The following is a 144,179-nucleotide window of genomic DNA, read 5'->3' as shown; positions in this document are numbered from 1 at the left end:
TAAAGTTATTTGTACACTGAGTGCTGTACTTCCGGCGCTGTATGAGACATGCAGCTTGTGTGATAAAGTTATTTGTACACTGAGTGCTGTTGGCTTTATTGAAGAGTAAATGTACAAGAACAGGGTTATTACATGTGTTAATATATCTATATATCTCCAGAAAAAGTACGCGCTAAGAGATATTTTCACTGCCCACTCATTTAAACATTTGTAGACTCTACGGGGCATTGGAAACAAAATAGAAAATGCGCTCAGGACTGTGACATAGTTAAAAACAAGTGATATAGATAAACAACTTAGGTGAATCTATAATGTGATATATATAAAACAATACATCAAGTGCTGTGTTCAACCATAAATTTAAACCTGTTGCTAGGTATGTGATGGAGGTATGCTGCTGTATTCCGTGGACTGACTCCACAAACCACACGTACTAGATAAAAACAAAAGAAAAGACAGTGCAAAACCTCATAGTGTAGTATTAAAAATATATATTGTGACAGCAGGTGAGTATCTCACGTACATCAATTTAGATATTTAAAAGCATGGCATGTTATGGACATGTTACCACTCCGCTACCGCAACTGCACACGACAGTCAGAGTGATCGATGAGGTAGGTTCCTCTCTCTCACAGGATATCGTCTCTGCAACTTCTGCCGGTGTGTAGGTCGCAGGTAAGGGGGGAGATGTTGGCTTCAATCTGGAAGCATTCTATTTCTCGTGGATGCGTGTGCGTCCGGTATACAGCAGACTTCTGATGACGTCACCAGAGTTCCGTCGCGTGTTTGTACCGGAAGGGGCTGGATAGAAATGTCCGTGAGGATACTAGCCTCACAATGAGCTTCAATGTCCAAAGATGCAATCAAAGAGGCACTGGAACGCGCCTTCCAACGCGTTTCATTATAGAGTAACTTCGTCAGGGAATATCTGAGGTTCTCATTGGTAATTACTTATAGCTTCAAAACTCTCCTGATTGGCTGTTGATGAATTGGAACAGCCCATACTTCTAATTGATATTAAAGGATATACCTATACTCTGCCTACAAAAGGGGGGGTGTTATATAAAAGAGGAGGTTAAAAAACAATGATTTAATTCCACTAAACATAACAATTTTATACATATGGATGAAAAATATATGAATATAAAAACATCTAAAAAACAGAAGAAAACATAGGTTAATGACATTATAAATAAGGATAAACACAAATTATTCTGGAAGCCAGAGGATCACGTGGTTATGACTTAGCTCAGATAGTGCCAACTCACCCTCTTTCCTAAGCACGACAAGATCTGTTTCTTTTCTTAGTTTTATTGAGGGAAAACAGGATAAGGTACAGTCTCTTGTGTAGAGGTGTACTGTAGGTGTCTCTGTGTGTGCTCAGTATTCAAGGGAGGTGAAAAGATACTTCTTCATCACCATTACAGGGATTACAGCAGGGTACTCACAAGTCCAGGGAAAATGGTGGAAAGAAGGTGGTGATGCATACTGGGTGATAAAATGGTCTGGGGACAAACCATCTGTGGGCAGAACAGAGGGGGAGAAAGCAGACCAGCCCATTTGAGAGGAAAGCTGGGGCTGCCATGACAACTCACAGGAGTGTCTGGGGAAGCTGCAACATGTAACAGAAATGTTGCATCTTAATGCAGCATACTGCTGGAAGAGGGGAACTGGCACTGTGTTTGTGAGCAGAACCTAACACATGCAGCTGGCTCTAATAAGCTGACAAGCAGGGCTGCAATGAAAGGGGGGTTAAAACAAAAGTGGAGACAGGGGTATTCCTGTTCCATGACACTCCCCGTCTGGTATCTGTAGATACCACTATATGGCAGGCTATGTGGAACATATGTGCAATACATACAACATAACGATATACTGCAAAAGTCCATATTTCCATAGCAATGTGATACCGGCCGGTACCACTGGCGTCAAAGTCCTTTGGCCAGGCCTTCCAGTAAGGGAAGCCAGGTGGATGCACAGCTCTTGGTTAGCTTGGCGCAACACAATGTCTTTTGTAAGAGTCTCTGGCACTGCTTCCATTTAGCCTTGTGAGAAAACAGTTCTTTTGTCCCTGTAGTTTTACCCACAGAGTACATCCCCTTGTAGGTGTGCCAGTCGTGGTAGCTTGTCGCTCTATCGCCTGGCGTTCGGCAGAAGGAGATGGCTTTTGGCTCCTTGCGGAAGTGGAACAACACTTCTGGACGACTGGTTGTCGAATCTAGTCCAGTAACGAGGGCGTCTTTCAGAGAGATTCCCTGAAGCTGAATACTGGGGTTGAACATTACCCGGATTTGATCGGGTTCCTGGGGGTGGTAGGCCCCAGATGATTGGAGGTACCGGCATTCTTCACCTTTCTCCATTAGAGGTGCTGGCTTTGCGTGGCCGGTAAAGACTATTTTCTGGATGAATGCCACGAGGTTGTTTTCGGTCTCTGGTTCCCTTTTTAGATCGCGGAGGCGCGAAGTGAACCTAGAGATGGCATGTTCTCCATTGTTTGGGAAGCGTCCTTTTGGTGGATGGGATGGTAGCGGAGCCACCCAACTGCTTAGTCCGTCTTTAGAGAGCTCCTTAACAGTTAACCTCAGGAATCCTTTATCTTCCCCTGATGGTGTTCGTTTGCCGTCCCTTGTTGTTTGGAACGCTGTGCACCGTAGGTCGTCGGCGCATTTTTCTTGCACGAGAACATCTCCACGTCGTTTGGTGGAACACTTCTGCGTCTCTCTGTTGACTGCCATCGGGAGGTTATTGTCTCCCTGGACGTAACGAAGAACAGTCTCTTTTGTCCTAGTAAATCCCTTCGTGGAGTGTCTCTGTGACTGTCTCTTTTTAGACGTGTGAGAGGACAGTCTTTTTGACACTGTGGCTTCGCCTGTGGGGCGCAATTCTTTGCGGCTATGCCAGCCGTGGCAGCTGGTTGCTTTGTCGCTTGGTACTCTATGGAGAAGGACAACTGTACATCTTAGTCGCGCCATGGCTCGAGAGAGGACTGCTTGATCGTTTATTGCCTTTTGGACGATCCCTTGGTCGGTCACCTTTGGGAGGTTACCTTCTTCTTTTGGGGGTATCGACTCATCATCCTTAGCTGTCTGGACTGCGGAGCATCCCAGGCCATTGTCACATCCCCCCGATGTGAGGATGTTTTTGTTGATCTCAGGGGTATGACCTTGTCTTTTCTCTTCACTTGGCCCTTCGGTCACTTGGAGATGGCCAAGACATGGTTTGGAGAGAGATGTGTGTCCACATTCTGTCACCTCCGTTCTGCGGGCGTCGACATAGTCTTGCCCGTGCTCTTTGCTAGTGCACGCGTTGCCTACTATCACCCATCCTAGGTCAAGTCTTTGGGCGTATGGCGCGTTGTGGGGTCCGTTAAGCTGTTTACGGACTTTATGTACTCTCATGATGTCCCTGCCGAGCAGCAGCAAGATCTTGGCGCCTTGTTCTACCGGCCGGATGTGGTTGGCTATTCCTTTGAGGTGAGGGTAATGGCGTGCCATGTCCGGTGTGGGAATCTTGTCCCTGTTTGTGGCCATGTGGCTGCACTCGATGAGTGTGGGGAGAGCTATCTTCACTCTGCTATCTACCGAACGTATGACGTAACCGCTCGCTCTTCTCCCTGTTGACTCAGTTGACCCTGCACAGGTCCTGAGGGTGTAGGGTGAGGCATTGTCCTGTAAGTTGAATAGGTTGAAGAACTCCGTCTTCGCCAATGATCTGTTGCTTTGGTCGTCGAGGATTGCGTACATCCGAATAGCCTTCTCAGGTTGTCCCTGGGGGTGCACCGCGACAAGGCATATTTTTGAGCAGGACAATTTGTCGCCTTCCTTTCCGCAAATCTCAGTGCGCTGAGATGTGACGGATGTTGGCTCTCCTTCTTCTTTCTCCCCGCCATGCTCCGCTACGGAGGATGGGTTGTGGAGTTGGTGGAGTGTCAGCGCCTCTAGGTGTAACGATGTCACATGCATGTCGCTTTCGCACACTGTGCATTTGATCTCTTCTTTACAGTCCCTGGCTAGGTGAGTCGTGGAACCGCAGCACCTGAAGCAGACTCTGAATTCTCCAAGTAGCCTCTTGCGTTCCTCTAGGGAATTCATCCTGAACCCAAAGCACTCGTTAAGTGGGTGTAGCTTCTTGTGTATGGGACATTCCTTGTTTGGGTCCCTTGGTTCCTTGTCTTCGGCGACCGACTGACCAGGAGTAGTTTGGGTCGTGGGAGGCACGTCCGTCCTGTGGACCGAGATGGGTGTTTGAGTGGTACCGTATCTCGCCACTGGTCTCTCACTCCTTAGGCTGCTTGCACTGTGTGTGATTTGCGCACCTAAGAAGAAGCTGGGATCGTTCCTTGTCCTTGCCGCTTCGCGGATGACGTTCACGAAGAATGAGAATGGGGGGAAGGCGACTTGCTTCTCCCTTTTGTATTTGGAGCCTTGTGAGATCCATTTTTCTTGGAGGTTGTAGGGCAGCTTCTCCAGGATGGATCTCACTCCACGAGCTGAGTCTAGGGTGTTGAGACCTATTAAGGAATGGTCTTTCCTCACAGACTCCATTTCTTGCAGCAGGTCCCCGAGCTCTTGTAACTTCGAGTAGTCTCTAGTTGTGATCCTGGGGAAGCTGTCGATTCTTTTGAAGAGCGAATCCTCGACCGCTTCAGGGCTGCCGTAGGACTCCTCCAGCCTTTCCCACACTACAGTAGAGGCAACTCTTATTCGAACAAAAACCAGTGGCAATTCCCCAAAAAAACCAGGAAACACCCAGGTACATTCTGAATACATGCCTGAAACTTTCCTTAAACTAGCCCCAGCATTTCTGCATTGATTAATGGCCTATCAGATTAACAGCGGGGGTCCCTGGCAGTCCCATTCAAACTGAATTGGACAGCCAGGGATCCCTGCTGTGTTAATCCTATGGGTCGTTAGTCAATGCAGAAATGCCTTAAACGTGCCTCAAACTAGCCCAGAACATACCCAGCACATACCCAGAATGTAACCCGGCTAGTTTACGGCAAATGTTAGAATAAACGTTGCCTCTACTGTAGGTCAAGACCTACTTGGGGTTGGTGCGCGTTTGCCGCCCGAAGTCTCTTCGCTCGCTCCCTGGATTCGTTCCCCAGGAACTTGACTAACAGGTTGAGCTCTTCCCTTGCTGAGAAGTCCAAGCTGTTGATCGTGTCTTTGAACGTGAACTTCCACGTCCGGTAGTTCTCAGGGCGGTCGTCGAAGCTGATGAGTCCTGCGTGCACCAAGTCGCGCCGGATCATGTATTGGCTATGTCTGTCAGACCTGAGGCATCGGCGTGTTTGTCCCGTTCTGAGGTAGTTGCTGGGACGGCCTGTGCGGTCGCCTCTTCCTTGGCGTGGACGCGTGATGGCTGCTGGTCGGCGTGAGGGGCTGTGTTTTCACGTGTGGGTGTACCTGGGTGGCGAGCCCGTTGTGGTGCTTCCGTGTGCGCGCTGGCGTGTGGATCACTGTTGCGGCTGTGGCTATCCCAGGCAGCATGTACCATTGAAGGAACAGCGTCTTCTCGCGGGCCTAGCAAGTCTTCGGTGTCTGTGGAGTCGCTGCCTCCGTGTAGAGATGGTGCGCTGGTGTTTACGCTGAAGAGGCTCCTTACGTAGTCTTCAGTGCGTTGGACTGGATCCTCTGAGGCAATCCGTCTGTACGGTTGCTCCCCGCCATCCTGTTGCGCGGCTGCTTCTAGGACTTCGGCTTGGGCTATGGCGGCAGCGGCTTCCTTCTCTTGATTAAGTGCCTCTAGTTACGCATCAAATTCGGCCTTCCTACGCGCAGTGGTTGCGGCAGTAGCGGCGGCGTTAGCGGCAGCGTTAACGGCAGTAGCGGCGGCGTTAGCGGCAGCAGTGGCGGCAGCAGCGGCGGCATTAGCAGCGGCTGTCTGTTCTTCCTCTTCTATGCGCGCTCTTCCTGCTCTTATGGCTGCTTCTCTGCGACTATATTCGGCCCTGGCACGTGCGGCCTCTGCGGTGGCTCGCGACTTGGTAGCATTTGTGCTTGCGCTGGACGCGTTAGATTGCGCTGATCTTGCTGATCTAGATGAGTGTCTGGATGTGCTTGAGCGTTGTGACGCGGTCTCCAGGAGGAGCCCTTTTTTCTCGCTTTGGGCGTCCGTGATGGCGGCCTGCATGATGCCATCACGTTCTAGGTCAATCGCCTTTTGTAGGTCGCGCTCTCGTATGCTATCTTCCGTGTTAGTTCTTGTTAGATAGGTGAAGTATGCCTGTGACAGCGCTTGGTAGCCGGAGCGGTCTACCTTCAATTGAGTTATCCCCTGCTCGAGCTGTTGCACATTATTGCCAGCGCCAGCGACATTGCGTGCCCCAAGTGCGGTAGTTTCCCAGGCCAACTCTAATTTAGCGAGGTGCGCTTCAATGTCAGTCTCATATTTTTCGCGGGCCTTTTGTGTCTGTGTCCGTTTGGGCCTTGCGCCTGCCTGCGCCTGTTGCAGATGCGCAGCGGTCTCTGTGTCTGAGAGATCGCTTTCCTGCGTGATGTCTGGTGAGGCTCTGAGTTCTGCCATGCTGTAGGTGTGTGTAGGCCTTTTGCCAGTGCGTGTGGCGTGCGGTCTTTTACCTTGTCAGCGATGGACGTCTGTCTCAGATTATGCCGAGCGGTGTCCTGCAGCGTGCAGCGTAGGGGTAGCTGTACTCACAGGTGTCCGTTGGCTCTGTGTGGGGCTGAGCAGCGGGTGGACTCAGACAGAGAAAAAGGCAGTTAGGTTTTGTGAGAGCAGCACTGTGTGTTGCAAGGCTGCTGTGCAGTTTGAGCTACTGGTTGTCTGTGAAAGCTGCAGGCTGTGTGCAGTTGCAGAGGCTGCTCTGTATTTGCTGTGTAAGCTGCTAGCTTGTACTGCTGTTGGGGCTGCTCCGTGTTAGCTGTGTAAGCTGCTTGCTTGTACTGCTGTAGGGGCTGCTCTGTGTTAGCTGTGTAAGCTGCTTGCTTGTACTGCTGTAGGGGCTGCTCTGTGTTAGCTGTGTAAGCTGGTTGCTTGTACTGCTGTAGAGGCTGCTCTATATAGTCATGGAGTCTGGAGTAGCCGCTCCTGTAAGTGTCTGTAAGGCACAGATATCTTTTCACTATTCTGGAAGCCAGAGGATCACGTGGTTATGACTTAGCTCAGATAGTGCCAACTCACCCTCTTTCCTAAACACGACAAGATCTGTTTCTTTTCTTAGTTTTATTGAGGGAAAACAGGATAAGGTACAGTCTCTTGTGTAGAGGTGTACTGTAGGTGTCTCTGTGTGTGCTCAGTATTCAAGGGAGGTGAAAAGATACTTCTTCATCACCATTACAGGGATTACAGCAGGGTACTCACAAGTCCAGGGAAAATGGTGGAAAGAAGGTGGTGATGCATACTGGGTGATAAAATGGTCTGGGGACAAACCATCTGTGGGCAGAACAGAGGGGGAGAAAGCAGACCAGCCCATTTGAGAGGAAAGCTGCGGCTGCCATGACAACTCACAGGAGTGTCTGGGGAAGCTGCAACATGTAACAGAAATGTTGCATCTTAATGCAGCATACTGCTGGAAGAGGGGAACTGGCACTGTGTTTGTGAGCAGAACCTAACACATGCAGCTGGCTCTAATAAGCTGACAAGCAGGGCTGCAATGAAAGGGGGGTTAAAACAAAAGTGGAGACAGGGGTATTCCTGTTCCATGACACAAATGGTGTATAAGTATATAGAGAAAGAGCAGACATAAGATATACAAATAGCAATATCATTATATGGAACAAAAATTATCCAACTGTGTGAGTGATACCGATACCATAATAGGGGTTTTTGGTTTAAAAATATATATTAAAAAGTAAAGAGAACTGGAATAAAGTATGTACTTTATAATTACATCGTGTTCATTTCAACGTGTACGTTAGTGAAACATATTGAGGATTGTCGATTTATAGAGACCAAATATCTATCTCTTTGTTTAGTCCTAGAGGTGCCATGGTTTGCATTTTGTAAATCCATAGACTCTCTTGTTTGGATAGTGTTTTTTCTCTATCTCCTCGTCTTCCAACTGGTATAGTTTGAATGCCAATATATTGGAGCAATGTAGGGTCACAATTGTGTCTCCTCTTAAAATGTCTAGGTACACTATGTTTTTCTAACCCATGTCTGATTATCCTAGCATGTTCCAGAATTCCGGTCTTAAGGCATCTTTTTGTACGTCCAATGTATTGGTATCCGCAAGGACATTGGAGGAGATAAATCACATGAGTGGTTTTACAAGATATATAATCCTTCACCATAAATTTCTCTTTTATGGTGAAGGAGGTAAAAATCCTATGTTCTGGATTTAGCATGCTACACTCCTTACACTTCCCACAGCAGAAGTTCCCAGATGTTTTTTTGGATAACTATGAAACCTCTGTTGTTTTAGGTACCGGTGGTCCAATGTCGCTGGGAGCCAAATATTGTTTTAATTTTTTTTTAACATATGTGGCATTGGCAAGGGGGAACCTGCAGATGTATGAAAACCTCAAAACCTTGGTTAGGAGATTTACACCAAATTATCCATCATATATCTCTGACAGGGACCATCAAAATACAAAATAAATCTGGATTGCTCACAGATGCATTATTTAAGATGAGAGGTTATAGACGCCGGATTCAAGGTGGGACACCTTTGGAGAGGAAAATGGACAGCAGTTATAAAATATAATAATGTCACATATAATATAATGTCTCATATTTAGTTACATTTACAGTAGGAATATGGTGTGTGAGTAGAGGGGTACAGGGAAGATGAGGGAGTGTGTTGCAGACAGTGGACCACTGGGTTAACCGCTTCCTGGTAATTCCCTGGTTGCTGCAATGTAGCTGGTGGTTTTTTTTCTTTTATTAAAAGAATGCAGCCTTAGTTTGAGGTTTGATGCAAAGCGACAACTAATGATTAGTCTGTCCCACGTGAGATCATTATCACTCATTGTGTGTTCACATAGTCTGCATATGGTCTGCCTCCTCTTTTTTGCTTTTGTTTGTTTTTTTGGGAAAACCTATGGATTATCCAAAAACCTACGAAGGACCAAATGGAGGATCCCAGGATGAGACATGATGTGCACAGTTAGATTGTAAGGATCCTAAGAACCGGTCGTATTGACATGTACTGTATGCATTCATGGTGAATCAGCATAACTGGACTGTAAACTAGTTTTGTCATCACACTACTGTGATGCGATATCATGCTATATAATCATTGTATTTTTTAAATCTTTATTATCACATCTCAAGTCATTATTTATGTTAAAATTGTCTCTGTGATTGCCAACTCGGTCGGATCAGGGTTATTATCATTGTCAATATTTGTTATATACCGCAGCGAATCAGCCATTGGTGAACATAGCTCCAGCTTTCTTTTAGAACCAATAGGAAGCAAGTGGATGCTATATCAGTTGTAGGTAGAGTAGTTATGGATTGATTATTGATTGGATTGATTGCATTCAGATTGATTGACCGGAGCTTTTTGGTCACGCTGATCTCCCGTGATCCCCCGCGCACCGGGCCTTAGTTTGGAGGCTGCACGGTGGGTGAATGTGGGAGATATTTTTACCTGAGAGGTTGATGACTCCTAGAGAGACTGGCCCCTTTGCAGAGCCGCTGCTGCTACGTGGGTGAGAAGGCCGCCGCCGTCGCGTGGGTCACTGTCCATCGCCACCGCGTGTGTGCAGAGCCTGCCGCCCACCGACGCCACGTGAGTACTGAGCCCTGATTGGGATTGCTTTATAGCTTTACTATACTGTATGCTGAGTTCTGTGTGCTGTACTGAGCCCGGAGCTGCGACTTGCTGTGACCCCCGGCCTTGTGCTGTACCCCCCCTGCCCCCCCCCGCGCTCTGTGCTGTGCCCCCCCCTGCCTAGTGCTATGCCCCCCCCTGCCTAGTGCTGTGCCCCCCCCTGCCTAGTGCTGTGCCCCCCTGTGCTCTGTGCCCCCCCTGTGCTCTGTGCCCCCCCCTGCGCTCTGTGCTGTGCCCCCCTGCGCTCTGTGCTGTGCCCCCCCCTGCGCTCTGTGCTGTGCCCCCCTGTGCTCTGTGCTGTGCCCCCCCTGCGCTCTGTGCTGTGCCCCCCCTGCGCTCTGTGCTGTGCCCCCCCTGCGCTCTGTGCTGTGCCCCCCCTGCGCTCTGTGCTGTGCCCCTCCTGCGCTCTGTGCTGTGCCCCCCCTGCGCTCTGTGCTGTGCCCCCTCTGCGCTCTGTGCTGTGCCCGACCCTGTGCTCTGTGCTGTGCCCCCCCTGCGCTTGGTGCTGTGCCCCCCATCCCTACGCTGTGTGCTTTTGCTCCCTGCGTTGCGTGCTTTGGGTCGTGTACTCGCCGCCGTGCGTGTGCGGGGCTCTGATTTGTGCCGTGTGCTCGCCGCCGGGCGGGTGCGTGGCTCTGGTTTGTGCCGTGTGCTCACCGCCGTGCGTGTGTGTGGCTCTGACTTGTGCCGTGTGCTCGCCGCCGTGTGCGTGGCTCTGATTGTGCCGTGTGCTCGCCGCCGTCCGTGTGTGTGGTTCTGATTTGTGCCGTGTGCTCGCCGCCGTGCGGGTGCGTGGCTCTGATTTGTGCCGTGTGCTCGCCGCCGTGCGGGTGCGTGTCTCTGGTTTGTGCCGTGTGCTCACCGCCGTGCATGTGTGTGGCTCTGACTTGTGCCGTGTGCTCGCCGCCGTGTGCGTGGCTCTGATTTGTGCCGTGTGCTCGCCGCCGTGCGGGTGCGTGGCTCTGATTTGTGCCGTGTGCTCACCGCCGTGCGGGTACGTGGCTCTGATTTGTGCCGTGTGCTCGCCGCCATGTGGGTGCGTGGCTCTGGTTTGTGCCGTGTGCTCGCCGCCGTGCGTGGCTCTGATTTGTGATGTGAGCTCGCCGCCGTGCGGGTACAGGTATCTGATCTGTGCTGTGCTTTGTGATTCTGGAAGCAACATCCTCAATCACAAATAGAAGCCTTATTATGGCAGAGGCAAATGTGCCGCCTATGGAGACTGCAATACATGATGCTGCAGAAGACATGGACTACACTACAATGAGGAAGAGAGGGCAAGCAAACTCTGGTAGCTCCAATGGTTCTTCCCCTCCATCGGTAGCAAAGACAAAGGTGCAGAAGCACATGGAAGACCAAGGCATCAACACATCAAACCGCTTCGAGCCACTTGCTGATGCCGATGACTACTCAGGGCCCAGCTGCAACGATGAAGAGACTGCACTCCCACCCAAAAAGATTCGCGTACCACCGGTAATAGTTAGGAATATGAAGACCCACAAGGACCTTGTCGACATCCTCACCGAGCACTGCACTTCCCCGTTTGTTGTTAAACCGCGGGCGAACCACGCAAAGATCACTACCACAACTGTGGATGACTACTGGAGCTTGACGGACTGCTTTACAAAGCAGGGCATAGAATACTACACCTTCCCACTGACGCGCCTAAAGCCCCAGAAATTTGTAATTCGCGGCTTCCCAGCAAACGCCTCCGTGGGGGAGATTTCCCACGACCTCGCGGAATATGGACTTCCAGTCAAGAGCGTTGCCCAGTTGACATCCCCGGTGGACAAGACCAAGAAGTTCCCTTTGTTTATTGTCACACTGGCAGAAACCCCGGAGAGCCAGCCTGCAGATCTTGCCAAGATTACCAAGCTTTGTAGCTGTGTGGTAATCACAGAAGCGCCTAAGGGCAGAAAAGGCCCAACCATGTGTTTCAACTGCCAACGGCTCGGGCATACCTCTGCATTTTGCCACCAGAAGCCACGCTGTGTGTGTTGTGGAGAGAACCACAACTCCAAGGAATGCCCACGAGACAGGAAGAAGGAGCCGGCGACATGTGCAAACTGCAAAGGCCCACACCCGGCAAGCTACCGCGGTTGCCCGTACCTCACAAAAGCTAAGCAAGAGGAACGGGAAAAGCGGACACCCCACCTGATGGAGCATGCACCAAGGAAGACACCCACTACTCAATACCAGCTTCCCCGCCTGATGCCGGAGAGACAGAGGACCACAGAACACCTGATCCCAGACCAAGGCACGGCATCCACCCAGAGGACGCAAAACCCAGACGGACGGACCTACGCGGATACTCTCAGGACACCATCCACCAACCCCGTTGAGGCGGCCAACCCGTACCCCGCAGGCGGAACCGCAAGCCCAACAAGCTGGCTAGAGATCATCCTTAAAATAGCGAGCGCTATTGCGAGAATGGATATTCACCCCATTGTGACAATGATAGCGAATCTCATCCCGGCCCTTCTCAGGAGCACAGAAACTAACCACCATGGCAGCAACATCTAAACACAGTTCTGTCATCGTGATGTGGAATGCAAATGGTATCAGCAAGAAGACAGATGAACTCCTTCACCTGATGGAATCGAGGAATGTATGCGCAGCTCTGCTCTCGGAGACCCACCTTCAAGGAAACCAAAAACTGAGCCTGGCGAACCACAGGGTATACCGTACCGACCGGGCAACAGGAGCCAGAGGTGGTGGGACGGCTGTGATTGTTAACGCACGGGTCAGCCATAATGAGATTGCACTACCACCCCTCCGGAGTATTGAAGCCACTGGAGTACAGGTAAAGACTGCAACAGGACCACTGCGACTAATTGCCACCTACTGCCCCCCTAAGGTGAAGCTACATTTGGGAGACTTGGAAGCTCTGCTGGACTCCACTGTCCCAACCATCATCGGGGGAGATCTAAATGCCAAACACCGGTGCTGGAATTCAAGGACAGCAAACTCCAGGGGACAAGCTCTTCTTGCTTACTCAAAGGAGAGTGACTTTGTAGTGGCTGGTCCTACAGAACCCACCCACTACCCAGGCACTGCAAGCCACACACCGGATGTCCTGGACATTGTCTTACTGAAGAACGTGAAACATTCTGTCCAGTTGGAAACCCTGGCGGAACTGACCTCAGACCACAACCCAATTACCATTACTGTTGGCGACGAGATGGAAACCCACCAGCAAACACCCAGGTACAACTTCACCAGGGCGAACTGGAGCCTGTACAAAGAAGAGTTGAGCAACATCACAAACCCCAGCCCCTTGGACACCAACGGAGACATTGATGATGCTGTTAACACCTTTACTACCGCAGTCCAACATGCAATAGAGCACAGCGTCCCGAAACAGATGCCCAAACGCTGCTCCATCTACGACCTACCGAGTGGGATCAAGCAAGCAATTGCTGAGAAAAACAGGGCCCGATGCCAGTGGCAGAAGTTCCGCACACCTGACCTTCTGGTAAAGTACAACTCACTTGCCAGACTACTGCGACAGCAAATCAGCCAACACCGGGGGGAGAGGTAGGAGGCCGCAGCAGCCAAGCTGAAGGAATCCGACAACTCTGTTTGGAGAATGACCCAACGCCTTACCGGGAAGAAGGAGCCAAATCCACCTATCCAGGGCCAGACCCACCTGGCATGTAGCAACAAGGACAAGGCAGAGGTTCTTGCTGACACACTGGAGACAACTTTTAGGCCTAACCAAGCCAGCAAAATAGCACGGGAAGTTGAGCAAGGAGTTAACAGGCATCTTACCGAGCACCTACCAGAGACCGAAGCGGAAACCCTTGAAGGATGCACCTGTAAGGAATCCGCTCCGCGGTTTACTGGTTGCCTTACCTTGCAGACCTGTGCAGTCCTGGAGCACCTCTCCTGATGTTTGCTGCAGCCTGGATTCACTCACCAAAGCAATACACACTCCCTCTGGTATCTATTGCAGCTGTGCAGCCTATCACTGCAACCTAGACTTGCATTCACTCATTGGAGCAGTACCTTCACACCCCCCTCCGGGGATTGGCCCGCTGGCCTTTAAGTACTGTCTTCCCACAATGCTCCCTGCCGAGCATAGTCCTTCCTGGATGTCACAAGTGTTATGCCATAAGCCCTTGTCTGTGTATGTAGTAACCTCTCTAGTTGTTATTCCCTAGTTCCTGAGGCCTGCTGCTAGTCTTCATGCCTGTATTTCCTGATTACCCTGTGTATCCTGAGGCCGGCTGCTAGGCTCATGCAGCGGCCTGTTCCTGTGCTGAAGTGGAGTACACTCCAGTGTTGACTTCAGCTCCCTGTTTCCTGAGGCCGGCTGCTAGTCGAACGCAGCGGCCTTTTCCTGTCTCCTGTGCTGAAGCGGAGGTCTCTCCAGTGTTGACTTCAGCTCCCTGTTTCCTGAGGCCGGCTGCTAGTCGCACGCAGCGGCCTGTTCCTGTCTCCTGTGCTGAAGCGGAGGTCTCTCCAGTGTTGACTTCAGCTCCCTGTTTCCTGAGGCCTGCTATCCTTCTACTGCAGAGCCTATCTACTGGTTCCTGGGGCCTGCTGCTCATTCTCCATTGCAGAGGCCGTGTCCGGGTTTCCTGTGCTGAAGCGGAGGATTCTCCAGTGCGTACTTCAGCTTCCAGTTTCCTGAGGTCGGCTCTCCTTCCCTGTAGAGGCCGGTCTACGAGTCCTGAGGTCTGTAGCTCTCTCTCTCCTTGCACAGGCCCGCTCTGGACTCTTGCGCTGAAGCACTGGTTTACCAGTGCTGCCTGGCGGTGTGCCCATTCCGGTCTGCCTATCCCTTCCTGAAAGCAGTACCATGGGCCATGGTCGCCGCACGTGCAGAACCCACGCCCGCGCTCACGCTCCTAAGCTGAAGCGGGGAACTTCTGATCACCGGTTGCCGAACTCCTGCTTGAATAATGGTTACCCTGATCTCTCCTGTCCTGACCATGGCTTGTCCACTGATGATGCTACCTTCTCCAGTCCCGACCCTGCTACGTACGACTACGAACTGCGCAATCCGGATCTGCCTGCGCGGTCTAAGGTTGGTGCTTATACAACCCCACCTCAGCCACGCGGTCCGGTCCCGGTTTGTGGCGAGCACAATCGTGACAGCACCAGGACTAAGATAACGCAACTTGCAGAAAAACTGGCAAATGGCAAAGCACCAGGAAGTGACGGAATTACCAACCTGGCCATCAAGAAGCTTCCGCCGGCAGCCGTGGAATGCCTTACAGAAATCTTCAATGCATGCATGCGGCTCCAGCACTTTCCTCAATCCTGGAAGGAAGCCAAGGTCATTGTATTTCCAAAGCCTGGAAAACCACTGAGGGATCCTGCAAACTACCGTCCGATAAGCCTGCTCTCTGGACTGTCGAAACTCCTGGAGAAAGTTATTCTTACGCGCCTCCGCCACTCTGCCACTGGTAGAAACATACTACTAAAGGAGCAATTTGGATTCCGGAAGGACCACTCAACCAACCATCAGCTGCTACGAGTCGTTGACATAATAAGCCATGGATTCAACATCCACAAATCAACTGGAGTTGTCTTCTTGGACGTGGCCAAAGCGTTTGACAGAGTTTGGCATGAAGGACTACTGCACAAAATGATCAACCTGAAATTCCCAAACTACCTGATTAAGCTGACTGCAAGCTACTTGCGGGAGCGCACATTCCACGTGGCTGTGCGGGAAGAGCTCTCAACAACACGCCCCATCCGCGCAGGCGTGCCACAGGGATCAGTCCTGGGACCATTCCTGTTCAACCTCTTCATGAATGACATCCCCACAGACCTCCACAAGACTCAACTGGCACTCTACGCAGATGATGTAGCAGTCATCTCCCAGTCCTTCAGAGAGAAAGAAGTAGCTAAGAACATCCAGAAAGCACTAGACATGCTATCAACATGGTACAGCGACTGGCAAGTAGGACTGAACTCCAGCATGACTACAGCTACACTGTTTACCAAAAAGAGGATCAAGGCACACCCGCCAATCACCCTCAACGGAGAGGCTATCAAATGGGAGCCAAACAGTTCTTACCTAGGGGTAATCCTAGATAGCAAGCTAAGCTGGAGAAACCACATTGAGAAGATTCAACAGAAGGCAACAACCAAGCTGGCAGCACTGTACCCCCTGCTGAAGACAAGGACCATGCCCATCAAGAGCAAAGTCAATGTGATCAAGGCGATCCTTAGACCCACAATGACATACGCCTCCCCGGTGTGGAGTGGTTGCCACCAACGGCAAAGATCATCTCTCCAAAAATTACAGAACAAGGCGCTGCGGATTGCTTCCAACGCTCCACTTCCTACAAGAATAGCAGACCTCCATAGGGAACTGGGCATCGAGATGTTAGATCTAAAGAAGCTCAACAAGAAATTCTACAAGGAACTGGACCAGAACTCAAACCCGCTGATCAAGAAGCTTGCTGCGATCTCTGCAAACCCATTTGACCGCTACCCACGACCCATCACAGCGCTGACCCTGTGAAACTAACTCAACTGTGGCAAGTAACACAGATCAAGAAGCTTCCTAAAGTGTGCGACAATACACTCAACAAGAGAACTTGGAGTAATGAGGCTCAAGCCTCGGTATCCAATATCAATATAGTCAGAACAGAACGGTCAGTTATGAACACACTCCTGACAAAGCTACTGTAGATGCAACCTTGCGAAACGTGTTGAGTGGAGAAAGGAGGAGAAAACTGTGAAAACCGGGAAGAAGTGACGTCAGAGCCCGGCAGTAAACCCAGTGTCACTCCCAGCGGCCGCTTTCGGGGGAAACAGCACAGCCGCACACCGGGACACAGCAGCAGATGAACCAAACTGCAAAGACTCAGCAAAGATACCATTACGTGCCCTGAGTGGCAGAACCAAAATGTGAGTGTGCCCTCAGGAGGGATTTTTTATGTGTATGTTATGTATTAAAGTTTCTTTTTAAACATACTACACTATCAGTCCCATATCTCTTTCTACACTACCTACTACCACCAGCTACATTGCAGCAACCAGGCAACTACCAGGAAACTGTTAACCCAAAGTGGTCCACTGTCGGCAACACACTCCCTCATCTTCCGTGTACCCGTCTTCTTGGAGGAGCATGGCTTTTCCTTTGTTAGAGATCGAGTGATTATGCCAGCTCTTTAATTTTTCGTTTATTGCTTTTATACCATTGCATGTGATTTCTTTCTAAGCATTTTGAATCTAGTCTCACTGCATAGTGTTATTAGGTTATTTTGTGTGTGACCTACTCCACTTTAATTCACCACTAGGTGGTACTGGTAACTGTTGTACTGTTTTGGGGAAGTGCCGATTAGTCTATCCTCTGTACTCAAGTGTGAGTAAAGGGTACAGGGTGGGTATAGTGGTCCTCATGGGTGGTTAGGGTGTGGGTGGGTTAATTAAGTGGTTAGGGCCATTACATTTTATTTTTTCATGTATTCTTGCTGGTATTGGAGGACATAGACCTGCAGTATGCTGATGAGGACACCCTTCATGATGGCACGGGTAAGCAGAAAGGTTATTTATGCTGGCTGGCTAATGTTTTATTTTATAATAAGCAAATTAGCTATTATCCATATCTAGATAATAGTTATTTTGCCCATTATAGTACTGTATGTGTTGGGGAAAAAAGTTTCCCCACAGGATTGGTACCACAGGTTAGCAGGGACCACCTGAGGACCCACTGGTACCAACCTCGGGGACCACCTGCTGGTCAACAGACATCCACATGGGACACCCGCTGGGACCACCTGAGGACCCCCAGACACCCGCGGGGACCATCTGAGGACCCGCGGACACCTGCGTGGACCACCTGAGGGCCCCCAGACACCCGTGGGGACTACTCTGAGACCCCCGCTGGCCTCTTGTATTAATGCTGTGCAGGGAAAGAAAAAAAAATGCTTTTATCTCTATCTCTTTTGCGCCAGCCTTTAGCTGGTGAAAAGAAATGGTGAGCTTTTACAGTACAATTCAGTTATCGCGGCTTTGTGAATAGCACTTACTAGCAAAAACGGCAGGCTTGACATTTTTTTACCTATCATACGACTTTTTTTTCACTGACTGTTTTTTGGTGATAAAAAGCCATTATAGAACGATACTGCACTGTTATCACTGCTTTTTTAATTGTACAGTGGGCAATATCGTGCTATAACGGCATTTATCGCACTTAAAACCACTTATCACTGCTTTGTGAATAGGCCCCTAAATCCCTGTACTGTATTCTTTATGGTGCTGAGCACACTCCTGGCACTATATAAATAAAGACATACATACTCAGTATTACTCATTTTGAAATAATAATATAGTATCAGAACATTTGACACCGTTCTGGGCATCTAGCCATCTGTCTGGGTGTTCCGCCAACTGTCCTTGGGCAAAACTGAACTGTTCTTACTAAAATACTGTATTCCACATATTAATTGCTGGATTATAACAGCAAAGTAAAATACTTGATTTAATATGTATCTTCAACATTCACTATAAAAATTTTATACTATAGAGTGACATACCATACATTTCACTCCACAACATACAATGCCTCTATGTTCAACATTTAAATTGGATCCATTGTTCAGAAAAGAAAAATATTCGAAAGCATTTTAAAATAATTACCAAACATATGTAGCGGTGTTTCCCCCACCCTCTGGGAGATTTGCCCACTACTTGGTGTATAGTGCTGGTTACCTGCTGGCTTACTGAAGCTCTGAGTCTCCGCCGATGTTGTTAGGGAGAACAGGACTTTTGTGGTGATGGACAGTTCTTTCTCACTCTTGGTGCAGCGCCTCCATCCCCTGCAGGCTTCAGGATTACCGGAGGCAATCCCTGCAGGTGAACACTCAAATATTCCCCCTGATAGATTGCACTCAGAGGCAGGAGTATATTTTATAAACAGGAACTCTCTTTATTCTTCACCTCACAATAAACAGCATACATTGCAAACACTTGGTCTCCAGCATCCAGATGGTACCTGGACTGAACCCTGGGGCTTGAGGCCTCCAGAGCTGGTCCTAAGCTCTTCCCTCACCCCCTAATGGGATGAGGGGTATGGCCCTCACTCCCACCCCTAAGGGAGGGGATAGAAGGTGACAGAGCCATGCACACATCTTCTGTGGGACCAGTCTCTCTCAGGGGAAAGACAGCACTGAATAAATTTGGTGGTGCAGCCCCTTAAGTATGGTGGGGGGAGTGTCCCAGGTCTGAGCCCATGATTGGGCAGCACATAGACCCTAGGCCACCTCTCCCTGTCACTCATGGAGCTGCTTACTTAGGGGAAAACCTGGATTGGGCCTAACACTGCCTGCACTGATACCAGGACTTACATGCTAGGCAGGGCAGGGTAATAGCCAAAAACAGACATCCCTACATTCTCCCTCTGGTGGAAAATCCAACGTCCCCTCTTGGAACTGAATTTGGCATGCTGGTGCTGGACACCTGGAACAAATACAACACAATTGTCAGTACATTGAACACCATAAGACAATATATAATTGATTGCATGCCCTCTTATTAACCTTGATGAGGCCCAGATCCCTCCCAACATGGACAACCTGTTTTCCCCGTATGAGAACGATCAGGCTCTTAAACCAGCCTGCTCCCATGGCCAGGGACGGTGACCGAGAGCACCTTCTTGGGAGCTCGTTCTGACAACTATTCTACCCTATCCATGTAGATACTTCTTCCGATCCTCCATACCCCCATTAGGTAGCTAATCCTATTTTCCGTGTGGTATATAGAATTACGATCTGCTCTCTTCTGTCACCATTGTTCTGATAACTGTCATTCTGGTGTCCCTGGTTATGTCTCTTAGGAGCTCTGCAATTTCTGGCAAAATGTCCTGGCTTTCTACAATTATAATACTTTGTGTCCCTTACTTGATCCCTACCCTGTAACCCCTCGTGGGTCCTATAATATAACACTTTCGTTAACCGGTCTATTTTGAGAAAAGAACACAGTTTGTGCCTAAACAAGTTTCACTTCCTGAGCCTTTTTCTTAGTTTTCCTGCTCCTTTGCATATGTTCTACCACAGTAGCAATTTCTTACAATCTTTTATGCTCCTAACAATACACACAGTCTTTACTTGCGTCACAATTTCTGCATGTAAACCTTTCACAAATGCCGACACTATGGAGGCTATGCACTAAGCTCCGATAAGTCGTTTTAAGAATGCAAAGTGCTCTTAGAACGTGATGTTCCGCCGAACACGATTTACTAAGCCACGCAAACAGGCACTTTGCGTTCTTAAACTGACTTTTTCCTCAAAATTTTTCAAAGTCCAACTTTGCTCGTACTATAACCTGTTTGCGTTCAATTCGGCCCTTCTCCGGGATTCACTAAGCTACGCAAAGTTATCGTACGCGAAAGTTGAGTTCAAAAAAGATCGCCAGCTAAAGGCAGGTGATAAAAAAGCTGGACATTGAAAAATGTCTTTGTTTATATTTTTGTGTGCGCAACACCCATACAACAGGCCGGCGGGTGTCCTTGGCTGACCCCGCGGGGGTCCCCGAGAGGGGCTGGGGGTCCCGCGGGTGTCCCCGACCGACCCCGTGGGGGTCCGGGGGTCCCTGCGTGAGTACAAGAGTCCCCGCGGGTGTCCGGGGGTCCCAGCGGCCGTCCCGGGTGTAGAGGGAGAGGGGGATTGGCCCGGTATTAAAGAGGTTGCACCCCATATGGCCACCCCCTGACCTCACCAGGGAGGCAAGGGGTTAACTGGACTGCGGTCCAGGAATGTGGTTTGCACCTTGCTATGACATGAAAATGTATGTACCCCTGTTCCCATGTTTTATTATCATGTAAGTGTCTGCACCACACACACACTGGGATCAATCCGGGAGGGCAAGGGTTAATAGTTGAATAGTGATTATAGCCCTTTGTTTAATTTTCCCGCCTTTTCAGGCACCATTTTGCAGAGTACCATAGGCCGCCATTGGAGCTCCATTCATTTCAATGGCGGACCTAGCTGTTTTGGACCTGTTTCCCTTGAAGACCAGCAGGTGGCGTCCGAGATGAGGAGCGGCGGTTTCCCATTGTAAGTCAATGGGCCCATTGACTTCAATGGAGATTCCTCGACGGCGCTCTCCAGGAACAAGTTGGCAGCCGTCCAAACCGCAAAGCGGATACAATATCTGAAAAAGAGCTTTCATCACTGTCAGTTCAAGTTCAAAGACAAGTGGCGTGGGAATCTTAGGTTCTAGGGCACCCAGAAATAAAATTATTTTTGCCCCCAGCTCCTAGGCCTCCCCTCACTTGACCACCACCGGGTCCAAGAATCCAGGACCCCCAGAAAGGGTCGTGCTGGCTGAGCGGGTCGCGCCATAGGTTTCAATGGCGGCGGCAGAAGCAGCAGGAGTAAATGGCTAAGTCCGAAATGAGGTAAACCATAAGCCCATATCTCCGGTTCTGGAGGGTTCAGAGGGCCGGGATTTGGGGTGCCTGCAGTCACGGTTCCGGCATGACCGCAGATCCATTCCCGACCCTCTCCGACCAACCTGACGGAGTATGGACCACCATAAAGGTTCGTGAGTTTTTCCCCATAGACTTCAATGGCGGCCGTCTCCCCAATGACTGGCTATGGCGGAGAAGTCCCATAGACTGCAACGGCTGCAGATCCCCGTTGTAAGTCTATGGCGGGCGACTCCCATAGACACCAATGGCGGAGATTCCCCGCTGAAAGCCTATGGCGGCAGAGCCCGTTGTTTTCAATGGGGATTTAGTGAAAAATAAGAAATTGTGGTGCCTCGCTCAAAACCTTAAATAAAGTAAAGAATGAGGTCGCGTGCTGCCAGGGATAAGTACGTAGACAAAAGGGATATAGATGTGAAGAGCACATCAAAAAGATCCCCACTAGAGCGCACCGCAGACCTGAGTGATATTAGATCTTGGTCCTTTAGTACGCAAAACATACAACCTTAAAACTTTATTGTGACATAATTGTCTAAAATACTACCTAACTAATTTAAAAATGAAGCTCCCAGTGCCTCTGTGATGCTAGTAATTAGCTCAAGATATGTTTATCCAATGAGGGAATATACGTGAAATTTAGATGACTTTAGTCTTTTTTACTCTTTCTTATGACAACTCCTCTTGCAGAAACCAATGGGTGTGGTATTAATATACCTTTTGTTTAACCCTGAATTGATAAGAGGAGGTATGTCTGAAATTGAGTGTCCAAAAATGACTGGTCTTGATAGGAGTAGTACTAAGTATCAGAGGTATATACAGTAGCACGACTGACACCTTATTGGTGGTGTATATCCTCTATACATGTATACATGTATAGACCTAATGGTCTATATATATATATATTGTAAGCCAATAAACAACTGGTGACCACCATCAGTGACTAAGAAGGTCACTTTATATACTCACCTGCATATAAATTTACCAAGGAACTATTTTGGTAACACTAATAAAGTCAATCATTAGGGCAACTATATATCTATGCTCTGTGAGACACATCAGTAGCCAACTGAGTCTCACAATACAGTACATCTTAGGGATTCTGTATGCTGAGCAAAATAAGCTCAATATATAATGTAATTACAACTGACATTATATATATAGACCATCAGGTCTTTGGCAGTATCATCTATATTGACAAGTGGTATGTGCACAATTGGTGTACACAATAACAAAATAGAGAGATATATATTGTGAACCATGAAATAATCATTGACCATTGGCAGTGACTTAAGGAAGTTATTTCACACGTTCAGCTGTACATTATCGAGGTAATTTGGCATTACGCCATTACGCAATCAACCCTTTGAATATTACTACTGGTTACATCTATAAAGTTTATTATAAGGGGCACTATACATTGTTGATCTATGAGATACAGAACACAACAGTACTTAGGATAAACATACCATCTCGGAAATACGGAGTCAACAACTGATATCCACAATGACAATATACATTACCATGGATGGGAATAGACTTTGGAGATCTAATACTGAGAGTATAACTCTTTCCATATAGGTAGTGTGCGGAAAAGGCGCTACTGCGCATGACAGAACTCCAGTAGGTCCCGGATGATGCAAAAAACTTTATTAGCACATAATGACACTAGGGCTACACCACGATCTCCCCCTCTACGCGTTTCACCCTCTAGAATAGGGCTTCGTCTTGGAGTGGGGAGAAGTGGTGCTGCCTGAACATTTATAATAAAAAGCCCGCGAAAAAACGGGTTACAATCATTAACCCCTTCATTCTTTTGTATAACTCTTTCCATCTAAGGTTATTACCCATGTATACATGTATAGGGGATATACACCACCAATAAGGTGTCAGTCATGCTATATACCTCTGATACTTAGTACTACTCCTATCAAGACCAGTCATTTTTGGACACTCAATTTCAGACATACCTCCTCTTATCAATTCAGGGTTAAACAAAAGGTATATTAATACCACACCCATTGGTTTCTGCAAGAGGAGTTGTCATAAGAAAGAGTAAAAAAGACTAAAGTCATCTAAATTTCACGTATATTCCCTCATTGGATAAACATATCTTGAGCTAATTACTAGCATCACAGAGGCACTGGGAGCTTCATTTTTAAATTAGTTAGGTAGTATTTTAGACAATTATGTCACAATAAAGTTTTAATGTTGTATGTTTTGCGTACTAAAGGACCAAGATCTAATATCACTCAGGTCTGCGGTGCGCTCTAGTGGGGATCTTTTTGATGTGCTCTTCACATCTATATCCCTTTTGATTTAATGAAAAACTGAGATTTCTTTTCAGCGGAGAATTTTATAATAAACTATGAAATGGTTTAAGTGGTATTTGTATATCTCCGGTTCTGAAGGTCGCAGCGGGCTGAAACTTGGACACTATAGTGTCCCACTTCCGGCATTAAGGTCTGGGAAGTTTGGACCCGCTGGACCTAACAGAACCGGTTATTTTAATGTGTGTGTATATTCAGAACCATAGTCTATTTCAAAGCGGGGACAAAAACCCGCGAAGATTCCTGCACACCAAGGAATGCAAATGGTCAGGGGGGTGACACAGTCTAGGAACCAGGCCCAGATCAAAAGACTCAGCCACTCTAACTGTTTACATGAGGGCGGAGAAGCGTGAAGCTGGAGTGGTTTCTGAGTGTTATAACTCACACTTACAAACAGAGTATCCTGCCAGATATCCCATCTGGTAGACTGGCCGGCGCCCCTGATTTAGATGTGGGGCTACAGAAATGAGACCCTCAGAGTCCCAGTACGCATGGGCCAACTAGCTGGGGGGCATGGGTTAAACTGTGTTCCCACATTAGGGATTGGGTACAGGTAATTGTTCTCCAATAGCCTGTACTCAATGTTAAGAATAGAGTTACAAAGATATATAAACTGTTGTCAACTCTACAGTGTTTGTCTTCTGATTACATCTTGATTGATACCTGATTGCTGGAGAATTGATTTCTGATACTTCTTCCTTCCAAACCCTAAGTAAGTGTTACCTTCTTGTCTGTTAATTGTACTATATTGCTCTGTTCACCTATCTAAGGAATAAATATACTTTATTATATCAAAGCCTCGTTCAGTTCAACCCAGTTATTTGGTGTATATTATATCTTGTCATAAATTACCGTGACAAGCTCTATAATAACTGATGGCAGCGACGGGATTGAACTGAACCTATATTACAGTGTATTGCGGGACTCTGTTATATAGTGGGGACTCGAGGTGAATTGCGAGTTCCTGGGACTAAAGATATTGAACACACAGTAGTGCAACAGTTAACACAAGTTGTAACACAACCTCAATGCTACGACTGAACCTCTACCAACCGTGAACCATGAGCGAGGCTGAAGGCTCATCCAATATCCGGACCCGAACTCAGCTGAAAGACAAGTGCCGTGAATATGGACTACTCTGGGAGAACCAAGAGGTCGCGCAGATGATAGAGGCGATCAGCGATCATGAAGACCGGCTTGCAGAGCCTCAGGATACGGCTCAGCTTGCCCTTGTGCAGCCGTCTGGAGAGAAGGGAAGGAACCCAGTGCCGGGGCGGCAGAATCCCGGGGAGGGAACGAGCGCACCTCCCGGGAGTAGTGCATCAGGAGGGGTACTGGTTGCTGCGGCTACCAGTCCGTTCACCCCTGAAATGATGGCACTAATTTCCGCGTTGAGAGACAGAGGGACACCGGAGGAGCGGTTGCAGTTTATCACTATGGCAGTGAACATACCCGCTTATTGCCCCCCTTCCCAGCACGACAAAGCTGCTCTCAAACTGGACCATCAGTCTCACCAAGTTCGTGGAAGGTACTGATCAAATCGACAGTTTCTTAAAGAACTTTGAAACACAGTGCCGGCGGTACAAAGTGCTTCCCCAGCATCGGGTCGGCCGTTTGGACCTCTTACTGTCTGGCTTGGCTAAGCAGACGATGATGGCATTTCCAGATGAGTATGCTAATGACTATGACCACCTGAAAGAGCTGTTACTATTTCAATACAGTTTTACCCCTGAAGTCTACTGGGGTAAATTCCGGCTGGAAGAGAGACAGCCCCTAGAGTACTATGTTACCCAAGTGACCCGCATGGCCTTGTACGGGATCCGCTGGGTGGAGGGCTATGAGGCACAGACTTACCATCGCCTGCTGGACCTCATCTTTCAGGAGCAGCTCATGCAGCAGTGCCCGCCGGCGGTGCTCGCCGGGGTGTATGACAAAAAGCCCAAGACTTACCAGGAGGCGGCGAGGCTTGCAGACGACTATGTGGCCAGCCGAGCCCTGATGCCGGCTAAGCAGCAGCCAAGGCGGCGGCGGCGGCCCCGGCCAAAAAGTCTGCCAGTACCCCCCAATGGACTCAGAAGCTGCCTGCAGGCAGCAGTCCACCGATGGCGGGGGATCTCCGGCATGAGCGCGGTGCTACAACTGCAACCGCACTGATCACATTAGACCAGATTGCCTTGAACCCCTGCGTGCCAGCGGACCCCATCAGGGGCAACGCACCCCAGCTGCGATGCCGGTAGCCCGCGTGTGGGTGGCTTCCACCAAAGACTCCGGACCAGTCATGGAAACAACGCCCAGCGAGACGTCCCATGCAACGCCTGTCCCGGTTTCATCGGTGCCTACAGCTATGAGCGGAGGACAGATCAGCGCAGCCCTGCAGCAGACGGACGGCCGGAGCAGACATCTCACCCCGGTCACAGTCGGTGACCGGCAAGCGGTCGGCTTGATGGATTCAGGAGCTGCAGTGACCCTGGTCCGACCTGATATGGTCCGGCCAGAGGAATTGCTCCCAGGACCTGGGATGCAGATCACTGTGGCCGACGGAGAAACCACGTTTCCTGCAAGTGGCCAAGATCTTTTTGGATTGGGGGGAGGGACAGGGTGTGCGGGAGGTGGGGGTTTTACCCGGTTTGGATGCTGAAGTTCTTCTTGGCAACGATCTGGGCCCGATGACCTGCACCTATGACGGGTGCCCAGACCCACTGCGGTGGCGGCGGTTACCAGGAGCCAGACAGCGGCAATGGCGGTGGCGCCAGTCCCCCTGCCTTTGGGACCAACGATAGCGGAGGGCGCTGAGGAGCCCGGGAAGGTAAGCCAGGATCAGTTGCAACCACAGACTGACTTACTGTTCCCCCTCACCCTTCCCCATTCTCCAGACAATGACATGACTGGGGGGTGGCCAGAATTAGGAGCCCAGTTTAGGGAGGCAGTGTAAACAGACCCTACCCTGGCCGGCGTGAGACTTCGGGCGTCCAAATCTCAGGCAGGGGAGGGCACCGAGCAATGCCTATGGCATAAGGGTCTCCTGTATAGAAAAGAAGGGAACCCAGGGATAGAGGAGGGATTGACCGGTAAGCGACAGCTAGTAGTGCCCCAGGGGTACCGACAGCAACTGTTATGGGTAGCTCACTCTATTCCGTTAGCGGGGCATCAGGGGGTCAACAGAACGCGAGCCCGGTTATTACAGCGTTACTACTGGCCGAGGGCATCTCGAGATGTGGGCACTTTCTGCCGCTCTTGTGATGCCTGCCAGCGAGTGGCTACCGTGTGATGGTACCCCTGAAACCCCTACCGGTAGGGGAACCCTTCCAGAAAATAGCGATGGATCTTGTAGGACCCCTTATGATTCCTAGCAGGTCAGGGAAGCACTACATCCTCACGGTGGTGGATTTTGCCATCCGGTACCCTGAGGCAGTAGCGCTTGGCACCATAGATGCCAAGACAGTAGCAGCAGCATTGCTGAACATTTTTTCTAGGGTAGGTTTCCCTAGTTAGATCCTAACCGATCAAGGGTCGCAGTTCATGAGTGAACTGTTACATTGTCTCTGGGATGCATGCGGTGTACAGCACTGGCGCACTACCCCTTACCATCCCCAGACAAACGGACTATGTGAGAGGTTTAACGGTACCCTGAAGCAGATGCTTCGGACCTTTATAGAGGCGGAGGGGAAAGACTGGGAGATTCATTTACAGCACTTGCTGTTTGCCTACCGAGAGGTATCTGTAAGGTGCGGGGGAACACCTCTCTCTAAGGGGATTCCTCCCACGACTTTGCTTACCCGACACGCTCCGGCTCTGTCTCGCCGCCACGAGCAGGATCCTCCTTCCTCGCGTCAAGCGCAGCTGTGGCAATCTTTTCCTCACCAATCCCTATCTTCCTTGGGGCCGCTCCCCCGTCACTCTCCCTCTTCCTATTGGTCCTTCCTCCTATTTATACCCTGCTCAGCCATTCCATCTTTGGCTGAGCATAGCTTTGTGTGACCTGTGTTATCCACGGTCGTGCCTGTCTTAGTTCTTGACTCTTTGTCTTCCCTAGTGATTTCCTGTGTACCGAACCGGCTTGGCTGTGGACCCGCTCTGGACTTCGACCCTTGGCTTACCCTCTGACCTCCCGAACTCTCCGACCTTTCACCTCGGCTTACGGATTCCGACCTAAATCCCGGCTCTGGATCCCATTCTCTCGGTAACGACTATTCTTCTGGAACTTCCCTATACATCCGGCGAGTATCTGACTTTTCACCTTATACTCCCGCGCAGTTCCGGACGCCTATCATCCACTTTCCAGGAGTGTCCCCGTAGCTGTGGGTGCAGGTGTTACCCCTCTCACCTCAGTTTCGGGGTCCCTCCTTGTCCGTGGTGAGCACAGCGTGATATTATGCTCAGCCCACTGGACGTGGACCCCGAAGAGGTTGAGCAACCAAGCCCAATGGAGCGACATCTCCAGGTAGAGGCGCAGCTTACCTCCATGACGCAGGAGCTCACAAGAATTTCCTTGTTGCAGCATTCCCCAGGCTCCTCTGCCATGGCAGCTGCAGAGTTTTCCTCTCCAAGTCTCCCCGTGGCTTTTGATCCTCGTCTCCCGGCTCCCAACCGCTATGCGGGGGATCCCCACGAGTGCAGAGGGTTTCTCAATCAGTGCGAGATTCAATTTGAGTTATCCCCATCGCGCTTTCCTACTGCATGCTCCAGGGTGGCTTACATCATATCCCTCCTGAACGGGAAGGCCCTGGGCTGGGCATCCCCCATCTGGGAACGGGAGGCTGCCATGACACATGACTACCCTCGCTTTCTTCGCGAATATAAGCAGGTATTTGACACACCTGGTCGCAAGATGACGGCAGATTCCTCTCTGTTTCACATCTCCCAAGGTACTCGTCCTGTCGCCGAGTATGCTCTGGACTTCCGGACCATTGCGGCTGAGACCTCCTGGAACGATGACTCACTCTCCGCAGCCTTTTGGCAGGGTCTGTCTGACGCCATCAAGGACCAGCTGGCCACTCTGGAGAGACCCACCAGGTTGGAGGATCTCATTGCGGTCTGCATCCGCGTGGACCAGCGGCTACGAGAGAGAAGACTTGAACGCACCCTTCCTCGTACCACCTTCCCTCGGTCTACCAGCCGCAGTCTCGTTCCCTACGTTCCCCAACCGATGGATGAGCCCGAACCTAAGCAGCTCGGAAGTAATCGGCTATCCGCGTCTGGGAGACAGCGCCGACGAGATGGTGGACTGTGTCATTACTGCGGTCATCCCGGTCATCTGCTGGCAAGCTGTCCTCTGCGGCCGGGAAACGCCAAAACCCAATAAGGTATGAGAGGGTCTCGTTGGTTATAATCTCTTCCTCTTTTCCTTCTCCTAAGAAACTTCCCACTCGTATAATGCTGCCCATCTCTCTGTCCTGGAATAACTTCCAGATTCCCGCCTCCGCATTCATAGATTCCGGGTCTCAGGGAAATTTTATTGATCAGAGCTTTGCCTATAGGAACAAGATCCCCTTCCAATCTAAAGCTGTTCCAGTTGGTCTGGAGGCCATAGACGGGCGTCCACTCCAACCAGCTTTTATTTCCCTGGAGACTTGTTCTCTATCCCTCTTCACGGAGGACGGTCACCAAGAGAAGATTACCTTGGACGTGATCCACACTCCATCGGTAGAGGTAATTCTGGGACTCCCCTGGTTGCAATTGCACAACCCACAACTGGATTGGGTTAATAAAGAACCCATACGTTGGAGCCCCCAGTGCCTCAAGACCTGTCTTCCTCCCAAACAGACGATAGCCGGAATGGATTTACCCGCGGAGTACAAAACGTCTCTCCCAACGGTCTACTGGGACCTGGCGGACGTTTTCGATAAGGTGCGTTCTGAAGTATTACCCCCCCATAGAGACTTTGACTGTCCTATTGACCTTCTTCCCGGTGCCACCCTACCCAAGAGCCGTTCTTACCCTCTGTCCATACCCGAGACCAATGCCATGGCCGAGTACATCCAGGATAACTTGAAGAAGGGGTTCATCTGGAATTCATCATCTCCAGCTGCAGCTGGATTCTTCTTTGTCAAGAAAAAGGATGGCTCCTTGCGCCCTTGTATTGACTACAGAGGCCTCAACAAAATTACAATCAAGAACCGTTATCCCCTACCACTCATATCCGAACTCTTCGATCGTCTACAGGGGCCCAACAATTTTTTCCAAACTTGATCTTCGCAGAGCCTATAATCTTGTCCATATTCGTCAGGGTGATGAGTGGAAGACCGCCTTCAACACCCGGGATGGGCATTATGAATACCTAGTCATGCCTTTCGGCCTGTGTAATGCCCCGGCGGTCTTCCAGGAGTTTGTAAATGAGATCTTCCGCGATCTCCTCGACACCTTCGTCATCGTATACCTTGATGATATCCTCATTTTTTATAAGTCCCTCTCTGACCACATTCAGCACACCAAATTAGTCCTGTCCCGCCTTCGAGAGAACCATCTCTACGCTAAGCTGGAGAAATGTTCTTTTCATCTTTCTTCCATTCCCTTCCTTGGATACATTATTTCTAGCACTGGCTTCTCTATGGATCCAACCAAACTCAAAGCTGTCTTAGAATGGCCACACCCCACTTCCCTGAAAGACATACAACGGTTCTTGGGATTTGCGAACTACTATCGTAAATTCATCAAGAATTTTTCATCTACCGTGGCTCCCATTACTGCCCTTACCAAAAAGGGAGCTAACACAGCAGTTTGGTCTCCTGCAGCTCTCCAAGCTTTCGACTCCCTCAAGAAGTCTTTCGCTTCCGCTCCTATTTTGCGTCATCCTGACCCCGGGCTTCCATTTACCTTGGAGGTAGACGCATCCGACGTCGGTGCTGGTGCCATTCTCTCTCAGAGACAGTCCCCACAGGCCAAACTTCACCCCTGCGGGTTCTTTTTAAAAAAAAATCTTCGGCAGAACGGAACTATGACGTCGGAAACAGAGAACTCCTGGCTATTAAACTCACCTTTCAGGAATGGAGACATCTTCTAGAGGGAACGGAGACCCCCATTTCTATCCTTACTTATCATAAAAATTTACTTTATATTGAGAGTGCACGTCGCCTTGGAGCATGTCAGGCTCGATGGTCCCTTTTCTTTTCGAGATTCAATTATCTCATATCTTACATTCCCGGCTCAAGAAATCAAAAGGCAGACGCACTCTCATGTCAATTCCTGTTCGAGGATAATTCCGAGGTTATCTCCGAAACAATCTTAACCTCCAAATATATAATTTCGGCCAACTCTTTCGATATCCTGGATCAGGTCATGGCAGCACAGTTTAACCTCCCGTTTGGTCTTAAAGTGCCGGTCGGCCGTCTGTATGCAGCTCCACGCTTCCTAAAGAAGATTCTTGAGTGGGGTCATTCTTCTAGGTCAGCCGGTCACCCAGGCATTAGCAGAACGTCTGACCTTATTGGTCGTACCTTCTGGTGGCCAACCATGTTGCAGGACATTTCGGAGTACGTAAAAACCTGTCCAATCTGCGCCAAAGTCAAGACCATTCGTAAAAAGCCGTACGGTCTTCTACAACCCCTGCCTATACCAGAACGCCCCTGGAGTCATCTGTCCATGGACTTTGTGGTGGAACTTCCAACCTCTAAAGGGATGAACACCATTTTAGTTATCGTGGATCATTTTTCCAAGCAGGCCCATTTCATCCCTTCTCAAAGGGCTGCCCAATTCCACCACCCTGGCAGACGTTTTTGTTAAAGAAATATTCCGCATTCACGGAGTTCCTCTTTCCATCATATCCGATCGAGGTACGCAATTTGTCTCAAAATTTTGGCGGGCCTTCGCTCGCAGGATGGATATCACCCTCCATTTTTCTTCCGGGTATTACCCCCAAACTAATCGGCAAACCGAGAGAACGAACCAGACATTGGAGAAATACCTCCGATGCTTCATCGCGGACAGCCAGGACAATTGGGTAGATTTGCTTCCATGGGCAGAGTTCTCCCATAATTCTTTAAAAAACAGCTCCACGCTGAAATCCCCTTTTTTCATTAATTATGGTTTCCATCCGGGTCAGCTTCCCATCACCTCAGTTCCTTCCGGAGTTCCAGCGGCAGATGACCGAATCAAGGATCTACAGGAATCCTGGAACAAGATCCAGGAGGCTTTGAGAAAGACAACCTGCAGACAAAAGACACAGGCAGATCTTCACCGCCGGCAGGCACCAGTCTTCAAGTCAGGAGATAAGGTCTTGCTCTCCTCCAAGAACATTAGACTGAAGACTCCTAGCAACAAACTGGCGCCTAGGTACTTGGGCCCATTCTCAGTGGTGGAACAGATCAATCCTGTGGCATATCGTCTGGAACTTCCTCCATCCATGAGGATACCCTCCGTGTTCCACGTGTCACTGCTAAAACCTGTGTCCTAGAGTCCGCGGTTCCACAGGACACCGATTGACCCTAAACCGGTCATAGTTCAGGGGCAGGAGTAGTTTGAGGTTCAGTCTATTCTGGATTCCAGGAGGACGAGGGGTTCGGTACAGTACCTGGTTCACTGGAAGGGCTTTGGTCCGGAGGAAAGATCTTGGGTACCCCACCACCAAATACATGCTCCCAGACTACTGAGACTCTTTCACTATAAATTTCCCCAAAATCCATATTGGAGTTGTCCTGAGGCCGCTCCTCAAGGGGGGGGTACTGTAAGGTCCGTGGAACAACTCTCTCTAAGGGGGTTCCTCCCGCGACTTTGCTTACCTGACACGCTCCGGCTCTGTCTCGCCGCCGCGAGCAGGATCCTCCTTCCTCTTCCCTGCTCCCCGCGGTGGTTGCAGAACGCGCGCATGTTATCCGAGGTAGACGCAAAGGCTCACAGTCTACTGAGGCCGCAACATCAGATGTGTAATCACAAACAGAGTCGGATACAGGTATGAGTGTAGCACCATCATACGAACACCAAGATGGGCACCACTGTTCACAGGTTACCATGAGAGTATGGACCGTACTAGGTTCGTGCTTATCAAGAACAGCATAGTAGACCATTGGTGGGCTGTAGGCACCTTTTCTCCCCAGGAGGTTGCCGATGAATTAAACAACCGGTACAGGGAGATTGAGCAGAAAATAATTATTCCCCAAGGCTCATCTATATTGTATGACGATGTTGCCCCTGAGGAGCCACGGTTCTGGGTACTGCCAGGCAAGGCTGGGGACAGGAAGCTGACGAAGTTAAGTAGGGCAGATAGAGCCATAGTGGCAAGGTACCGGCAATCCCATGGCTATGAATTCCCATATGTGCCCGAGCCAATTATGCAGGAAATAGAGGAGCAGAGAGATACCTGGCTCCGAGAAGTTGTCCTTGAGTACCTACGAACTAAGTTTGGTAGGGCCGCTTATTTGAGAGAGGAGAAAATTTGCGATGTAATAAGAGCTTTGAGTACCGGGCGGAATATCTACATGTACAGTGTTATGTACAGACCGGAGTATGAGTCTGTACAACCCTATTATGTAAAGGTTGTGGATCACAATGGGCGGGAAGTAAGGAAAACTGACCCTCGCCATTATTATTAGTTCGGGTTCTCCATGTTGGGAGGTACCCAATGTTATTGATTCGCCATCTTGGTGGGACAGTCTGATGTGTACGCACTAATCAATTGTGTTTGTAATCCACAGATTGTTCGCCTGCAGGATGGTACAGTAAATTAGGTCCAAGTGGGGACCATTGAATTCCACCTGAGGGAGAGTGTAGCTCTGGTAAGAAATAGGGCTATAGTTCTTTCCTCCTTCTGGTATAAGCCCTGGTAAGGGCAGGCTGCTAGAAGTTATCATGGGTTTCCCCCACTTCAAGCCATGCCCTGAGTGGTGGAGGTAGGCCACCTGACCCTGTGTCAAGGCAAGAGACACAGGGGAGGGGCCTGCTGAAATCATAAAGAGCAGGGCACAGCCTATTTAGTGTGAGTCAAGAGTCAGTCAAGTGTGAGTTTAGAGGTGTACAGTTGGAGAGTGACAACTGCATATCACAGGGAAGAAGGAGAAGCCAGCAGCCTATGAGTAGAGCTGATGGAAGTATAGTTAGGGAGGTGGACCAATTCCTCTCACCCTGCCTATGGGGTGAGGGAAGAGCTAGCCCCACCCTGGGTGCCCTTGGCCTAGGGTGGTGGCAGGGAAAGAGACCATCCTGAGGGAGAGCGGTCTGGAGGAGCTGACAACCTGTACCTGACTGAACGTACTGCTACTGTTGTTGCTGGGCGAATAAAGACCTGCTGCTTTTAAGAAAGATCAACTGTGTGAGACTGGAATCTCTCTTCCCTGTGTGGGAATTCTCTGGAAGGATTCCACCCCGCATTCCTGTGGCTTACCAGAGATGGAGGCGCTGCACCACTAGATGAAACGAAGGCATTCACCCAGAAACCTGATCTTGTCATCCCCCATACCATCGCGGGAGACTCAGGCTCTCCTGTAGCCAGCAGGTATGCACCACACTCAGACATGTAGCCAGGCCCTAGTACAGAGGAGGGTGGCCGATCTGCGATTGCCCTAGGGAAGGGGGGCTACATATGTATATCCATAGGGACATAGATCAATTCAGGGGCATTAAATGGAACTAAAAAAAATACACATGAATAAAAAAATCAAAAAAACCTGTAAAAGTGAAAATAATAAACTTTTCTTTTGTTTACTTACCATTTGATACCCACTCACCAAAATCCAGGGGAACCGGAAGCTCTCGGACCAAATCCAAAGGTAAAAATCCATAAAATAAAAAACCATTACAATCCACGTCTGTTTCTTCTTTCTTCTATTTGTAATCCTTTTCGTCAGTCTTGGGGTCTTATTTGGGGTCTTCTTTGGGGGTCTTCTCGTCTTCTTCCGTCTTCTTACGCCACGCCCTTCTTCTCTTCTTAGGAGGGGAGGTCTTCCCCGGTTTGGGGCATCAGTGCCACTGTCGCCGCCATCTTTATAGAGCCCACGTCGTGTCTTGGATGCTATAAAGATGGCGGCGAATTTGACTCCGATGCCCTATACCGGGGCCTGTAACTTGGGAAGCAGGGGGTCTCTGAGGCAGAAATCAATGCGGTTCAGCTCAGGGGACCCCCTGTTCCCGCACACTATTATTAAAATGTACATTAATGCAGCTTCATTACCATAGCGGACAGCCGCTAAGGCAAGGAATTATTGTTTATTGATATGTGTGTTTTGACAGTAGTGCAGATGTGTAGGGGTCTCCGGAGCTGAACCGCATTGGTTTCAGCCTTGGGTAACCTCTACTTCAGGAGATACAGGCCCCTTTATGGGGTGCCGGTATCCCCTGCAGAATTTAAATGTCCCGGTCACGTGACGCGGAAGCTTTCAAAGTGCAGGGGATACCGGCACCCCATAACGGGGCCTGTTCTCCTGAAGTAGTGGGTCCCCAGACCTGAAACCAATGCAGTTCAGCTCCGGAGACCCCCTGCCCATGTACACTATTATTAAAATGTATTTGTTTTGTGTACGATCGCCTGTAACAGCCTTGCATGGAGATGGCAAATCTCCATGCAAATGTTCCAAGCGGCTTTTTTTTCTATCAGCTAGCGTACGTAAAGTTTAAGAACGCTAGCAGGGGGGGAAAAAGCTTGCACGTACGATAAGCCAGTTTTTGGCCCGTCCGAGAGAAAATGGGCTCAAGGCCTTAGTGAATCGCGTCTCCGGCTTCACTTTATATCGGACGTGATTTTTTGTTACAACCAGACGCAAAAGCACGGAGCTTAGTGCATAGCCCCCTATGAGTGGTCTTGCGTTTTGTCTCTACTTCCTCAATACCTCCGTACGCCTTGATCATTTTCAATTATCTATCGGCAAATTCACTTGCTTTTTCTTCCTTATTTTGTTTTGTTGTGTTAAGTTTTGTGTAAGGGATATTACTTGCGTCCCTGCATTTCACCCACCCGGCCCTGCTCTTCATACCCCCCAGCCCTACCCTACACCCCACCCCTTGCCCTTGTCTTTCACCCGCGGCCCCTAGCTTTCACCCCCCCACCCTCGCCTATCACCCCCCTCCACTGGCCCTGCCTTTCACCCCCCCGGCCCTGTCTTTCACACACACCCCAGCTCTGCCATTCAACCCCTCTGGCCCAGCTTTTCACCCCCCTTCCTTTCACCACTCCCTCCATTTCACCCCCTGTCTCTGCCTTTCAACCCCCCACATCCCTGCCTTTCACCCCCCCTGCCTTTCACTCCACCCCAACCCTGCCTTTTACACCCCCGTCCCTGCCTTTCACTCCCCCCGGCCTTGCCTTTCACCCCCCACCCTGCTTTTTACTCCCCCCCGCCCTGCCTTTCACCCCCCTTGGTCCAGCTTTTTACACCCCGCCCCACGGCCCTGCCATTCATCCTTCCCCCCCGTCCCTGCTTTTCACCCCCCTGGACCAGCCTTTCACCCCACCGTCCCTGCCTTCATCCCCCCGTCTCTGCCTTCACCCACCCATCCCTGCCTTTCACCCTTCCCTCCGGCCCTGCCTTTCACCCTTCCCCCCGGCCCTGCCTTTCACCCTTCCCTCAGGCCCTGCCTTTCACCCTTCCCCCCGGCCCTGCCTTTCACCACCCCCAATGGCCCTGCCTATCCCCCCTGCCTTTTACCCTGCCCTGCATTTCACCTCTCCTTGTCCCTGACTTCACCCCCCCATCCCTGCTTTTCACCCCCCTGTCCCTGCCTTTTACCCCACCGTCCATGCCTTTTACCCCCCATCCCTGCCTTTTACCCCCCTCCTGTCCCTGCCTTTTACCCCCCTCTAGTCCCTGCCTTTTACCCCCCCGTCCCTGCCTTTCACCCCCCTGTCCCTGCCTTTTACACCCCCGTCCCTGCCTTCCCCCCCCCCCGGGCCCTGCATTTCATCCCCCCCGGGCCTTGCCTCTCACCCCCCCTGGCCCTGCCTCTCACCCCCCCCCCCCGGCCCTACCTCTCAACCCCCGTCCCTGCCTTTCACCACCCCTGTCTCTGCCTTTCAACCCCCCACATCCCTGCCTTTCACCCCCCCTGCCTTTCACTCCCCCCCGGCGCTGCCTTTACACCCCCGTCCCTGCCTTTCACTCCCCCCGGCGTTGCCTTTCACCCCCTCGGCCCTGCCTTTCACCCCCCCCTTCCTTTCACCACTCCCTCCATTTCACCCCCTGTCTCTGCCTTTCAACCCCCCACATCCCTGCCTTTCACCCCCCTGCCTTTCACTCCCCCCCCCGGCCCTGCCTCTCCCCCCCCGGCCCTGCTTTTCATCCCCCCGAGGCCCTGCCTCTCGCCCACCCCAGCCCTGCCTCTCACCCCCCCCCCCCCGGCCCTACCTCTCAACCCCCATTCCTGCCATTCACCCCCCCTGGCCCTGCCTTTCACCCCCTCGGCCCTACCTTTCACCCCCCCCTCCCTTTCACCCCCCCTTCCTTTCACCACTCCCTCCATTTCACCCCCTGTCTCTGCCTTTCAACCCCCCACATCCCTGCCTTTCACCCCCCCTGCCTTTCACTTCCCCCCAACCCTGCCTTTCACCCCCCCTGCCTTTCACTCCCCCCCAACCCTGCCTTTTACACCCCCGTCCCTGCCTTTCACTCCCCCCGGCCTTGCCTTTCACCCCCCACCCTGCTTTTTACTCCCCCCCGCCCTGCCTTTCACCCCCCTTGGCCCAGCTTTTTATACCCCGCCCCACGGCCCTGCCATTCACCCCCCCCCCACCGGCCCTGCCTTTCAACCTTACCCCCCGTCCCTGCTTTTCACCCCCCTGGACCAGCCTTTCACCCCACATTCCCTGCCTTCATCCCCCATCCCTGCCTTCATCCCCCATCTCTGCCTTTACCCACCCATCCCTGCCTTTCACCCTTCCCCACGGCCCTGCCTTTCACCCTTCCCTCCTGGCCCTGCCTTTCACCCTTCCCCCCGGCCCTGCCTTTCACCACCCCCCCATGGCCCTGCCTATCCCCCCTGCCTTTTACCCTGCCCTGCATTTCACCCCCCCTTGTCCCTGCCTTCACCCCCCCATCCCTGCTTTTCACCCCCCATCCCTGCCTTTTACCCCACCGTCCATGCCTTTTACCGCCCATCCCTGCCTTTTACCCCCCTCCTGTCCCTGCCTTTTACCCCCCTCTAGTCCCTGCCTTTTACACCCCCATCCCTGCCTTTCACCCCCCTGTCCCTGCCTTTTACACCCCCGTCCCTGCCTTCCCCCCCCCCGGTCCTGCCTTTCATCCCCCCCAGGCCCTGCCTCTCACCCCCCTGGCCCTACCTCTCAACCCCCGTCCCTGCCTTTCACCCCCCCTGGCCCTGCCTTTCACCCCCTCGGCCCTGCCTTTCACCCACCCCTTCCTTTCACCACTCCCTCCATTTCACCCCCTGTCTCTGCCTTTCAAACCCCCACATCCCTGCCTTTCACCCCCCCTGCCTTTCACTCCCCCCCCAGCCCTGCCTTTTACACCCCCGTCCCTGCCTTTCACTCCCCCCGGCGTTGCCTTTCACCCCCTCGGCCCTGCCTTTCACCCCCCCCTTCCTTTCACCACTCCCTCCATTTCACCCCCTGTCTCTGCCTTTCAACCCCCCACATCCCTGCCTTTCACCCCCCCTGCCTTTCACTCCCCCCCCCGGCCCTGCCTCTCCCCCCCCCGGCCCTGCCTTTCATCCCCCCCAGGCCCTGCCTCTCACCCCCCCCAGCCCTGCCTCTCACCCCCCCCCCCCGGCCCTACCTCTCAACCCCCATTCCTGCCTTTCACCCCCCCTGGCCCTGCCTTTCACCCCCTCGGCCCTACCTTTCACCCCCCCTCCCTTTCACCCCCCCTTCCTTTCACCACTCCCTCCATTTCACCCCCTGTCTCTGCCTTTCAACCCCCCACATCCCTGCCTTTCACCCCCCCTGCCTTTCACTCCCCCCCAACCCTGCCTTTTACACCCCCGTCCCTGCCTTTCACTCCCCCCGGCCTTGCCTTTCACCCCCCACCCTGCTTTTTACTCCCCCCCACCCTGCCTTTCACCCCCCTTGGCCCAGCTTTTTACACCAAGACCCACGGCCCTGCCATTCACCCCCCCCCACCGGCCCTGCCTTTCAACCTTCCCCCCCATCCCTGCTTTTCACCCCCCTGGACCAGCCTTTCACCCCACATTCCCTGCCTTCATCCCCCATCCCTGCCTTCATCCCCCATCTCTGCCTTCACCCACCCATCCCTGCCTTTCACCCTTCCCCACGGCCCTGCCTTTCACCCTTCCCTCCTGGCCCTGCCTTTCACCCTTCCCCCCGGCCCTGCCTTTCACCACCCCCCCATGGCCATGCCTATCCCCCCTGCCTTTTACCCTGCCCTGCATTTCACCCCCCCCTTGTCCCTGCCTTCACCCCCCCATCCCTGCTTTTCACCCCCCATCCCTGCCTTTTACCCCACCGTCCATGCCTTTTACCGCCCATCCCTGCCTTTTACCCCCCTCCTGTCCCTGCCTTTTACCCCCCTCTAGTCCCTGCCTTTTACACCCCCGTCCCTGCCTTCCCCCCCCCCCCGGCCCTGCCTTTCATCCCCCCCAGGCCCTGCCTCTCACCCCCCTGGCCCTACCTCTCAACCCCCGTCCCTGCCTTTCACCCCCCCTGGCCCTGCCTTTCACCCCCTCGGCCCTGCCTTTCACCCACCCCTTCCTTTCACCACTCCCTCCATTTCACCCCCTGTCTCTGCCTTTCAACCCCCCACATCCCTGCCTTTCACCCCCCCTGCCTTTCACTCCCCCCCCGGCCCTGCCTTTTACACCCCCGTCCCTGCCTTTCACTCCCCCCGGCCTTGCCTTTCACCCCCGCCCTACTTTTTACCCCCCTGTCCCTGCCTTTCACCCCCCCTGTCCCTGCCTTTTACACCCCGTCCCTGCCATCCCCCCCCCCCGGCCCTGCCTTTCATCCCCCCCAGGCCCTGCCTCTCACCCCCCCCGGCCCTGCCTCTCACCCCCCCCCACGGCCCTACCTCTCAACCCCCATTCCTGCCTTTCACCCCCCCTGGCCCTGCCTTTCACCCCCTCGGCCCTACCTTTCATCCCCCCTCCCTTTCACCCCCCCTCCCTTTCACCCCCCCCCCTTCCTTTCACCACTCCCTCCATTTCACCCCCTGTCTCTGCCTTTCAACCCCCCACGTCCCTGCCTTTCACCCCCCCTGCCTTTCACTCCCCCCCGGCCCTGCCTTTTACACCCCCGTCCCTGCCATTCACTCCCCCCGGCCTTGCCTTTCACCCCCCCACCCTGCTTTTTACCCCCCCGCCCTGCCTTTCACCCCCCTTGGCCCTGCTTTTTACACCCCGCCCCACGGCCCTGCCATTCACCCCCCCCAACCGGCCCTGCCTTTCAACCCCCGTTCCTGCCTTTCACCCCCCTGGCCCTGCCTTTCACCCCCTCGGCCCTGCCTTTCACCCCCCCCTCCCTTTCACCCCCACTTCCTTTCACCACTCGCTCCATTTCACCCCCTGTCTCTGCCTTTCAACCCCCCACATCCCTGCCTTTCACCCCCCCTGCCTTTCACCCCCCCTGCCTTTCACTCCCCCTCCAGCCCTGCCTTTTACACCCCAGTCCCTGCCTTTCACCCCCCTGCCTTTCACTCCCCCCCCGGCCCTGCCTTTTACACCCCCGTCCCTGCCTTTCACTCCCCCCGGCCTTGCCTTTCACCCCCCGCCCTGCTTTTTACCCCCCGCCCTGCCTTTCACCCCCCTTGGCCCTGCTTTTTACACCCCGCCCCACGGCCCTGCCTTTCACCCTTCCCCCCATCCCTAATTTTCACCCCCTGGAGCAGCCTTTCACCCCACCATCCCTGCCTTCATCCACCCATCCCTGCTTTTCACCCTTCCCCCCGGCCCTGCCTCTCACCCTCCCCCCCCGGACCTGCCTCTCATCCCCCGTCCCTGTCTTTAACCCCCCCTGGCCCTGCCTTTCACCCCCTCGGCCCTGCCTTTCACCCCCCCCTCCCTTTCACCCCCCCTTCCTTTCACCCCCCTTCCTTTCACCCCCCCCCTTCCTTTCACCACCCTTCCTTTCACCCCCCCCCTTCCTTTCACCACTCCCTCCATTTCACCCCCTGTCTCTGCCTTTCAAGCCCCCACATCCCTGCCTTTCACCCCCCCCCTGCCTTTCACTCCCCCCGGCCTTGCCTTTCACCCCCCACCCTGCTTTTTACTCCCCCCCGCCCTGCCTTTCACCCCCCTTGGCCCAGCTTTTTACACCCCGCCCCACGGCCCTGCCATTCACCCCCCCCAAACGGACCTGCCTTTCACCCTTCCCCCCATCCCTGCTTTTCACCCCCTGGACCAGCCTTTCACCCCACGGCCCTGCCTTCATCCCCATCCCTGCCTTCATCCCCCATCCCTGCCTTCATCCCCCCGTCCCTGCCTTCTTCCCACCGGCCCTGCCTTTCACCCTTCCCTCCGGCCCTGCCTTTCACCCTTCCCCCCGGCCCTGCCTTTCACCCTTCCTTCCAGGCCCTGCCTTTCACCCTTCCCCCCCGGCCCTGCCTTTCACCCCCCCCATGGCCCTGCCTATCCCCCCTGCCTTTTACCCTGCCCTGCATTTCACACCCCCCTTGTCCCTGCCTTCCCCCCCATCCCTGCTTTTCACCCCCCATCCCTGCCTTTTACCCCCCTCCTGTCCCTGCCTTTTACCCCCCTCTAGTCCCTGCCTTTTACCCCCCCGTCCCTGCTTTTCACCCCCCCCGTCCCTGCCTTTCACTCCCCTGTCCCTGCCTTTTACACCCCCGTCCCTGCCTTTCCCCCCCCCCCGGCCCTGCCTTTCATCCCCCCAAGGCCCTGCCTCTCACCCCCCCCGGCCTTGCCTCTCACCCCCCCCGACCCTACCTCTCAACCCCCGTCCCTGCCTTTCACACCCCCTGGCCCTGCCTTTCACCCCCTCAGCCCTGCCTTTCACCCCCCCTTCCTTTCAACACTCCCTCCATTTCACCCCCTGTCTCTGCCTTTCAACCCCCGACATCCCTGCCTTTCACCCCCCCTGCCTTTCACTCCCCCCGGCCTTGCCTTTCACCCCCCCCCCCACCCTGCTTTTTACCCTCCTGTCCCTGCCTTTCACCCCCCCTGTCCCTGCCTTTTACACCCCCGTCTCTGCCTTAGCCTTTCACCCTCCCGCCCTGCCTTTCACCCCCCCTGGAACTGCTTTTTACACCCCGCTTCACGGCCCTGCCATTCACCCCCCCCAACCGGCCCTGCTTTCCCCCCCCCCCAACCGGCCCTGCCATTCAACCTTCCCCCCGTCCCTGCTTTTCACACCCTGGACCAGCCATTCACCCCACCGTCTCTGCCTTCATCCCCCATCCCTGCCTTCATCCCCCGATCCCTGCCTTCACCCATCCATCCCTGCCTTTCACCCTCCCCCCCGGCCCTGCCTCTCACCCCCTCCCGGCCCTACCTCTCATCCCCCGTCCCTGCCTTTCACCCCCCCTGGCCCTACCTTTCACCCCCTCGGCCCTGCCTTTCACCCCCTCGGCCCTGCCTTTCACCCCCCCCTTTCTTTCACCCCCCCTTTCTTTCACCCCCCCTTCCTTTCACCCCCCCTTCCTTTCACCCCCCCTTCCTTACACCACTCCCTCCATTTCACCCCCTGTCTCTGCCTTTCAACCTCCCACATCCCTGCCTTTCACCCCCCAGCCTTTCACTCCGCCCCGACCCTGCCTTTCACCCCCCTTGGCCCAGCTTTTTAGACCCCACCCACGGCATTGCCATTCACCCCCCCCCCCCCCACCGGCCCTGCCTTTCACCCTTCCCCCCCGTCCCTGCTTTTCACCTCCCTGGACCAGCCTTTCACCCCATCGTCCCTGCCTTCATCCCCCTTCCCTGCCTTTCACCCTTCCCCCCGGCCCTGCCTTTCACCCTTCCCCCCGGCCCTGCCTTTCACCCTTCCCCCCGGCCCTGCCTTTCACCCTTCCCCACGGCCCTGCCTTTCACCCTTCCCCACTGCCCTGCCTTTTACCCTTCCCTCCATGGCCCTGCCTATCCCCCCTGCCTTTTACCCTGCCCTGCATTTCACCCCCCCCTTGTCCCTGCCTTCATCCTCCCATCCCTGCTTTTCACCCCCCGTCCCTGCCTTTTACCCCCCCGTCCCTACCTTTTACCCCCCTCCTGTCCCTGCCTTTTACCCCCCTCTAGTCCCTGCCTTTTACCCCCCCGTCCCTGCCTTTCACCCCACCTGCCTTTCACTCCCCCCCGGCCCTGCATTTAACAGCCCCCCTGCCTTTCACTCCCCCCGGCCCTGCTTTTCACCCCCCCCACCCCGGCCCTGCCTTTCACCCTTCCCCCCGGCCCTGCCTTTCAACCTTCCCCCCGGCCCTGCCTTTCACTCTTCCCCCCGTCCCTGCCTTTCACTCCCCCTGGCCCTGCCTTTCACCCCCCCCGGCCCTGCCTTTCACCCTTCCCCCCGGCCCTGCCTTTCACCCTTCCCCCGGCCCTGCCTTTCACCCTTCCCCCCGGCCTTACCTTTCACCTCCTCCCCCGCCCTGCCTTTCACCGCCCCCGGCCCTGCCTTTTACCCCACCGTCCATGCCTTTCACACATTCGTCCCTGCCTTTCACCCCCCCGCCTTTCACCCTCCCCGCCTTTCACCCCCCCATCCCTGCCTTAATCCCCCATCCCTGCCTTCACCCACTTTACTACTGTGAAGCGCTATGTACATTAATGGCGCTATTTAAATAAAGACATACAATACAATACAATACCCATCCTTGCCTTTCACCCTTCCCCCCCGGCCCTGCCTTTCACGCTTCCCCCCGGCCCTGCCTTTCACGCTTCCCCCCGGCCCTGCCTTTCACCCTTCCCCCCGACCCAGCCTTTCACCCTTCCCCCCGGCCCTGCCTTTCACCCTTCCCCCTGGCCCTGCCTTTCACCCCCCCCCCCCCGGCCCTGCCTTTCACCCTTCCCCCGGCCCTGCCATTCACCCCTCCCCCCCGGCCCTGCCTTTCACCCTTCCCCACGGCCCTGCCTTTCAACCTTCCCCCGGCCCTGCCTTTCACTCTTCCCCCCGTCCCTGCCTTTCACTCCCCCTGGCCTTGCCTTTCACCCCCCCGCCCTGCCTTTCACCCCCCCGGCCCTGCCTTTCACCCTTCCCCCCGGCTCTGCCTTTCACCCTTCCCTACAGCCCTGCCTTTCACGCTTCCCCCCGGCCCTGCCTTTCACCCTTCCCCCCGGCCCTGCCTTTCACCCTTCCCTACAGCCCTGCCTTTCACCCTTCCCCCCGGCCCTGCCTTTCACCCCCCCCATGGCCCTGCCTAACCCCCCCTGCCTTTCACCCCATCCCTGCCCTTTGCCCCCCCTCATCCCTGCCTTCACTCCCCCCCTCGTCCGTGCCTTTTACCCCACCGTCCATGCCTTTCACACATCCGTCCCTGCCTTTCACACACCCGTCCCTGCCTTTTACCCCTCCCCCCGGCCCTGCCTTTCACCCCCTCTGCCCTGCCTTTCACCCCCACTCCCTGCCTTTCACCCCCCCAGTCCCTGCCTTTCACCCCCCCGTTCCTGCCTTTCACCCCCACTGCCTTTCATCCCCCCCGGCCCTGGCTTTTATCCCCCCCAACCCTGACTTTCACCCCCCGGCCCTGCCTTTTACACCCCCCATCCCTGCCTTTTACACCCCCCATCCCAGCATTTCACCCCCCAGGCTCTGCCTCTCACACCCCCCCAGCCCTACCTCTCAGCCCCCATCTTTGCCTTTCACCCGCCCTCAATGCATTACACCCCCCGTCCCTGCCTTTCACCCCCCCGTCCCTGCCTTTTACCCCCCCCGGCCCTGCCTTTTACCCCCCCCTGGCCCTGCCTTTCACCCCCTCGGCCCTGCCTTTCATCCCCCCCTCCCTTTCACCACTCCCTCCATTTCACCCCCTGTCTCTGCCTTTCAACCCCCCCATCCCTGCCTTTCACCCCCCCTGCCTTTCACTCCCCCCCGGCCCTGCCTTTTACACCCCCGTCCCCACCTTTCACTCCCCCCGGCCTTGCCTTTCACCCCCCCGCCCTGCTTTTTACCCTCCTGTCCCTGCCTTTCACCCCCCCTGTCCCTGCCTTTCACTCTTCCCCCCGTCCCTGCCTTTCACTCCCCCTGGCCTTGCCTTTCACCCCCCCGCCCTGCCTTTCACCCTTCCCTCCGGCCCTGCCTTTCACCCTTCCCCCCGGCCTTACCTTTCACCTCCCCCCCGGCCCTGCCTTTCACCCCCCCCCCGTCCCTGCCTTTTACCCCACCGTCCATGCCTTTCACACATCCGTCCCTGCCTTTCACCCCCCCCGCCTTTCACCCTCCCCGCCTTTCACCCCCCGTCCCTGCCTTAATCCCCCGTCCCTGCCTTCATCCCCCCATCCCTGCCTTCACCCACCCATCCCTGCCTTTCACCCTTCCCCCGGCCCAGCCTTTCACCCTTCCCCAAGGCCCTGCCTTTCACCCTTCCCCCCAGCCCTGCCTTTCACCCTTCCCCCCGGCCCTGCCTTTCACCCTTCCCCCCAGCCCGGCCTTTCACCCTTCCCCCCGTCCCTGCCTTTCACCCCGTCCCTGCCCTTTACCCCCCCCTCATCCCTGCCTTTCACCCCACCTCGTCCCAGCCTTTTACCCCACCGTCCATGCCTTTCTCAGATCTGTCCCTGCCTTTCACACACCCGTCCCTGCCTTTTACCCCCCCCCGGCCCCGCCTTTCACCCCCTCGGCCCTGCCTTTCACCCCCCCGGCCCTGCCTTTCACCCCCCCATGGCCCTGCCTTTCACCCCCCCGTCCCTGCCTTCCATCCCCCCCGTCCCTGCCTTTCACCCCCCCAGTCCCTGCCTTTCATCCCCCCCGTCCCTTCCTTTCATCCTCCTGTCCCTGCCTTTCACTCCCCCCTGCCTTTCATCCCCCCCGGCCCTGGCTTTTATCCCCCCCAACCCTGCCTTTCACCCACCCGTCCCTGCCTTTTACCCCCCGTCCCCGTCCCTGCCTTTTACCCCACCGTCCATGCCTTTCACACATCCGTCCCTGCCTTTCACCCCCCCGCCTTTCACCCTCCCCGCCTTTCACCCCCCGTCCCTGCCTTAATCCCCCGTCCCTGCCTTCATCCCCCCATCCCTGCCTTCACCCACCCGTCCCTGCCTTTCACCCTTCCCCCGGCCCAGCCTTTCACCCTTCCCCAAGGCCCTGCCTTTCACCCTTCCCCCCAGCCCTGCCTTTCACCCTTCCCCCCGGCCCTGCCTTTCACCCTTCCCCCCAGCCCGGCCTTTCACCCTTCCCCCCCCCTGCCTTTCACCCCGTTCCTGCCCTTTACCCCCCCCTCATCCCTGCCTTTCACCCCCCCTCGTCCCTGCCTTTTACCCCACCGTCCATGCCTTTCACAGATCCGTCCCTGCCTTTCACACACCCGTCCCTGCCTTTTACCCCCCCCCGGCCCCGCCTTTCACCCCCACTCCCTGCCTTTCACCCCCCTCCATCCCTGCCTTTCACCCCCCCGTCCCTGCCTTCCACCCCCCCGTCCCTGCCTTTCACCCCCCCAGTCCCTGCCTTTCATCCCCCCGTCCCTTCCTTTCATCCTCCTGTCCCTGCCTTTCACTCCCCCCTGCCTTTCATCCCCCCCGGCCCTGGCTTTTATCCCCCCCAACCCTGCCTTTCACCCCCCCGGCCCTGCCTTTTACACCCCCCATCCCTGCCTTTTACACCCCCCATCCCAGCCTTTCACCCCCCCGGCCCTGCCTCTCACCCCCCCCCCCCGGCCCTGCCTCTCACCTCCCCCATCTCTGCCTTTCACCCGCCCTCAATGCATTACACCCCCCGTCCTTGCCTTTCACCCCCCCTGGCCCTGCCTTTTACCCCCCCTGGCCCTGCCTTTTACCCCCCCTGGCCCTGCCTTTTACCCCCCCTGGCCCTGCCTTTTACCCCCTCGGCCCTGCCTTTCACCCCCCTCCCTTTCACCCCCCCTCCCTTTCACCCCCCCTCCCTTTCACCACTCCCTCCATTTCACCCCCTGTCTCTGCCTTTCAACCCCCCCATCCCTGCCTTTCACCCCCCTGCCTTTCACTCCCCCCATGGCCCTTCCTTTAACACCCCACCCCCTCCCTGCCTTTCACCCCCCCGCCCTGCCTTTCACCCCCCTTGGCCCTGCTTTTTACCCCCCGCCCCACGGCCCTGCCATTCACCCTTCCCCCGTCCCAGCCTTTCACTCCCCCTGGCCCTGCCTTTCACCCCCCCCCGCCATGCCATTCACCCCCCCCCGCCATGCCATTCACCCCCCCGCCCTGCCATTCACCCCCCCGCCCTGCCATTCACCCCCCCCCCCGCCCTGCCATTCACCCTCCCACCGGTCCTGCCTTTCACACTTCCCCCCGGCCCTGCCTTTCACCCCCCCCCCGGCCCTGCCTTTCACCCCCCCCCCGGCCCTGCCTTTCACCCTTCCCCCCGGCCCTGCCTTTCACCCTTCCCCCGGCTCTGCCTTTCACCCTTCCCCCCCCGGCCCTGCCTTTCACCCTTCCCCCCCGGCCCTGCCTTTCACCCTTCCCCCCGGCCCTGCCTTTCAGCCCCCCTGCCTTTCACCCCCCCTGCCTTTCACTGTCCCTGCCTTTCACCCCTCCTCGTCCCTGCCTTCACCCCCCATCCCTGCCTTTTAACACCCCATCCTGGCCTTTCACACACCCCTGTCCCTGCCTTTTACCACCCTGTCCCTGCCTTTTACCCCCTCATCCCTGCCTTTTACCCCCCCGTCCCTGCCTTTTACCCCCCCTCCCTGCCTTTTATCCCCCCCGTCCCTGCCTTTCACCCCCCCCCTGTCCCTGCCTTTTACCCCCCCTCCCTGCCTTTTATCCCCCCTGTCCCTGCCTTTTACCCCCCCTCCCTGCCTTTTATCCCCCCTGTCCCTGCCTTTCACCCCCCTGACTATGACTCCCAACACCGGCCCTGCTTTTCACCCCCCCCCCCCGGCCCTGCCTTTCACCCCCCCCCAGCCCTGCCTTTCCCCCCCCCCCGCTCTGCCTTTCTCCCCCCCGGCCCTGCCTCTCTCACCCCCCCCCCCGGCCCTGCATTTCATACCCCCACCCCCGGCCCTGCCTTTCACCCCCGTTTCTGCCTTTCACCCCCCCACCGACCCTGCCTTTCACCCCCCCCCCGGCCCTGTCTCTCACCCCCCATCTGCCTTTCACCCCCCATCTCTGCCTTTCACCCCACCACCGTCCCTGCCTTTCACCAACCAAGTCTCTGCCTTTCACCCCCCCGTCCCTACTTTCACCCCCCCTTCCCTGCCTTTCACTCCCCCTGTCCCTTACTTTCACCCCAACGTTCCTGCCTTTCACCCTCCCCCATTCCTGCCTTTCACCCCCCCGCTCCTGCCTTTCACCCCCCCACCCCATCCTTACCTTTCACCCCCCCCACCATTCACCCCTCCTCCTGTCCCTGCCTTTCACCCCCTGCCCCTGCCTTTCACCCCCCCACTGACCCTTCCTTTCACCAAACCCGTCCCTTCCTTTCACCAACCCCATCCCTCCCTTTCACCCCCCCCTCCCTTTCACCCCCCCTCCCTTTCACCCCCCCTCCCTTTCACCCCCCCTCCCTTTCACCCCCCCTCCCTCCATTTCACCCCCTGTCTCTGCCTTTCAACCCCCCACATCCCTGCCTTTCACCCCCCCTGCCTTTCACTCCCCCCCAACCCTGCCTTTTACACCCCCTTCCCTGCTTTTCACTCCCCCCGGCCTTGCCTTTCACCCCCTCGGCCCTGCCTTTCACCCCCCCCTTCCTTTCACCACTCCCTCCATTTCACCCCCTGTCTCTACCTTTCAACCCCCCACATCCCTGCCTTTCACCCCCCCTGCCTTTCACTCCCCCCCCCCCCGGCCCTGCCTTTTACACCCCCTTCCCTGCTTTTCACTCCCCCCGGCCTTGCCTTTCACCCCCCGCCCTGCTTTTTACCCCCCCCGCCCTGCCTTTCACCCCCCTTGGCCCTGCTTTTTACACCCCACCCCACGGCCCTGCCATTTACCCCCATCCTACCGGCCCTGCCTTTCACCCTTCCCCCTGGCCCTGCCTTTCACCCTTCCCCCGGCTCTGCCTTTCACCCTTCCCCCCCCCCGGCCCTGTCTTTCAGCCCCCCTGCCTTTCACCCCCCCTGCCTTTCACTGTCCCTGCCTTTCACCCCCCCTTGTTCCTTGCCTTCACCCCCCATCCCTGCCTTTCACACACCCCTGTCCCTGTCTTTTACCCCCCCTGTCCCTGCCTTTTACCCCCCCCGTCCCTGCCTTTTACCCCCCCGTCCCTGCCTTTTACCCCCCTCCCTGCCTTTTATCCCCCCCGTCCCTGCCTTTCACCCCCCCTGTCCCTGCCTTTCACCCCCCCCCTGTCCCTGCCTTTCACCCCCCTGTCTATGACTCCCCGCCCCCACTGGCCCTGCTTTTCACCCCCCCGGCCCTGCCTTTCACCCCCCTGGCTCTGCCTTTCACCCCCCCCCCGGCCCTGCCTCTCACACACCCCGGCCCTGCCTCTCACACCCCCCCCCCCGGCCCTGCCTTTCATTCCCCCACCCCCGGCCCTGCCTTTCACCCCCCGTCTGCCTTTCAACCCAGTCTCTGCCTTTCACCCCCCCACCGACCCTGCCTTTCACCCCCCCCCACCAACCCTGCCTTTCACTTCCCCCGGCCCTATCTCTCACCCCCCATCTGCCTTCCACCCCCCATCTCTGCCTTTCACCCCACCACCGTCCCTGCCTTTCACCAACCCAGTCTCTGCCTTTCACCCACCCCATTCCTGCCTTTCACCCCCCCGTCCCTACTTTCACCCCCCTTCCCTGCCTTTCACCCCCCCCTGTCCCTTACTTTCACCCCAACGTTCCTGCCTTTCACCCTCCCCCCATTCCTGCCTTTCACCCCCCTCGCTCCTGCCTTTCACCCCCCCGCCCCATCCTTACCTTTCACCCCCCCGCCATTCACCCTTCCTCCCGTCCCTGCCTTTCACCCACTCCCGCCCCTGCCTTTCACCACCCCCCGCCCCTGCCTTTCACCCCCTCACCACGTCCCTGCCTTTCACCCCCCCCGGCCCTGCCTTTCACCCCCTGCCCCTGCAATCCCGGCAACCCACGGTATATCAGCTAGTAAATAATAAATTACACACACACACATATACATACACATACAGTAAACACACAGTACCTTCTCACATCTCACAGCTCAGCATTCACACACAAAGCGTGCGGCACGTGAATGCGCGTTTCACACAGGCACGCATGCGCACACGGCCGCATACTCTATAGAACAGGCCTAACATTGTTTACTAGGCATATTATAATGACGTGACGCATACAATCACTGATCACACAGGCTTCTCCCTATACTACGTCTATCACTTTCAAGGTCCCTAAAAGTTACTAAAACTGTAACAAAACAGCTCAGTACAACAACAAGATACGTCAGGGTACTTCTTATCCCTATATATCTGTACAACATCAGAATATGTCTTATCACTATAATTCTGGGCGTTGAGCCACAGGCATGACAGTGAAATCTACTGACAGCAAAACTCATTAAATTAACCTATTAATTCACACAACATGGATACTGAGACAAGACATGACAGACAAAATGGATTCAGAATACTGCTAATAATTCTTCTCCAGAGACACCCCAGTCCATTTCAACAGTATGTTCAGCATTACCTGGCAGTGATGTCGCCCTGTCACTAAGGGCTTAAGGCTACTTTCTTGAAACAGTTCGATAAGAAATGTGATGGGTGCTCCAACAGTTCTGGAATCTTTATATATATTTTCAACAATCATGTAAAAACAGTGAAGGCTCAAATGATGGGTGAGTGACTATAGCCACTGAAATCCTGAATCTCCTGAAGGCAACAGAAAAAATATGTATAACACACTTTGCTGTACCTCATTGGAAATAGGTATAATAAAGTTCAGCACTCACCCTGATTAGTAGTAATAAGGATCCATATAGCAGTATATCTTAGAAGATCTTACCCACTCCTAGAGCTCACTGAATTCCTCCGGGCGTGTCCGGCCACTGAATAAATTCCAAACTATCCAAAATATGCAAAAACATGCACAAAGCAGCGCACTGCCCAAGGACACAGGTGTAACAAAAGTAAAACATAGATTTATTGTCAGTCAGACATAGCAAACAAGGGGTTATAAACCCTCCAACGCGTTTCACACAACAAGGTGCTTTATCAAGGAGCACTTTGTTGTGTGAAACGCGTTGGAGGGTTTAAACCCCCTTGTTTGCTATGCCTGACTGTCAATAAATATATTTTTTACTTTTGTTACATCTGTGTCCCTGGGCAGTGCGCTGCTTTATGCATGTTTTTGCATATTTTGGATACTTTCTTGAAACTGCTTTGGACAATACAGTGTGTTGGTTCTATAATTGTTTGTGTTCATGCATGAGGGGAAAACCTGTATCTTAGCTGTCTCATGCTTTATAGGGTTTTTTCTATAACTGAGGTCATATATATCTATATAATATTAGGATTAAGGGCCACATTTACAATGCAGTCCTAAAATATGTCATCCTTTAACGTAACACATCAGTTAGTTTGTAAGCTCTTTGGGCAAGTACTCCTTTCCCTACTGTTTATGTCACTAGCACTTATTCCTATTCCACCAATTAGGGTGCTTTAATTGCCGCAATTAATTGATCAATCTGCCATTTGTTACACAAACACACTACGGTTTGACCCAATTGCTGCTGATCATCAGCATCTATATTGTGTTCACTGCAATTGTGTAATAAACGAATTAAATCATTTTGTTTAACTTTATAAATATCCACCCTCCACATCAGTCTGGGGCATTTGCTTCTAGATAATTAATTACACGCATACTTCCTATCTAAGCTATAGCCAGCAGCAATCAATACTGGCATATACTGTTCCATTATGGACCTTTCTACCACTACTTAGTAGACTGTCACTATATACAGTAGGTGAGCTGAGTGCATTTAATTTGGGGACTCTACTGTGCCTCACCCTCCCTCTGCAGGCTAAGACATGTGCTCTTTCTGTTCAATTTTCCCCTAGTGCACCCACCCTATAATTTACTATTTAGGAATGTGGATATCCCATTTGTTGCTGATGTATATATGTGTATATATATATGTGTGTGTGTGTGTGTGTGTGTGTGTGTGTGTGTGTGTGTGTGTGTGTGTGTGTGTGTGTGTGTGTGTATACAGAAAGAAAGAGTATCCCAACTACAGCACTCTAGCATACAAAAATATAAAAATTTATTTTATATATATATAGATATAGATATAGATGGATGGATGAATTTCATTCCCACGCTCTGATTGGCTACCGTACCATGTGTCGCCGGCCATCTTTGTTTTGATGACATCATCTTAAAGGCAATTGAAGCTCAGTCATTCTGATTGGCTGGCTTCATTCCCTTTAAATGACGTCATCATTTTTTTTTTACAAATTCACATGGTGTTCACGGACCAATTAGGGCCGTGGGAACCATTTGATGAAAATGTGACGTCATAGGCCTATAAAAGCCTATGTCATCTCATTTTGAAGCCAGACGCCGAGGAGGACGGACCTCCTACAGATAGAATAGGACCACGGCATGGCGCTAGAAGAGAAGACCCGGAAAAAGACAGAACAAAGAAGAATACAGAATACAGGTGAAGACCCCCTTTGACTAAATGGATTACAAATAGAGGAAAGAAGACACCTTTGTGGATTGTAAGGGTTTATTATTTTATGGTTTCCTTTGGATTGGTTCGAGTGCTTCCTGTTCCCCTGGATTTCACTGTGTCAGCCATCTAATGGTAAGGAAACAAAAGAAAAGTATATTATTTTACTTTTACAGGTTTTTTTTATTTTTTATTCATGTTTTTTTTTTAATGTCCATTTAATGCCCCTGAATTTATGTATGTCCCTATCGATATACATACAGTACATACATACAGGGACACTGAATGGCTGTATTGTATTTTTGGATGTAATGTCATTGTTTTTTATGCTCATTTATTGCCCCTGTATGTAATGTTTAGCTATTTTTGGTAAACATACAGGGAAAATAAATGATTGTATTGCAAATGTTTAATTATGTTTTTAACATGTATTTGGAATTTTTGGTTAGGAATTGTTGTGTGATATTTATTTACTTGTAGTATATCATGATTTTGCTATAGTTTATTTCAGGGGCTTGCGTTTTAATAATGGCTTATTGTTGATAGTTATTTTTATATGATGTGGTTACTTTGAAGTTGAATCTTTTTCTCAATGGTTTTGATTTAGGAATTGTATTGTAGAATTGAATTTGTAATGTAACAAGAATTGACTTGTATTGTATTGTAATTGGTTTTAGAAATTGATTCATTGATTGATGGTAAATGTATTTATGTTTACTTGCTTAGTTTGTATTTGATTTTGTGGGTGGCATTGTATGTTGTTCATAGTTTATGTTATTTTGAACATTGATTTTGCATAGTGTTTCATGATGCACAGATTAATTGCATCATGTACACACTAAAATGCAATTGTTTGACACTTGATATATATTTGTTTAGGTGCTGCTTTGTTGGGAGAGGAAATATCATGTATTTCTTCAAGTGCTGCTGGTTTAATTTCAAGATGCAATGTGGTGATTTTAAGATTAAGATTTCATGTTTTTATTTATGCATGTTTATATAATCCTTTAACATTTATTTGTGTGTGTGTATATATATATATATATATATATATATATATATATATATATATATATATATGAAGAAATACAATAAGCGCAATCACATAAAGATTAAAAAATGCTATAATAACCACATATACTGGAGGGTATATACCCTCACAATCTAACTTTCCCTGACTCAGTCTGCAGCCAAAAGGTCTACCGCTCCACGGGCTGGTAATGAAAGATTTCCCAAAAAGAATGACCTAGGCGCAAGTGGAGACAAGAGAAACAAACATAGGGTAATACGTTCTAACAATTTAACCACCAGAAGGTACGATATGCACTCACAGCGTGTAAGATATATTCAGGCCTTGTATCCACACTGGGATCTGGAACAATTATGAAGAATCTGGAACATCTAGCAGCTTGTAATCCGCAGCAAGCGTAATCTCGTGCGTTATATCACATGTAGAAAGAGAAGTAAAACACACAAATAGTGTAACACAGTTTAATAAAAATTAATGATTAAATAACAATAAGTAAAAAACTCACACTTTGTGAGTTCTCATAAAACGTTTGAGAATTCAGAGCATCTCACACTCATCAGGGGTTAGTGACACTCTGCTGGTCTTCTAACAGTCTTTGATGTTATCCTTATGTGTACTAGTGACCATTCAGGAAATTTGGCCGGATGCCATAAGTGGAGAAACACTTTATAGCTGCACTATAAATAGTGCCCAGAGCCTCCTCAGTTAGGATGTTAACTCCGTACGTAAGGAACCCCGTGGGTCTCTCTATCTGCACCTAATGTGCTTATAGTACTCACGGTACTTTGGGGCTTAAAGTGTTCAGATTCTCCCTTCTGTTTGCTGTAATTCACGGCCGCATGCAAACTCCTCTGCTCCTCCGGTTGCTCCCGTCCTCTGTGGTCGTCCTGTGACACGTAACGAAGCGATGACATCACTCCGTCTCGCGAGAGTTCTGTTTAGATCCGCCAGCTTACTGTTAGACCAGTGTCCCAATCCTCCTCATAAAAACATGTACAGCAATGGTATAACAGCACAATAGCCACCAACAGCTACCAACTGCTCCCAGATATCCTGTGTTAGCTCTACAGTTGTTTTAAACCACGCCCTACGCGTTTCTCCTTTCGGCTTCGTCAGGGGCTGATCTGACGAAGATGAGAATGAAGATGGCCTTCATCGTGGGTGCCTGGAAAAGGTAAGTGTAATATGTATTTACTGTATTTATTGTGATTCATGTATTTAAAATGGGCAAATGCATTATTATCCATATGTGGAGAATAGTCATTTTGCCCATTACTGTATTGTATGTGTTAGGGGCGGGGGGAAGGGGGTGTATTTAGTTAGAAATATTGTTTATTTTTTTGGATGCACAACATTGGTACCGCAGGTCCGCGGGGACCCCCGGACTCCCACGGAGACCCCCCGCTTGGTCAGTCGTGGACACCCGCGGGACCCCCGGACTCCCGCGGGGTCAGCCATGGACCCCCACGAGGTCAGCCGGGGACACCCGCCGGCCTGTTGTATGGGTGTTGCGCCTGCAAAAATGTAAACAAAGAAATTTTTCAAAGTCCAGCTTTTTTTATCACCTGCCTTTAGCTGGTGAGCTTATTTCAGCGCAACTTTCAAGTACGATAGGTTTGCGTAGCTTAGTGAATCCCGCAGAAGGGCAGAAATAAGCGCAAACAGCTGATCGTACGAGCAAAGTTGGACTTTGAAAAATATCCTGAAAAAAAATAATCAGTTTTAGAGCGCAAAGTGTCTGTTAGCGCGGCTCTGTGAATCGCGCTCGGCGGAACTTCACGTTCTAAGAGGACTTTGCACTATTAAAATGACTTATCGAGAGAGAGAGAGAGAGATGTTTTCTTCACACTTTAGCGCTACTCTTTGTTTGTGTTTGTTTATATAGACCTGGATCGATCGATCGAGATCTATATAAACAAACGATCGATCGAGATCTATATATACAAATGATCGATCGATTGAGAGATAGAGATAGATAGATAATACTGCCCGGATTGCTGCTTCAGTACCCACTAAAACATTCCTCCTTGTACTTTATCACCAAGGAAGTAAGAAAAACCTAAGGGAGTTTCTCGCTTGAAGCAGCTTTGGGCAATTATGTGTTATCTTTCCATGTAGGGTTTCGGCCAAGACAATGTTGCAGCTTTTATGAGCTCTCTCATTGTTATTGTGGAAAAACCTTATGGGAAAATGAGGTATGTGCCTCACTCATACGGGCTCTAAATATAGAGCTGAGCACTGATTGGTCACCTGACAGTATAAGAAGCCTCCCAGATACTATGGTATAAGTGAGACACAGAGGTGAGGAAGGAACATGACTCTCTTTTGGCTCCTGACTTGCGTTGCCATCACTAGGGCTGCCTATGGTAAGTGCAAAGAAACCATTAGTATTTCATAAGTTTACACTAGGTGTGTTGATACCTTCTAGGGCAGGGGCAACCTAATTCAGTCCTAGCATATAGCCATAGCAGTCTGAATTCTCCTAGCATGTTACCTTATGTCTCCTAGTAACACTACCACTCACTTACCTGAATAAACAGTGGTCTAATTCTGAATGCGGTTTCACTTTCAGCCAGCCAAAAATAAATAAACAACTTAAACAGTAATAAATATCAACACAACATCTCGTTTTATTAAATTGATATACTTACCTAAATGCGATCGCTACCATGGCAACGCTTGGCTATTTAAACTGTTGGCAACCGTAGAGGCGGGGCCACCTTGAGAAAGCGTCAGCGTGACGCGAAACGATTGTCGGTGGGCGCTCCTCTGTGACGTCAGCACGCGTGTTGGTGCGGCGATGTCTGTTGTATTGTAATAGAGCGGAGAATAGCCTCTGTTCTATTTAGAGTTCCACCCGGCAGTTTAATATTTGGCGGTGTTCATGAATACACCATGCCGGGTGGAGCTTCCACAGACGCTGTTACTTGGGAGCTGTACAGCACCGACAAAGTTTATTAAAGCAAAAACCGCACGGCAGGATGCGTGGCGGCAGCGTGGAGAAGCGTTGACAAGCGGCTCGTTCGCGTGACGTCGGTGACGTCACAGTCACGTGAGCGCCCGGCTTCCCCGGCTTCCCCGGCTTCCCCGGCTTCCCCGACTCCCCTGAAGGTTTGAAGTGAGGTAAGCGGGGGAGCGGGGAAGCAGAGGGGCACAGCAGGCGCAGCTAGGGGGTCGGGAAGGTATATAAATTGCGCGCGGATTGGAGGGGGGGGGGGAACGGAGGGGACGCGGCTGGATGCGGCTGATGCGCTGACTATTCTCAGCACCAGCCGGAGTAAGTCCCGGTGAACCGGCGGCATTTGCTCTAATAAACTTTGTCGCCACTGTAACTGAATGCTCCGAGATAGCAGCCACTCAGGGACCCCTTCTTTAATGTGGGTATACTACCGAGCGGCTGCAGGACACCATATATTACTATCGCCAATACTCAGCGAACAGGGCTTAACAGCCCTAGATAATCTGTGGTAATAGAGATTGATTTCTTTATGCTAATACAGTCAGCTCATCAACAATTATTGTATGGAGTGAAACAATTGGGCGGCTATCTATTACCATCAATATACCCACATTATCTATCCAGGTTCGCAGATATAGAACGATTCTTTCAAAGGCAGCTGTACACTAATGACAAGCATACATCTCTAATGGCTTTATTTGCATAGACATACCAGCTAGCCTGTTTATAATCACACATGCTATCATCATAGGGGATATGAGCAGCAATTTATTATTCATCTACTGTTTACTGATATGCTATGCTCATTCTTGGCTAAAGGCATTCTGAAGTGTGCATTCACCACTGTCAGTTCACCTAGTGGGAAATAACAAAACAATGTACCCAGAGTTCCCACTGAATAGCCTCATCTCCCCAGCTACACAGTAGCCTCCCTTCCAGATATTTTATTGTATCCAGCGTTGTATTGAAGGACAATTTTAACCCCGTGTTTTTCCTGACAATAGAGTCCAATTAGGCTGCACTCAGTACGTGGGTCTGGCCTAACATGTACCAGCAATAAAACTTGAGTTACTCCATATATACTGTCAGTGAATTACATATCTATCAGATGTGGCATGAAAGTGGTGTGAGTGTCATAACACATCAGTGACAAACACCAGACTCTTTCAACTAATATATATACCACACTGAGGCACCATGTATGCTTTACATCTTATTTTTATTTTTTGACCTTTTTCCCTTGGTGCCAGTCAAACTTAGTTCCTTCAAGCACTACCTCTATTAGTCTATAAGCCAGACTTAGAGGCATTCAGTTTAATACGTGTTTTAAGTGTGTTGAGTGTTACGTATTTCACTAACTATACCCAGATATACTAATAAAGGTTACTACTTTTTAACTATTTGTATTCATCACCATATGAGTGCTTGTTCAAAGGGGTTCTTCAACTTGTCTAGGCAAGTGTACTTCTGTGTTCTATGATTCCTTCACCCCTGGCACCATCTCGTAAACAGTAGCTAGAGCTCACCATCCCCTCCCCTCTCACTCCCCATTATTTTGTATCTATATTCTGTATCTAACCTATCCATATTTGGGCATCTACAACATCATGCAGGCGGGCTGGAGTCAGAGAGACTGCTGGGAGACACGGAGGGAGACAGAAACTGCTGGGAGACATGGAGGGAGGCAGAGACGCGGAGGGAGGCAGAGACGCGGAGGGAGGCAGAGACGCGGAGGGAGGCAGAGACGCGGAGGGAGGGAGACACGGAGGGAGGCAGAGACACGGAGGGAGGCAGAGACACGGAGGGAGGGAGACACGGACTGTGGAAGTAAAGGCTCCGCAGAGTTAATCCTCTTATTTTTTCGGGGGAGGTGTCTCTGTGTCTCCCTCTGTGTCTCCCCAGCAGTCTCTCTGCGGGTCCCAACAGCGTTAATCTTCTGACTGAAACTTGTCTCCCTCCATGACCCCGTGTCTCTGTGTCTCTCTCCCTCCGTGTCTAACTCCCTCCATGTCTCTGTGTCTCTCTCCCTCCGTGTCTAACTCCCTCCATGTCTCTGTGTCTCCCTCCCTGTCTCCCCAGCAGTCTGGCTCCAGTCAGCCTAGATGATGGCGTAGATGGCCAAATATGGGTGTATCCATATTCTGACCTATCCATATTTGGTCAACTACGCCATCCCCAAGCTGACTGGAGCCAGAGTGCTGGGGAGACAGGGAGGGAGACACAGAGACAGGGAGGGAGACACAGAGACAGGGAGGGAGACACAGAGACAGGGAGGGAGACACAGAGACATGGAGACATGGAGGGAGACAAGTTTCAGTCAGAAGATTAACGCTGTAGGGACCCCGCAGAGTTAATAATCTAGAAAAGAAAATTTATATCTAGAATATAGATACACCCATATTTGGGAGACACGGAGGGAAGGAGACCCGGAGGGAGGGAAGGAGACCCAGAGGGAGGGAAGGAGACCCGGAGGGAGGGAAGGAGACCCGGAGGGAGGGAAGGAGACCCGGAGGGAGGGAAGGAGACCCGGAGGGAGGGAAGGAGACCCAGAGGGAGGGAAGGAGACCGGAGGGAGGGAAGGAGACACGGAGGGAGGGAAGGAGACCCAGAGGGAGGGAAGGAGACCCGGAGGGAGGGAAGGAGACCGGAGGGAGGGAAGGAGACACGGAGGGAGGGAAGGAGACCCAGAGGGAGGGAAGGAGACCTGGAGGGAGGGAAGGAGACCCAGAGGGAGGAAAGGAGACCGGAGGGAGGGAAGGAGACACGGAGGGAGGGAAGGAGACCCAGAGGGAGGGAAGGAGACCCGGAGGGAGGGAAGGAGACCCGGAGGGAGGGAAGGAGACTTGGAGGGAGGGAAGGAGACCCGGAGGGAGAGAGATACAGTGGCGGCCGCCTTTATCCTAATGCGACCGCCACCGCAGGAATTTTAAAACCGATGAGGGCGCGCGGCTTCTTTTCGGCCGGTTTCCCACGCCTCGGGCGCTTTCAATGATAAGCGCCATTAGCGCTTATCTGCTGATGCGGCCGCCGCGGGAAACTCCGATACAAAACGGAGAAAAGCCCCGCATTTATCCGGGTAAGTGTTAGAATAAAGGCAGCCGTGACAGTATTGAGGGAGGAAGACACGGGAATGAGAAACGGAGGGAGAGAGACACGGGAGAGAGACATGGGAGAGAGACACGGGAGAGAGACACGGGAGAGAGACACGGGAGAGAGACACGGGAGAGAGACACGGGAGAGAGACAGACACAGAGGGAGAGAGACACGCTGCTGCTGTAGTGCATTAGTTTCTGTAATTTTAATCAGAAGAATAACACTCCGGGGGTCCTTTGGCGACCCCCAGACATTTGTCCACAGCCCAAAGCGGTCACGCACCCCTGTGCCCCGGGACTGGTATAATAATTGCTCATAGATACAATTCTAACGTACAGAGCTTTCCATTGTTCACACATTTCTCCTTCCCGTGTGCAACATATTCACACTTCTCCCGGATCCAAAGAACCAGCAGAACTTGGACCCATAACACCCGTTTGCAGCGGGGGAGACTTGTCTATATAGTGGGTGCCACGCATCAAGGTGTCCGGGTGCTGCATAAAAACAACGTCACACAAAAGAAAATGCATCTGAGAAGACGACGATATATTTTGTAATAATGCGATTTGTTTTCTCCTTTCTCAGGCTGCGGTGTCCCAGCCATTAAACCGGTTACTTCTGGGTTCGGTAAGATTGTGAATGGTCAGAACGCCGTGTCAGGGTCATGGTGGGAGGGAGACACGGAGGGAGGGATACACGGAGGGAGGTTGACAAGGAGGGAAAGAAACCCAGTGGGAAAGAGGCACGGAGGGAGACACGGAGGAAGGGAGACACGGAGGAAGCGAGACACGGAGGGAGAGAGGGAAGGGAAGGAGAAATGGAGGGAAGGGAAGGAGAAATGGAGGGAGAGAGGCACGGAGAGAGACACAGGGACAGAATTGTTGCTGCAGCTGTAGTGCTTTTTAGTTTCTGTAATTTCAATCAGAATATTAACACTCCGGGAGTCCTTTGACCCCCAGAAATTTGCCCACAGCCCAAAGCGGTCAAACACCCTTAGGCCACGGGACTGGTATAATAGTTGCTCATACAGTACATACAATTCTAACGTACAGAGCTTTCCATTCTTCACACGTCTCTCCTTCCCGTGTGCAACATATTCACACTTCTCCCAGATCTAAAGAAACACCAGAACTTGGACCCATAACACCTGTTTGCAGCGGGGGAGACTTGTCTGTATAGTGGGTGCCATGCATCAAGGTGTCCGGGTGCTGCATAAAAACAACGTCACACAAAAGAAAATGCATCTGAGAAGACGACGATATATTTTACAATAATGCGATTTGTTTTCTCCTTTCTCAGGCTGCGGTGTCCCAGCCATTAAACCATTTATTTCTGGGCACGCCAGGATTGTGAATGGTCAGAACGCCGTGTCGGGGTCGTGGCCGTGGCAGGTGTCCCTACAGGTAGGAACCCTATATATTCTTCTAAACGTGGCATGTAACAGCCACGGAAACCGATACACTAGATACCTTTTAAGGAAGGGCGTGACATCGTTTTACAAGGGAAAAATATACAGGGATATGCCAAATATTATTATTATTTATAAAGTGACATGGTACAATGTGGGAACAGCAGTTATATAAGAATAGCCTGGGCCCCCCCCTGGTCCCCCGTCTGCCCACTAGCTCTGGCTATAGCTGTGCCTATCAGGGAGGTTCGGGGAGAGTGTGGGGAAGTTGCGGCAGGCGACCCGGTCACTATTTGCAGGGCGCCGCCATTTTGGTTGCGATCGCGCATGCGCAAGATGCCGCACCTGCGCAGTGTAGGCGCGCAAAGCGGCCATTAGGAGAATAGATCCACGTGGGACTACAGCCCCAGGATGCACTGGGGCGACTGATCACCTGGGCTGCAACAGCCAATGGCAAGGCCGGATTTTCCTACTCTAGAGATTTGATACATTGCACATGCTTGGAGCATGCCAGTCGGAGCTGGGACAAACAAGGGGTAGGGTGTGTATGTGCAGAGGTAGGGTGTGTGTGACCCCTGAACTAGGCCAAAGACCTCCTAAGGCCCCAGCTAGATCCAGTTTCCCCTCAGCTTGTGGTTGCGAGAGGAACCGGCCTATCAGTTAGGGACACGGCCCCTATAGTACCAGGTTGAGTTATACAGCCAGGACACCGCGGCGAACTGGCGATCCGGTTGTCTGGGACTAGACCACCATACTGAGAGAGAGACTATAAAAGGTGGGACTCTCCTGCTGGAAACAACCCTATGCAGAGGTGGACTCCTCACGGACGATGACGGCGTGGGACAAGACGGCCCTTATCTACAGTTGGCTCTACCGGGTGCTGGAGTACTTGGTAGGTACCAACAAGTGCACCAACTATACACATGTTAATTGTGGGCAGTACTGTCTCACACACTTGGGTAGGTTGCTACTTGTGGACACCAGGGTGGTTGGGTGCCCCAGGGCCCCTCAGTACTTTGGGGGACTATCTTGCCAGATGTGTACATGGTGTTGGAGGGTATGGCAATGCGTGGCCTAGTTGGTGGGACTGTATATTGTTATTATTCTTTTTCATGCAGTAAAACTGTTATTCTTATCAGCGTGTGTTTTACTGCATTGTGTCCTGTAATAGGGTTATCCCACATAGTAGGATCCCGTACAGGTGGAGATGCTGTCACCCGACGGATCAGGCCCACCCCAGGCTCCCAGCAGCGAAGAAGCAGGCATCCTGTGAGATGTAGGTAACGCACCATAACCACAGTAGCCATAATATGTCCCAGGGGATGGGGGAAAGTGCGCAACAATTGGTGGCGCTGCTGAGATCTCAGACCTGGAGTGCCCTACTCAACAGTCAAATTAGTAAGCATATCATAACCCCACCATTTGTGTACTCCCGCAGCAAGCGGTCCACGGCTGTGCCCTCGAATTCCATGTACCCCGTGTCATGACTATTGTTGATGTGCGCAACCACACGAGAAAATCTCCGGGTCTGGCCAACACCATGCTCCTAGGTCGCAAATATGACAATGCCTATCGCTGGAGTGCCGTCCTACTGGCAACAAGCAAGAAATATGCTTGGAAGATGCTCCTCAGGCCCTAAGTCCATCGGAGGTATTGCCTGAGATTTACCCCCTCATATCCAGGGCTACCCATGTCCTCAACAGTGTCCACTCTGGGGACCTCCTCAGCAGTCCCCTATTATGCAGAAGCGTCCACCTCTCCCTACAGCCCAGGAAAATGGATGCCCGCAAGTACACCAGTCCAGGCAGACTTACCCGTACCCAGGTAACATTCACCTCAAGAGTTGAAACAGAGACACCGACCCCTAGCTGGCAGGTGAGAAGTTCTACGCAGGTCCCTAGCCCAAGGCCTGAAAAGGATAGTCGCTTATCAAGTGGCAGCTCCACACAGTGTGAGTGACCCTACCGCAACTCGTGGAGGCCCTAACAAAGTCTTCGCAGTCGCAAAATTACAGAAAGCTCAAGGCCTTCTCCGGGATAATGCCCACACCCTTGGGGGAAGAAGGGTTTGAGACCTGGAAAGACCATACTCTTCTCGTGCTTGAAGAGTGGTCCTGCTCTGAGGTAGTCGAGACAGCGGCTGGTCAAATGCCTCTGACCACCAGCCGCTCAACTGGTACGGATGCACCGAGACACAGAGTGAGAAGTCCCCGCTCACGAGTTGGTGGAACTCCTCAACCAAGGGAGAGGAGTTGTACACATTTGTCCGCAGGCTCCAACTATCCCTGTGGACGCTGCTCTCTAAGAAGATCATTTCGGCTGCAGTGGTGGCTCAGTACCGGTTCAAACAAATGCTGAAAGGATCACTATCCTTACACCCAATAGCCCTCCTGATGCAAGGTGTTCCTGCCACCGCAGCACCCCCTAGATACATGGTCGTAATGCGGCACATCAGAAAGCACGAAGTCCAGCTATACTTTCATGCCCCTAAAAACACCAAAGAGCCCCTCAAGTGTGAATCCAAGGGGGCGAAAGCTCCGAAGATCAAAGAGACATATAGCACTGAGGAGGATTCTCCTCCCAAGTTACCTCCAGCCAAGTCCAGGACGTCCGGGAGAGTTTCCCCTACCTATAGGTCCCACTTTGACCTAAGTGGCACCATCTGCTTCAGCTGTGGTCAGAAGGGTCAATTCTCACGGGACTGTCCAGAAAAGGAGAAAACAAACCCCAACTAGGATGACCCATCTGAAGTCCATGATCTGCAAAGTTCAGACAGCAGAAACAACCTCCCCGCTCGCAGAGAGTGCACCAGACCCCAATGAAAAACCTCAGTCGGACGCTTACCATCGTGTAGAATTGGCTGCCACCATCTGTATCCTCGTAGACGGCATATACGCATTGGCGTTGCTGGACACTGGGTCCTAGGTGACCATTGTGTACCAGCTGTTCACTGTTCACATTGTGTACCAGGTCGGTCCGCCTGTGTGTGGATTATCGGAGATAGCACAAATGCTGTAAGGTGCTCCAAAACAGGAAGCAGCAGTAATCAGTGGTATAGTTGCAAAGTCTTATAAGGAGTACCCCTCCAATAATCAGTGTTGATGCTGGAAATTGATGATCCCCAATTGATGTATGACTGGTATATAAATATCCCATGTAGCAATGTAGTAAGGATGATATATAAACCACCTGCCGGTGTCCAGTACTAATATAACATCTAAATATAGGGGGAAGTATACAATGAATGTCCAGATTCCAAATCACAGGGTATAGAACAAAAGGAATGAACTCACGTGAGATGTATGTCCTCAGGTAAATGGTGAGCCCACTGTGTCCAATGGTCCAGGGGTAAGAGTGTGCATCCATCTGTAGAGATCAATGAACAAGGAAAGAGAGAAAAAAACTGAGCACTACGTCCAGTGCTAGTCAGCCAAAAACCACAAGAGTGCGTTCCCACGGAAAAAAATAAAGTTATTTAATGGATCATGGTAACAAACAGTACACCAACGCGTTTCGGACTATACAGTCCTTTATCACCTTGATTTTGGCTGACTAGCACTGGATGTAGTGCTCCGTTTTTTTTCTCTCTTTCCTTGTGGATTATCGGACCCTGAATAATCACACTATACCTGACCAATATACCTTTCGGCTAAGAACTTCTTAATGCGCTGTCGAGTAGCCAATTGTTCAGCATATTGGACCTGAGATCTGGGTACTACCAGGTACCGATGAGTGCAGAAGATCAGGAGAAGACAACGTTCATGTGTCCACTGGGCTTCAGTTCACCCATATGACCCAAGGTATTTGTGGAGCTCCAGCAACGTTCCAACGTCTGATGGAATATGAATCCACAGGAATGCTTGGTCTACCTGGACGATATCATCTTCTTCGGTAAGACTCTGGAGAAACTTGAGGAACGCCTGCTGGAGGTGCTGGATCGATTGGGCCAGGAGGCTGAAAGCTGTCCTTAGACAAATGCTGATTCTGTCACACGTCCATGACCTATGTGGCACACAGTATCCGCAGATGGAATAGCCACCGATCCTGCCAAAATAGAAGCCATGGTGAACTGGCCAAGACCAGAGAATGTCGTGGAACTACGCTCATTCCTAGGCTTCTGTGGCTACGATCGCCGTTTTGTGGAGGGGTACTCCAACCAAGCAAAGGTCCTTAACAACCTTCTCAAAATATACCCCGAGGATACCGGGCGAAAAGCCACCCCCCGCGTGAACACCATTTGGCGACAAGTGGATGGCCGTCTGTGAAACAGCATTCAACAGCCTGAAAAGGAGCCTAACGGAAGCGCATGTTCTGGCGTATGCAGAACCCGTGCAGCCCTACATTCCCCATGTAGATGCGAGCCTCAACAGCCTAGGTGCAGTCTTGCACCAGAAGTAGCCAGCTGGCCTCCGACCAGTGGCCTACGTCAACCACAGTTTGACCCCCAGGGAGCAGAATTATCCTGTCCACAAGTTGGAATTCCTCGCTCTCAAGTGGGCAATCGTGGACAAACTCCATAATTACCTGTACTGTCTCGCCTTCGATGTACGGACGGATAACAATGCGTTGATGTACATACAGGTGCGCCGACGAGTATTCTAAAACTTGCCTTAAACTTGCCTTGGAAAATCTGGGGCTATCATCAACAAGATCCAGGTACATTCTGGGTACATGCTGCAACATTTCAGTGACATTTCTGCAGAGACTAATGGCCCATCGGATTAACACAGCAGGGGTCACGGCAGTCCCATTCAATTTGACTGGGACTACCAGGGACCCCCGTTGTTTATACCAGCGGTGCGCAAACTGTGGGGCGCGACCCCCAGGGGGGGCGCGAGACTGCCAACGGGGGGCGCGGGGTTTACAGAGGCCCTGCGCGCTTCCCGAAGGCACTTAAATTAAGTGCCGGGGGAGCTGCAGGGCCTCTGTACACCATACTTACCCGTGGCTCCGGCGGCTTCCTCCCGGCGTCGCCATGGCAACGCGGCGTCGCCATGGCAACGCGGCGTCAAAATGACGCTGCGAGGTCATGTGACGTCACGTTGCTATGGCAACGTGACGTCATTACGCCGGAGCGAGGGTAAGTTGGGGTTGGGGGGGGCGCGGGAGTGAGGGGACAGCCGGCAGGGGGGCGCAGGGAAAAAAGTTTGCGCCCCCCTGGTTTATACGATGGGCCATTAGTCTGTCTGCAGAAATGTTACTGAAATGTTGCAGCATGTACCCAGGATGTACCCAGGATGTACCTGTCACGGTTGGGCTCGCCACAAACCTGGGTCGGACCGCGTTGCTGAGGTGGGGTTTTATAAGCACCGACCTTAGACCGCGCAGGCTGATCCGGATTGCGCAGTTCGTAGTCGTACGTAGCAGGGTCGGGGCTGGAGAAGGTAGCATCATCAGTGGACAAGCCAAGGTCAGGACTGGAGAGATCAGGGAAAACGTTATTCAAGCAGGAGTTCGGCAACGGGTAATCAGAGGTTCCCCGCCTCAGCTTAGGAGCGTGAGCGAGGGCGTGGGTTCTGCGCATGCGATGACCATGGCCCATAGTACTGGTCTCAGGACAGGATAGTCAGACCGGAGTGGGCACGCCGCCAGGCAGCACTGGTAAACCAGTGCTTCAGCGCAAGGGTCCAGAGCGGCCTGTGCAAGGAGAGAGAGAGCTACAGACCTCAGGACTCGTAGATTGGCCTCTGCAAGGGTAGGAACAGGAAGCAGAAGGATACAAGGGAGGTACTCCGCTTCAGCACAGGGACCAGGACATGGCTACTGCTATGTAGAATGAGTAGCAGGCCCCAGGAACCAAATAGATATGCTCTGCAGAGAAAGGACAGCAAGCCTCAGGAAACCGGGAGCTGAAGTCAACACTGGAAAGACCTCCGCTTCAGCACAGGAACCAGGACATGGCCACTGCTATGGAGAATGAGCAGCGAGCCCCAGGTACCGGTAGATAGGCCCTTGCTGTGGTAGGATAGCAGGCACAGGAAACAGGGAGCTGAAGTCAACACTGAAGAGACCTCCGCTTCAGTACAGAAGACAGGAACAGGCAGCTGCTTGCGACTAGCAGCCGACCTCAGGAAACAAGGATCTGAAGTTAACACGAAGAGTACTCCGCTTCAGCACAGGAAACAGGAACAGACCTCTGCGTGAACTAGGAAATAGAACTAGAGAGGTTAGAACACAACAGAGCCAAGCCTTAGGGCTTGTGGCAGAACACTTGTGACAACCAGGAAGGGTTATGCTCGGCAGGGAAGCATTGTGAGAAAAATGTCTTTAAAGGTCAGTGAACCATTAGCAGAAGGGGCGTGTTGCAGCACTGCTTTAATGAGTGGAGCTGCAGCAAAGATCAGGAGCAGTATTCCAGGGCTGCATATGTCTGCAAGGCAAACAGCAAACTAAGGTGCGGATCCGTTACAGTACCTGGGTCTTGTTGGTGATTGACCCAGATTTGTTTTAGAATACTCGTTGGCACTACAGTACTGACGTCTGGCAAACTGGACGCCACCATCCACAGATAGCTGGCGGCAATGTCAAACTACCGGTTCACATTGAAGTACAAACCGCGGCCCCTGAACATTGCAGCTGATGCTTTATACAGAAGATCGGGACTCGATACCACCCCAGACAATGACCTCTGGGAGAAGATCCCTGGACCAGGGATGCAAGCTATGTGCTCAACAGCAGCTGTCGTGGAAGATAAAGTGCCCTTCTCAGAACTGAGGGTCGCGGATTCCTTGACATGCCAATCCAAGGCTAATCCTGCCGCCTATTCTGATCCAGAGAGGATGAATAACACCCCAGACAAGATCATCGCGTGGAAGGATCTAGTGCAATATCAAATAGGGAATCCAGTGGCTGGCATTATCCGCCAGGCTGTGAAGCAAAACAAGCCCACATTACTGAAACGTGCCCCAGCGACATGGTCGCCATACTAATGCGAGAAGTGGACAAATTTGAAATTGATAACAGTCTACTCTATTGGGTGGTACCGTACCATAATCACTCAGATAGAAGGCAACTGGTCCTGACCAGGAACATGCAACATATGGTCCTGAGATTTCTGCATGATGAATATGGCCATCTTCATGTAGAAAAACGCCTTTGGGTTGATACGAGACCGGTTCTTCTGGCCACGGATGCGAGAATCGGTAGAATGACACTGCCGCCGATGCTCACGGTGCATCCAACACAAGACCCTGCCCACCAGAGCCGCACCAATTGCTCACATGAAGAGCTCGGGTCCCATGGACCTGGTGTGCTTGAATTTCCTGTGTATTGAACCAGACGGCCAAGGCATCGGCAATGGGCTTGTCCTCACAGATCATTACACCCGGTATGCCCAAAACTTCCCCACCAAAGACAAGAAGGCCATCACAGTGGCGAAGATCCTGTGGGAGCGATAGTTTGAGCACTATGGCCTACCCAACCACCTACATTCAGACCAAGGGTGTAAACTCATCAGAAAATTACTAAAGTTGCTAAGCATGACCAAGTTCCGAATGACCCTTACCATCCGGAGGGAGATGATCTACTGGAGAGGTTTAACAGAACCCTTGTCGATATACTCTGTACCCTGAAAGGCTCTCAGAAATGTGAGAGGAGCAAGCATGTGAAAGCATTGGTACATGCTAAAACTGTACCCACCACGAGTCCACAGGATTCTCTCCCTACTTCCTTATGTTTGGGCGAGAAACCCGGCTACTGGTAGACGTGCGTCTGAGGGTATCAACCGACGGGTTACCCAACACAACGCACTTCCGATATGTACAACAGCTCCAAGAAAGCCTGAAGCAGGCCTATCAACTAGCAGAAAGTCTTCCTCTCAGCTGAATGCTAACAACAAAAGGCGATATGACCATAAGGTCCGTCACCAGGAAATTCGCCCTATAGAATCAGTTCTTCTCCGTAACCTCAGGATCCCCGGGAAACATAAATTGGCTAACCGTTGGCGAGATGGATTGTTCAAGGTCGAGTCGCAGATGCCAGGCCTCCCAGTCTACCGCATAAAAGCCGCGGATTAACAGGTAAGGGTCTGGTACTGGAATCATCTCCTGCCTATCCGACAAGTGGGAGATGATGAGCCAGAAATAGAGGCTACAAGACTGGACGGTAAGCCAGAAGTATCGGAAGAAGTTGAAAAGATAGTAAAAAAAATAAAAGGAATAGGATCCTATGGAGGGACCCTCTCAAAGGGCACCCAGAAATCAATGGGCACCTCCCGAAAGAGCTAAAGGTAATGGGCCCAGTTTGTTAATTGTTTTTTTTTTTTTTTTTTTATGATTTTCATTGCCCATTGACTGCTAATGTATTAATCTGTGCCTGTTTATGGTACATGCTTTTGTATTAGTGTCCATTGACTGCTATAGTAGCTTATCATGCCCATATTATAGGGGTATGATGTACTACTATGCCACTCAATGGGTACAGGGTGGGTATAGTGGGTTCGGGGTGGGTGGTTAGGGGGAGTGTGAGTTAACCGTTTAATAAATATAGCGGTTATTAACCGCAAAGGTGATTAAGGGGTTAGGGGCCATTAGATTATATTTTTTTATCTATCGTTGCTGGCATCGGAGGACATGGCCCTGCAGTATGATGACGAGGATGCCCTTCATGTTGGCAGGTGTAAGAAGAACGGTTTTTATTTACTTTATTTATGCTGGCTAATGTTGTGTTTAATAAAATAGAACAGTACAATAGGCTGATAAAGTGAACTGATGTCCCAAATTTCTATTCTGTTGCAATCAGCTTGATCACTTAAGATTAAATATATCAGCTAGCGCTCTTGCCCTTAATAACAGTAATAATATACTGTCTCAATTTAAAAAAACACATACAAATACCATATGCAACAGTCAGTGTCCAGTCCAATTCACAGATGGGAAATGCAGCTCCTCCAAGGTGGATCCAACCCTCGGGTCCAAAGGCAACTACAGAGAAAAATAAGAAAAAAAGGGCGCAAAACCCATAGTGCAATATGTAAAGTTTTAATGCTAAAAACACAGTTAAAAACACTTACAATATGTAAGTAGATAAGAGGCACATCTAGGATGGTTAATCTGTAACTTGACTGTGAGCAAGATGGGATAGCCTCAGTGTCCGTCTCTTGCATGGGGAGAGCCTCAGTCCTAGACACCATCCTCCTGGGTTTGGCATTGCTACACTCCTGCTTCCGCATCTCGTGTCCTCGCGTCGTCACTCTGGGGGTTGGGCTCAGGGATGGTATGCTGTCTCTGGCAGTCTCACAGATCAGACTCAGGATCCTCCTGCTCTGCTTCACAATTCAGCAGCCTTGGTAGAGACAGCCCTATGCGTTTTGAGAAACACTTTCTCTTCGTCAGGGGCTCTGTATCTACAAGGCTGCTGGTCTATCTATTTATTGGTAATTCTAAAAGCCATCAACCAATAGGTGCAATTCACATTTAATCCTCAATAGCTGTTGTATGCAACTAGAGTGTACTGGATCTAAATGACCAGTAGATGGCACTAAAATATTAAATAAGAATAAATATAGTAAGTATTATAACACATCTTCCCACAATTGCAATTGACATAAGATAAATTAGTATGTTTGCATAATATTCAAATAAATATATATTATAATAAATCTCTTGAGGATCAATAAAAAACTATAAGTTTAACATTCTCTAAAAATATTAAATATTATATTATTCATAATAAAAAATTATTTAAAACCAATATCAATACTTTTACTTACTAATAACATTGAATCCAACAGCTATAGAGTTTACATTAATAATAATAGCATACATTATACTGGAGTGTACATAACAAAAATAAACACCTATCAAAAGATTAAAACACATTTACAACCATATTTATAAAAAGGCTACCAAATCTATGTCTTCATTTAGGCCATTGGGCGACATTGTACCCAGCTCATATATCCAATATGTCTCCCTTTGTCTGAGTATCATTATTCTATCGCCACCATAATCACTGCTTAAAACATGTTCTATCCCCAAAATCTTTAACCCTTTGGGGGTCTTTATTATGTCTAATACAAAAGTGCTTTGAAACACCGTGGGTCATTACTCCTTTGAGTATATACCCACGGTGTTCCAAAAAGCGTTGTTTCAGGCTCCTTTTGGTCCTGCCTATATATTGTAGGCCGCACTCACATTATAAAAGATATACGACATAAGTTGTATTACAATTTATCATGCTTTTAATGTCATAAGTTGTCATGGAATCCCTTGTTTTAAATGTGGTAGCCCCATTGGATATATGACTACACGTGATGCATCTCCCTCCACATTTAAAATTTCCTATAACTGGTTTTAATACTTGATTTATGTTCCCATCACCACTGATTTTGGGAATTTTAGATGGTGCCAATTCATTTTTAAGTGTTTTGGCACGTCTATAAATTATCTTTGGCCTATCGGTAAGTAGAGGTGCTAGTATGGGGTCACATTGAAGAATGTTCCAATGCTTCCCCATAATGTGGCTAATGTTTCTAGAAGCTGCATTATATTTAGTAATGAATAAAACATTGTCATTGATATTCGTTTCCTTGTCTTTATCTTTCTTGTTTTCCAATGTACAGACCCTATCTGTAGCCAAAGCTTTATCTTATTCTCTATTAATATGTCTGTCCTGGTGGCCTTTATTTAATAATTTAATTCTAAGTGCTGCAGATTGGCTAATAAAATCCTCCTCCCTACTACAATTTCGTCTTAATCTTAAAAATTGGCAATATGCTATGTTAGAAATCCATCGCGGATGATGATTACTTGCTGCATCTAAATATTTATTCGAATGTACTTCTTTAAAATGAGTCTTGGTTGTTATTAAATTAGTGTCGCTACTGGATATGGCCAGATCTAAAAATGTAATATTGGTTGGACTGTGTTCATAAGTAAATTTAAGATCAAAAGGGTTAAAATTGATAGAATCTATAAATTTATTTAATTCTGTTTCGCTACCATTCCATATAATTAAAATATCATCTATGAAGCGTTTAAAAAATATTAAATTTCCTAAAAATGGATTATTTTTCCAGATGTAGAATGATTCCCAATAACCCATCATTAAGTTTGCGAAACTTGTGGCAAAGGTAGTCCCCATGGCCGTACCCTTCTTTTGTAAGAAAAAATCATCCTGAAATTTTAATGTTGTGTTTAATAATGGGCAAATAATCAATTATCCATATCTGACTAATAGTTATTGTGCACATTACTTTACTGTATTTGATTGGTGGGTGGGGAAGTGTATTTATTGAAATGTAGGCCATGCTTTTGTTTTTTTAAATACAGGTATGCTACCGCAGGCCAGCGGGGAACCACGGGGACCACCCGAGGACCCACGGATGCCCACGGGGACAAACCGAGGATCCCTGAACGCCCACGGGGACCACCTGAGGACCCCCGGACACCTGCAGGGACCACCCAAGGGCCCGAAGACACCTGTGGGAACCACCCGATGCCCCCAAGACACCCGTGGGAACCACCCGTGGACCATGTTGGGGCCCACGTAAACCAGCGAGGACCACCTGGAGGCTCACGGAGCCTAGAGGGGACAACTGAGGACCCCCAGACACCCGTCAGAAACCCCCAGGGCACCCTGTGGGGCTTGCGAACACCCGGGGGGACAACCCGGGGACCCCCGCCGGCCTGTATAATTAATCATGTTTTAAAAAATAAATTATGTTTTTATGTGGGGGTACAGGGGGTGGGTTGTATATTGTTGTTTTATATATATTGTAATGGTTTTTGGTGGTCTAGGAGGTGCTAGTAGCGCTGTTGTGTGTATTTGTTTATATTGTGGGTAGCGGTGGTGGGTGAAAGGTGTATTAACCCCAAGGAAGGGTGTTTATGCCTACCGGGTGGGTAGCGGGAGGGGTTAGCCCCTTCATTACCTTAGCGAAATTAAGCGGGTTAAGTCCACCCGCAAGTCCACAGCAAGGCCTAAACACCCACCAAGGCTCAAATACCAACTGCTGGTTAAGCCCTTCATTGCCTTAGCGGCCGGCTGCTAAGGTAATGAAGTTGCCTGTAAATGCATCGGATTCATGCCGGGGGTCTGCGGTGCTGATATTAATGGATATCAGTTCCGGAGTCTCCCGGCATCAATCCGATGCAGGAAAAATTCATTTTTTTTCTAAATGCCGTCTCGCCGCTTATCGGCAGCTTCTCACCACCTTCTTGTCAACTTTTTTGTGCAGGACGATTTGGAGAGGAAATCTCCATTCTAGAGCGGCGATCAGCCTCGATAAGCTGATCGGGGCTACTAGAATTGTGCGAGTTGGAGAAGCTTGTGATAAGCCATTTATCGCCATGCATTTGTCGGATTTTTTTTTCCGGCAAAAAACCCCGGCGATTTTTGATAAGCTGGTGATAAGGGGCTTATCGCTGCTTATAGTATGAGGCCCCAAGTCGGTCATAGTCATGTTTACCGAGATGTATAACTTGATGTAAAGCCGATTCATGTGTTAAGTTGTACCCATGACACTGCATTTTTTATTATATAACGCTTTGTATGGTTATAGTTATGTGCCCAAGGGTGGCCATTGGGTTTTTCACGAAAGGGAGAGTAAAGCCTTGGTCCCCCCAGTCCCCCATCTGCCGCCAACCTCTGGCTGCAGCTGTGCCTGTCAGGGAGGTTATGGGAGAGCATGGGGAAGTTGTGTCAGGCGACTCGGTCGCCAGAGTCTACCGGCGGCTCTCCTTGCAATACGCCGTCATCTTTGTTGCAATCGCGCATGCGCAAAATGCCGCTAATGCGCATGAGATGGCCATTAGGCGAATAGACCCGCAATGGGCTACAGCCCCCTGGATGCACTGGGGCGACGTATCACACAGGCTGCAACAGCCAATGGTGCGGACGGATTCTCCTTCTCTACAAAATAGATACATCGCGTGCGCTTGGAGCACGCCTGTCGGAGCTGGGACAAGAAAGGGGTAGGGTGTGTATGTGCAGGGCGTCTGTGACCCCTGCACTAGGCCAAAGACCACCTTACGCCCCAGCTATGCCCAACTCCCCTTAGCTTGTGGTTGCAACAAGGACCAGCCCATCAGTTAAGGACATGGCCCCTATAGTTCCAGGTTTATGGATACAGTCCAGATGCGGTGGCGAACTGGCGATCTGGTGGTCTAGGACCAGACCACCATACTGAGAGAGAGACTATAAAGGTGGGACACTCCTGCTGGACACCAACCAACGTGGAGGCAGACTCGTCGTGGAAGACGATGGCGTGGGACCGGACGGCCTTTATCTACAGTCAGCTCTACCGGATGCTGGAGTACCCAGCAGGTACCAACAAGTGCACCAACTATACAGACGTTAATTGGGAGCAGCGCAGAAAGTGATTAGCCACATCATTTAAAGTTGGGTGGGTCACACACTTGGGTGGGTTGCTACTTATGGACACCAGGGTGGTTGGGTGCCCAATGGCCCCTCAGAACTTTAGAGCACTATCTCACCATGTGTGGACACGGTGTTGGAGGGTACTGAAGGGTACGGCCGTGTGTTGCCTTGTTGCTGGGACTGTATATTGTAATTATTCTTCTGCATGCAGTAAAACTGTTAGGCTGCGCTTATAGTGCCGGCGACAGCGACGTCACGGCAAAACAATTGCATTGCCGCCGATGTGTGCGCTTATAGTAAACATGACGCAATGGCGCGACAGAGCGACGGATTGGTCGCGACCGCCGGAAGTCATCTCTATTTGATTTTCCAGCGACTGTAGCCTGACCGTCGCATCGCCGGCACTATAAGCGTAGCCTTATTCTCATCAGCGTGTGTTTTATTACATGGGGTCCTGTACTGGGGTTATCCCACATAGTAGGATCCCATAGAGGTGGAGGTGCTGTCACCCGACGGATCAGGCATACCCCAGGCTCCCAGCAGCAAAGGCCAAGGCCTCCTGTGAGCCGCAGGTAATGCACCATATACACAGTAGCCGCCATATGTCCCAGGGGGCGCGGGAAAGTGCGCTACATAAGCAGAGTAAAAAAAAATATACTGTGTGGATTTATATTGCATGAAGCAGGTATTTGACGCGACGCGACCAAAGTGATTAACATTTGGTTATTTTTTGCCGCTGATGGCGCAGATTGAGAAATGTTAGGTTAGTCAGCGCCGGGATCCCAACTCCCATCCGCACGGACACGTACAAACCAAATATAGCCACGAGCTACAAACTCGGTCAGCGGGGGGTCAAGTCCTGACCCCGGACACCATATTGCTAACCCATGATTGACGGCTGGAAACTTATCGGTAAAAGGCTCACCGCTCTTAATCCAGGGTTGGTATTATCGGGGAATGTTTCTATAATTATTAGTAAATTACTCCAGCCGCTCCTCTTATAGATCCCGATCCAATATGGGGTACCAAGTCTAGTTGACAAGGGACACCAGCAGATTATTTTTCAGGATATCCCTGCTTCAGCACAGGTGATGCAGTCATTGACTGAGCCACTGATTGAGCCACCTGTGCTGAAGCAGGGATGTCCTTAAAACTTGACGTATTGGTGGCCCTTGAGGACTGTAGTGGCCCAACCAAGCAATAGGGTGAGAATACAGGTAAGCAATACACCAACTTCCATTCATTTTGATGTTTGATTAACAGTACCACCTTGGAATCCATTTCTGTGGGGGATCTCTCATCAACCCTAACTGGATCATCACGGCCGCTCACTGCGATGTCCGGTGAGTATCTCAAACCTGCCTGGGGATGTGTGAGATTAGATCTTTGCGTGACAAAGAAATTGGGGGAGTGAAATTGCCCGAACAGCTGTATTTTCATCTTCTTATATCTGGGTGTTTTGCACGCGCCTCCTTGGGATTTGGGGAGTCCACCGAAGGATTTACATGCCTCACGTATTATAATCAGCTATTCAATTCTGCAACTAAGTGCATCATTTTTCAGACTCTCTTTTGCTGCTGTAAATCCCTTTGCCTAGAAATCTGCATCAACCACAGGTTCAGATGCACCAAAGGGGGCTAATATTTAGCGTCTTTTCCTCCATTCATATAAATGCTAACTCTTAGCACCGTTTTGTGAATATGAGCCACATTGTATCTGCAGAAAAACTGTAAGAGAATTTTAATGAAACAGAAAGAATCCCATACAGTAGCATTGAATCAGGGCTGTTTCTTTGTTACAAAGCTGCAGGTGCTCATGTTAGTTTTGCACAGTAACAGAGGGGAGACTTTGCTCTTCCTGGATAGCCTTTTAATAATGTGGTACACGTTAAATGATTCTTTATATCAGGAGCTGCCTAGGGAATCATAGTGATGAACAGTACTTGGATTTAGAGACTGTTGCAGGGTACATGCAACCGCACGTGGGTTTCTTGAAAAGGCTTATTTATTGAGCCTTAAAAATATGGCACACAAAAATAAAACAGCTTCTTTTCAGCATATAGAACAAACAGAAAATAAGTCCTGAGCGGGGCTTTGCCCTTTCCCAACAGGGGCTGTTCAAAGTCCAGGGTAACAGTATAGCAAAACAGTGCATCAAAATAGCATAGTGAAGACAGACCTTAGCAGTAGTTCTCCCTCAGCACTTCAGTATCTCACTGGTTCAGACAGGCTGCATGTGTGTGCAGCCTGGGATTTTTAAAGCTCCTTGATGAGGCAGCTGGGAAAAGACTAATTGACAAGCCCTTCCCAGCTGAATGTTAACCCGGTCACTGCTGCACTACAGACTTAAACATAGGTCTGCCAGGCATAGTGCTGGTGATGTTTATTCACCCTGCCACAGAGACAGAGAAAATCATCCCATTTAGAGTTGGAACAAGCCTACTAAAGTCAGGCTCAATGCTTTATTGCTGGAGCCACAAACAAAAAAATATTGTGGACGTATTAATGTCACAGGAAAACATTTAGAATACAACTTTAATAACTCAATACATAACATTGAATATTGTTCAATACTGTCGCGGCCGAGTTTATTTGAGCGGGATGTCCCGGGCGCGCGCCGAAGCCTCGGAGGAGAGGCCCGCCGATCGGGGCTTCCCCCTCTCCTCTCCGGGTCCGCCGGGTCCCCCGGAACCCCCCACCGCCGTCCCCCACATCGCGGGACCCCAGGGCTCCCTTGGGGAACCCTGGGCACGCGTGCAGGGGGCGCAGGCTCCCGATGACGCGTGACCGCGCATCGGTTATGCGCGTCACACCGAGGGGATGCGGCTCGCAAGCCGGGACATCTCCCGGCTTGCGGAACGAGCCGCACTCTAATAAAGTGTGCCGGTAGTGTATACAAAAAATAGATATATTAAATTTAAAAATAAAACATGGAGGATGAACCTATGTGATTACAGGAGCCAAGGATGGAAAATATCTCTTAATATTGGGTAACCGATGGATAGATCTGTTTCCTTAGATTGTATTTAATAGTGTATTTTTGCCCAATAAATATCAAAGTATATACATTATATATATAGAATATAGAATAACTAAGTGCGCAATAAAACCCTATAATCAGACAATGTAGCATTAAAAGACCTTAAGGAAAAGCTATTCCAGCCTCCACCCTACGCGTATCGTCTTGAAAAAGACTTCATCAAGGGTATCCCATCTTGGTGGAGGCTGGAATAGCTTTCCCTGACTCTCTGAGTTCTTAGCTCTATCTGGCAATATTGGTTTAGTATTAGCTGGACAGTGTATGCCGATTCCTCCCTTCAACGGGTACAAAAATGCGCTGACATCATACTCGCAATCCTGGGAGACTGGAGAGATAGCCAGGACAACACTGGAGGCAGCTGCAGACAAATCTGAGCCTGTGCGGAGTCTCTGTGTTCCAGGTGGAGCCAGAACCAACTAGCCGCCATACAGATCAGCAGTGAGGAGAGGATCTTGATATCCTACATGCCTGTTTTATCTGCTACTTTGTAAGTAGCCTTTTGCGCATTCTGAAGAATACAAGCATACTTCACCATATTTTGCTTCTTTTTTATTATTTCAGATTCATCTTCATTGGTTTTGTCCATATGCTATTAATTCTTCCCTAATACTTTGCAACAGTTTTCACTTATCACTATTTGCGCCTGTGGTTTTTCTCTCTCGTGTGTGTGTGTGTGTGTGTGTGTGTGTGTGTGTGGTGAATACTTACTCTTAATCTCAAACCAGCATAGCCAGCAACCAACCTCGCACTGATGATACCCATCAAGGTTGAAACATGTCTGTGAGTGGGTTTACTGGCTTTCCATCTCACCCCAGCCTTTGCTTAAAAGCTGTGTTTAAAGCAGCATGCATTGGCTTATGGGTTGCTCGTGTAATATGAATTTGAGACAAAAGGTGGCACTGTGTGCTCATTTGCATGTCATTTCCCAGAATCACTTGCTGTAGTGGAAGTGCTGTGTGATGGGCGATAATGGTGAAAGACAGGGTTGCTGACTAAGACATGCAAATGAACATACAGTAATATTTACAGTTGCTATATATATATATATATATATATATATATATATATATATATATATATATATATATATATATATAGCCAGTGTAACCTACCCCACACTGAGGAGACCTATTAAGGTCGAAACTGTCTGTGTGTGGGTGGGTTTGCTGGCTATGCATCTGTAAGGGATCGGGGGACACGTGCCTCTCAGCGGGTCCCCGTCACCTCAGCTCCCACTGCGGCTGTCAGCTCCTTTCCTCTCCTACCCCTACGCCGTGCCGCTCTTCCGCGGTGCACCCCGCAACCTCCCGCGTGCGGCCGGGGCGCGCGCACGGCAAGCATACAGAGTGTGCGCGCACCTGATCCTCTTACTCGTCCTCCCGTGCCACTGGCTCCGCCACCCATTGGCTGCAGGCGATTTCAACTGCTCACCTCTTTGAATCCCTCCCTGCTCACCTGGACCTATCCCTGGGATCACTCAGACAGGCCTCCGCTCCACCCCTTGCTACCATTGGTCCTCCTGCATTTATAACCTCAGTCTACCCACTACTTCCTCGCTCTGCATAGCTCTTCTGTGACTCCTGTGTGCAGCTGTCTATGTCAAGCTCTGTTCTCTGTTACAGCTCTTGTTCCTGTCCCTGCCCCTGTTGGATACCTTTTGATTTGATCTTTGCTCTTGTTTGACTCCATGTACCTCGCAATCCCTGGACTCGGCCTTGGACTTCACTACTCTGCTTTCTCCTGCTCCAGACCCATGGCTCTTGGATATTGACCCTCTGACTTCTGGAATCCCGGTCTCAGCAAGTATATCATTAACCCTTTCTCACCAGGCCCAGCAATGCACCTTACCACACCCCGGGCACACCCTCACTGCTCTGGGTGCGTGTTATACCCTTACTCACTTCAGTACTGGGGACTGGCCAGGTCTGCTGGCATACAGGTGTTACATTATGCAGAGCCCAACAAAAGCAGACCCCCCCTGAGGTGGGCCAAGGTGTCTGTTGCAGGGTACATGCAACTACACACTTGGGTTTCTTGACAAGGCTGTTTTATTTTGCCTTGAAAAATATACAGCACACACAACAAAAATAGCTCTTTTTCAGCAACAAACAAAAAAGGCTTTTCCTTCATCAAACCCAACAAAACAATTTCTCTTTAGCAGACAGTTTATAAATATATATAGCTACCCTTTTTCTATGCAGGGGTCAGACAGTTAACAGTTTCACTACTTTGCTACTCAGACCTTGTTTTCAGGAATCACTTTAGCAGCTCACTCCTCTCTCATCAACAGCAAGCTCCATGTGTCTACAACCTGGGTTTTAACACACCTTGATTAGGCAGATGGGATCCAACTAATTGTCCTGAGGTTCCCAGCTGAAATTAACCTAGTCAGTGCTGCACTGCAGACTAGACATAGGTTTTCCAGGCATATAACTGGTGGCTTTTATTTACCCTGTCACATTCCTCCCCTCTAAGTGTGTGTCTGGGGCAACGCATGGCTAAAGCCCGACCATCCACCCTTTCTCTAGAAAAGAAGTCAGCATTTACGTTCTCTTTTCCCGGCCTATGCTGAATCTCAAATGAGAAGGGTTGGAGGGCCATATACCACCTTGTCAATCTAGCATTGGAATCCTTCATGCTATTTAACCATTTCAGTGGAGCATGATCCATCACCAAAGTAAAATGGACTCCTGCCAGGTAATGCCTCAAAGCCTCGATTGCCCACTTTACTGCGAGGCACACTTTCTCAATCACTGAGTAATTTTTTTCCCTTGGGAACAATTTCCTACTCAAGAAAAGGATAGGATGTTCAACTCCCTCAAACTGTTGTGACAACAGCCCTATCTCTAGGCCTAGCCCTATCTCTGATGCATCTGTTTGCACTATAAAAGGGCTGTTGAAGTCTGGGCTTCTAAGGATGGGACCCTCTGATAGACACCTTTTTATGTCCTCAAAGGCTCTCTGACAATCCCTTGACCACACCACTTGTGTAGGGGCACACTTTTTTGTGAGGTCCGTTAAAGGGGCTGCCACTTCCGAATAGTTGGGGATGAACCGCCGGTAGTACCCTGCTAAACCCAGCAGAGAGCGTACCTGCGTTTTTGTTTGGGGGGTCGGAACTTCTTTCAGGGCAGCTACCTTGTCGGCTAGTGGCCTTACTTTTCCACCTCCCACTGCATACCCTAAATATTTGGTTTCTGCTTTACCCAAGGCACATTTCTTAGGGTTGGCTGTGAGCCCTGCCTCTCTTAGAGATTTGAGGACCGCTTTCAGCCTATTTAGATGGGCCCGCCAGTGTTTACTATAAATGACAATGTAATCTAGGTAGGCAGCGGCATAAGTCCTATGGGGCCTCAGTACCTTATCCATGAGCCTCTGAAATGTGGCTGGGGCTCCATTCAGTCCAAATGGCATTGTCACAAACTGGTATAAACCCATGGGAGTGGCAAAGGCTGTTTTGCATTTGGACTTTTCCTCTAAGGGTATTTGCCAGTATCCTTTTGTCAAGTCCAACGTGGATATATATTCCGCGTTACCAAGGGCGTCAATTAATTCGTCCACCCTTGGCATCGGATATGCATCAAACTTGGATACCGCATTGACCTTTCGGAGGTCCACACAAAATCTTACCTTCCCATCGGGTTTAGGGACCATAACTAGTGGACTACACCACTCACTGCATGATTCCTCAATCACTCCTAAGTGTAACATTTCTTGTAACTCCTTCTCTACCAGAGCCCTACGACTTTCAGGCAACCTATAAGGACGGGAACGTACTTTTACCCCAGGTGCTGTCTCGATTGCATGGGAAATTAAGTTAGTTTGTCCTGGTAAGTCAGAAAAAACATCCTGGAATTGTGTAATTATTGCTAACAAGTCTCCTTTTTGTTCAGAGGACAACTGTTTACCCATTGGGATTTTATCATCACTCACGATGTTCTCCCGTGGAGGCTGAGGACCCAAGTCCGTTTCCTCCTCCACCGGGTGGATGAATAGAGACCGCTGCATCTTCCAGGGTTTCAGCAAGTTCACATGGTAAATTTGTTTACCCTTCCTGGACCCTGGTTGCGCCATCTCGTAATCCACATCACCCGTACGGCGGAGTACTTCGAATGGGCCCTGCCATTTGGCCAGGAGTTTACTCTCGCAACTGGGTAACAATAACATCACCTGGTCTCCTGGGTGAAACACTCTCATGCGGGCATTCTGATTGTAATGTCTCTCCTGACTGTCCTGGGCTGATCTAAGATTCTCCCTGGCAAAATGGCCGACCACATCTAGGCGCTTCCTAAGGTCCAATACTTATTGCAGGGTATTCTTAGAAGGGGACTGCTGTTCCTCCCAGGACTCCTTTAGGAGGTCTAGGATACCCCAGGGTTGGCGGCCATAGAGCAATTCAAATGGAGAGAATCCCGTGGAGGCCTGGGGAACTTCCCGCACTGCAAACAGCAGAAAAGGGAGAAGTTCATCCCAGGCTCTCTTTTCTGAGTCTACAAATTTCCTCAGCATCCCTTTTAGAGTTCGGTTAAATCTTTCCACCAATCCGTCAGTCTGTGGATGGTAGACCGATGTCCGAACAGACTTGAGCTCTAGTAACTTTAAGACATCCTGCATCAGTTTAGCCATGAAATTTTTACCTTGGTCTGTCAACATAACCTGGGGAAGTCCAACCCGTGAGAACAGTTCCAACAACTTGTTGGCTACTTGCTTCGCCATTGCTGTTCTCAGGGGGAACGCCTCAGGATACCTTGTTGCATAGTCCACTATTACAAGGATAAACCTGTGTCCTTTCGTAGAAGGTTCTAGAGGTCCTACCAAGTCTACCCCAATCCTCTCAAAGGGAACTGACACCAAGGGTAGAGGAACCAAAGGGGCCGGTTTTTGTCCTTTTGGACTAGTTAGCTGGCACTCCGGACATGCTGCACATAGCTTAGCAATATCACTATGCATCCCTGGCCAATAGAATCGGGATGAAATACGGTCCAATATTTTATCCCTGCCCAGGTGACCATCCCAAGGGACAGTATGGGTTAGAGTGAACACAGATTTAACAAAGCCTTGGGAACCAATATCTGTCTGGTGACCTCCCCTGTTTGTGTCTGCCTATTCACACTACTGCACCGACACACTTTATTCGAGCAAATACCCAGTATGTACCTGGCAGATACCTGGAATGCGCCGCTCCTCACCTCTGACAAGCCCCGTTGCGTTTGCCTTCCCAGCCTGGGTTCATGCCTGGCTGACGGGCGGCTGATCTGTTAAATGATAATGATTAGGATTTAATAGGCTGCAATGCTTCGCGTGTCTACCAGATGGCATAAATTCATGAATTGTAATGCAGTATATATATATATATACTGTGCAGTATTGCAGCCAGCGGGAATAAAATGCTTCAATCCCTGCCTGGAAAATAACGCAATGCACTCGGGCAGAAAACAGTCACAAACCTCAATACACCCGGGTATACCCGAATTCGTGGGACTAGCCGAGCTCGAATAAAGTGTGTCGCCAGTGTATATAGGATATCCTTTGATAGCTCAAAATGGGGGAATACTATCACCCCCTGTGCATCTAAAATCTGTTCATCAATTTTCACCACCTTGTCATACTGTCTCGCAAGGACTGGGTCTTCCCTTTGCTTCTGGCGAAAGTCAGGAAGCTACAGGTCTGGTAAATCTCCAGGGCCCATATCCCCCTCCCTTTGGCCATCCCTAGCCATCACTTGTGACCTCTGACTACTAGAATGGTCACCTTGAGACCCAGATTTCTGCAACCAGTCCTGTTTGTCCAAGCGTCTTTGCTTCCGAGTCTTTTGAACCCGGTGTCTACTGGGAAAAAGGTCTGCCGAGAAGGGGAACAGTTTACCAGGGTTCTCCTGAGCCCCAGAAGGAGGTTCCTTGTGAAAGACTGGGGCCATTAGGTCCGCAAAGAAAAGCCAGTCCCGACCCAGCACAATGGGGGCAGGTAGCCAAGGAGCGACTCCTACTTCGAGGTAAGCCTCCTGACCTTTTACCTGTAGCCGGATTTTGGCCGTCGGATAAGGTTTTACCTCGCCGTGTATACAGTACATGCTATGCTCCATGGGGAGTCAAAAGAACACACATTGGGCAGTAACAGTTCCTGGAGGACCAGAGTTTTCCCAGAGCCCGAATCTACAAGGCCTGGATGGTTTTTCCCCCAATCAGGGCTGGAAGTAGCCAGGGCTTGTAATTTTCCCTAGAAAAAGCCGAGGCGACGGTTCTGCTGAATGAACAATCCATCAGTGGACAGTCCACATACCGGTGGCCTTGTTCTCCGCAGGCAGAACATGGAGAGGGTTCCCTCGCAGGAGGGGGCTGCGGATAGCGCTCCGCTGGACTGATTACTGGAGACCAGGCATCTGGTGGGTCCTGTGGGCGACGTCCTCGGAAGTTCCTCTCACTTTGCGACGAACCGACATCCGGAAGGAGATGAGGGTCTCTGCGGGGACCAGCATTTGGACTCCGTCCTTGCTGGAACGACTGCTCCTTCCTTTGGACTTGGCGGTTCCGTGACGGGCCGTAGGTTCCCCATTGATCCGACCTCTCTCTTTGGGCTTCCGCAAGTGCCGGTGGAGTCAGGTCCAGGACACTCGCCTGCTGCTCAGCCCCAAGGAAGTTCTCCACGAGTTGGACCGCCAAAGCTAGGGTTTCAGCATCGTGGCGTTTTACCCACGAGCGTGCGGAAGGGGGTATTATTTGTAGAAATTGTTCTAAAACCACCTGCTCAAGAATTACCTCCTTAGTGCACTCCTCGGGTTGTATCCAGCGCATACACAAGTCCAATAACCGCTGTGCGAGCACCTGGGGTCTCATCTTAGCGGTGTACTTCATGTTCCGGAACTGCCGGTAGGTCTCTGGGGTCAGACCTAAGCGATCCAGTATGGCGGCTTTTACTTGTCGGTAGTCCATTGCCTGATCTGCTGGGAGACCTTGCTATGAGGCCTGGGCTTCTCCTATGAGGAGCAGGGCCAAAGCAGTTGCCCAGCGATCTGTAGCCCAGCCCTGAGCTTCGGCAACTCTTTCAAAAGTCAGTAAAAAAGCCTCTGGATCCTCGTTCGGAGCCATTTTCCTCAGGAGTATCGGGGGTTTGCTTGCAAGTTCTGTACTGGCAGACCCCTGGAATTGGGTCAGCAGCTTGGCCATTCGCTCCTCCTGTGCTGCCTGCTGCTGGGCTACGAGCTGGGTTTGCTGCTGCCAAAGTCTTTCATCTCTCTCTGCTTGCAGCCGGGCCTGCTCACACAAAAACTCTTTAAAAAAATCTTCCATTTTTGTGTTGTGTGTGTGTGGCCCTTTAACTGCAGGAGCCTTTTGAAAAAAACCTTCCCAATTTTGACACCATATGTTGCAGGGTACATGCAACTACACACGTGGGTTTCTTGACAAGGCTGTTTTATTTTGCCTTGAAAAATATACAGCACACAAAACAAAAATAGCTCTTTTTCAGCAACAAACGAAAATGGCTTTTCCTTCAGCAAACCCAACAATACAGTTTCTCTTTAGCAGACAGTTTATATATATGCAGCTACCCTTTTTCTATGCAGGGGTCAGACAGTTAACAGTTTCACTACTTTGCTACTCAGACCTTGTTTTCAGGAATCACTTTAGCAGCTCACTCCTCTCTCATCAACAGCAAGCTCCATGTGTCTACAACCTGGGTTTTAACACACCTTGATTAGGCAGCTGGGATCCAACTAATTGTCCTGAGGTTCCCAGCTGAAATTAACCTAGTCAGTGCTGCACTGCAGACTAGACATAGGTTTTCCAGGCATATAACTGGTGGCTTTTATTTACCCTGTCACAGTGTCACTATGGACCTAACCCTAATATTTAAGCGACCAAGTCACGGCCGTGGCGCAAGAACTTTCTAAACTCTCCAGTTGCAATCTCCTGCCCGTTCACCTATGGGCAACTTTGAGCCATGTATTCCACCACCCAACCGGTAAGCCGGGGATCCCCTTACTTGCCGGGGATCCTTGAACCAATGTGATGTCCAGTTCGAGATGTCCCCATCTCGGTTTCCCACAGGTCGTTCTAAAGTGGCCTATGTCTATGCCCTCCTTACGGGCAACGCTCTCACTTGGGCTTCTCCCCTCTGGGAGTACAGATCTGATTTGACACAGGACTACCCCAAATTCTGGCGAGAGTTCCAGCAGGTCTTTGACACCCCAGCGCGTAGGGAAACTGCAGCTTCTTCCTTGCTTCATCTCTCCCAGGGTCGCAGGTCAGCTGCAAGATACACGGTGGAGTTCCGCACCATCGCTGCAGAGACTAAGTAGAATGAGGAAGCTCTCGCCGCGGCATACTGGCAGGGTTTGTCCGAATCCCTCAAGGATGATCTCGCAGTTCATGTTCGTCCCTCATCTCTTGAGGATCTTATTGCCCTCAGCATCTGGATGGACCAGCGCATTCAAGAGCAACGTCACGAGCGCCAGCGTCCCCGTTTAATGCCGCCCTTGCTTGCTTCTCCTAGGTCTCCTCCCTTGGCTCTTCCTGCGCTGGACGCTCCCAAACCGATGCAAATCAGTAGCCAATAGCCTCGGACCGCTGAGAGAACACACCGCCGAGATGAGGATCTCTGCTACTACTGTGGCTCCTCGAAACACCAACTACGTCACTGTCACCTGAAACTGGGAAACGAGAACACCCAGTGAAGGTAGAGGGGCTTCTTCTGGGAACCATTTCTCCTTGCCCCTCTCCCCCCAAAAAACTACAGAAGAGAATCCTTCTACCCATAACTCTTGAGGGTCCTAATGTTAGGGTAGAGTTTGAAGCCTTCATCGACTTTGGGTCTGGTGGAAACTTTCTGTATCACGACTATGCCTGCAATAACCAAATACCGTTAGTCAAGAAGAAGTCACCCATCGGCCTTGAGGCTATCGACGGTCGACCGCTTCAACCAGCCTTCATTATTTGGGAATCTATTCCCCTCACCCTGACCACCGCGGATGGTCATACTGAAGTCATCATCTTCGATGTGTTCCACTTTCCTACTGTCCAGGTCATTTTGGGATTGCCGTGGCTTCAGCTTCACAACCCGCGTGTTGATTGGACAGACGTACTACCGATCCAGTGGGCTCCTACCGTGAAGAAGATGGTCACTCCTCCCGTTACCGTGCTCGCTGGTCTCGACACCACTTCATCTTTTCTCTCTACCCTGCCGGAGGTATACCATAACTTTTTGGATGTCTTTAACAAGACTCAGGCTGAAGTCTTACCACCTCATCGCTTGTACGACTGCCAAATCAAATTAATTCCTGGAACCATACTCCCCAAGTCGAAGTGGTATCCCCTATCTGTGCCCGAGACGAAGGCTATGGCGACCTACATCCAGGAGCATCTTAAGAAAGGGCTTATTCGGAATTCCACCTCCCCCGCCAGGGCCGGTTTCTTCTTCGTGAAAAAGAAGGATGGCTCTTTAAGACCCTGTATCGACTTTCGTGGGCTTAACAAGATTACATTTAAAAACCGGTACCCTCTTCCTCTAATTTCAGAGCTCATTGACCGGCTACAAGGAGCCTCTATATTTTCCAAACTCGACCTGAGAGGAGCTTACAATTTAATCCGAATTCAAGACGGTGATGAATGGAAAACTGCGTCATTATGAATAGCTAGTGATGCCGTTCGGCCTCTGCAATGCCCCTGCCGTTTTCCAAGAATTTATGAATGATATATTCTGGGACATTTTGGGTATCTTCGTCATACACTACCGACACACTTTATTGAAGTGTGGTCGGTACCGCAAGCCGGGAAATATCCCGGCTTGCTAGTGGCCGCCCCTCGGCGTGCCGCGCGTCATAGACGCGCGGTCACGCGTCATCGGGAGCGTGCGCCCCCTGCAAGCGTGTCCAGGGGCTCCCCGAGGGAGCCCTGGTGTCCCGCGATCGCGGGACAGCGGCAGGGGGTTCCGGGGGACCCGGCGGACCCGGCAGCGGTAGGGAGAGCGCCCCGATCGGAGGGCGCTCTTCCGCTGCTTCGGCGCGCGCCCGTCACACTCGGGCGCGCGCCAGGCTACTGCTGCGGCACAGAACGGGCAAATGCTCGAATAAACTGTGCCGCAGCAGTAGTATACTTAGATGATATCCTCATTTTCTCCAATAACCTGGAAGAGCACATTCGTCACACCAAGATAGTTCTCTCTCGGCTTCCGGCAAATAGCCTCTACGCGAAGATGAAGAAATGTCTCTTCCACCAATGATCCACAGCCTTCCTTGGCTATATAATCTCCGATAAAGGTTTCACCAAGGCTGTTCTGGATTGGCCGTTGCCGAATTCCCTAAAAGCCGTTCCGCGTTTCCTTGGCTTTTCTAATTACTATCGAAAATTCATCCGTAATTTCTCCACTATCGCATTACCCATTACTGCTCTTACCAAAAAAGATGTTGATCCGACAGCATGGTCCTCTGAAGCCATCAAAGCCTTCGAGTTCCTCAAAAGGGCTTTCGTCTTCTCCTTGGGTTACCACCCGCAGACCAATGACCAGACGGAGAGAATTAATCAGACCTTGGAGCAGTATCTCAGATGCTTTGTCTCAGAATCTCAAGACAACTGGGTGGATCTATTACCCTGGGCGGAGTTCGCTATTAATTCGCTGAAGAATGAGTCCATACAAGAGTTGCCTTTTTTCATTAATTATGGGTTCCATCCCAGCAGCCTTCCCCTCTCCCCCCCCACACCCCCCTGGTGTTCCTGCAGCAGATACTCACATCTCTAATCTACAAAACTCTTGGAAGAAGATTCAAAAAGCCTTGCAAGGGGCCGTCCAAAAACAAAAAACACAAGTAGATGGCGACGTCAGGTGGGGCCAGAATACAAACCTGGAGACAGAGTTTGGCTATCTTCAAAAAATATCAAGCTTAAAACTCCTTCCCAGAAGCTGGCTCCTAGATTCTTGGGTCCCTTCAAGGTCCTCGAACGGATCAATCCTGTAGCGTATCGACTTTCGATACCCCCCACCATGAGGATACCATCCGTGTTCCACGTGTCCCTTTTGAAACCCTTCGTTCAAAATGTACATATTCCGGACCGTCCTCAGAGACCAAATCCCGTCGTAATAAAAGGGCAACAGGAATTTGAGGTCCATTCCATTCTTGATTCCTGTTTTTCCAGGGGCAGACTTCAGTTCCTCGTTCATTGGAAAGGATATGGCCCGGAGGAACGTTCCTGGGTACCTTGTCATCATATTCATGCTCCAGATCTTCTTAAACAATTTAGTCGGAAATTTCTAACAAACCTTGGGAGGATCATCCGGAGTCCGATCCTCAAGGGGGGGGGGGGTACTGTGTAAGGGATCGGGGGACATGCGCCTCTCAGCGGGTCCCCATCACCTCAGCTCCCACTGCAGCTGTCAGCTCTGGTTCCCCGCTCCCTCGGCTCCTTACCTCTCTTGCCCCAATGCCGTGCTGCTCCTCCGCGGCGCACACCGCATCCTCCCGCGTGCGGCCGGGGCGCGCGTACGGCAAGCTTACAGAGTGCGCGCACACCCGATCTTCTTACTCGTCCTCACATGCCACTGGCTCCGCCACCCATCGGCTGCAGGCGATTTCAACTACTCACCTCTCTGAATCCCTCCCTGCTCACCTGGACCTATCCCTGGGATCACTCAGACAGGCCTCCGCTCCACGCCTTGCTACCATTGGTCCTCCTGCATTTATAACCTCAGTCTGCCCTCTACTTCCTCGCTCTGCATAGCTCTTCTGTGCCTCCTGTGTGCAGCTGTCTATGCCAAGCTCTGTTCTCTGTTACAGCTCTTGTTCCTGCCCCTGTTGGATACCTTTGGATTTGATCTCGGGTCTTGTTTGACTCCGTATACCTCGCAATACCGGGACTCGGCTTTGGACCTCACTACGCTGCTTTCTCCTGCCCCAAACCCACGGCTCTTGGATATTGACCCTCTGACTTCTGGACCCCCAGACTCAGCAAGTATATCGTTAACCCTTTCTCACCAGGCCCCGCAATGCACTTTACTACACTCCGGGCACGCCCTGACTGCTGTTGCTGCGTGTTATACCCTTCCCACCTCAGTACTGGGGACTGGCCAGGTCTGCAGGCATACAGGCGTTACAGCATCTTAACCCTGGATGTGCTCAAAGCTGTGACCATGCAGCAAGCTTAAGCCTATAGGGAACCATGTTTATGGTTTTGAAGTAAAAGGTGGCACTGTGTGCTCATTTGCATGTCATTTCCCAGAATTCATTGCTGCAGTGGAAGTGCTGTGTGCTGGGTGATAATGGTGAAAGGCGGGGTTGCAGACCTGTCTAAGACATACAAATGAGCATACAGTAATATTTCCATTTGTTATATGCTTTGCTGTGGAGGTTTTTGTCACTTTTTTTACCCACCATAACTTAACTACATACTGTACATACATGCATACATACATACATACATACATACATACATACATACATACATACATACATAATCTGGTAACTAAATGCTGTAACAAAGTTACGTCATCGATGTGGGAAGCTTTAATAATAGAGAATCATCAAACTTGTAATAGATTGGTGTGCTATTACAGGTAATTCAAGGTACCTGCAGGCAATCTAGGGCAATACTGTCCCGGCCGAGCTGAGTCTTACAAAAGACAGGAGCTGGCCGGGCACGTGACGGGCAAGTTGGCGAAAGTTGCGTGCGCGCTCCCCGCACGCTCCCGGACTTTCCCGCGCCTCAATAGAAAAGCGCTATGGCGCTTTCTATTGAAAGCGCGGAAAAGCGGCCGTGAACCTTACCGGTTCGCGGCGGGGTACTGCCGCGCAGCGCCCGCATTTTTTTTTTAACCGCGGTGACGGCCGCTTTAGACTCAGCGGCGCCGCTACTGTAACTTTGGCACAGAAGTCATTTATTAGATATTTTTGTAGCCTGATTCCTAATGTAAGGAAACACTTGAGTCCTTTGCTAGCACAATGTTTGAAATCCCACATAGCATCTGTTAGCCATAGTAATTTGGTCAAAGGGTGTAATAAATTTACCGCTATCCTCCTAAATTACCGGCATGCTGGATGAACACATACATACATGTTAGAGGGTAATTAGAGGGTAACCAATTAGTCCGACCCAAAATACTTTGTGCTACTGTGTGTCATTTACAGTTTTTAACGCCTGCATGCCCGCAGACCTGGCCAGTCCCCAGTACTGAGGTGGGTAAGGATATAACACGCACCTACAGCAGTGAGGGCGTGCCCGGAGTGTGGTAAAGTGCGTTGCCGGGCCGGGTGAGAAAGGGTTAACGATATACTTGCTGAGTCCGGGTTTCCAGAAGTCAGAGGGTCAATATCCAAGAGCCGTGGGTCTGGGGCAGGAGAAAGCAGCGTAGTGAGGTCGAAAGCCGAGTCCAGGGATTGCGAGGTACACGGAGTCAAACAAGAGGCGACATCAAATCCAAAGGTATCCAACAGGGGCAGGGACAGGAACAAGAGCTGTAACAGAGAACAGAGCTTGGCATAGACACTGCACACAGGAGTCACAGAAGAGCTATGCAGAGCGAAGAAGTAGAGGGTAGACTGGGGTTATAAATGCAGGAGGACCAATGGTAGCAAGGGGTGGAGCGGAGGCCTGTCTGAGTGATCCCAGGGATAGGTCCAGGTGAGCAGGGGGGGATTCAAAGAGGTGAGCAGTTGAAATCGCCTGCAGCCGATGGGGGGTGGAGCCAGTGGCATGTGAGGACGAGTAAGAGGATCGGGTGCGCGCGCACTCTGTAAGCTTGCCGTGCGCGCGCCCCGGCCACACGCGGGAGGATGCGATGTGCGCCGCGGAGGAGCGGCACGGCATGGGGGCAGGAGAGGTAAGGAGCCGAGGGAGCGGGGAACCGGAGCTGAAAGCCGCAGTGGGAGCTGAGGTGACGGGGACCCGCTGAGAGGCGCGTGTCCCCCGATCCCTTACACAGTTAAGGCTAAATAATCTAGTTAAAAAATGAATATTTATCCGGTATCTCAGGTGAGCTCCTTTTTGAGCACACGTGTCTCTCCCTATGTTATTTGGAGGGAGGTTGTGATACTAAAGGTTTGAAAATATCAAAACTTATTGATACTCCGGTGCCACCCATACTCTCTAATAACCTCATGCTGTGACCTCTGGTATTAACAATGGTATTTACACGTCTTTCTCTCTTGCACAGAACTTTCCATGTTGCTGTTTTGGGTATGTACGATCGGGCTTCCAAATCCGAAGCCAGGCAGGTCAAAAAAATCTCCAAGGTAAGGTGCTGATAGATGAACAAGGGGGGGGGGGGGACTTCTCTAATAGTTTTGATCCCTTTGCTGCCAAGGGGGGGGGGGATAAAGTTTGCTACTTTGTTCTCTGCATTCCTGACGTGTCTATTATTATCGTTTCTTTGAAAAGCGCCAACATATTCCGTAGCGCGGTACAATGCGGGTGCAGAGAGATGTAAATTCCATAAACTGAATGACATACAGGTAAGGACAGATGTGCACTAACAGATACAGAAGGTAATGAGGGCCCTCGTCCTGAGAGCTTACACTCTAGAGCAGTGGTGGCCAACTCCAGTCCTCAACAGGTCAGGTTTTAAGGATATCCCTGCGTCAGCACAGGAGGCTAAATCAGTGACTCAGTCTTTGATTGAGCCACCTGTGCCAAACCAGGGATATCCTTTAAACATGACCTAATGGTGGCCCTTGAGAACTGGAGTTGGCCTCCGATTGTCTTGAGGGAATAAGGGGCAGCATGGAAGCAAAAGGTAAAATGGCCGCTCGTTGACGGACGGAGTATACATCAGGATGGAGTATACATCAGGATGGAGTATGGTCAGCTGCAGGGGCTCTGACATGGGGGGACGAAGGAAAAAGTATGCCAGGCCCGGTGACTGCAGGGGCCCGGTACTGCAAAATGGTCCTGAACTTTGGCCCAGCTGCCGGTCGCGGCTTGGCACCAGCTCTTCATCAAATGCACTCCTCTTTCTCACTATGTGTCCCACACCGAGCTTCCAATGCTAACGGCGCTCAACTGGCCTCTGATGTCAGCGCGCCGGAAGTAAGCTAACCCTCAGCTTCTGGTACGCACTGAATTTGGAAACTCAGCGTGGGACACAGAGTGAGGAGGCCTGCAGCTGATGGAGAGCTGGGGCCCGGCCGCCGGGACTGGCCTGACCAGAAGTCGGCCCCAATTTGCAGCACCGGGCCCCCAGAGCTACCGGGCCTGGACTGACCATCCCCAAGGTAAGTCTACTTTTTTTTATATGTATGGGGGGAGGGGGGGCAGGATCTTTTTTTATGTAATGGGGGAGAGTGGGGTTTGCTTTATATTTATTGGGGGGGAGTGGGATCTTTTTAATATGGAATGGGGGGGTTTGTATGTATTTTGAGTGGAGGATTGAATGAGAGTCAGATAATTGATGGAAGGTGGGGGCGAGTGAGAGGAGAGAGAGGCAGTGAGTGAGGAAAAAAGGGAGTAATTGTCGCTGCAGAAACAAGTACCTTGCTTTCAATGTAGTTGCCCATAGTGCGTGCGACCGCGAAGAGGCACGTCAGAGGCAGAATCCAGGAGAGACAAATTAATTTATCTCACCAAGCGGAAGGCCACGTGACGTCAGTGTCATGTGATGCGGTTTAGTCAATGAGAGCTAACTGCTCGTGTGATGCCTCCGCCACACCTCCCTGATGCCTCCGGCCTACAGTGCAGGTTTCGCGTGAGTGGCGTCATTCAGTCAAGTGTCCTGCAGCTGGCACTATAATCACAGCCTAAGGCCACACTTATAGTCCTGGCTACAGCGACGCGACATCGTGACGCCATCCGTTGCCGCAGCAATTGTTTGCCTATAGTGTAGGGGACAAGAGACGGCGACCGGGGTGTGTGGCGATTCACCCTCATTGGTTGAAACCGCTCACGGTCCCGCTGATGTCACGTGGTGGCCACTGAAAAAAATACATTTTCATTGACTTCAGGGATTTCGGTCGCAATGTCGCACACTCGCGCCTACTATAGGCGCACGTGACGGATTAAATAAAATTGTTTTGACGCGATGCTCCGTCGCTGTCGCCAGGACTATAAGCGTGGCCTAAGAGTGAGACGCAGGGTAGATAAATATATGCGAGCCGGAAGGGGGGTGAGTGAGTAAGAGGGAGTGAGATGGAGGGGAGAGAAAGACATGGGAAGATGGGGGAAATAGAGGGGGTCGTGAGTTGTGAAATGGGTTAGGGGGAGCTCGGAATACCGCTGACATGGGGGGCCGGATGTAACACTAGTCCTGGGCCTCGGGAAATCTGTCAGCGGCCCTGATCTGCTGCACACCTACATCTATTGAGCTTTAGTTGGTGTTTGTTAGGGGGTGTCACATAGCGTGGAGTTTTGTCCCGGCGCACAGCTGGTACAAATAGGCTTGGGGGGGGAGGTTTGTGGGGGGGAGGGTGCAGGATATTAGGGGTTTGCCAGATAGGCTTCCTTATAAAAGTGAGTTTTCAGAGTTTTTGAATGTCTGAAATCTGGGGGGAGAGTCTGATGTGGAAGCTAATCACGTGGCAGGCTCACCGAGACATGAAACAAACGTGGAGCCTGCTCCATTGCCTTCTTGATTACGTTCACCATGAACATGATCTCCCCTTAGAAGGCGGTCATTTATTACCCTGTAGATGATGGGGTCCTGTCACGGTAGACCATGCTTATTAACACTTTACTATCTGGATCCTTTGATTGAATAAAGCATGAAATATAATAAATTGTATTTATTCACATAAATAACACACACAGCTTGAATTACAAAATGATCACGAATAACACTTACTGAAATGGGGTCAAATGAAATAAAATATCCACAGAACGAAATCCACAGAAATTACGACTCTAGGCTGGAATTCCCACACGTGGGGTTGCTGCACAAAAAGAGCCGTATAACAGTCCTTGGCTAAGGGGGCTAGTGGAAACCCCTGTATTTATGCCAAAAGTAATATTTTCGTTCCCCCCAATGCAGGATTAATTAGCCAATCCTTAGTCCTTGCGAATACTGGAAGCTGGATACAAATCTTTAGTGGCAATGAAATAGTCTCTGTACCACCCGCTGTAGCTTAGATGAATCTTAAACGCAGATGACTCTCAGATGGAACTGACTTTCTAACTGACTTCATGACCTTTCAAAAACTTCACATGTCCTATTTCCATAATGTACAGCCAATCTCTGGTGTTGGAACCAATTATCCCACCTATAGCAAAGGTTTTGCCAGTCACTCCAAAACCTGGCACAAAGCCTTAGTATTGCAACTGAGCATGTGCAACAAAAATGTATTCTTCCCTCCACTGGCCACTTAGCATACCTAGCCAAGCTTACTTCCCAGGAGATCTGCTAAGCATTTCAAAGCCCAGTATTACACACCCTACGTGTCAACAAAAGGTATAACACCTTTAGGACAAATGTCCCTTTGATCTAGTAGCCATAAGCCCCGCTGTGAACAAATGGCTCTCACACCTCTATTTCTTTGAATCTCAAAGATTTCCTGCTAAGCATTTCAAAACCCAGGATTACACACCCTAAGTGTCATCTCCTGTTCTGAACTGAAGGAAGGCGAATCCCCTCCTGTCTAAAATGTTAATTATCTTACTCTTATAACTTTAAAATACCAAAATTATAGAGGGCACTCATTTAATACTGGGGGTGAACGTTAATGCTCAAAAACATAACCACTTTATGTGTTCGTACCTGAGTAATGCCCACACCAAATATCATCGTTGCAGGATGCTCCTAACTAAAGTTAGCTGTCGGCTTTAGAAAATGGAAGCAGGCACACGGTCTTATGCAAAGAATAGGAAGAACAACTCCCACCGGACATGACGTCACCATCCGGGTTGCATCCGGTATTTTTGGAGGCTACGCACCGAGTATCACAGGAAAAAGATAGGTGCAAAACAGCGCTAATAATATATCAAATGAAATTACAAAGTGTATAGGCAGCCAGGTGAATGACTGGTGGTACAACCAGTCAGAGTGACAAAACGAAAAAAAGGGGATAACCGGCGCCAAAAAAGGTTAAATACCAAACCAATGAAAGTGTGACAGTCCAAATGCAGTCCTTGAGATTATGAAATATGATGATTCTCACCTCAGCAGGATATATGTGGAAAAAGAGAAAAGAAAAACAGATAATGGTGCAGTAAATCAACACTGGGGGGGTGGTCAAGGACTAACAATAGGAGACATACAAGACATACAAACGTAAAACACTAGCACGGCCTTTATATTAATAAAAAGCTAATTTATTATGGTGTGGAAGGTGCATAAACCGCATCCGGAGGGGTAAAATTACAACCCTACTCACAAGATGCTGGAAAGGTAAAAGCAACGAACTGGATGCCTGCAGCTTGGCTCTCAAGATGGCGACCGGAGCACTTTGCCTGGCGTCCACACGTGACCGGGATGGAAGACAGATGACTCAGATGACTGGGCCTCTGGGCGGACGTGACGTCTCCTCCGCTGTAGTCCCACCAAAGGCTCACAGGACTCCAGTCTTCCAGTCCTCCTCAGCAACCGCGATACCGCCGCAAATCGGTTGTAGCACTTTGAAGACTGCAGATTTCTCCTTTTGGGACTGCAGACTTCTCCACGACCTGGAACACTCTAATAACTCGAAACTTCCCGACGCGTTTCGTACGCATGCGCGTACTTCTTCAAGGGATGTGCGTGCCTTTTAGTCTCTATGGTATATATACCATCAGTCCAAAGTTCTTATTGGTTAATTGGATAATTAATATTAACCTCATGTAGGGATGATAAACGGCAGCACATAAAAAATGGCCTATGCTAATCAACATACAGAACAAACATAAAACATTAAGGGGCCTATGCAGAGAGCAGCGCTATTTCAAAACTCGCCATTTTTTGGAGAAATTTGCGCAGAAAACAGCAGAAAATGGCGAGTTACGAAAAACGCGCCAATTTTTTTTTTCTATTTCTAAAACTCGCCTCGCGGCTGGCGAGAACCTCCATCTCGCCAGTTTTAAAAATATCCTAATGCAGAGAGGCGCGAACGGCATCTAGCGGCTGTTCGCGCCAATAAAATGGCGCGATTGTCTCCTTTTTGCCTCGCCAGGAAAAGTTGGCAAGAAGCTGCCGCTCGCGGCCATAGGAAAGGAAAAAAAAGGCGCAATTTTTTTTTAACACATTTCTGCAGCGCGCATCTCGCCAATTTAAACTCGCCACACGCATTCATGTAAAACATAGCAGAATTCGCACATTTCTGCATATGGAGAATAAAACTCTCCAAAAAAGCTACTTTTTATTAAACTCGCCAATTTTTAAATTCGCTGCTCTCTGCATAGGCCCCTAAATGGGATAACAAAAAGAAAAAACATTAAGAGAAAACATTAAAAACATTTAAAAGAACATTGAAAATGCATTAAAAATTATTAAAAATGTACAGAGGCAGAACAATGAATTAATGACTTAAAAAAGATGATTATAAAAAGGCTTTGAGTTCAAAGTCGATATTCATTCCTTTCGGGGAGAGAGTTTTTAGTTCATAAATCCAGTAGGCTTCACGTATACTGGCCTGCTGAAGTCTACTCCCCCCTCTGGGATTAACATCAACCTGCTCAATTGCCTGACAGATAAGACCCTTGGGACTTTTATCATGGTACAGAGAAAAGTGATGCGAGACACTATGTGTCACTAAGCCCCTCTTAATGTTGTAGATATGCTCATAGACACGTCTCTGGAACGTTCTCCCTGTTCTGCCCACATATTGTAAGCCACAAGGGCATTGCAATAAATATATAACATACTGTATATGGAGTGGCAGTTAATGAAATTATGTATAGGGTAACTCCTATTGGTGACGTTAGATGTAAATTGTTTAGAATTTTTACTAAAAGAGCATGCTACGCACTTTGCACAGGTGAAGAAACCTTTTAGACTCCCTCCTAGTTTCTGTTTTTTTTGGTTCACCGGACAACTGGGAGCTAGTTTGGATTTCAAGTTATTAGCCTTTGAAAATATAATATTAGCTTTTTTTGGAAGGATGTCTGCCAATACTTCATCTTGTAATAAAATAGGCCAATATTTATTTATAATTTGTTTAATTTTTGGCGCCATCTCATTGTATTGAGTGATGAACGCTACCTGATTGTGACATCTATTTAATGTTTCCTTCTTTTTAGCATCGTACTGAAGTAAAGTGTCCCTATTGATCTCATTAACCTGATTAAAAGCCTCATTTAATTCAAACTCTTGATATTTTCTATTAATGAATTTTTGTTTTAAATCTTCTGCTTGTTTCTTAAAAATCTCATCTTCGTAACAGTTACGTTTAAGACGTACCAGTTGACCCTTTGGGATATTTCCCAGCCACTGCGGATTATGGTGACTATCCGCGCGCACATAGTTATTTGCCTGCACAGGCTTAAAGAAGGTCTTAGTGTGCAATATATCATCTTTGACATATATGTGAAGGTCCAAAAAATCAATGTGTTCAGTACTAAAACTACAAGTGAATTTAAGATTAAGGTGATTCTGATTTAAATATGTGCAAAAATCATTTAAGGAATCCTGAGAGCCTGACCAAATAAAGATCACATCATCAATGTAGCGCCGCCAGAGCACCAGGTTTGCTCCTAGAGGACAGTTGTTCCAGATGAACTCCTCCTCCCAACTGTCCATAAATAAGTTGGCATAACTAGGAGCAAACCTCGTGCCCATAGCGGTACCACATTTCTGAATGTAATAGTGAGAATTAAAAGTGAAATAATTATGTGTCAAAATAAACCAAATACTCTCCATCAAAAAATCCCTCTTAGTGCGTGAATAGCCACTGGAGTGTTCCAGTTTGCGAGACACGGCCTGGCATCCTTGATGATGGTCGATAACTGTGTACAAGGATGTTATATCAGCTGTGGCAAGAATGTAATCGTGCTGCCATTTTAGATCTTTTAAAATTTGTAACGTATGTGTCGTGTCTCGCAAATAGGATCTACCACCAGTGACTAAGGGTTGAAGATGGTGATCTATAAATTGTGAAAGATTTGAAGTGAGGGAAGAGATACCAGAAATAATAGGTCTCCCCGGAGGTACAGTTACATTTTTGTGAATCTTAGGTATAAAGTAAAATAACGGTGTACATGGAAACTGAACAGACAAAAACTTGAACTCATCCTCACATATTGCCCCACTATCTACACCAGAAGTCAACAATTCTCCCAGTTCGGCTTTGAAATGCACCAAAGGGTCACTGTTAAGGGGGAGGTATGTGGTCTCATCTCCCAGTAATCTCATGGACTCTTTTAAATAATATTCTTTGTCCATGACCACAATACCCCCACCCTTATCAGCCGATTTGATGACAATCGAGTCATTATTCTCTAGATTTTGGACTGCCTCTTTTTCTTTAATATTAAAATTATCTTTTTTAATTTTGTATGTTCTACATGAGTTCTCTAAATCTATGCTGACCATCTCTACAAAGGAGCTCACTAGATGTCCTTGCGTGAACTTTGGATAGAACGTGGATGCTTTTTTAAAAATCTTTTCTTGAGGATCAGTAGTGCTGCGTACCTCTTGAATGGGATTAATTTGATTAGTGATTTTATCCCTAGCAAAATATTTTTTCAGGGCGAGTTTGCGGGCAAATTTGTGAACATCTATAAAGAGATTAAAACTATTCGGTCCACAGACTGGAGCAAACTTAAGCCCTTTGTTAAGTACTTTTTTCTCAATATCAGTGAGCTGATACTGACTGATATTGAAGATATTCGGATGCTATTTTTTAGTTTTTACCCGATTTCTACTAGTACCTCCTCTTCTCCCTCGGGTCCTGTCTTTCTTTTTTTGTGGTTTAATGGAGGTTGGATTTCTGATATATGTTTGATTATTTCCACCTCTGGGAAGATGTGATCTCTTTCCTTCCTCCATTCTAAAAAAGAAAAATTTGATTTAATGGCTGGTGTGGGGAGTGGTGTATACGAGATGCTCTCCACATCACTCTCTGATCCTATGTCGGACAGCAATGTATATCTATTGCTGACCGGAATGGGCATTGATTGAGGTAATGTAAGTGCATCATAACGTTCCTTAGCTCTTTTTTGTTGCAGATATAGATTTTTATCATGCAATGGTTGCTTAACCGGAACGAACGGTGTAGGAACTAGTACATTGGTAGAGGGTTTTTTTGGGCCATTATTGGCTCCCTTATGTGTAAATTTGCTCCTATTAACATTGGATTCTTTGGATCCTATCGCTAAATTAGGTTTCTTATTGTCTACCTTCGTGACATTAATCTCTTTGGATTTCTTTGCCCAATCTCTCTGACAACCAGTGTCATAATCTTGTTTGTCCCTGAAAAATTTTTGTTGTTTGATTTGAACTATCTCTAATTCTGCCTGATCTAGCCTTTTCTTAATTGTCGGTTCTAAAGCGAGCAACTCTTTGTTGTCTTTATAAGGATCTAATTGGATCTTCATATCTAATATATGATCGTCCAATTCAGCTAGGGTTTTTCTCCGCTGATGCACCAAAAGCTTCATGAGAGAGAACGAGCACTGGTCTAGTGTTTCATTCCATTCCCTCATGAAGCCCTCATTGTGCGCATCACCGGTAGGTTTTTTGCGAACCCTAAGCCCCCTAGGGATACGGTGATTTTCCAAATACTTGCTCAGTGTGGTGGCTTCCCACCATTGTTTGCTTTCTAGCATAAGTGTTTTCTCTAACTGAGCAAGTATTGGTTGAAAATCTTCAGTCACACTTTCTATACATTGGACTGAGCTTGGGTCACTAAAGATGTTATCAACATTGACATTATGACGAGATCTCATGAATAGAGAACTCATGATTACACTTAGTATGAACAATTAAAATATAAATATATAAAAAACAGCAGCTAACACCAAATGTACAACACAAAGCAATCACAGAAAAAAGATAGGTGCAAAACAGCGCTAATAATATATCAAATGAAATTACAAAGTGTATAGGCAGCCAGGTGAATGACTGGTGGTACAACCAGTCAGAGTGACAAAACGAAAAAAAGGGGATAACCGGCGCCAAAAAAGGTTAAATACCAAACCAATGAAAGTGTGACAGTCCAAATTCAGTCCTTGAGATTATGAAATATGATGATTCTCACCTCAGCAGGATATATGTGGAAAAAGAGAAAAGAAAAACAGATAATGGTGCTGTAAATCAACACTGGGGGGGTGGACAAGGACTAACAATAGGAGACATACAAGACATACAAACGTAAAACACTAGCACGGCCTTTATATTAATAAAAAGCAAATTTATTATGGTGTGGAAGGTGCATAAACCGCATCCGGAGGGGTAAAATTACAACCCTACTCACAAGATGCTACTCTTTGACAAAGCCCTAAGTGGGTGAAACGCGTTAGAGCTGCAGGGGGGCCGTCCCTCCTCTTTTATCCATGGATTAATTAATAAAGATTTTTTTGTAGCACAGTTCAGCCTTTACTACCTTTTTTTGCGTAGCAGTGCCCGCTGTTTCTCCCCTCCGGTGGGAGTTGTTCTTCCTGCTTAACTATACAGCTAGAAGCACGCAAGTCCGGATGGATTCAAGACTTCAGTAAGTAATTTTATTACTTCATTACCACGTTGGAGCTTCCCCAGGTGAACTGGTTTTTACAGTGCGGGACTTTATGTATGGGGTCCGGGTGGGTTCAAGAACTTCCCCCGGTCAACCCTTCTGTGTCAGCGCCAGACCACTTCCCAACTAGGGGTTAATTCATCAAAATAAGCTCAACTTTATTATGCTTCTGAATCCCAATATCCAGATGCAGCAAAAATATTTAAACAGTTAATTATGTACTGTTGGATTGTATGCTCTGCAGCACCTGTCAATTGAGGGGACCGTGTGCCTCAATGTTCTCTCATTATGCAAAGAATATTTAATGTGCCACAAGAAGGGATCAAGGAGAGGGCTAGGAAAATGTGTAGGCTGGTAGCCCTCTCCTTGCTAAAGGCAGTTCCCTGCCAAAACGTTGGACACTCTTGTGGCACATTAAATATTCTTTGCATAAGACCATGTGCCAGCTTCCATTTTCTACACTGTTTCTACTGGCCGGGGGCAACAAGGGCAACTACAGGTAATAGGGGAACCCTTCCAGGGAGTAGCTATGGACATGATCCCTAGCTTGACCGGCAAGCGTTACATCCTCACTTTGGTGGGTAACAAAGGCTTTGATTGTGATTATTTCTAGAGTAGGATTTCCCAGTGAGATTCAACTGATCAAGGGTCACAATTCATGTCAGAATTGTTAGTGTCTCTGGGATTCATGTGGGGTGAAGCACCAGCGCACGACCCCTTACCTCCCCCAGACAAACAGATTATGTGAGAGGTTCAATGGTACCCTGAAGCAGATGATTTGAGCTTTTAGAGAGGCTGAAGGAAAAGTCTGGGTGATTCATTTGCAGCACTTGCATTTTGCATACCAAGAGGTACCGCAAGAATCTACTGGGTTCTCTCCCTTCAAGCTTTTATATGGTCGCTGGGTACGGGGACCTCTTGACTTATTCCGTGAGGGATGGGAAGGGGAGACTACCACTATTGATGCTTCTGTGCTGAAGTATGTGGTAGTTCACAGAGACCAGTCAGAAATACTTATGGGGTTGGCACAGAATAATCTCAAGGAGGCTCAGACCAAGCAGAAGACTTTGTATGATCAGAATGCCCATAGCAGAGAATTCATCCCTTGGCAGCAAGTGCTTGTTCTGAAGCCCACTTGTCAGAACAAATTGATGGCTGCCTGCTCTGGTCCATATACGGTAATCAGAAGGATGAATGAGTGCAATATTGTTGAGCAGCTAGATGGAGAGACAGGGAGAAATAAGACTTATCATGTAAATATGCTTAAGGAATATTTCAGAGTGCCATCACTGATGCCACAATCTGTAGCCCACCGATGGGGGACCAGGCGAACAATGCTCTGCCTGACCTCCTAGGAGAGCCTAGACCGGGGGTCAGAGTAGAGCAGGTAGAGATAGGGTCCCAGCTCAGTGTTGAGCAGAGGGCACAGGCAAAGACTATGTTGGAGCAGCATAGGGTCCTGTTCACAGATAAGTCAGATAGGACACATATCAGGGACCATCCAGTGGACACTGGTGATCAGAGACTTCTGCATAAGCATGCCTAACGTGTATCAGCAGAGGACAGTATAGAAAGGGAGGTAGAGGTGATGCTGGCCCTAGGGGTAATTATACCATCTCCAAGACCCTGGGCTTGTCCGGTAGTCCTGGTACCTAAGAAGGTGAAAGTTCAGAAGCGCTCAAATGCCAGATATAAAGTTCAATAAGTCCAAAAACCACCATCCAAGGAAAATAACATCAGAGTAAATAAATGTGTGAAAAAAAATTAAGCCAACAATTATGGGTAAAAGCCTCCTGAAGACAAGTAGTGGAAGGCAATAAAAGCCCCCACCAGCTATCTCATTGGGGGTTAACCCTGTAGCAATAAAACAATTACTCACAATTCCTGGTACGGCTGGATGGATATGCTGCTTCCAGAGTAAAGTATTCAATATGCAGAAGATGTGAGGAGCGCACAATCCGGTAGGAGCAAAGGGAGGACACAGATAACAAAAGTACAAATTTATTGAGTCATCAAGACATTAAAATCCAACGCGTTTCGAACGTGTTAGCGTTCTTTAATGTCTTGATGACTCAATAAATTTGTACTTTTGTTATCTGGGTCCTCCCTTTGCTCCTACCGGATTGTGCGCTCCTCACATCTTCTGCATACTGGTACCTAAGAAGGATGAAATCACTCGGTTCTGTGTGGACTACCGGCAGCTCAATGCTCAAATGGTTTTAGATGCATATCCCTTGCCCCAAATGGAGGAGCTCCTAGATGAGCTTGTGGGTGCAAAGTATTTGACCACCATGGATTTGTCTAAAGGTTATTGGCAAATCCCTCTGACTGAGGAGGCTAGGGAGAAGTCAGCATTCATTACTGCAACTGGCCTGTATGAGTTTTTAGTGATGCTATTTGGGATGAAGAATGCCCCGAGTACCTTCCAACTCCTGGTCAATAGGTTACTGGAAGAGGTGCAGGGGTTACGCAAGGGCATACCTGTATGATATTACTGTGTTCAGTAATTCATGGAAAACTCACTCAGTTCATGTAGCAGTGGTGCTAAGTAGAATCAGGGAAGCAGGGCTGACACTGAAACCTACAACGTGTCTGGTGGGTATGGCAGAAGTATTGTACTTATGGCACAGAGTAGGTGGTGGGCACCTTAAACCAGAACCAGCAAAGGTAGAAGCGATATTTCGGTGGCCTGTTCTTAGGACCAAAAAGCTTTTATAGGCACCGTTAGCTACTATAGGAAGTTTGTTCCCCAGTATAGTGCCATTGCTAAACTCTTGACTGACGACTCAGAAACGACTCTCGGTTCTGGTAGCCTGGTCTCCCACTTGTAAAGGTGCCTTCCAAGCATTGAAGACAGCACTGGCTAGTGCTCCTATCCTGGCTGCACCAGATTACACAAAGAAGATTCTTGTGCAGACCGATGTCTATGACTATGGTATAGGTGCTGTACACAGTCTGGTGGTCTAGGAAGGGGGTGAACATCCTGTGGTATACCTGATAGGGAAACTGCTACCCAGAGAAGTGGGTAGGTAAGGGAAGTTTCCTAATTGGGTGCTCTTAATACATCCTGGTTAGCTGTGAATTCCTCGATTAACATAAAGTGAGCAGGGTTGCCATCCCCATAGGCACTAATAATGCAATTCTTTAGTTCCCAACTTAGAGAAAATAATATGAACAACGTGTTCCAACTTGCAGGGAAAAGTCTTCTAACCTGTCCAGTGAGTTGCTGCTCCACCCGGTGGTCCCTCTCTGGGCGGGCTTCCAAATCTCCCGTGGCTTTACGTATAATATAGTGTAAACTCACACTTTCAGCTCGATATCCTGTATGCTTCTTTAGTTGGGGTGAAGGGTGGACCCTGCTCTGTAGCGTGATCTGTCCCAGTAGAAAAGTCCAAAGTAGAGTAGTGGGAAAACGAGCACTGCAGACAGGATCAGGCTGGAGGCAAGGTGCAATTCAAAAGACTTTATTGCGGCATACAAGCCAAGTTAAAATGACATGAGGGAGATCCTCTGATGCATTTCGTCCTCTTGGGGACTTTAACAAAGAATGATCTGTTGTAACCGGACATTGCACGCAGGGAGGAAGGGCTATAAAAAGCAATGTCAGGTTACAACAGATCACTCTTTGATAAAGTCCCCAAGAGGACGAAACGCGTCAGAGGATCTCCCTCATGTCATTTTAACTTGGCTTGTATGCCGCAATAAAGTCTTTTGAATTGCACCTTGCCTCCAGCCTGATCCTGTCTGCAGTGCTCGTTTTCCCATTACTCTACTTTACCCAGAGAAGTGGCTTATGCCACAATTGAAAAATAATGCCTGGCCATTGTTTGGGCTCTACGGAAATGACAGCCCTATCTGTATGGCAGGTAATTTACTGTGATCACAGATCACAACCCGCTATGCTGGCTATAAAGGGTGTCGGGGGAGAAGGACAAACTGCTTCGCTGGAGTCTTGCATTGCAGGAATTTGACTTTACCATTCAACACAAGTAAGGCAGTGTCATGGGAGACCAGGTCTCACCCCACATTAATACCCAGATTCTGGATTGAGCACAACAAGGGGGGTAAAATAAATGCTAATTTATTCCCTTTTAAGACAGACACACAACTCTTCACAAATAAACTGGATAAACACTTACTGGGATGGGGAAACAAAATAAAATGTCCACGAAACGAATGACTTGCAAACAAAGTCTCTGGGCACCCCTGAACGCATGAGAGTGGGTGCTCGAATTGAACCGTGCGACAGTCCTTGGCCAGGGGCACAAGTTGCCACCCCTATATCTCCAACGAAGGAAATATATTTATTCAGTCCATACAGGATTTGTTCTGGAACCCTTAGCTAAACGAATTCTGGAAGAAGGGCATGATCCTTGGTTACGATATTGTTGACCCCTCACACTCCGGAACCGTTGACGCTGTAACTTGGACGAATCTTTATGAATCTCAGGTGGAACTAACTGGGACTGGACTGCAGGCATCTTTATATTGTTAAGGGTCATATCTCTAACATACACAGCAATCCTCCCATGGGAACAACTTTTCACACCTATCCCAGACTTGCCAGGAGTTCATAGAATGGGCAGAAGTTGCTTCCCAGTCTGCTAAGAGCATGTGCTAACATGACATCTAAGCTGCTTAGCATACCGGGCCCAACCTCTTACCTGGCGATAGTTAGTCTGGAGTTTGGCTACCGTTTGTTAATAGCCCATACTTTGCACCAGTATCTGGTGCCTTGCAATATTCCGTCCACCCTGACATCTAGGGTCTCTGAGGCTTTTCAACTCCGGACTTCTCTAGACACTGGGCCAGCAACTTAGCAGGGTGCCCTTTGAAGTACGGAGATGAAAAATCCCTCAGCTCTTGCAACCTTAACATATGAACATGTTAATGGATTCATTGCCGGGCTGACAGGAAAGGGTTCCTGTCTTTACATTTTAAAACACCACTGAAACACATTTTATTTTTATATGTGGTTTCAGTATGCGTGTGTAAGGAATCCGCTCCGCGGTTAATGGTTTGCCTTACCTTGCAGACCTGTGCAGTCCTGGAACACTTCTCCTGTTATTTACTGTAGCCTGGATTCACTCACCAAAGCAATACTGCCACACACTCCCTCTGGTATCTACTGCAGCTGTGCAACCTATCACTGCAATCCAGCCTTGTATTCACTCATTGGAGCAGTACCTTCACACCCCCTCCGGGGATTGGTCCGCTGGCCTTTAAGTACTGCTTTCCCACAATGCTCCCCGCCGAGCATAGTCCTTTCCGGATGTCACTTACTGTTCTGCCACAAGCTTCCACTTGTTATCCTTCCTGTCTCCTGTGCTGAAGCGGAGGTTTCCCCTGCGTTCTTCAGCTTCCTGTTCTCCTGTGCTGAAGCGGAGGTTTCCCCTGCGTTCTTCAGCTTCCTGGTTTCCTGCACTGAAGCGGAGGTTTCCCCTGTGTTCTTCAGCTTCCTGGTTCCTGGAGCCTGCTGCTCTTTCCCTAATGCAGAGGCCGTGTCCTGGTTCCTGCGCTGTACGGAGGATTCCCCAGCCCGCTCAGGACTCTTGCGTTGTTGCACTGGTTTCCCAGTGTAGCTAGGCGGTGTGTTACTCTGGTCTGCCTACCACCTCCTGTGACCAGTACCATGGGCTATGGTCGCCGCACGCGCAGAGGCCAACCCCGCGCTCCTAAGCTGAAGCGGGGCTCTCCTGACTACCTGTTGCCGAACTCCTGCTTGAACAACGTTTACCCTGATGTCTCCTGTCCTGACCTTGGCTTGTACAACGACGATGCTGTCTTCTCCTATCCTGATCCTGCTACGTACGACTACGATCTGCGCAATCTGGATCAGCCTGCGCGGTCTAAGGTCGGTGCTTTTATAACCCTACCTCAGCCACGCGGTCCGACCCAGGTTTGTGGCGAGCACAACCGTGACAGTATGCTCGGCCCCACAAACTCGGACCCCGCTGAGGTGAGGGTTGGTACGTTTTTTTTCTGAAATCCTGTCCTGACCTGTAGACCAGTCCCAGTATCAAGACTGATATCTGTGCGATATACTACCCCTGATGGAGGATCCATGTATGTTTGATGGTTTAACTCCTTTGCAAAAGAAATGCCGTAATGATCTCATTAGTAAGTAGGGTGACCAGGCGTCCCGGTTTTGCCGGGACAGTACCGTTTTTTTCTGTGCTGTCCCGCCTGTCAGTCCGTCCCAGCAATGTCCCGGTTTTTCTCCCTGGTCCCGTTTGTTTTGTACTGTAGATGCGGTGCGCGGTGGCGGCGAGGATGCGGCAGCCGGGCCGGTAAGTATTTTTTTGAATTTCAGGGGGTTGGGCTTCTAATATGACGGGCTGCAGGTGATTCGCTGGAGGATGCCGGGGGCGGTGCTTTCTCCACTTCCTACCACGATCCCTGCGCCCCGTGCGGGCAGGGAGGTGGGAGTGGGGACAGCCGTTGGCTGTTTGGCGCTTCCCCCCCCTCTGCCTCCGTTCCCTGTGGCTGCTGCTGCCCGAGGTAGAGAGGTAGGCGTGGGGGGGAGCAGGGTTGGCGGATGGCTGGAGGCGTGCACACTTTCCCTCCCTCGCGTGCGCATGGGGACAGTGCGGGGTTGCTGTTGGGAAACTCCCTGCTTCTGTCCAGGCGCGCAGCCTTATCCCGATAGGTGGGAGAGAGCGAAGCCAGGTCTGGCGGGCGGGTTCTCCCCCCCCATCCGGTCCACGGGCTCGGCGAGCAGTGACTTCCGTCGCTGGCAGGCGGTGCAGGGGGAAGCGGTATGTATCAGTGTGTGTGTGTATAGGTGTATCTGTGTGTATCTGTGTGTGTGTGTGTGTGTGTTTGTATCAGCGTGTGTGTGTGTGTGTATCAGTGTATCAGTTGGTGGGTGTGGGTGTGTGTATCAGTGTATATGTGTGTGTGTATCAGTGTGTGTATGTGTGTGTGTGTGTGTGTATCAGTGTGTGTGTGTGTATCAGTGTGTGTGTGTGTATCTTTGTGTGTGTGTATCTGTGTGTGTGTGTGTGGGTGTGGGTGTCAGTGGGTGGGTGTCAGTGTGTGTGGGTGTCAGTGTGTGTGTGTGTGTGTGTCAGTGGGTGTGTGTGTATCAGTGGGTGTGTGTGTGTGTGTGTATCAGTGGGTGGGTGGGTGTGTATCAGTGGGTGTGTGTGTGTATCAGTGTGTGTGTGTATCTTTGTGTATCTTTGTGTGTGTGTGGGTGTGTGTGTCAGTGGGTGTGTGTCAGTGTGTGTGTGTGTGTGTGTGTCAGTGGGTGTGTGTGTATCAGTGGGTGTGTGTGTGTGTGTGTGTATCAGTGGGTGGGTGGGTGTGTATCAGTGGGTGTGTGTGTGTATCAGTGTGTGTGTATCTTTGTGTGTGTGTATCTGTGTGTGTATCTGTGTGTGTGTGTGTGGGTGTGTGTGTCAGTGGGTGTGTGTCAGTGGGTGTGGGTGTCAGTGTGTGTGTGTGTGTGTGTGTCAGTGGGTGTATGTGTATCAGTGGGTGTGTGTGTGTGTATCAGTGGGTGGGTGTGTGTGTATCAGTGGGTGCGTGTGTGTGGGTATATCAGTGGGTGTATCAGTGGGTGTATCAGTGGCTGTATCAGTGGGTGTATCAGTGGGTGTGTCTACCTCTCCCTCTCCCCCTGTCTCCCTCTCCCTGTCTCCCTCTCTCTCCCTCTCTCCCTCTCTCCCTCTCTCCCTCTCTCCCTGTCTCCCTCTCCCCCTCTCTCCCTGTCTCCCTCACCCCCTCTCTCCCTGTCTCCCTCTCTCCCTGTCTCCCTCTCCCCCTCTCTCTCTCTCCCCCTCTCTCCCTGTCTCCCTCTCCCCTCCCTCCCTGTCTCCCTCACCCTCCCTATCTCCCTCACCCTCCCTGTCTCCCTCACCCTCCCTGCCTCCCTCACGCTCCCTGTCTCCCTCACCCTCCCTGTCTACCTCACCCTCCCTCTCTCCCTCACCCTCTATGTCTTATCTTAATTGCCGTATACCTACACCGAAGTAACCTATCCTGCTTTCTTCCAGATCTGACTCAAGTTTCACACGGGAGACATCGGAAGATAGGTAGGGAACACCTCCCCTCCAGTATAATACCTTGAGGGACTGCGGCTCAGATAAGATCCCAGGCGGGATTGCTGCTTTAGAAATTGTGAAGAGTGGGCGTCCTGACACTGGTTATGGGGTTCAGAATCATTCACATCTGGCTTTTTTGTTGTTGTTCGATTAGTGAGGTCATCCGACACACACACACACACACACACACACACACACACACACATACACACACACACACACACGCACGCACGCGTAACTATGTAACAAGGACTAATGGTAGTAAAGTATAAGTGTAATTCAATAAATAAACTGTTATGTAAAAAAAAAAAATGTGTCCCGGTTTTTCATTTTCAAAATCTGGTCACCCTATTAGTAAGGCTTCCTGCCTCAGAGACTTAAAACAGTATTTTGCCACTTGTGTTCTCTCCCCTGATTCCCCTTCTCCCTGGGATAAGGTGAATCCTGTGAAACTGGCCAACGCCCGTATGACTCTCAATGCCCTGGCTTTGTCATTGGACATTCACGTAGTACAATCGGACCCTTTCGTCATGTTGGCTCACGCTCAGGACACGCTGCATGTACTTTCCTTGGCATTGGACATTTGCTTGTTAAAACAGGATCGCCTCCTGGCCGCCTACGCTGCCGTTTGGCAGTTCCCCTCTGCTGCCAATCCTGTCGCTAAACCGGGGGACGTATCTCCCTCTCCGGGAGATGACCAAACGGACCCATTAGCAATATCTCCTAACGTAGTAACTGCCACGGTCCCTAGCCCTGATTGTATGCCCGGGTTCCCTGACTCCAATGTTATGTCTACATTAACCCCTGCCAATCAGGTCTGTGAGGCTCCCCTGGAGTATACGTATGTTTCTCTAACCAACACTAAGGTTCCAGTATCAGAGAATAAGTCCCTTAGTTCCTCTATTTATAACTCTGAATCCCTCTCTCCAGGTCTTGAGGGTTTTCCAGCTTTAACCCCTGCTAGACAGTCCTGTGCGCTTTCCCTGTCAGAGAAAGAATCCCTAAGTTCTGTTCCCAGGGTCAATTCTGTATTAACCCCTGTGGGGCAGCTCTCTGAGTCTCCTTTGATAATTCCCTGTTCTCTGCCAGCCATGGTCATGCCCCTAGCTCCAGAGGAGAGATCCCTTGTCTCCCCCAATTCAGAGAGAAGACTTCCTATGTTCTAATCTCAGGTACTGTCTGCATTAACCCCTGTAAATTCTGGCAGCCTCCAAGTTAATGCCTTCGTTCTAGCCTCAGAGGGTGAGTCCCCAAGTCAGACAGCAGAGGTTGCATTGAAGGATTCCCTTAACCTTACGGATTCCTTAGAAATTCTTTGCTATAAATCCCCTGCTTCAGCTCAAGTTTCCGCAGTCTCGCCTCCGGAGACTTCGGCTAAAGTTCTGGTTCCTGTAAAATGTATTCAGGAATCAGGTTTTTCCCTAAGCTTGGTCGCAGAGTTCCTTCTCCCGGGTATTTCACTGAACCAGTCTGTCGTCCAGAGAGCGGTGATCCCTGCTTCAGCGCATAGTCCCCACATTGTGGAATCTGCAATCATTTCTGGTTTCCCAGACATTCCTTACCAAATACCTACTTCTGAGACCAGTACAGTTATGATTAACCCCCGTGTACTGTCTGTGTTCTCCTCTTCTCTAAGCTTAGGGTTAAAAGCATACAGTGGTCTGTATGTCCCTCCTGGGGTTGATGTTGTGTTCCCAGGAATGTTTGCTGACACACGGCTTTTTCTCAAAAGTGACGCTTTTACATATATACTAGTAAGAAGCCTGCACACAGTTTCTCCTCCCGCTGTATTGTGTCTTACTGGTCCTGAGACTCTGAGAAGTAATAACCCCCCTTCAGATTCTGAATCTCTTCCTACAATGGTTTTCCTGGCCGGGGGTTCCCCTGATTTCTCTGCCCAGGCCAATCCTCCAGGGATCAGCATATCTGTGGTTACTTCCTTAGTACTGTCTGAGACCATCCTGCCTCTATTACAAGTCCTGGGGTTTAAATCTGAGCTATTTAGTTTTCCTGCCCTTGCTAAAACTCAGTCCCTCAGTACTGCGTCTAAATATGCCCCAGCAACCATTGGGTTACTCTGGGAAAAAATTAAAGCTCCTGTCTTAAAGGGTATTTTTTCACACATGTCCAGCAAGTCTACAACCTCAGTAATTGATTCTAAGTCACTTATCAATACATCGGATTTTTTCATTAGTCAAACCCAGACACCCTCACTACTGGCTAGGAGTCCTGCTATCAGAATTTTTGCACTAGAAGACACACCTATTCATGTTTTTGTCAGGTTAAGTACCCCTGTGGTTAGGGTCCTTGCAGTTTCGGAAAAGACTCCTTATGCTCCTAAGGTGTCTGTCATTAAGAGTTTTCTTAGTTCCTACGTGCTGCTTGTTGTCTCTCAGGTCCCTGTCACTGAGGTACAGACTTCAGCTTCTGATGTTAGCTTCCCTCCCGCCACTACCCTGGCTCTGCCTTTTTCTCAAGCTCCTAATATGAAAATCTCAAAGCCTATTCCTGAGTCCCAGACAATACTATCTCCCACTGAGGATTTCCCAGTATTTGAGAGCTCCACTGTGGATTGCTTCTCTGCCCCTGCTAAACCATGGTTTTCTCCCTCGGAAACTTCTGTTGTCCCTGTTATTTCCTCTCAGTTGGAAATCCTCTGAATGTATCCCAAGATTTCGGTCTCTATGCCTGGTTTACTGCTTGCCTTGTCACCTTCCATACCTATACCGGGAGATGCTTCCACCCACCCTATACCCTCACTAACCATTACCTGGGAGACTTCTGGAGGAAAAGTCCCTTGCAAATTCCAACATACAGTGGTCAGCCAAGTCTTTGTCTGTCCCGAGGGTCGCCCTGGTATATTCAATAAACTATCTATACCACTTATCCTGAAGTCTGGTTCCTTTACTAAAGACTGGGCTTCCAGTGAGGGTTCTTCTGCCATTTTTGCTCCGGAACTCTCTGGTTCTTCACGGTCCTGGATTCCCAAGCCATTTCGCGGGGCGAGCCACGCACCAATGAGGTTTCTTCTACCACTCTCATATCCTAGAACAGTACTCACCAAGGAACTGCTTGTTTACGGATCCCCTTTCCACCAAAAGAGCTTTAGGAACAACTCGATGTCCCCGAGACCCATGGATGGTCCTGTCTGGCCGCAGTTCTCACCGGGGGGTGGGGGTACACTATGGAGTAACCACGAGTCTCTGGACCACGACTCTACCCTCAATCCTAGACGGTTCAGGAACAATTCCTGGTCCTCCAACTCTATGGGTGGTCCTATTCGCCCGGAGGTCTCTCGTGAAGGGGGGGGTACTGTAAGGAATCCACTCTGTGGTTTACAGTTTGCCTTACCTTGCAGACCTGTGCAGTCCTGGAACACTTCTCCTGTTATTTACTGCAGCCTGGATTCACTCACCAAAGCAATACTGCCACACACTCCCTCTGGTATCTACTACAGCTGTGCAACCTATCACTGCAATCCAGCCTTGTATTCACTCATTGGAGCAGTACCTTCACACCCCCTCCGGGGATTGGCCCGCTGGCCTTTAAGTACTGCTTTCCCACAATGCTCCCCGCCGAGCATAGTCCTTTCCGGATATCACTTACTGTTCTGCCACAAGCTTCCGCTTGTTATCCTTCCTGTCTCCTGTGCTGAAGCGGAGGTTTCCCCTGCGTTCTTCAGCTTCCTGTTCTCCTGTGCTGAAGCGGAGGTTTCCCCTGCGTTCTTCAGCTTCCTGGTTTCCTGCACTGAAGCAGAGGTTTCCCCTGCGTTCTTCAGCTTCCTGTTTCCTGCACTGAAGCGGAGGTTTCCCTTGCGTTCTTCAGCTTCCTGGTTTCCTGCACTGAAGCGGAGGTTTCCCCTGCGTTCTTCAGCTTCCTGGTTTCCTGCACTGAAGCGGAGGTTTCCCCTGCGTTCTTCAGCTTCCTGGTTTCCTGCACTGAAGCGGAGGTTTCCCCTGTGTTCTTCAGCTTCCTGGTTCCTGGGACCTGCTGCTCTTTCCCTAATGCAGAGGCCGTGTCCTGGTTCCTGCGCTGTACGGAGGATTCCCCAGCCCGCTCAGGACTCTTGCGTTGTTGCACTGGTTTCCCAGTGTAGCTAGGTGGTGTGTTACTCTGGTCTGCCTACCACCTCCTGTGACCAGTACCATGGGCCATGGTCGCCGCACACGCAGAGGCCAACCCCGTGCTCCTAAGCTGAAGCGGGGCTCTCCTGACTACCTGTTGCCGAACTCCTGCTTGAACAACGTTTACCCTGATGTCTCCTGTCCTGACCTTGGCTTGTACAATGACGATGCTGTCTTCTCCTATCCTGATCCTGCTACATACGACTACGAACTGCGCAATCCGGATCAGCCTGCGCGGTCTAAGGTCGGTGCTTTTACAACCCTACCTCAGCCACGCGGTCCGACCCAGGTTTGTGGCGAGCACAACCGTGACAGCGTGTGTAATAAAAAAACGATATGTATGTGAATGTTACACCCTCCACTAACTCTGTTCCAAAAATTAGAGTGCTAGCTCTTTCCTAGCGCAAGTTAGCCACTTAATTGAATAGGAACTGTTATGCGGGTTGCGGTTTGACCTATAATCGTTCTGGGTTACGAGCCGGCATACAATGTATCCGTGCTGGCTCTGATCAGTAACAGCAGACGCACTTCACCAATTCACTTTAAGTGGATAACAAGACGGCTGGATACATTGTTGCGTGCAGGCACTTCAACTTAGACCGCAGACCACTTATCCAGTTGAGTTTGTGGTTCAGACGTCTGCAGTCTAGGAAGTGATACACAGCTTCAAGGTAGCCGCTGCCCTCAGACACGCTTATGTAATTAACGCTTGATACAGCGCAAGAAGCTCCCCCTTGTGTCACGAACACAATTTGCACATCTAACATACATTAATAGGACTGCAGCTAGTTTCTGGGCTGCAAAACAGGAACATTACAGATAGTGTATAGGGGAAACATGGCATTGTGTTGACCATACAATTACCCCTTCAGTCCCAACAAGGTTTAGGGTTAACCAGTCGGGCATAATACCTTTATTATTGGCCTGGTTAACCCCTTCACCGCCACAGGCAGTGAGCATGATAAGGCTGGTGGACTCTCCTGACAGGACATTTCTTGTGAGCCAAAGACCTCAAGAAGTGCCAGGCTTGTGGAGCCGCTGGACGTGGTGACTGCCACAGAGCCTTCATTTGTGGGGGGAGGTGTGACAGTAAAGGGGTAACCAGGCTCACAATAAAGGTTTCAGCCCATTTCATTACCTCTGATCCATGTATTTTGGTTCAGGAGTGATATCTCTTGAGCCCAGTGATTGTACATACATTCTGTAAAAATGTGCAATAAAGAATGTTTGTGTTTTTACCTTTCCAGGTGTGCCAGCAAGCAGAGATTGCTAGGCTATGAGTTTCATGGTGGGTTTTGCAGAAAAAGTCTTGTCAGAATGTGCCTAGCAAGTCGGGGCCAAGAGTCGCTGGATACCCCAAAAATATACCCGGGAATAAGGTCGGAATCCCGGATACATATAGGCACATTGCTCTGGTCAAAATTCCTCCTTCAGAACAGTTACGTGACTCACAGCCTGGTTTCCCTGCTTCAGCACAGACCAGAAAGGTAAATGGGGCATAGGGATGTGAGGTTTACCTGAACATGCCAAGGGGTCCCTAGGTTAAGGGGGAAACCCAATAAATACCCAGACCCCCCAGAACCTATATAGGGGTTCTGGGGTACTCCAACCATTCATAAGGTTGTGAGGTATTTTTATGTCTATTTTTAATGTGTGTGGGAAATATGTCTAGTAGGAATAAAGGTGCAACTTCTTATTCTATTCCTCATACCAGGAGACTTAGAAAGTTTAAAGTGTATATTTGTATTAAAAAGTGTGTTTTGAATGTCACATGCTTATGCACAGTAGTATGAGCTGGGCCTTTCAGATCCAAAGTTTGAGAGACCATTTGGCTACCAAGCTTGGTGCCAGCAAGTCTCCTTAGACTCTGGACATGAAAGCCTCAGTGGTTGCCAAGGTGTGAAAGCAATTTGGATACCGGAGTTAGGCTCAAGTACTCACGTCCTTGGGGGAATGGAAGTCATCGGACCACCATTTGCCCCAACCCAGACTTTGAGGAGACTAACTCAGCAGGTGGCTTCTGAATACCAAGTGGCAGAGGTGCAATGTTGGCGCATGCCTTCGTCAGATTCTGAATCCCCGCTTGCCTGGCTTCAGTAGACTGACAGCGCTCTGAATGGCTGGTAAGAATGTTCCCACACTCGGATTTCATGAATGACCTGAGAAATACTATAATAATCCCTCAGGCAATCCAGACAGCAGACTCTCAGCGCCAGAACAGCAATGGCAAATTTGAAACATTTAAAAGGTGCTCCGACAGATATAGCAAAGACACCGGCTTCAGAAATACGAGGTGAAATATTTTCTAAGTCCCGACTTTTGCGGCCAAGTTCTGAAAACCGAACATAGCCATAGCGGCTAGGTTTGCAAGTCGATTTTAGTTCCAGGACCTTTGGAACTAACTACTTCTGAAAACCGAACATAGCCATAGCGGCTAGGTTTGCAAGTCGATTTTAGTTCCAGGACCTTTGGAACTAACTACCAGTGAAGTGATTTCAAGTCTACCGGAGGTGAAGGAGCGGTGGAACCTGGAACTTCATGCGGATTTGAGTTCCAGGAGATTCGGGCTAAGTCCCAGTCAATTAAAGACTCTTGTATTTCATTCTATTTTAGTTAGGAATTTTTGGCCCAGGTCCCAAGTAAGTGTGTCTCATCTTATGTAGTTTGTGTTCCACTGTGTGTGCCTTTTCATGCAAATGCATTTTCAATTTATTTCACTTATCTTGTTTTTCTCAATGTATGATCCAGAATAAAAGGTGTAAATGCCTGGTCTCCCATGACAGTGACACAGGAAAAATCTTTTTTTGTATTTAATAAGCCATCATTAGTCAAACACAAAAACACAAATAGCAGATATGCATTAATTCAGAGTTCCCAAAATACAAATAAATAACAGTTACTTTAAGGGAGATTTCATCTTTTTGAAGGGAGCAAATGACACTATTAAGAGTTTTTTTAAACCAGTGCGTGGGACTGACCCTTGAACGCAGGAGTGGTCAACTCTAGCCATCTAGCCCCTCCCAACAGGTCATGTTTTCAAAATATCCCAGCTTCAGCACAGGTTGCTCAATCAGAACCTCAGTCGACTCCTCCAGTCTTCGACTGAGCCTCTGATTGAGTCACCTGTGCTAAAGCAGAGCCGGATTTAGCCACCTGTACTGAATCTGGGATATCCTGAAAACATGACTTGTTGGGGGGGGGGGGGGGGGGCTGGTGGACTGAAGTTGAGACCCTGCTTTAATGAACCGTCATTTATTGACTACAGTTTCAGAATCCCATGGATCTCTTCTTCAGAAGATCTTTGCACCAGTATCATAGATCTTCCATTTACTCCAGGTTATCAAACATCCTTTGTTCGACAATAAAACTGGGGCGCATGATGTCCTCCTGGTGAAGCTCTCCACCCCTGCTGTATATAACGACCGCGTGTCCCCTGTGTGCCTCAAAGCTTCAAGTGATGACTTCTCAGCTGGCTTTAAATGTGTCACCAGTGGATGGGGCAAGATCAATGCAACCAGTAAGACAGACCGTAATATGGAGCATTCAGTTGGATAACTTGCAATATTATCCTCTACACTCTGATTCAATGTCCCAAGCTGGAGAAGAGTTGAACCAACATCTTCTCCAGCACATGGAAACGACTTCAGAGCATTGTGCTGTACATGTCTTGGGCCCTGGCACCTAGAGCCCGTGATGTTCTAGGTATGTCATGGGTACTTGCTCGTTTTGTAGCGGTGATCGGCACAACTGCTTTAACCATTAGCGTGCCGAATATCCAGCGGGGCACCGGAGTACAACTGGCGCTCTGGCACTTCCCGGTCATGTGATTGCTCCAGGGGAGAAAAATCGTATGACGCAACCCAGCCCGGATTGCCGGAAATGGAAGTGGATGGGGCATCAGCCTGTCCGATCACCTCCTAGAAAGTGACCAAGTGCCTAGTACAGGAGAAGGGACTCTAGCATGGCTGGACCCACAGACTATGTGCCTCTGGCAGGCCGGGTACGTTATTAGGGCACTGGGGGGCTTCCTTGGTGTGTGAAATACTAAAATGTCCGGGTTACAAAACTGGGGCAAAAAAAGCACACGATTTAGAGTACCAAGGAAAATTAATTCAATTGGAAACAATCCAAGTTTTTCCTTTTATAAATTCTTTGCCCCGGTTTTGCCTCTGAGACACTTTAGTAAATAACTCAACTGGAGTCTATTTAAGGAAGAATCAATATTCTGGGCTGTGTTTACTAAGCAGCGCTACACCATAAGACTTCTTCCCGCATGGCTTAGTAATTTGAGCCCTTTATAAATCATACAAATGAATATGCTGCGCCTGTAAGGTGTCTTCTGGAGATACGCCACGGGGTTAATTATGGCATCTTGTGGTCCATTCATTTAAATGGGGATGTAAGTTGCCTTTTAGCATTGAAGGCGTCTTATGCCGCAAGCTTAGTAAATATGGCCTTAAATGGGGTCACATAAATGGCCATTAATGATCAATGGAGCACGTGAATCAAGTGCCGGTTCGGGTTATCGCACATGTTCTGGTGTTAACGCCCATTCATCAATGGGAGTCAATCCTGGAACGGGTGTGATAACCAGTATCTCGACTCTATGAATGGGCCCCAATGTTGGGTATGACACTTTAGTGAATAAACAAAGTAAAGATGAATGAAATACAGGTTATACAGATGATTCTGTCTTCTATGTGTTAGTTCACGAGGGAGGTGATAGCTATTTAATCCTTTATATGTTGACCTAATATTTGTACTGCCCCATCTGTAACCCATAGTAATACCCCACTTGAGCTGAAGGCATTAGATATCATTACTAGTGGGCAACTGGAGTCAGTAACTGTAATTACTATTAGAAGCCAATAAGGTTCTGTGTTCTCAAAACTAAAGATAACTGGAAATAGGTAGTGATGCTTAGTATTGCTTTATGTTGCAGCATGTTGATTTTTTTCCAGCTAAACAATTCCCAAGGAAACTGCAGCAGGTTTCCCTCCCATTGATTTCCAACCGTGAATGTCAGAAGAGCTGGGGTGGAAATATCTCAAGTACCATGATCTGTGCTGGAGCCGCGGGAGCTTCCTCTTGCCAGGTACAATGTTTTTTTTTCTTCCATTGGACCATATTACAATGTATATTAGCCTCTGATCTCTCCCTATGCAACTACTAAACTCACGCGCTCAGCTCAAGGCTGTCTCCTTTCATTCCCATTTACTCTACTGCATTCTCATGCCAAATATCTCCTTCACTCACAGCCTGTGAAATACACCCAATAGATAATGGACGCTCGCTCTATACTGAGAGGGTGCTACCCAAGGATAGTCGCTTCCTAGGAAGCTAAAAAGAGCCAACACATATAAAGACAAAAGAGAGGAAAAATCCTTTTCGGTGGGTGCACTCCTATTTAAATCCCTTTAGTAAAAATTGTAATTTGGTATATATTATATCACAATGATAACAGTGGAAGTGCAGATTCCTATATACCGCAAGACTACATTAGGTCTCATGTGAGTAGGAGAGAACTTTAACTAAAAACCACTAATAGACATATCTATGGACACAGTCCATTAATCATACTGGAAGGCCAGTTGAGGCCTCATCTGTCTACCTGCAGCGATGTACTGCGATATGGCCTGCGCATATCTCGCCACGATCTGTAGGCTCTTTCCATTGTCAAAGATGTAAAGGATGTCAACACTTAACAGTGACTAAAGAGTTCAGTTACCATGACAACACCAGGAGGTACACCATTTGCAAGTTTATTAACTGCAATTCTACTGGAGTCATCTACATGGGTGTCGCTCTTGGATATATTAATGTCCAGAAAGGGTAAAGATGTAACATCATACTCCAAAGTGAGATGCAGGCTGTAGGTATTCATATTGAGAATACCTATAAATGTTTTCCAAACATCTATCGGTCCTCGCCATATGTGGAGTTATCTACATGGGTGTTTGCACATGTTGTATCAAATATGTGGGCAAAACGTGGCGCGAATTTAAACAACACATCTTAGAACATGTTGGCTCCATACGCAACAACATAGACACTCCTGTTGCTAAGCATGTTAATATACATCACAATGAAGATCAGAGATCAATGTCCTTCATAGGCATTGATCATAGTTACATAGTTATATAGTAGATGAGGTTGAAAAAAGACGTACGTTCATCATGTTCAACCAATGCTAAATTTAGACAACAGATACTTTATCCTATATATATACTTCCTTATTGATCCAGGGGAAAGCAAACAAAAAAAAAAACCACAGTGTGATATTATGCATTGATATCTCATAAGGGGAAAAATTAATTCCTTCCTGACTCCAAGAATTGGCAATCGGATTAATCCCTGGATCAATATCCTTCCCATGTATACTTATTTGGTATATCCCTGTATACCTTTCCTTTCTAAAACCATGTCCAAACTTTTTTTTTAACAAATCTATTGTATCTGCCAGCACAATCTCCATGGGTAATGAATTCCACATTTTAACTGCCCTTACTGTAAAAAACCCTTTCCTTTGTTGCTGGTGAAATCTCCTTTCCTCCAATCTTAAGGCATGGCCCGAGTCCTTTGTACTGCCCATGGGATGAATAGTTCTTTTGTTAGCTCCTTGTATTGTCCCCGAATATATTTGTATATAGTTATCATATCCCCTCTTAGAGGCCTCTTTTCTAATGTAAATAAGTCTATTTAGCTAGCCTCTCCTCATAAGTTAGATTGTCCATTCCCTTTATTAATTTGGTGGCTCTTTTCTGCACTCTCTCTAGTTGCATAATGTCTTTTCTTAGGATTGGTGCCCAAAATTGTACTCTATATTCATGGTGTGGTCTTACTAATGCTTTGTAAAGGGGCATAATTATGTTTACTTCACTTCCATCCATTGCCCGTTTGATGCAAGATAAGATCTTGTTTGCCTTTGCAGCTACTGCATGATTTGGGGCACTATTGCTAAGCCTGCTGTCTACAAGCACTCCTAAATCCTTCTCATCAAGGATTCCCCCAAAATATCTCCATTTAATTTGTAATTCACCTTTTTATTCTTGCATCCCAAATGCATAACCGTACATTTATCTGTATTAAACCTCATCTGCCATTTACCTGCCCACGTTTCCAGTCTCTCCAAGTCCTTCTGAAGAGAAATTACATCCTGCTCTGATTCTATTACACAATTTAGTATCATCAGCAAAGATAGAGACTTTTCTCTCAATGCCAAACTCAAGGTCATTAATAAAAAAGTTAAAAAGCAGGGGTCCCAGTACCGATTCCTGAGGTACTCCACTCACGACTTTAGCCCAACCGGAAAAAGTTCAATTTATGACAACCCTCTGTTGTCTGTCCTTTAACCACTTTTCAATCCAGGTGCATATATTATTACTGAGTCCAATTTTCTTTATTTTGTACACCAACCTCTTGTGTGAGACCGTATCAAAAGCCTTTGCAAAATCTAAGTAAACCACATCAACTGCATTACCCTAGTCTAAATTCCTACTTACCTCCTCAAACAAACAATGTTAGTTTGGCATGATCTATCCTTCATAAATCCATGCTGACTATTACTAATAATTTTGTTTTCCATGAGGTATTCCAGAATATTATCCTGTATTAAACCTTCAAGTAATTTCCCCACTATTGAAGTCAGGCTTACAAGTCTGTAATTCCCCGGTTGTGATCTAGCTCCCTTTTTAAATATAGGCACCACATCTGCTTTACGCCAATCTTGTGGTACTGAGCCTGTGAAAATGGAGTCCTTGAATATTAAATATAATGGTTTGGCTATTACTGAACTTAACTTCTTCAGAACTCTTGGATGTATGCCATCGGGGCCAGGTGCTTTATTCATTTTCATTTTTTCAAGCCGCTTATGAACTTCTTCCTCAGTTAACCAATTGTTCATTAATATGAACGTTGTGGCTTCCTCCTGTGGCACTACTATTGAAATTGATTCTTCCCTGGTAAACACAGAGGCAAAGAATTTGTTTAATACATTTGCTTTTTCCTTATCTCCAATAATCTGCCTTCCCATCTCACACTGAAAGAGTCCTATATTTTATTTTCTCATTTTTTTGTTATTAAGGTAAAGAACTTTTGGGGTTGACCTTACTTTCTATTGCAATCCTTTTTTCATTATCCATTTTTGCTCATTTGATTGCCATTTTGCAATTTTTGTTACATTCCTTATAATTCTGATACAAAGTCTCCGTCCCTTCTGACTTTAAGAAACTAAACGCCTTCCTCTTTTTGTCCACTTCCTCCCCTATCTGTTTATTTAGCCACATTGGTTTTGACTTATTTCTTTTATACTTATTACCCAAGGGTATACACTGATAAGTGTGCTTTTCTAACAATGTTTTAATACTCCATTGGTATCAGGCGTGGAGACTGGAACTCTTAACACCTCAAAAAGAAGTCCAGATGGATTTACACCCTAGGTATACTTACACCATCTGGCCTCATTGAGGGTTTTGTGTATAGTCCATTTATCTAGAGCCTGTATCATTTGTGAAATTCTGTGATTACCAATTACCCATCGTTTATTCATGTGGCCCCACCTTAATAGTATCACTATACAGGTGACTATTTCAACCAATATTTACTACCCCAAGATGCTAGGATTGTTAAGCTGGGTGGGGAATACACTTTCCTCTCAGCAATAACAACTACAGCCTGGGAGAATTTTACCAAGTCCATGGCTACTATAATATTTTATGTCATATGGGCTCGTTATCCTGCCATGGTTCCGGCACATAGGGGTGTGACAGGGTGAATGAACGTCACCAGCTCTATGCCTGGCATATGTGTAGATGCAGTGCACGTATGTGTAGATGCAGTGCAGAAGCGACAAGGTTAATTTTTAGCTGGGAAGCTCCTGACAATTAGAGTGGTTCCAGCTGCATAATCAAGGTGTTTTAAAACCCCCAGGCTGTACACACATGCTAGCTGGTCAAGAGAGAGGACTGAAATACTGACCAGACTATTAATGAAGGAGCAGACCAAACAGCAGGGACTGTTAATGCAGGAGCAGGCCCAACTACTATTGCAGCAGCATACCCAGCTCCTAACCCAGCAGCAGGCAACACAGGATGAGCGGATGGCCAAGCTGCTGACCCAATTCCAGGGGTCTGCAAGTCTAGAACTTGCAAACAAACCCCCGGTCCTCCTGAGGAAAATGGCTCCGAACGAGGATCCAGAGGGTTTTTTACTGACATTTGAAAGGGTTGCCGAAGCACAGAGCTGGTGTGCAGATTGCTGGGCAACCGCTTTGGTCCCGCTTCTCATAGGAGAAGCCCAGGCCTCATATCAGGGCCTCCCAGCAGATCAGGCAATGGACTACCAACAAGCAAAAGCTGCCATACTGGATCGCTTAGGTCTGACCCCAGAGACCTACCGGCAGCAGTTCCGGAACCTGAAGTACACCGCTAAGATGAGGCCCCGGGTCCTCGCTCAGCGGTTATTGGACTTGTGTACTCGCTGGAAACAACCCGAGGAGCGCACTAAGGAGGCAATTCTTGAGCAAGTTGTTTTGGAACAATTCCTGCAGATAATACCCCCTTCCGCACGCTCTTGGGTAAAACGCCATGCAGCTGGAACCCTAGCTTTGGCGGTCCGACTCGTTGAGAACTTCCTTGGGGCCGAGGATCAGGCGAGTGCCCTGGACCTGACGGAACCAACTTCACCAGCACTTGCGCACACTCAAAGAGGGAGATCGGAACAACGGGGAAACTATGGCCCCTCCATACGCAACCGCCAAGTGCCACGAAAGGAGCAGTCCTTCCAACAAGGAAGGGGTCCAAACGCCGGGCACCCCCTTCCTGATGTCAGCTTGTCACCAAATGAGAGGAACTTCTGAGGACGTCACCCACAGGACCCATCAGATGCCTGGTCTCCAGTATCCGGTCCAGCGGAGCGCTATCCATAGCACCCTCCTTTGAGGGAACCCTCTTTATGTTCCGCCTGCGGAGAACAAGGCCACCGCCATGTGGACTGTCCTCAGATGGATTGTTCCTTCAGCAGGACAGTCGCCTCGGCCTTCCCCAGAGGAAGTTGCAAACCCTGCTTACTTCCAGCCCAGATTGGGGGTAAAACCATCCAGGCCCTTGTAGATTCAGGCTCTGGAAAAACGCTGGTCTTCCGGGAACTGTTACTGCCTGCCGTGCTTTCCTTTGACTCCCCATGGAGTATAGAGTGTATACATAGTGATGTAAAATGGTATTAAACGGCCAAAATCCTGCTACAGGTGAAAGGTCAGGAGGCCAGGATCGAAGTAGGAGTTGCTCCTTGGGTCCCTGCCCCCGTTTTGCTTAGCCGTGACTGGCCTTTCTTTTCAAACCTAATGGCTCCAGTCTCTCAGGAGGAGCCTCATTCTCTGACTCAGGAGAAACCTGGTAAACTGTTCCCCTTTTTGGCAGACCTGTTCCCCAGTAGACACCGGGTTCCAAAGACTCGGAGGCAAAGACGCTGTGACAAACAGGACTGGTTGCAGAAATCTGGGAGTCAAGGTGGCCATACTAATAGGCATAAGTCACAAGTCATGACTGGGGATGGCCAGAAGGAGGGAGAGATAGGCCCTGGGGATTTATCAGAGCTATGTCTCCCTGATTTTCGCCAGAGGCAGAGGGAAGACCCAGTCCTGGCCAAACAATATGATAAAGTGGTAAAGATTGATGACCAGATATTGAATACACAAGGGGTAATGGTGTTCCCTAATTTTGAATTGTCGAATGATATCCTGTATAGGGTGAACAAGCAGACACAAACAGGGGAGGTCACAAGACAAATATTGGTTCCCAAGGTGTTTGTTAAAACTGTCTTCACCCTTGCCCATACTGCCCCTTGGGGTGGTCACCTGGGTAGGCATAAAACCTTGGACCGTATTACGTTCCGCTTCCATTGGCCAGGAATGCATAGCGACATTGCTAAGTTATGTTCGGCATGTCCTGAGTGCCAGCTAAATAGTCCGAAGGGACAAAAACCAGCCCCCTTGGTTTCCTTACCCTTAGTGTCCGTTCCCTTTGAGAGGATTGGTGTAGACTTGGTACAGTGGCTGCCGCCTTTAACCTCCTGCAGCCGTTTCAAATCGCGGGCAGATGCAGCATGTTTTCGGCTGCTTTGGGCGCCATGGGCGCTTTCAATGTTTAGCGCTATTAGCGCTGTCTGATGAAGACGGCTGACGCGCGGCAAAGTTCGTGACAAACGGAAAACATCCCCGAATTTTTTCGGGGATGCAGGAGTATAAAAGGGGCCGCAACAGTAGGACCGCTGGAGCCTTCTGCGAAAGGACACAGGTTTATTCTCGTAATAGTCGACTATGCAACAAGATATCCAGAGGTGTTCCCCCTGAGGACAGCAACGGCGAAGCAAGTAGCCAACAAATTGTTGGAGCTGTTCTAATGGGTTGGACTTCCCCAGGTTATGTTGACAGACCAAAATACAAATGTTATGTCTAAACTGATGCAGGCTGTCCTAAAATTACTAGAGGTCAAGTCTGTTCGGACATCGGTCTACCATCCACAGACTGACGGATTGGTGGAAAGATTTAACCAAACTCTAAAAGGTATGCTGAGAAAATTTGTAGATTCAGAGAAGAGAGCCTGGGATGAACTTCTCCCTTTTCTGCTGTTTGCAGTGCGGGAAGTTCCCCAGGCCTCCACGGGATTCTCTCCATTTGAACTGCTGTATGGCCGCCAACCCCGGGGTATCCTAGACCTCCTAAATGTGTCCTGGGAGGAACAGCAGTCCCCTTCTAAGAATACCCTGCAATAAGTATTGGACCTTAGGAAGCGCCTAGATGTGGTCGGCCATTTTGCTAGGGAGAATCTTAGGTCAGCCCAGGACAGTTAGGAGAGACATTACAATCAAAATGCTCGTATGAGAGTGTTTCACCCGGAAGACCAGGTGATGTTATTGTTACCCAATTGTGAGAGAAAACTCCTAGCCAAATGGCAGGGCCCATTTGAAGTACTCCGCCGCACGGGTGATGTGGATTACGAGATTGCTCAACCAGGGTCCAGGAAGGGTAACAGATTTACCATGTGAACTTGCTGAAACCCTGGAAGGTGCAGCGGTCTCTATTCACCCACCCAGTGGAGGAGGAAACGGACCTGGGTCCTCAGCCCCCACGGGGGAACGTCTGTGGTAACGAGAAAATCCCAATGGGTAGACGATTGTCCTCTGAACATAAAGGGGACTTGTTAGAAATAATGACACAATTCCATGATGTTTTTTCTGATTTACCAGGGCAAACTAATTTAGTTTCCCATGTGATAGAGACAGCACCTGGGGAAAAAGTACGTTCTCGTCCTTACAGGTTGCCTGAAAGCCGTAACTCCCTGGTAGTGAAGGAGGTACAAGAAATGTTACATATAGGCATGATTGAGGAATCATGCAGTGAGCTGTGTAGTCCAGTAATTATGGTCCCTAAACACGATGGGAAGGTAAGATTTTGTGTGGACCTCCGAAAGGTCAATGCGGTATCCAAGTTTGACGCATATCCGATGCCAAGGGTGGACGACTTAATTGACGCCCTTGGTAACGCGGAATATATATCCACGCTGGACTCAATAAAAGGATACTGGCAAATACCTTTGGAGGAAAAGTCCAAATGCAAAACAGCCTTTGCCACTCCCATGGGTTTATACCAGTTTGTGACAATGCCATTTGGACTGCATGGAGCCCCAGCCACATTTCAGAGGCTCATGGATAAAGTACTGAGACCTCATAGGGCTTATGCCGCGGCCTATCTGGATGACATTGTCATTTATAGTAGTCCTCAAATCACAAAGAGAGGCAGGGCTCACAGCCAACCCTAAGAAATGTGCCTTAGGTAAGGTGGAAACCTAGTACCTGGGGTATGCAGTGGATGGTGGAAAAGTAAGGCCCTAGACGATAAGGTAGCTGCCCTGAGAGAAGTTCCTACCCCCCGAACAAAAACGCAGGTACGCTCCCTGTTGGGTTTAGAAGGTTTCTATCGGAGGTTCATCCCCAATTACTCGGAAGTTGCAGCCCAACTAACAGACCTCACAAAAAAGTGTGCCCCTACACAAGTGGTATGGTCAAGGGAGTGCCAGAGGGCCTTTGAGGAGGTAAAAGGTGTCTATCAGAGGGTCCCATCCTTAGAAGCCCAGTCTTCGATAAGCCTTTTTTTGTACAAACCGATGCCTCCGAGATAGGACTAGGGGCAGTGCTCTCGCAACAGTTTGAGGGAGTGGAACATCCGATCCTTTATCTGAGTAGAAAATTGTTCCCAAGGGAAAAACACTACTCAGTAATTGAGAAGGAGTGTCTTGCAGTAAAGTGGGCAATCGAGGCCTTGAGGCACTACCTGGCGGGTGTCCATTTTACATTGGTAACAGACCATGCTCCATTAAAAAGGTTACATACGATGAAAGACTCCAATGCTAGGTTGACCAGGTGGTATATGGCCCTCCAAACCTTCTCGTTTGAGATTCAGCACAGGCCTGGAAAAGAAAATGCCAATGCTGATTTCTTTTCTAGAGAAGGGGTGGATGGTTGGCTTCAGCTGTGCGTTGCCCCAGCCACACACTAACAGGGGAGGAATGTGACAGGGGGAATGAACGTCACAAGCTCTATGCCTGGCAGACGTATGTGTAAATGCAGTGCAGCAGTGACGAGGTTAATTTTCAGCTGAGAAGCTCCTGACAATTAGAGGGTCCCAGCTGCATAATCAAGGTGTTTTAAAACCCCCAGGCTGTACACACATGCAGGCTAGCTGGTCAAGAGAGAGGACTGAAATGCTGAAGTATATTACTGCTATAAGGTCTGTCTTATTGAATGCTGTCTGGAGCAGGGAGAAACTCTGGAGAGAGAACAGCTTGATTTAAGGTCTGTTTTCAAGATACATGTTTGATGAGCTATTTTGTTTTTGTGTGCTGTATTTTTTAAGGCTCAATAAATAAGTCTTATCAAGAAACCCTTCGTGTGGTTGCATGTACCCGGCAACAAGGGGGTTAACCTTACAACACTATCTCCAGTGACTATATAAATCAGGACTCTTTTGGGACCTCCCCCCTGATATACCTGCCCTGATGAAGCGGTGTACGTGAAACGCGTGCGTCGGAAGAATCTTTCACATATGCGCAGAGAACTCACTGTGACCACAGTATACAGAGAAACAGAGACTCAGTTGCGGAGCTCTGCGCTTGAGGATTAATCCTCCGACACCAGCGCTGGGACTAGGGGTACTTCACCCAGAGCTAAGCGCTTTTACTGGACATTGAGAGCAAGTAATCCTCGAACATTGAAGGTCTGTCTCCTAGTACTATATTGACACAGCACTTTTTGCCCATTGCCTTCCTGCCAGCATATTTCCAGCAGCCATCGGCACTGATATACATTTATGATCAGTGCTGATGCAGGAAAAATGAATACCCTGTATTTTATATTTGTTTATAGACATTATAGAATTTTAATTAATTCATTAAGTATTTATTGTGATAGAGTGCTCTCAAACTAGGTTTTCTGTTCTCGTGTTCTTATATACTTACCTTACCTAGTTAGCACCACACTCTACACATCACTGAGCTGCAGTGGGGAATCTTTTTTGTATCTCTACTGTGATATCTACACTGACAAAACAGGCCCAGTGAGATGTTTTATGATGGCCTCTAAAAGAGGCCCCTTAGAAGGAAAACTAAAATAAAAACTCAGGGGCCCATCTCTACATGAAAGGAAAGGGTCCCATGGCATGTAATACCCTTTGGGCGCGTATAAATTAAGGAGGGGGGATTTATCAGTCAACAAAAAAGAAACAGCACAAGATTTATCAAAGAAAAATAATCCAAATGAAAGTATTGGGATAAATCGGGGGAGGGTGTTTTTGTATTAGTAGTCCCCACATTTTGCACAGGGGAGATGCTGGGGGGGAGGGGTTATAAATAGATTTTGCACAGGGTAGGCTCCGCAGGTCTTTTTATAAATAGCTTCTTATATACACAATTACAAATGTGTGCTACACAAGCCAGAGATATCTGACAAACATTTATAACCCATCAAATGCTGTGCTTAGTAATACAGGACAAAAGGTTATTTGCAACCAGTCCAAGCCTAGGGTCTTCTGAGTGTACATAGATCCGACCCCACAGACAGGTAATTACTGGGTGTACGTAGACCAGACCCCACAGATAGGTAATTACTGAGTGTACGTAGAACAGACCCCACAGACAGGTAATTACTGAGTGTATGTAGACCAGACCCACAGACAGGTAAAGGGCAATTGTGACTACATTTCTCATTTCCACTTTCAGAGTGACTCTGGAGGACCCCTTGTTTGCCAGAAGAATGGAATCTGGACCCTGCTTGGCATTGTGTCTTGGGGACATTTAAATTGTTCCACCTCATTCCCAGCATTGTACGCTTCTGTCCCCCAAGTCCAAACTTGGGTTACCCAAATTATTGCCTCAAACTAGTTTTCAACTCCCCGGAAAGAGGAGTTCCTCTCTTTTTTGAATCCTGTATCAGTCTGATATCTGTTTCCATTTGTTACGAGTGAAAGGCCCTTATTCTATCCAACCCGAAGAGCACTGTAACATTTGGTTGCAGCCGTTTTGCCATGACTGTGTCACCACCGGCAATTATCTGCCACCCACCTGGCCACTGGGACATCTCTCTGCTGGCTGCTCAGCCACCAAAGAAAACCCCAAACCTTACCCTAAAAATCCCTTATCTTAACGCTACTCCCTACCTTAAAAACCTTAACCCCTTATCCTAAAACCCCTCATCTTAACCCCCTAATACTAACGCTACCACCTACCCTAAAAACAATAACTCCTTGCCCCTTTTCCTAATCCCTTACCCTAAAACCCTTAACCCCTATCCTTAACCCCCCTACTCTAACCGCAACCAAATGTCCAATTGCGGTTAGAAGTGGCCATTGGGGCCGTCTTCAGACAAAAATCACATTGCTGTCAATGAGGATATTCGGCTGACAATGCTTCAAACAGCCGCGTGTGGTACCCCCATTCCCCCAGAGGGGGCTGTGAAACAAAGCAATGTTTTACGTTTATATCTGCAACGTGTGACATAGCGCAGGAGGATACAACCATCAAATGAGCCTCATTATTACAATATTTGATGCAAACGCGCGTTTTTATTATGCGCCGGGACACATGATTCCCGGGTTTGTTTGTACACCATGAAAAAGTTGGAGTATAAAATTGACGCATTTATGTATCTGGAACAAAATAGCGCAGGAGCATACAACGACCAAATGAGCCTCATTTTTACAATATTTGTTATTCTGCGCTGACAAGATATGTGTATTACACGCGCCTTCATAGTATCCAATGTAACGTCTGCGATCGTTATCATGTTATTTCTTGATTTCCAACGTATTAACACGGGTAATAACGGCTGCCAAGTCTGCGATATTTAATCACGTGCCACGTGCGCAGAAATGTCACAGGTTCCACGTGGCGCTTCACGCGCACGGCAACAATCTGAGTTGCTACGTAAAAGGAATTCCAGATTTAAAATGTCTGCCTAAAATCTGGGCCAAATATTTGTTACCCATGATACATAGATCCCAAGGAGGGTCCGTACTGATTGTATTTGTAAATTGGAAATAAAAGACTTAAACTACAAAATGTTATACGTCTTTCTCTACTTATTTCTTAGTCTCTTTTTGAAGCTATTAACCCAGAGTTATTAACATTGCATCATACAATAGAACCACACATACACTGTGCACATGCTCTTTTAGACCTTTATTCTGTTGTATATTATGATTCGTTATATATATATGTAACGGGTGGACCCCTCCTGTTTGACCCACCCAATCTCATATTGGCCCGTGTGGTCTAACCAGTCCCCATTACAAGGTCGTGTATGTTGGTGCACCTGCAAGTAACAGGACTCCTGAGTCTCCCGCTTGGTGTTATTAGGGGATGTCATCAGGACAGGTAGCTGAGGTAGTGGGTGCGAGTCCAACTTACATCACGTGCAGCGCCTCCACCTCATCAGGATCTATGCTTCCGCAGGGAGATGGTCCTGGTGAGGAACTCCTTCTCGGTGGTGACCACCACTGTAGAGTAATCTCACACTCACACAGTGGGGATATCTTTAACAAGGCCATCTTTATTGGATATGTTGATGTAGCAGACTGCCCCATGCAGCTGCCGGCTCTAGCCGCACATTTCTCCGTGCTGTCCCTTTGCCAGGTACTACCTCCCGTATTGAAGTGGGATTCCCTCTTCTCCTAGGGAGATCACCTCTGCGCCAGGTCCCTGGACACAGAGTGGCTTAGACAGACTGTCTAGTCAACCTGAACCACTAGTTACTTCACTAGGGTCACAAACTGTTCATACATTCCCCTTGCGGGAATACACTACTTCCCAGCAGCTTTCCACAGATGCTGGAACCCTCTATAACTAACTGTGTTGTGCCTTATATACTTCAAGAGGCAGGCGCATCCCTGATGTCACTATCTAGGGACTCAGAGCATGCAGCCACTCCCCTCCATACATAGGGCACCTCACAATTGTGTGAGGGAAAACCTCCATAACCTCTGCTGGCATACCTGTACTTACCAGGACTTACTGCCAACAGAGAGGAAAGTAATATACCATTATTATGCATGGCTATATATATATATTTCCCAGAATCCCTTGTTGCAGTGGAAGCACTGCATGCTAAGAGATAATGGGGAAGGGTAGGGTTGCAGACCTGTCTTAGACATGTGAATGTGCTCACAAGTGATATTTTCATTGGCTGTATGCTATACGTGGAGGGTTTCTGTTACTTTTATACCCACCATAACTTATTTAAGGTGTGATTGATTACATATATTAAAACATTAATGAGAATGGTTGATGGTTAATATACTTACAGTACAGATGTAGCAAGACTTACTGTCTCCGGCACCGTGACCAGATGCAAGAATAAACCCCACATATAATGCTACCAGTTCACCGCGGCCGGTACATAGCCGACTGGCAGACGAGCTGCGGTGAACTAGCAGAATTATTTGTGGGGTTTATTTATGTAATTGCAATTCAGTATGTGTCCGCCAGATGGTGCCCTGAATATCTCTGCCTATGCCTGCGCTGTCCATAACGACACGTGTTTCTATACACTATACTCTACAATGTAACAATGTCTCTAGAAATGTCTAGAATCCCGTTATAATTATTAAGATGTCTGGCAAGAAACACACCTATGTAATATACAGTAATAATTACTTTTAGGAAGAATACTGTTAATAATAATTTGTATAGGCTAAACAGGAGGGCATTAATGAAATGCTGCATGCTGATTGGTCAGAATTATGGGCATTACTATGAATTTTTGAAATTCAATCAGCTGCATCGTTTCAGTAACGCTTCCTCCCCTGCCAAATTCCTCTCACTCCTAATCAGACGTTCACCGGACCAACCAGGACCTACCATACAAGAAGATAGAACATCAGATAGTAGAAAATCTGGGGATGCTGTGGCTGTGGGAGGGGAAGTGATCCGGTATCCTGTCCTGCTGTGGGGGAGGGTAGAGTGGGCGGGCATTGGACCAGGCGTCCCTTCTGAGGCATGGTACGATGACCAGGTATGGAAGGGTTTGAGAAGGTGGGTGGGGGGGGAGATTGTGAAGCAGTTGGAGGGGAAAGAGATTTTCAAAATTCCAAAATGTGCGAGAAGAGGCTTCCGTGGTGGCAGTGGATATATATATATATATATATATATATATATATATATATATATATATATATATATATATATATATATATATGTTAATCAATATATATATATATATATATATATATATATATATATGTTAATCAAGTGTTTTATTTATTCTTAGCCCATCATGCCCTTATCAGAGATTCAATCAAGATAGAGGGGACAGGGAGTAATGGGGGTTCTGCCGGTGGAAACTCTGTGATCACACAGTGACATCAGATAAAAGGGAGCAACCAGAGGAAATCAAACCCCTTCCCAAGTCATCATCTTTACAAAATAACTTTTAAAAATGATTGGAAAAAACTTATGGATATACAGCTGAAGCGGCCATAATTCAAACACTTCACGCGGTGTATACTTCGGAATACCCATGTGATGGGGAGCGATTTCTTTCAACCGTACCGCCATTAGACTCGGGTTGACTCAGGTTTGTATAGAGTGCAGAAAATTACATTTTTGCGCTGTCTGCAATATCGTCGAGAAACTCAGGTGGGCGATCGCGAGTTGTTGTCTTAAAAATGTAATACCCTGTAGCAATTCAACCTGTCTTTCATTGCCGTACAGTTATGGAAGTGTGTGTGTGTGTGTGTGTGTGTGTGTGTGTGTGTGTGTGTGTGTGTGTGTGTGTGTGTGTGTGTGTGTGTGTGTGTGTGTGTGTGTGTGTGTGTGTGTAATTTGAATATTAACGTTACGAGTTCATACTGTATATTGTATATGGGAAAGAAGTCTGTTGCTCATTTGCAATACACAGATTAAAAATATTGGAATCATTTTATAATTACAGTATAATTACAAACGACTTTCATGTTTAATTATCTCTTCTAAGAAACACAAAAATAAAAAGGTATATCTTTTATTCTATATGTATTATTTATTTTTAAATACTTTAAACTTGTGATAGACCCACTCTTATTTTCATACTGTTTTAATTTTATGCGCATGCGTGTACTGTATATCTCATTGGAACCTTGTTGAAACGCATATGCGTGTCATCAAATTTAGGCGCATGCGTGTATGTCTCATTCAAACCTTGTTGAAATGCATATGCGTGTCATCACATTGAGGCGCATGCGTGTATGTCTCATTGGAACCTTGTTGAAACGCATATGCGTGTCATCACATTTAGGTGCATGCGTGTATGTCTCATTCGAAACTTATGGATATAGTATAAAAGAGGCATCAGTCACTCAGATGTGACCCCTTAACCATGTAATTGCCATAAGAACACTCTGCCCCTAGGATGCACGGACCCCTTAACCATGTAACTGCCATTAGTACACTCTGCCCTTAGGATGGGGAGATCCCTTAACCATGTCACTGCCATTAGTACACTTTGGTTCTAGGAGGGACTAACCATTTAACCATGAAGAGAGCAAACTAGAACAAATACACAACTATAGCGCTATACCCTTTAACAATCAGATATATCAAATATATAAATACAGCCAACACCTCATATTGTTCTCTACACGTTCTATTTTTTCATGAACTACATTGTGCAAGAGTGACAAGTACCAGCGCCAAGGAGGACTTCATTTTGAAAAGATTGGACTTTTTATAGCATGTAAATACTGTCACGGGAGACCAAAACTTATGCACAAATTAATACCGGGATTCTGCACTGACCACACAAGTTGAGTAAAATAAATTGTTATTTATTTATTTTCAGACAAACACACAAAATCTTCACAATATACACTTAATAAAACATTTACTGGGGTGAGGGAACTAAATATATTGTCCTTGGAATGAAACAAAATCTCTGGGCACCCCTGCATGCATGCAAGTGGGTGCGCAAAACGATCCGCGTAGCAATTCCTGGCTAGGGGCGCAAGTTGCCATCCCTATATTTCTGCCAACAGGCTGTGACGACTCTGGGGATTCCTTCCCCTCCTTGTCCCTCTCTCCCATCTCCTGTCACTCCCTCTGCGCCTTCTCCCTTGCCTTCTACCTCTCTCCCTTTGCCGCAGCGCGTGCCCCGCAGGTCTCGCATATCCCACACGGTCCTTAGGACCCCGCTCCCTCTCACCTGCGGTGCCCGCAGTACCTTCCCCAACTGTGCCATTCTCTCCCTTACCTGCTCCCGGCGTGGTGCCCGCGGCGTGGCACTCTGCGTGCCTGGTGATGCGGCCTGTGCGTGCACTCCCGCAGTCCACGGAGGGCGCGCGCACACGCTCCTCCTCTGGCTTCCCTTACGCGTCTCGGTCACCTCTCGCTCCCTGCGGTCTGTCTCGGGGGGGCAGCCTGTGCGTGCGTCTCCTCTGCACACGGAGGGCGCGCACGCACGCTCCTCCTCCTCTCAGTCCTTGCGAGCCATCGCTGTGTTGCAGCCTGTGCGCGTGCATCCCCAACTTACAGAGGGTGCGCGAACATGCTCCTCTTATCCTGTCCCTCATGTCTCCGCCTCCCAAACCCTGCAGGCCATTCCCCTGATTGCCCCTTCTGTCTCCTCCTCTTCTCTCTCTGACCTATCCCTATTGTCTCCCACTTCTCTCTCTACTCCTCCCCTCTTTCCCAATTGTGTTCCCTCCTTTATTACCCCTGTCTGTCCACTTCTTCTTCGCTCTGCATAGTTCCTGTTTCCCTGTGTGTACCTGACCTATGCTGTGCTCCCTCTGTGTCCTTGCTGATTCCTGCTCCTGTTCACCTTGGATTTCCCTGGCTTTTGACCCCTGCTTGTCCTGGACTACTCTGCTCTCTGGTACCCCTATGAACCTTGCTACGTACTCTACCTCGCTTACCTCTGGCTTCCTAGGACCTGGCATGTACTCTGACGACTCTACTCTCTGAACTCCTCGACATTGGCACACGGACACGACTATTCTCACGGACACCCCAAGCGTTGCAAGTATATACTAACACTCTTCCAACAGGCCCAGCAATGCTATACCACACTCCGGGCTTGCTCCCACTGCTGTGGGTGTGTGGTGTCATACCATTCCCACCTCAGTACTGGGGTCCTGCCAGGTCTGTGAGCATACAGGCGTGACATTATGCAGAGCCCAACAAACGCAGACCCCCCTGAGGTGGGTACAAGTATTTCCATAGAGGCCTTACAATTTGTTAGCAATCAGCTGTCCACCGTCTCCCAGCAATTGGCTACCTTTTCCCTTCAGCTTCTATGCCACCAGAGGCCACTACCTATGCCAGTTCTGGCCCACGGATTCCCTCTCCGAATCGCTATGATGGGGACCCCCTCGCCTGCTACGGTTTCTTAAACCAATGTGAGGTGCAGTTTGAGATGTCCCCCTCCCTGTTTCCTACTGGCTGTGCTAAAATTGCATATATATATGCTCTGCTCACCGGGGACGCTCTCGCTTGGGCCTCCCCCCTATGGGTGCGCAATGCGTGGTAACACAAGACTTCCCGTTGTTCAGACGTGAATTTCAACTTGTGTTTGATACTCCCGCACGACGTGAAACAGCCGCCTTCTTCCTGTTTCATATTTCTCAGGGCCGAAGATCAGCTGCCAATTACGCCATCGAGTTCCGTACGCTGGCTGCCGAAGTCCAATGGAATGATGAGGCTCTTACCGCCGCGTACTGGCACGGACTCTCTGATATGTTGAAAGACGATCTTGCTACTCATGCCCGGCTTACGTCCCTGGAGGAGTTGATCACCCTGAGCGTACGCATGGATCAGCGTACGCCGGAACGACGGCATGAAAGACACTGTTCCCGTTCTTCGTCCTCTGTTGTTTCTCACAGGTCACCCACTATCCATCTCCTGGCCTTGGAGGTGCCGGAACCGATGCAGGTCGGCAATCAACAACTCCAGGCAACCGAGAGAACGCGGCGTCGCCAGAACAGGCTGTGTTTCTACTGTGCCTCTTCGGAACATCGTCTCCAGAACTGTCCCTTGAAGTCGGGAAACGGGCTCACCCAGTAAAGGTAGAGGGGCTTCTACTGGTTACTGTCTCTCCTTGCCCCTCTCCTGCCGAAGCTCTCCCAAAGAAGTTTCTGCTTCCAGCCACGTTGGAGGGTCCTAACCTTTTCGTAAAGGTTGAAGCTTTCGTCGATTCAGGATCGGGTGGTAATTTCCAGGACCAGAAGTTTGCATTGGAGAATCAAATTCCCATGGTCAGAAGGAAGAGCCCTATTGGCCTTGAGGCCATCGACGGACGACCTCTCCAGCCGGCATTAATCATTTGGGAGTCTATTCCTCTTACCTTGACCCTGGCTGATGGTCATAAGGAGGTAATTATCTTCGATATTTTTCAATCTCCTACTGTGCAAATTATTTTAGGATTGCCTTCGCTTCAACTCCACAATCCACGCATTGATTGGTCCGGCCCTCTGCCTCTCCAGTGGCCCTTGCCCGCAGATGCTGTTCCAGCAGACTCTTCCGTGGCTGTGCTTGCTGGTCTAGACTCCGTTCCTGCCAATCTACTGACCCTGTCTGCTGTGTACCATGAGTACTTGGATGTGTTCAACAAGGTACAAGCGGAAGTTCTTCCTCCTCATCGTCCGTACGATTGTTCTGTCGACCTCATCCCTGGGACTGTCCTGCTTAAGTCTTATCCACTCTCCGTCCCGGAGACTTAGGCCATGACTACCTACATTCAGGAAAATTTAGATTCATCCGCAATTCTACCTCCCCTGCCGGGGCTGGCTTCTTCTTTGTGAAGAAGAAGGATGGATCACTGAGGCCATGCATTGACTTCCGCGGTCTCAATAAGATCACAGTGAAGAACCGGTATCCTCTCCCGCTCATTTCTGAACTGTTCGACCATCTCCAAGGGGCCTCTATCTTCTCAAAACTTGACCTAAGGGGTGCCTATAATCTCATTCGTATAAGGGAGGGAGACGAGTAGAAAACAGCATTTAACACACGTTCTGGACATTATGAATATCTTGTTATGCCCTTTGGATTGTGTAACGCTCCTGCCGTGTTTCAGGAGTTCATGAACGACATCTTCCGTGATGTATTGGGAACTTTTGTCATAGTCTACCTAGACGACATCCTTATTTTTTCTAAAAATCTGGAGGAACACATTCAACATACCAAACTTGTGCTTTCCAGGCTTCATTCTAATCGCCTTTATGCCAAGATGGAGAAATGTCTGTTCCACCAGTCTTCCACTGCCTTCCTGGGTTATATCATTTCCAGCCAAGGTTTTTCCATGGACCCAGAAAAGCTGAAGGCAGTCCTGAGAGACAACAGAAGAAGGAGAACGGGAACATTGTCTCTCGTGCCGTCGCTCCCGCGTGTGCTGGTCCATGCGCACGCTCATGGCGATCAACTCCTTCAGGGATGTAGGCCATGCATGAGTAGCCAGGTCATCCTTCAAGGTATCAGAAAGTCCATGCCAGTAGGCGGCGGCGAGTGCCTCATCATTCCATAGGGTTTCAGCGGCTAGCCTACGGAACTCGATGGCGTATTTGGCCGCAGATCTTCGAGCCTATGAAATATGAAAAAGAGAGACGGCGGCTGTCTCGCGCCGTGCAGGAGTGTCGAATACCAGTTGAAACTCGCGTCTGAAGATGAGGTAATCTCGTGTACATTCGCTTTTGCGCTCCCATAAGGGAGAGGCACAGGCGAGAGCGTCTCCGGTGAGCAAGGCGTAGATATACGCTACTTTAGCGCGGCCAGTGGGAAACATGGAGGGGGACATCTCGAATTGCACCTCGCATTGATTTAAGAAACCGCGGCAGGAGAGGGGGTCGCCATCATAGCGATTAGGTGAAGGTATATGGAGCCCAGGGCTGGTGTTGGTTGTGGCAAGAGGTGGCGTGGGAGCCATGGGATTCTCCTGAAGGGAGAGGTTAGCCAGTTGCTGGGAGACTGTAGATAACTGATTACTCACAATTTGTAAGGCGTCTATACTGTAGAAACCTCCAGCACAATACTTGTACCCACCTCAGGGGGGTCTGCGTTTGTTGGGCTCTGCATAATGTCACCCCTGTATGCCCGCAGACCTGGCTAGACCCCAGTACTGAGGTGGGAACGGTATTACCACACACCCACAGCAGTGGGAGCAAGCCCGGAGTGTGGTATGGCATTGCTGGGCCTATAGAGAAAGTTATTAGAATACTTGCAACGTCTTTGCGGTTAACCAGGAGAGTAGTCGTGTTCGTGCGCCAAGGTCCAGGGATGCCAGAGGTGAGAATGGTCAGGGTACACTGGCGACACACTTTATTCGAGCTCGGCTAGTCCCACGAATTCGGGTATACCCGGGTGTATTGAGGTTTGTGACTGTTTTCTGCCCGAGTGCATTGAGGTATTTTCCAAGCAGGGATTGAAGCATTTTATTCCCGCTGGCTGCAATACTGCACAGTATATATATATATACTGCATTACAATTCATGAATTTATGCCATCTGGTAGACACGCGAAGCATTGCAGCCTATTAAATCCTAATCATTATCATTTAACAGATCAGCCGCCCGTCAGCCAGGCATGAACCCAGGCTGGGAAGGCAAATGCAACGGGGCTTGTCAGAGGTGAGGAGCGGCGCATTCCAGGTATCTGCCAGGTACATACTGGGTATTTGCTCGAATAAAGTGTGTCGGTGCAGTACGTAAGCCAAGTCCAAGGATACCAGAGGTCAGGAAGGTTGAGTCCGTTGCTAGGTTCAAGGGGTACAGAGTGCAGAGTAATCCAGAGCAAGCAGAGGTCAAAACCAGGAAATCCAAAGTAACACAGGAACAGGGCAAAGCAGGAACATAGAGGGAGCAAAGCATAGGACTGCACACACAGGGATAACAGGAACTATGCAGAGCAACAATATTGAGGGCAGACAGGGATTATAAAGGGGGAAACACCAATGGGGGAGAGAGGAGGAGCAGAGAGGGAATTGGGAGACACTAGGGAAAGGACAGGAGGAGAGGAGGAGGAGGAGACAGAGGGGTTGGACAAGGAAACAGCATGCAGGTCATGGGAGGAGGAGTCTAGGGCCTGGCAGGCCCTAGAAGAGGAGCATGTGTGCGCGCCCTCTGTAACCAGAGAGTGCGCGCGCACAGGATGTGTCACCAGATGCGCGGAGCATCGCGCCGCGGGCACACCACCGGGAGGAGCCGGAGGAACGGAGGAGACCGCCACCGGAGGTAAGGGAATGGCCGCGGGGGTTATGGAGGTCTGAGCATGGGACCCGTCACTGCAAAGGACTGGGGACCACTCGGGTGCGCGAAACTTGTGGGGCATGCGCTGAGGTAAAGGGGCAGTGTCAGGGATGGCCGGAGCGGGGCAGGACTGGGTACATGCAGGAAGGCTGACAAGGGAAGGGACAGGGAGAGTGACAGAAGGGGAAGAAATCCCCTGAACCGTTACAGTGCGCTCCCGCAGCCCACGGAGGGCGCGCGCGCACGCTCCTCCTCCTCCTCTCAGTCTTTGCGGGCCATCTCTTTGTTGCAGCCTGTGTGCACGCATCCCCAACTTACAGAGGGCGCGTGCACATGCTCCTCTTATCCTGTCCCTCATGTCTCCGCCTCCCAAACCCTGCAGGCCATTCCCCTGACTGCCCCTTCTGTCTCCTCCTCTTCTCTCTCTGACCTATCCCTATTGTCTCCCACTTCTCTCTCTACTCCTCCCCTCTTTCCTATTGGTGTTCCCTCCTTTATTACCCCTGTCTGTCTACTTCTTCCCCGCTCTGCATAGTTCCTGTTTCCCTGTGTGTACCTGACCTATGCTGTGCTCCCTCTGTGTTCTTGCTGATTCCTGCTCCTGTTCACCTTGGATTTCCCTGGCTTTTGACCCCTGCTTGTCCTGGACTACTCTGCTCTCTGGTACCCCTATGAACCTTGCTACGTACTCTACCTCGCTTACCTCTCGCTTCCTAGGACCTGGCTTGTACTCTGACGACTCTACTCTCTGAACTCCTGGACATTGGCACACGGACACGACTATTCTCACGGACACCCCCAAGCGTTGCAAGTATATACTAACACTCTTCGAACAGGCCCAGCAACGCTATACCACACTCTGGGCTTGCTCCCACTGCTGTGGGTGTGTTGTGTCATACCGTTCCCACCTCAGTACTGGGGTCCTGCCAGGTCTGCGGGCATACAGGCGTGACACATGCAAACGTTCGTTCAGTCCTCACAGGATTCGTTCGGGAACACTTAGATCTAACGAATTCCATAAGAGGGGGATGATCCTTGGTTACGATATTATTAACCCCTCACACTGCGGAACTGCTGACGCTGGAACTTGGTTCAATCGTTGTTAAATCAGGTGAATCTCCTAGGGACTGGCCAACAGGCATTTTTATAGGGTTGAGGGACCTATACCTTACATGCATAACCAATCCCATGGGAACATTTTTCCCGCCTATCCCCGACTTGCCAGTAGTTTGCAGAAAGGGCAGAAGTTGCGCCCCGGTTTGCACGGAGCAGGCACTAACTTCACATCTAGGCTCCTTAGTATACCGGGACTCTCCCCTTACTTGGCGACACGGAGGCTGGGGTTTGGCCACCAAGTGTGAAGTACCCATACGTTACACTGGTATCTAGCACTTATACCACTACTATAAATTGATATGTGTGTGTATGGTTTCTTTATTCCCAGCTGCACCCCACAAATTAGAGTGCTAGCTCACTCCTATCGCGAGTTAGCTTATTTAATTGAACGGGCTATGATGTGGTTTGCGGTTTAACCCATTTCTCACGTCAATTTAGTTCCCCTCTTTCATGTTAGGAAGCTAACAAGGTAACTGATACATTTTGACAGCAAACCACTTAATCACTTAACCTTGCAGTTACTAGGTCGAGGGCTTAGAAAGTGATACCTATGTTTCTAAGCGGCCACCCATACACAGCCACACTTCTTCAATCAGCGCTTGGTTTAGCGCTTGCAGCTCCCTCTTGTGTCAAAAAAACAATTGGCACATTTCACATACATTTCTATTACTGCAGCTAGGGATTGAGCTGCAAAATGGGGACAATAAAGATGGTGTAGGGGAAATCATATCAGTGTGGTGCACATACAGTTAGCCCTTTCAGTCCCAACTCAATTTAGGGTTAATCAGCCAAGTATAATACCTTTATTAATGGCCTGATTAACCCCCTATCGCCACAAATACTATACACTTGCAATTACAGTTGTATATACTAATGTTTGACTGTTCACGGTTCATTGGGTTGTTTTGTGAACAGTATTTATATATTTGATATAACTGATTGTTAAAGGGTATAGCGCTATAGTTGTATATTTTTTCTAGAGAGATTCATAATGTCCATCCCGGGTGTTAAAGCCATTTTCCACTCATCCCCCTGTCGTATTATGACTAAATTGTAAGCTCCACGTAAATCCAATTTACTAAAAATTGAGGCTCCCTGCATTCTGTCAAAGAGTTCAGAAATTAAAGGTAAAGGATACCGGTTCTTTATCATGATCTTGTTAAATCCTCGGTAATCAATGCCTGGTCTAAGAGATGTAGACAGTAAAAGAGTGGAGAGGTCTACGCAAAAGTTGCGTTCACCCTCCACTAAAGTAGCCCTTTTAAGTGCACTCACCTAGATATTATTGTAGCATACTATAGTGAGACTAGAATTGTAGAGAGAGCAACAGACATAGTACATATAGGTACAGTAACCCCCAATCATGTATTGTACAGTGGATATAATGAAAACCAATTTTATTGAACTCAAAGACTAAAATAAAGCGGGGTATAAAACTGATGCACATACAAACATATAAAAATGGTGTGTTATTTATAGTATAAACACCTAAGGGGTATTGTTAACCCCTCATACCATGACGCCTCCTTGTAACAGAGAACTGTTCAAGATAGTACAATGAGGAGTATAGTATCCTCCTAGGGTGTCAGTTCAAGTATCAATATGACTGTATTTGAGTCTCTTCTGGAGCGAGACACTTAGGGGGCGTGCATGGGCATAAAAGTAAGCGTGATACGCGTCCTACAATATCTTAAGTGTATTTCCTAATGACCTGGTACTCCTAAAATATAATATCCCTCTTATGGGGATGGGAACTCCCCCTGCATGTACTGTTGTACTGATATTAGGGTAGGAGTAGGAAACCTGCTAGCTAAATCCCACTAGTTTATAAGGACAGGCACCTCAATTTCTCAGCCAAGATCACTGATTGGGTAAATATATGCTCCGTTTCTACTAGCGTAGAGTAGGGGGGCAGCACTGCATGGAGCATATATAAGCCTCCGCAGCGTTTACCAATGCCGCTCTTTAAGTAAATATATTCCGTGTCCTCTGGTTAGTTAGTAAAGTCCCCGGTAGTATGAGGGACCTAAGTAAAAAAGTTGCAGTCTGAATGTACCTAAAATGGTGCTACTGTTACCATCACCCCTGCTATTAGCTCTTGTTACAACTCCAAAGGTATACACATATTCTCAGAAGTATATACATAGCTGGGCCACTCTAAGCATGAGTGTATTATTGCTCAATGTTGAGTGTAATCTGTACTTGCCTCTGTATGAGGTTAGTACAGTATTATTGGGATATGATATAGAATATCCCTACAGGTAAGGTAACAGGCAAGGTATAAGCACATATACTTAAACAGAACCACTGCGGCAGTAAGCGTATGCTCCGTGCACCGCAGAGAGTACTAGATGTTTATCTCAGTAAGTGGTTAAGTTTGAATAAAGGGAAATGCACTCAATCAATGCCTCCTGTATTGCAGGTGCCCTGGTGGTAATCCCTTAGTAATATCTTTGGATTATATATGTATATATCTTCTTCTTTAGACCACTCCTGCAGTGAGCATTAGATCAGCTTGCTGCCGAGCGTACTGAGTGCTTCCCTCTATATGAAGTTAACGAAACTCATATAATACAGTTACAAAGTAGTTTCTCAACAGAGATATAGGGCTCTATGCAGTAAGCGCCGTAAATGTGCAATCGCCAAGCTTACCGATTCGGCATGATTTTGCCGATTTTCCCTCTCCGTATGCAGTAAGTGCCGAATCCCTTCCGAATCAAGCCGAAAACATTAGCGTCCACTCTGACGATGATTTGCCGATCACACACAGGTGTATCGGCTTGCATGGCGGGGTGCTGTTAGGTTCGCCAATTAAACTTCTTGCTGAATCTGCCGAAGCAAGCATGTTTTTGATTGCGCGGCCCATTTAAAGGCAGCGTGTACTGTTATTCATTCTCTGTGTTGTTGGGAGTGAGAGAGAGAGAGACACACAGAGCTGGACGATTTACTAATTTCAGATTCACTGAGAGAGTTGTTGTGTATTGTGAGAGGTTTGTCCTTTGTTTTGTTGTTTACATATTTGTCTTGTTGTCACTTTGTAAGTGTTCTGTGCGATTGGCTTGAATTTTCATGTCTGTTCTTTGTGTGTGATAGAGGTATGGCCTCAAAACATGGGAAGAGTGATGCTGGTGTGAGTGGTAGTGGTAGCCGTGTGAGTACGCGTATGAGTGAACGTAGAGTTCAGGGGAGTGCTGTTGGTGGGAGTGCGAGTGCTGTTGCTGGGAGTGCGAGTGCTGTTGCTGGGAGTGCGAGTGGTGCTGGTGGCTCTGTTGCTGGTGCTGCTGGGGTGTCTGGTGGTGGTGTGGTTGCTGGTGTGCAGCTTTTGGAGTCTCTTTCATTGGAAGAAGGAGAGTCCAGTCAGCAGCAGACAACCTCTGGCCCAAAACATAGTCGGAAGAAACGTGTGGAGGGGCAACGTAATCCTCGGTTCAATGACAAGGAAAACACAGTTCTTGTCACAAGGATTCTGGAGCACTTTGACTGTCTGTATGGCCATTTAGTAGGTAAGTCTACCTTTGCATTCATTCTCAAATACATGTTACTGAAACAGAGGATATTGCCGCTCACCAAATGTACGCAAAATATATACATATAGATAGGAGGTGCATACGGGAATTATCAACATATGTTAAGGCAGGGAAGGGTTAAAAGGAAAAACCCAAAAGAAATCCTATTTGCACTCACCTATACTATTAAATGGTTGGGAAAGATTCAATCCCTGGGTAAAAAACCCATATACCATTTAGTGATACACAGTAAAAATAGTTTATTAAACAGTTATACAAAGACAAGTACAAATTGTTAAAAAGAACAGGGAATGGGTGCAGAGAGTGGAGTGCTCAATCTGACCTAGTATAGTCAGCACGCTGCTAACAGCAACAAATACCTATGGTATGTCCTCACAGACTAATGCATAACCCTCCTAATGTGCACACGTTCTTGTATGTTGCAGGTGGAGTTTGTGTACCATAGTCATAGAAAGGACCTCTAACACACCCAACCTGTATGTGGTAAGCGTTTGTGTCCTATCTAGAAGGAAATTGTGCTGTGTGGCCATTTAGTAGGTAAGTCTACCTTTGCATTCATTCTCAAATACATGTTACCCTGGGTCATGTGTGTTGTCTTAATATCAAAATATTATTCGATAATATCTATCAATTCAAATTAATTTTTACACACATATTTTGATCATGTTTTAGAACAAGAACAATCAGTCGTTCATTTTGACCAAAGTTCATACAATATTCATGCAAGCTTCCTTACATGTCTATGTTTAAAGTAAATGCTCATGTGGTACACATATTACACCTAAACCAGCATGTTTGGTATCTCTTGGAACAGCTAGCAGTTTAGGAAACTGCTCGTTTTAATAAGAAGAATTAACGTCCTATATTGTGTATGTATTTCAAGGGCGGACAAGTTCAGCATCCAAAAAAGAAATGTGGAATCAAATAACATTGGCTGTGACTGCGTGTGGGAATCATGTCAGGGACCGGAATAATTGTCGGAAGAGATTTGACGATATCAGGGCCAAATTAAAAAGAAAAATACAAGCACAACGGTTGCATGCTTCTGGCACTGGAGGTGGCCCTCCAGCACAACGTCTCATGTTAACACCATTGGAGGAGCAGATGCGGGAAAAAATTCTTCCCGTCGTCGTGGAGGGTTTACCCGGTGACAGATATATCGGAATTTATTCGTCAGAATTTCCACCAGGTGAGAAATGTTACTGTACTAGGCGTGTC

The 144,179-nt window shown here is 49.3% G+C and overlaps 2 protein-coding genes across 6 annotated transcripts in view; both read left to right on the top strand.

Moving 5' to 3' along the window:
* COQ9 (coenzyme Q9) overlaps nt 1–83 on the top strand; it is a 56,944-nt gene extending 56,861 nt beyond the window's left edge. For both annotated transcript variants that reach the window (XM_075577056.1, XM_075577055.1), the window contains exon 9: nt 1–83. This exon is cut by the window's left edge and continues 222 nt beyond it. The gene's annotated coding sequence lies outside the window, so the exon portion shown is untranslated.
* A 55,211-nt stretch (nt 84–55,294) lies between these two features.
* Nucleotides 55,295–129,172, top strand: LOC142470112 (chymotrypsinogen A-like). Of its 4 annotated transcripts, none has more exons than XM_075577049.1 (8): nt 55,295–55,393; nt 59,665–59,706; nt 60,379–60,482; nt 90,982–91,060; nt 103,589–103,671; nt 115,902–116,082; nt 117,527–117,660; nt 127,835–129,172. In XM_075577049.1, the coding sequence occupies exons 1-8, from the start codon at nt 55,342–55,344 to the stop codon at nt 127,994–127,996; spliced, it is 837 nt and encodes a 278-aa protein (XP_075433164.1). In that variant the 5' UTR covers nt 55,295–55,341; the 3' UTR covers nt 127,997–129,172. The 4 variants fall into 4 exon arrangements, with proteins under 4 accessions (XP_075433164.1, XP_075433165.1, XP_075433166.1 ...); XM_075577050.1 differs by lacking the exon at nt 103,589–103,671 and adding an exon at nt 75,070–75,149; XM_075577051.1 differs by lacking the exon at nt 59,665–59,706 and having other exon boundaries at nt 55,322–55,393.
* The last annotated feature ends 15,007 nt before the right edge of the window (nt 129,173–144,179 follow it).

Source organism: Ascaphus truei, chromosome 19 (genome assembly GCF_040206685.1).
Source record: "Ascaphus truei isolate aAscTru1 chromosome 19, aAscTru1.hap1, whole genome shotgun sequence".
In the NCBI taxonomy this organism is placed as follows: domain Eukaryota; kingdom Metazoa; phylum Chordata; class Amphibia; order Anura; family Ascaphidae; genus Ascaphus; species Ascaphus truei.
This window is presented reverse-complemented; position numbering and strand designations above follow the sequence as displayed.

Coding starts and splice junctions, on each gene's coding strand:
- LOC142470112 (XM_075577049.1), top strand. CDS start 55,342: ATGACTCTCTTTTGGCTCCTGACTTGCGTTGCCATCACTAGGGCTGCC. Junction 55,394..59,664: donor CATCACTAGGGCTGCCTATG/GTAAGTGCAAAG, acceptor CTCCTTTCTCAG/GCTGCGGTGTCCCAGCCATT. Junction 60,483..90,981: donor CGTGGCAGGTGTCCCTACAG/GTAGGAACCCTA, acceptor TCTCTTGCACAG/AACTTTCCATGTTGCTGTTT.